The 105,422-nt window shown below is 42.4% G+C and overlaps 9 protein-coding genes, 1 long non-coding RNA gene and 1 other non-coding gene across 17 annotated transcripts; 6 read left to right on the forward strand and 5 right to left on the reverse strand.

Moving 5' to 3' along the window:
• Positions 1–10,024: 10,024 nt before the first annotated feature.
• Positions 10,025–25,712, reverse strand: cygb2 (cytoglobin 2). The gene is made up of 3 exons (XM_052083584.1): positions 25,288–25,712; positions 16,193–16,424; positions 10,025–13,669 (listed from the first exon to the last, which is right to left on the reverse strand). The coding sequence occupies exons 1-3, from the start codon at positions 25,476–25,478 to the stop codon at positions 13,505–13,507; spliced, it is 588 nt and encodes a 195-aa protein (XP_051939544.1). The 5' UTR covers positions 25,479–25,712; the 3' UTR covers positions 10,025–13,504.
• Positions 21,803–23,534, forward strand: LOC127612804 (uncharacterized). Its single transcript, XR_007965954.1, has 3 exons — positions 21,803–22,463; positions 22,623–22,741; positions 23,349–23,534. It is a non-coding gene; the product is annotated as an uncharacterized LOC127612804 (long non-coding RNA).
• A 4,807-nt stretch (positions 25,713–30,519) lies between the features above and the next one.
• ndnl2 (necdin-like 2) lies at positions 30,520–34,898 on the forward strand. 3 transcript variants are annotated; one of them, XM_052083569.1, is made up of 11 exons: positions 30,520–30,680; positions 31,550–31,613; positions 31,901–32,023; positions 32,094–32,157; positions 32,403–32,482; positions 33,133–33,227; positions 33,309–33,385; positions 33,464–33,506; positions 33,580–33,642; positions 34,388–34,502; positions 34,638–34,898. In XM_052083569.1, the coding sequence occupies exons 1-11, from the start codon at positions 30,607–30,609 to the stop codon at positions 34,728–34,730; spliced, it is 891 nt and encodes a 296-aa protein (XP_051939529.1). In that variant the 5' UTR covers positions 30,520–30,606; the 3' UTR covers positions 34,731–34,898. The 3 variants fall into 3 exon arrangements, with proteins under 3 accessions (XP_051939529.1, XP_051939528.1, XP_051939527.1); XM_052083568.1 differs by lacking the exon at positions 30,520–30,680 and having other exon boundaries at positions 31,084–31,613; positions 31,904–32,023; XM_052083567.1 differs by lacking the exon at positions 30,520–30,680 and having other exon boundaries at positions 31,093–31,613.
• Positions 34,134–34,265, forward strand: LOC127613940 (small nucleolar RNA SNORA11). Its single transcript, XR_007966376.1, has one exon. It is a non-coding gene; the product is annotated as a small nucleolar RNA SNORA11 (small nucleolar RNA).
• A 7,841-nt stretch (positions 34,899–42,739) lies between the features above and the next one.
• LOC127612718 (solute carrier family 22 member 7-like) lies at positions 42,740–50,259 on the forward strand. 2 transcript variants are annotated; one of them, XM_052083478.1, is made up of 9 exons: positions 42,740–43,338; positions 43,420–43,523; positions 45,976–46,130; positions 46,251–46,419; positions 47,708–47,831; positions 47,913–48,022; positions 48,108–48,322; positions 48,408–48,516; positions 48,713–50,259. In XM_052083478.1, exons 1-9 carry the CDS (start codon positions 42,958–42,960, stop codon positions 48,921–48,923), a joined length of 1,578 nt encoding a protein of 525 aa, XP_051939438.1. In that variant the 5' UTR covers positions 42,740–42,957; the 3' UTR covers positions 48,924–50,259. The 2 variants fall into 2 exon arrangements, with proteins under 2 accessions (XP_051939438.1, XP_051939437.1); XM_052083477.1 differs by having other exon boundaries at positions 45,976–46,419.
• A 1,757-nt stretch (positions 50,260–52,016) lies between these two features.
• LOC127613914 (ATP-dependent RNA helicase DHX15) lies at positions 52,017–61,212 on the reverse strand. Of its 2 annotated transcripts, none has more exons than XM_052085204.1 (14): positions 61,058–61,212; positions 59,562–59,910; positions 59,281–59,474; positions 59,044–59,203; positions 57,802–58,020; positions 57,083–57,250; positions 56,183–56,269; positions 55,911–56,060; positions 55,725–55,833; positions 54,753–54,944; positions 53,495–53,617; positions 52,920–53,110; positions 52,507–52,676; positions 52,017–52,432 (listed from the first exon to the last, which is right to left on the reverse strand). In XM_052085204.1, exons 1-14 carry the CDS (start codon positions 61,063–61,065, stop codon positions 52,315–52,317), a joined length of 2,238 nt encoding a protein of 745 aa, XP_051941164.1. In that variant the 5' UTR covers positions 61,066–61,212; the 3' UTR covers positions 52,017–52,314. The 2 variants fall into 2 exon arrangements, with proteins under 2 accessions (XP_051941164.1, XP_051941163.1); XM_052085203.1 differs by lacking the exon at positions 61,058–61,212 and adding an exon at positions 60,660–60,833.
• Positions 61,213–61,231: 19 nt separating this feature from the next.
• LOC127613918 (extracellular superoxide dismutase [Cu-Zn]-like) lies at positions 61,232–63,838 on the forward strand. The gene is made up of 2 exons (XM_052085208.1): positions 61,232–61,398; positions 62,283–63,838. Exons 1-2 carry the CDS (start codon positions 61,373–61,375, stop codon positions 62,914–62,916), a joined length of 660 nt encoding a protein of 219 aa, XP_051941168.1. The 5' UTR covers positions 61,232–61,372; the 3' UTR covers positions 62,917–63,838.
• On the reverse strand, positions 63,064–70,291 carry LOC127613917 (coiled-coil domain-containing protein 149-like). 2 transcript variants are annotated; one of them, XM_052085206.1, is made up of 13 exons: positions 69,939–70,289; positions 68,747–68,908; positions 68,616–68,654; positions 67,622–67,729; positions 66,308–66,424; positions 66,047–66,219; positions 65,902–65,974; positions 65,504–65,588; positions 65,239–65,383; positions 65,076–65,152; positions 64,818–64,853; positions 64,645–64,686; positions 63,064–64,562 (listed from the first exon to the last, which is right to left on the reverse strand). In XM_052085206.1, the coding sequence occupies exons 1-13, from the start codon at positions 70,020–70,022 to the stop codon at positions 64,108–64,110; spliced, it is 1,596 nt and encodes a 531-aa protein (XP_051941166.1). In that variant the 5' UTR covers positions 70,023–70,289; the 3' UTR covers positions 63,064–64,107. The 2 variants fall into 2 exon arrangements, with proteins under 2 accessions (XP_051941166.1, XP_051941167.1); XM_052085207.1 differs by lacking the exon at positions 65,239–65,383 and having other exon boundaries at positions 65,076–65,207; positions 69,939–70,291.
• Positions 70,292–71,309: 1,018 nt separating this feature from the next.
• Positions 71,310–77,005, reverse strand: LOC127613916 (leucine-rich repeat LGI family member 2-like). The gene is made up of 8 exons (XM_052085205.1): positions 76,391–77,005; positions 76,098–76,169; positions 75,613–75,684; positions 75,435–75,506; positions 75,228–75,299; positions 74,867–75,036; positions 73,748–73,912; positions 71,310–72,867 (listed from the first exon to the last, which is right to left on the reverse strand). The coding sequence occupies exons 1-8, from the start codon at positions 76,555–76,557 to the stop codon at positions 72,032–72,034; spliced, it is 1,626 nt and encodes a 541-aa protein (XP_051941165.1). The 5' UTR covers positions 76,558–77,005; the 3' UTR covers positions 71,310–72,031.
• A 3,918-nt stretch (positions 77,006–80,923) lies between these two features.
• Positions 80,924–90,264, forward strand: LOC127612680 (uncharacterized protein C4orf54 homolog). Of its 2 annotated transcripts, none has more exons than XM_052083428.1 (2): positions 80,924–84,889; positions 89,234–90,264. In XM_052083428.1, exon 1 carries the CDS (start codon positions 81,002–81,004, stop codon positions 84,863–84,865), a length of 3,864 nt encoding a protein of 1,287 aa, XP_051939388.1. In that variant the 5' UTR covers positions 80,924–81,001; the 3' UTR covers positions 84,866–84,889; positions 89,234–90,264. The 2 variants fall into 2 exon arrangements, with proteins under 2 accessions (XP_051939388.1, XP_051939389.1); XM_052083429.1 differs by lacking the exon at positions 89,234–90,264 and adding an exon at positions 85,780–86,311.
• Positions 90,265–92,444: 2,180 nt separating this feature from the next.
• On the reverse strand, positions 92,445–103,947 carry mttp (microsomal triglyceride transfer protein). The gene is made up of 18 exons (XM_052083430.1): positions 103,717–103,947; positions 102,652–102,839; positions 102,371–102,514; positions 101,215–101,322; positions 101,022–101,138; positions 100,799–100,938; positions 100,571–100,721; positions 100,312–100,469; positions 100,003–100,171; positions 99,805–99,912; positions 99,470–99,682; positions 99,186–99,397; positions 98,995–99,092; positions 97,926–98,047; positions 97,610–97,837; positions 96,877–97,001; positions 93,357–93,527; positions 92,445–93,273 (listed from the first exon to the last, which is right to left on the reverse strand). The coding sequence occupies exons 1-18, from the start codon at positions 103,775–103,777 to the stop codon at positions 93,126–93,128; spliced, it is 2,661 nt and encodes an 886-aa protein (XP_051939390.1). The 5' UTR covers positions 103,778–103,947; the 3' UTR covers positions 92,445–93,125.
• Between the last annotated feature and the right edge of the window lie 1,475 nt (positions 103,948–105,422).

Raw genomic sequence — 105,422 nt, forward strand, 5'->3', positions numbered from 1 at the left:
ATTGTATAATTTACTGGTTGTAGCATTGTAACTTTATGAACAAAACATTCGTCACAAGGTGTAGTAATGCTAATGTTAACTGTTGGTAGAACTCATGATGACGTGTGTTAAATTCTTTCGTCAAACTGATCATAGATTACACATGATGATGACACAGACTGTCCATGTAAATGATCCCGAATCTCTCAGATATTTTCCATATGCATCCATTTAGTGCTTCTGCTGTTCAGGGTCACAGGGAACTGGAGTCTACTCCATCTGACTCCGTGTCACGAGCTGTGTCTTTGCTGATTTGGTTTTGATTGGATTTAGTTTTGTCATGTTTTCCCTGTGCTCCTTTTTTCATGTCTTATCTGTCTTGTTAGATTTTTGTGTCCACCTGTTCTCATCAGCCCAGTCCCAAATCAGCTACTCGTGTCTTGTCCAGGTGTCTCTCATTTTTTCATTTGTTTCCATGGTTTCTTTTGTTTCTCTTCTGTCTGTTGCTGTGACTGTTCTGAAGTACCCTAGTCATGCTTTGTTGACGCTGCTTCCAGTGTTTTGTGACTTTCAATATTGTACACGGTATATTTTTAAATTTTTTATATAAGACTTTTATTAATTTTGCAGGTTGGATAAATTCACATACCTTGTTTTGGCTTTTTAGAAAATACTATATAGTTTTTTTGGGCGTTTTTTTCTCCTGCTCCCCAATCTTGCTTCCCTGCACTTGGGTCCACAGTGCACCACAAAAATCCCATCCCACAACAGAAAAATCCGACAAGACAGAAAGAATTCTGCTGATTGATCGGAGCTGATTATTGGGCACGAGGGACTGGGCTGATGAGAACAGATGGGCACAAAAACTTAATGAGACCGTGAAAGATATGAGAAAAAAAAACGGACACGGGGAAAACATGACAAAACTAGATCCAGTCGAAACCAAATCAACAAAAATACAGACCATGACACTTTGGGTGAAACATAGACTAAACATTTTAATGATCTCAAATCATTTGTAGGGGCCCATGTAGAGACAGGCAATCTTTCACACTGTCACTGAATCCACGCTAAAGTTAGACTATACTATTATATATTTTCTCACAATATATATGCTTAATAATAGGTAATTCTGGTGAGCAAATTGTAATTAGAGGTGGCTTTATGTATCTCTAAATGTATTTTTAACGATAATTATACTTTATTTTTTCCATACTTGACAGTAAAAATTTGCTCACCAGTGTAATAAAATGATTGGAACATATTTTTGCTTGAACTACATTTAGTATTGCCTGTTAATTATATTCCCAATGAAACTCTGCTCTGTGGGAGATTTATGTTGATGAGCTCAAAAATAGCTATTGCATAAAGGTTCCTTGACTTTGTGAAATGTAATGATAACACATAGTCATTACCTTGTTCATCAATTGTGGTCGTTTTTTTTTTTTAATGGCTTTTGGGAGGGACTACCAATTGATTGTCGTTCCGATGACAGTATATTGTGGGCTATTGCTGTGCTGTCAAGTGTGTGAAATTAAACTGGAATAACACGAATGCGAAGAGAAAGAACTCACGTTTTGACTCGGTTGATGAAACGCTGGCGCAGTACGAGAGCCAAAGTGGAGACAACCATGATGGTGGTGCACATGGTCCCAACAGCCCGTCGAAGTCCAGCCACAGAGAGACAGAATATGAATCATCTGCAGCAAAGATAACTTTGCATAACAGAAATGCCGTCCAGGTGTTGGTATAGGTGTCTGTCTCTATCCGACCCTGCCCGTCTGTCTGGGTCAGCAGTGACATGGGATTATCAATCCCAGATTAGACGAGGTGACATAAATCTTAATTCAATGACAATGCACGGTTAATGTTCCCTGAGTGTACAGAAAGGACTAGCTCCAAAACTTAAACTGCAAGCCATTCTACTCGCCACGTGAGTTCACCTCCTTTTTACTAGTCGGTGTTTACATTGCGCCACAAGCTAACGCTAACACGGCGATACAAACGCTAGCCGAACAAGTAAACAAACTCGAACTAAAATACCCAGAGTCACCCCTGATCATTTTGGGCGATTTTAATAGAGCACATCTTAACCGTGAACTTCCCAGATATAAGCAGCACATAGACTGTTTCACCAGAGAAGGCAACATTCTAGATCACAGCTATACAACAATCAAAAATGCATACCGATCGGTCGCCCGCGCAGCTTTGGGTCTTTCTGACCACAATTTAATCCACTTAATACCTACATACAGACAGAAACTCAAATGTGTTAAACCGGTTGTTAAGACTGTGAAAAAATGGACAGATGAAGCAAAGCTAGCTCTACAAGAATGCTTAGACTGCACTGATTGGGGCGTCTTTGAAACTTCAACGGGCACACTGGATGAATACACAGACACTGTAACATCATACATCAGTTTCTGTGAGGACATGTGTGTACCAACGAAGTCATTCCGCTCCTTCAACAATAACAAGCCATGGTTTACTCCCAAACTCAGGCAACTCAGGAAAGAGAAAGAGGCCGCATTTAGAAGTGGAGATCGGGCACTGTACAAACATGCCCGAAACCAATTGACAAAGGAAATTAACATCGCAAAGAGAAGCTATGCAGAGAGGCTGAAAAACCAGTTCTCTGCTAACGACTCTGCATCTGTATGGAATGGCCTGAAAGCAATCACTAACTATAGAATGCCATCCCCCCAAACAGTGAACAATAAGGGTCTTGCTAATGAACTAAACATGTTTTTCTGCCGATTTGAAAAGGACACCCCCATTTCCCACACACACCCACCTCTACCAGAAACCACTCTACCTAGCCCCCCACCCTCTTTTTCTCCACTACAGATCCACGAACAGGACGTGAGACGGCTCTTCAAGCAGCAAAAGATCAAGAAAGCTCCGGGGCCCGACAAAGTGTCCCCCTCCTGCCTGAAAGTCTGCGCTGACCAGCTGGCTCCGGTCTTCACACAAATCTTCAACAGATCCCTGGAGCTGTGTGAGGTCCCATCCTGCTTCAAACAGTCTACCATCATCCCAGTTCCCAAGAAATCGGCAACATCGGAACTGAACGACTACAGGCCTGTCGCCCTGACGTCTGTGGTCATGAAGTCCTTTGAACGCCTTGTGCTGAATCACCTAAAGAACGTCACTGGACCCCTGCTGGACCCTCTCCAGTTTGCCTACTGGGCAAACAGGTCTGTGGAAGACGCAGTCAACATAGGCCTGCACTACATCCTCGAGCACCTCGACAGCACAGGGACCTACGCAAGGATTCTGTTTGTGGATTTCAGCTCTGCGTTCAATACCATCATCCCGGAACTCCTCACCCCCAAACTACTCCACCTCGGAGTGTCCCCTACGATCTGCCAGTGGATCCTCAGCTTCCTGACGGGACGGACACAACAGGTGAGACTGGGAGCAACAACATCATCAATACGCACTACCAGCACTGGTGCCCCACAGGGATGTGTCCTCTCGCCACTGCTCTTCTCTCTCTACACAAACGATTGCACCTCAACAGATCCAGCTGTCAAACTCATAAAGTTCGCAGACGACACCACGGTCATCGGTCTCATCAAAGACGGCGACGAGTCTGCGTACCGCCAACAAGTGGAGCAGCTGGAGCTTTGGTGCGGCCGACACAACCTCGGGCTGAACACGCTCAAAACTGTAGAGATGATCGTGGACTTCAGGAAACATTCTTCTCCTCAGTTGCCCCTCACACTATCCAACTGCCCTGTGTCAACCGTCGAGACCTTCAAGTTCCTGGGAATCACAGTCTCCCAGGACATGAAGTGGGAAGTCAACACCATCTCCATCCTGAAAAGGGCCCGGCAGCGGATGTACTTCCTGAGGCTGCTGAGGAAGCATGGCCTGCCACAGGAGGTGCTACGACAGTTCTACACTGCAGTCATCGAACCAATCCTGTGTTCTTCCATCACGGTTTGGTTTGGGGCCGCCACAAAAAAGGACAAAATCCGACTTCAACGGACAGTTAGGACGGCAGAAAAAATCGTTGGCACCGCCCTACCCACTCTTGAGGACTTGCACACTGCAAGAATCAAGACAAGGGCACGGAAAATCCTCCTGGATCCCCCGCACCCTGCCCACCACCTTTTTCAGCCACTCCCCTCAGGCAGACGCTACAGATCCATGCGCACCAAATCCAGTAGACACTTAAACAGCTTCTTCCCTCTAGCCATTAACTCCTTAAACAGTCACTGACAGTCACTCTTCTTGCACCACAAAATGGTACTTCAAAACTAGTGGTTACTCTAAAATGGTTCAATGATTTTGTTGTTTACGATGATACTAGTGCAGCGTGTTATACCGGAGACAAATTCCTTGTGTGCTCTACATACTTGGCCAATAAAGATGATTCTGATTCTGAACAAGGAAGAAAAAAAAACCTTCAATGTAATTTACTCATACATGTGAATCAATTAATATTTAACGGCCAACTGCATCACATTTAAAATCTAACTGATCATTTAGATACGTTTAGGATTGTGACCTTTATTATGTGGCACAAAGCAGCCGTATAATCTAATGATGATCGTTTTTATTAAATACAGCACGGACCCATACTCAGCCCCAAATGAAATTCAAAACCTGGCACATTTTGTGTCTCATTATGCCCAATTTATATGGGTTCAGTGAGCAAGACATGGATATTGAAAATACTGTGATGCTATTCGTCAAAAGGCCATGTGTGACTCTGCTGACGCCACTCTGTCATGAAACCTCCGGTGCGTGGACAGCACACAGATGGAAGTTGGGACACGTGGCTGTCACGAATGTCAAGTTGCAGCAATGTGGCTGCGCATCTAATCTTGTGTTCTGATATATCCGCTCACACACACCTAATTGGTCATTTCTGCAGGCTGGCTCTGCAGTGCTGATGGAGAGTGTGGCGTGGAATATTGCCATTGCTTAAAAATCCGAAGTGTTGTGCTCTCCTGCACTTTTAAAATGCTCAGGCAAGATAGGTTTTCCAATGTGGGTTAACCCATTATACGGTGTGATTTTAAAATGCAATCCACACAAATCCATTTTCAGTTACGAAACACGATTGGTCACGAAACATTGCTTAATGACTCTGTCCCTATGTGTTATGTGCTAAAGGCGTTTTATTTTTATATAATTATTTTAAAGGATCGTTTGCTGTGATGCAAGAGTGATTCAAACTACGGAGAAAAATTCCTGATGTGATACTTGAATTCAGATTCTGAAAGTCAACCCTATGTGACTCTAGACAATATGCGCTTGAGCATATTTGCATGAGACAAAAACATGTAAATGCTCTAATTATGCACCAGAAATATCAAACACTTTCTATGGCGGGGTCCCGAAATATCTGGAAAGTCGTATAATTTTTTTTAGATTTTATTTTTACACCAGCACAAAGAATTTGAAATAAAATAGTCAACCTGTGATTGAAGCGTAGTCTTTCAACTTTAATTCAAGTGGTTTAATATGACAATGACATTTAACATTTTGGATTTACTACTATTGGTGGAACTGGGGGTGGCTGTACGTTGAGCCACTTTCTAAGAAATAAAAATAATCATTGAAAAAAAGGGAGTGGAGACTGCCAAGTGCACAAAGACAGCATGGATTCTATTACCCCTCAGTGAATCAGCACTTTCTTCACCAAACCACCAAGTTACACTCGGCAAATTAGTGTACGGATCCGTCTATATGGCACACGCAATGCTCACAAAGCAAGCAAAGATACCCTCCACCTCCACCAAGTCAAATTTCCTTAATATGTGCTGCTTACCGGGAACTCACTCAGTTAGCTAATGCTAATGTCCTGTACATTCACATGCACATTTTTGGAAATAGGCAGCTAACAAAAGGTTTTTAATTTCAAACTTGGCGGTTGGACAGGCACAGAGACTGTTTGTTTATCAGCAATTAATAAGGTAATTTCCCCTAATGTGCTCCCTTTTACGAGTTCATTGAGGTCAGAGGTCATTGATAATGTAGTGGTTCATGGCGGCTTTGGCTTCCCCGTGACCCATAATGGGATCGGTATTATAAAAATTAATTGATGGAGATGTTGACAAAGCCAATGTTTACAAGGTGTCCTGCAGCTGAATCATTGTCTCACACGGCAAAAAAGTAAGCAGTTCAATTGTCACGTTCCGTGCCTGCCAGCAGGTGGCGTGTTTTTCCCTCTGCCTACTGCACACCTGTTCTTAATTCCAGGGTGATTATCAGGCCTTTATCAAGTGGCTCTGGCAGCTCATGCTCTGCCGGAGAATTCCACGCCGTGCCATATTTCTCTCGTGCTCCATTTTCGCTATTACAATTGACTCTTTGCCTTCTTGCCTTACGGCCGTTACTTTCGATATACGCGTTAAAGCTCTAAATTGTGAATTGTTGTATTTTTCTTCGCCAATTCAGGCCCTCCTCGCGTTTTGTTTTCCGCGAGCGTTTTCAGTTGATTTCCTTCTTTGTTTATTCCTGATCCTTGATCAGCGTTTTCTGTTACCGTTTTTCCCTGTCGGGCTCTTTCTGTTTTTTTTTTTTGTCATTAAAGACACCTTTTTGTTTGACAACATTTTTTCGTTGTCTGCTTTTCTGGGATCCAACCCTTTATATCCTTGTTCTGCACGAGGCGATCTGGTATCGCCTCGAGCAGAACGTGACATCAATAAGCAGCATGACACCAAAACGTTGCTCTTATGTGAACAGCGCATTTGTTTTTCCCTCTCATTGTAAAGACGGACTTTGCTGTGTCACTTGTGCATCAGTCTCATGTGGTGTGCGCATACCCTGTTAGCACCGCGCCCCTGGAATTACAATATCAGGCGATGGGAAGTATGTTGCCATGGTAACAGTTTAGCGTACGGTCGAGCAGCACCCCTGGTTTAAGCCTTCATTGGTAAATTGCTCTATTTTCTGACTGCTGTATTGCCGTTTACCAGCCTCACCTCTTCGTATGACTCTATCAAGCCATCCATTTTCTATAGCGCTTATACTCATTAGGGTCCAGATTGTGCTGATGCCTGTCCCGGCTGACTTTGGCTGAGAGGCAGAACGGTAGATGTGCAAACAGTTATGGAGCCGCGTCAGCGTCTTCTACAAGAATAAAAAACGAAACTTAAAATGAATGTTTCTAAAAGACATTCATTCCAAGAAATAACATGCACATAATCAATACAAAATGCTCACATTGCTATGTGGTATTGCTCAAAATTGTGCCACCACAACTTTTGTCAGGCACTTGAGCAAATGCATACTAAAAACTCCACTTCTTGAGCGTTTTCTTGTGAGCAATTCATTATTTTCAAAGTTAAATGGAATCACAAGTTAAGACCCAAATTCCGTATTTTCCACACTATAAGGCGCACCGAAAAGCAATCAATTTTCCGAAAAGCCGACAGTACGCCTTGCGATGGAGGAAAAAAGCAAAAGAATTATTTGAGTCTCATGAATACTCTTCAACTGACTCCAGAGTAGAAGTTTACTCCAGACATTTGACCATATTGTCTCATAAAGCTCAGAGAAATATGATTCGGTTTTAATTCATGGTGGAAACACTTCATCACCACCCATCGCCATCGAATTACACTTGGTTTGTGCTGCGGGCATAGTCAGCATTTCCATGAGACACAAAATTTTAACTGCATTGTGATAAAACAGATGCTATATGCTTTTCCTCTTCATCTTTAGTGCGCTCCTACCGTGACTTGGAAATGGCCAACCTAGCTGAAAGTCATGGGCAGAAAAACTCGGTGTGGGGGCAGTTTCCCTTGCGTCCGCCAATCAGCTCCTTTCACATCATTTTGTCTTCTCCAACTCTCTGTGTGTGTCAGCCCTGTGACTTTGTCACCAGTATCCCAGAACCTTTCATTATATTTTGGCCAGATTATGTGCTCAATGTTCCCCGCCTGTACTGGGAGGTAAGGACTGAACCCTGTCTTGAGCAGCGAAAATCTGTGAGTTAATTATTACCCCCTGCACAGAGAAAAAAAACAAGTTTATTGACTACATAGGTCATTTGTCAACATCTTGGTGACAAAATACTTATTTCCTATTAGGCAGCACAAAGGATTGACTAAATGAAGCTCCTGCGCTCTCTTTAACGTATTTCCAAGATGGCGCCAAGGCCATACTTTGGTATTAGACGGGGCTTTGGCCAAAACAAAAACAGCCAAGTGGGGAGTATTTCACTAAATATGTTTGTGTGTGCGCGTGTGTGTTTTATGATTCGACCACAGTAGGGTACCAGTAATTGCGAAGAGGTAGAAATACGGTAAGGACTGAACAACTGGAAATGAAGCTTTGTGAAACATCGAGAAGTGGTACATGTGCATATATAATGGTGAGCAGTTACGTCAACATCGCTTATTCACTTCTGCATGGAGGGTTAACAGCTTACGCCTTACGGCAAAGAGACTCACCTCAAGTACACGCTAATCTTCCCTCTGCACTTATGTCACCGTGTCGTGCTCCGTGCCGGGCGATCAATGTGAACGGTGAAGCGCTTGACTCGTTTCTGCATTTAAATGACGGTGAGGGATGTGAAGCAATGTCATAGATGAGAGCAGCTGCCTTGAGTAAGTCTCTCTCGCTTCACTTCAATGTGATGTGTCATGTATGCAGAAAATGTAGACTTCAACAACTTCAAATGCACAGCGGTAATCTGTACAGAATTTCACATTAAGCCTATGTTTTCGCCTATCACAAGAAGAACTGGATAAGGACTGTGACAAAAGGAGCCTGAAACAGGAAAAGAACAAATGTTCAAGTGCATTTTATTGACCATTTTCATGTTCACCACGTCTACAGAGGTACGAGTTTGTGGCAAGATGTTCAAACATGCTTGAAACACGACAAAGCCACTGCACTTGCTCCCACCAACAACGGTATACAGTAACATAATTTAATATTCAAAAATGTCAAATCATTTTCATAGTTAGAAAAATATAATGAGGTCCGCACTTTTAAGTTGATTGGCAAAAGAACGTCAAAAACAACAGGTACTTCCACATAAATGTTGTGATGCCTTGATAAGCAATGCGAGAGCAAGCGTGTTAGATGTGTCATTATCTTTTAGAAGCATATATTGGATTAAGCGCTCTGGCATACTTGGCATGCGTGGACATTTCAGTCAGCTAATTTAACGCACAATCACAAAAAGGGTCGTAGCTATCTTGTATCTACGTGTCTGTGCGTGTTAATACGATGATGAGCATATGAAGCAACTTGAAAGTCAAAAAGCCTCAAAGTTGGAAAGAGCAGCAACCTTAATTTTCTTGGCGCACAGATGACAACTATTACAATTGAACCCAGTGAATCCAGTCATATGCTGGCGGATCATTTATGATGGGCAATTTTGGGGATTTGTAAACGGTGGAACTCAAAAATGACTTGCGTCTTTCATAACAACACAATGTTTTATACGTTTGCTGATCTTTTGAGGATGAAGTTTCAATCGGAGTGGTCAAAGGAATAACAAATATTATATACCGCCAGCTACATTAATTCGGATGATCCTGGGCAGAGTTCATTGACATGGCAGCACAGAAAGGCTGAAAATTGATTGGACAAAAAGGTAACAAGGAAAAGATGTAAAAAATCAACTGTTGCGAATAAATTAACACAATTTTATTGAATCTAGGTTGTAAATGTAGGCCAGCAGAGAAGGTGTTGGACGGATGGATGGATCAGGAGAAGTCTTTCTTGATTCCGTCACCGTAGATCAAAATTTCCTTTGATTTCATTTCATATAGGTGGAAATAGTGGCGGCCCAGTCGTTCAGTGGTTAGTGCGTCAAACTCACGGTGCAGAGGTCGTGGGTTTGATGCCGGCTCCGGCCTTCGTGTGTGGAGTTTGCATGTTCTGCGAGGGTTTCCGGTTTCCTCCCATTTTCCAAAAACATGCATGGCAGGCTGACTGAACACTCCAAATTGTCCCTTGGTGTGAGCGTGAGACGGCTGCGATAGGCCCCAGCACATCCCGCTACCATCCATCCATCCATTTTCTGAACCGCTTGATCCTCACTAGGGTCGCGGGGGACACCCTGAACTGGTTGCCAGCCAATCGCAGGGCACACAGAGACTAACAACCATCCACAATCACATTCACACCGAGGGACAATTTGGAGTGTTCCATTAACCTGCCATGCATGTTTTTGGAACGTGGGAGGAAACCGGAGCACCCGGAGAAAACCCACGCAAGCCCGGGGAGAACATGCAAACTCCACACAGGGAGGCCGGAGCTGGAATCGAACCCGGTACCTCTGCACTGTGAAGCCGACGTGCTAACCACTGGACTACCGGGCAAACCACTGGACTACCGGGCATCCCGCTACCATGTGAGGATAAAGTGGATCGGAAAATGGATGGATGGATGAAAATAGTCTGATCAAAAATGAATCCGTGTTCAAGACAATTCTTTCTTTTAATTTTCCAATTCATTATTGGTTGCAAACGAAAGGGAATGCCTTCTAAATGATTGGAAGAGATGCTTATGAAGAAGGCATGTCAGTGAATGAGATTATACGATGGATGACCGCATACGGCCGTTTGTAAAAGTGTTTCAGCTCTCAGTGAAGATGATCATTACCGAAGCAATGGGATGTTTCGTTAAAGTAGATGAATGAGCAGATGAGGAGGAGTGGAGACTCATTGCCTCCTCGTAAATGCCAGATGCTGATGGCAACGAGGGTCGACTAGGAGAAACAGGACATCAGTGGCGCAGATGCAAGCTCAAGATTGGATCAGATGTCCATCCTAAACAGATTTGCAGTGTGTGCTTGGGAATTCAATAGACTGATGGGGACTATAAATGGAAGTGCATGCAAAAATGCTACACATTGTCATTATTTCAAGGAGTTAGATGGGTGGGGCATGTGGCTTTTCTCTGCTGTGCCCTAACTACAAAAACTTTACAAAATTCTTGTTAGAATGTGCTCTCTGTTTCCAAGACCTCCAGAAGAGTATTTAAAGCTCTTAATGGAGCCTTTAATGTGGCATGTCTCTCTGATGAGGTAAACTAAGTGACAGGCTTGTAAATATTAGCAAAGCGGAGGACTGTCGGTGAAAGGTGTACAATTGTGGTTGCTGATCGTGCCCACCTGCGGATATTTTCCATCTTACTTTCTCAGCGTCATTGTGTTTGTCTAAAAGAGAGTGGGCCAAAAATCTAGAGCACTTCACCAAAACGAGTGAACAGCCCTCTTTGGTGCGGAAAGTGATTCATGTGGAAGTAAATTATGAAGGCAGAAGAGTACATGTACACTTACACATGGTTCACTTGTACATATGACCAGATATTTAGAGCGCATAATGCATCAATATAGAGCCAAAGAGTAGCACAGCCCCATTAAATCTGGGGATTACAGGACACAAAGAGTAAAAAACAAATAACAGTCAGCAGTTCCATGGTCCCAAAGTTAGGGCTTCAACAATTGACTGCCCCATACTCTTCGATCTTAAAATCATTCCCTGTCAAAACATCTTTTAATATGACATCCAAAATATCACGAGGTGTATTCGTACGATATGTGTGACTTGAGGATACATGTCTTTTAGCAGAATTCCAGATGAATGACATTTTACGTCGCAAGATTTTTTTTATGCTGCATTTATGGACATTTGGATTTAAAAAAAAAAGAAAATTATTGGGATTAATCAGTATACAGATAGTCTAGGAGAGGATATGGCAGGTTAAAATATAAATATTGTATGTGTTTGATAAGCGGCAAATGTTACCATGTCAGGCTATTGGTTCCAAGACAAAGCATCAATTAATAATTCAATTTTTATTATTAGAAAAAAGCTTTTAAAAAAAGGATCCGAAGTGTGTTCAGTAAATTATTTCTTAAACAATGCTTTTTCCAATACATTTTACACAATTGAAAAGCCTGTTTATTTCCATTCATAAAGAACATCCATTGTTGGAATGAAGGACACAAAATAGTATTTGTGTCATGTAATATGCCAAATGTATGCCACATCGCCGATTCTAATTATGTAATTGATATGGTTGTCATCATTTAAATTGCTCATTTGGTGTCTGCTGTTGGAATCTACACAGTGGTCTTCAGCCAAAGGAAATGACTGCATTATTTGCAGTGAGCCCATACCACCTGTGAACTGAACTGACAGCCTAGTCCCAAAAGGCAGCGAATACATCAATGGAAAACGGCCAAATGGGATTTCCAAGAAGACAGATTTTTTTTTCCTTTGAAATGGATCGTGATGTGGCAAACGGCTCTCTGTCCAGACAATTTGGGGGGGGAATATTGCATGCAGCCAATCTCCGGGCAAAGTGCTGCACGAAAGGAGTAACACCTTGTGATGTTGTGGTTTAGCATCTCCATCACTGGAAAAATGAGGCTTGTCATCATTGAGTTCAATGTCAATGCCGAGAGATACAGATAGCAACAGCGGCAATCGCTCTGGGAGTACGAGATCTGGAGGAACCTGCCAATAGTCCTGACCTCATCTCATCTGAACCCTTTTGTGATCATCCTGAGGTTGCTATTCGTGCTAAAGTGACCAAACACATCCAACCATTTGACTGATGACTCCCGGTTGAACAATGAAATGCCAAACTGCAGCGGTGAGTGACCAGGATGTGTCTGGTTCATACGCACGCTAGGAAGCCTCCTTCTGTTAAAATAATACATTGTAAAAAGAACAACGTGTCTTGTTTATTCCCTGTTACCGATAAAACTTCAATAAACCAAAGAAAGTGCCTCAACAGGGAGCTGTTGTTCGTGCTCTTAAATGAACAAGAGGCAACATTTTGCCGGCTCTACCTTTGCAGCATTTTTGTACGATTGACCTTTTATGCTGAATCGATAGTTTGTCTGGTGGAAAACAAATCTGTGAGCTCACTAGACAGATGAATTAATATAGGGAGCAAAATGAGCACCGTTTAATCCGTGTCTCATGCTTTTTGACAGGGAAAAATCACGGGGGAAATAAATAATCGATTGATTTATTTTTAAATTGCCTAAAGAAAAAAATGGCTCGGAGAAAAGTGCTTGACATGCGCGAGATGTGCAGGGAAGGGGAAAGTACGTGGGCAGGAAATTGGGAAGGAACCACCCCCGCTGGACTTCACTCACTTGAAGTCATGCTTTTACTACCCTTGTGGAGTTGGCAATAGTAGACAGTTGACTAGGTAATTACCATTACCAATGGTGTATTTAAAGCACGTAAATAACCATTATTACTTGAGCTAAAATGTCATTAGTGTTTACAGATGTCGCCAGCCTACATTGTTCGAGGTGATCCGGGAAAAGTCGTGAACAAAACACCCAAAAATAAAGCCCCAGCACCAAAATGTCACTAAAATAAGCAGAGCAGTTGTGTGGATGAACATTTCACTCATCATTATCATCATCATCATCATCAACAACATCACTATTATCAAGATCCATGCCGATGAAACCGAGCCGGCAAGATTTGAGCTTCAGCAATGAGGAAAAACGGGTCAATCAATCTCCTTTTTAAATTTTTTTTTCCCAAGTCCACATTTTCTTCACACTGACCCTTCACACGGCCGAGCTGGAGACCCGCAGCCAGCCCACATCTGTGTAGGCCCCCGTCACATGCCAGTAGACAGCACCCATGAGTTTGGTCCACACCATCTGCACTTCTGCTGTGAAGAATTCCGGGAAGTCTTCAGACAGCACCTCCAGCATCACCCCACTCAGTATCTGCAATTTGGCATACAAAAGGTGTCACAAAATTTTGAGGACTGGTGTCACAAAATGTATGTTCGAAATACAAACGGCAAGGTGTCTCCTTCAAAGTAATCTCGCTGCCTTCACTCCCTTCATGCATTCTTGGAAGGGTTTTTATTTTCTTCGAATATCCTCCACAACTCGATCATCAGGGTAATCAAAACAGGAGGCCTATTTGACCTGCTATAATTTGGGATAGCGGAATTTTTTTTTTTACACGATCCCAAGTTGGGTGAGTCAGGAAGTTGCACCTGCATGGCAAATCTATTCTCAGCCAAGAACTGTTGGATGCTCGGGGCACTGTGACCAGGCGAGTAGTCATGGAGAAGCGGCCACGAGTTGTTCACGCCTCTTTTCAAGTACAAAATTAAGCAAATGCTGCAGGAATCATTTGTATAGTTTGAAATTTACCAACTTTTCTGACACGCCTCTTACAAATATAGATAAGGTAAAAAAAAAAAAGACGTGGTCAAAATATTAGCAACAGGGAGATGGAAAGTGAATCAAACGAGGCTGTCAGAATAATATGGTATGGTAGGAGTAGAGCTGAGGTGGGAAAATCAGCCCAATTCACTGTTGCGGAAAGGTGGGCGAGACAGGTGAGAATTGAAAGTGTCCATGATGGTGAAACATGAAAGTACAGGGTGGACAGGGAACACAAAGGGAATGAGAGTTACACACTAGAGAGGACAAAACACTGAATCAAAGACGTGGGCCACATATGCACCAAGGGACATGGAATTGATTATGTAATATACGAATGTAAATCAGCAGCAAAAATGATTCGGGTATCGTAAACAACCTTTGAGAACAGAGTCTATCTCCTGACTGGCAATAAAAAAAAATAAAAAAATAAAAAAGACAGAGAGAATAAAGGCACATTTCACATGCAGGTGCATGCTCTTGCTGTCTGATCAGAAAGGCGCTGAAAGTGTTTTTTTATTGCCATTTTCTGCTTTTTATATTCTCCAATGTCCCAATTTACCATCTTCTCATTGACTTAAGATAATTGCAAGTCTTATCAAATCACTATCTCACAGTTTCTCTTTTGGAGATTGAGTGTCATTTAAAACTCTTTCAAAACGCTGAATGAAACCGATCATTCAGCTGGCCAACTATATTGTGTGTGTGTGTGCGTGTATGTATATATATATAATATATATATATATATATATATATATATATCGCATCTAATGTCTCTAATTTCACCAATATGAAACTACTGTACTGTATGCCTACTACTACATATATTACATAAATGCATACACACACGGGCGTGTATATGAAGATACAGTATATGCGTCTGCGCAAATGTATATGTTGATATCGGACGGGAAGAGTTATGGTGGTAAATATGAAGATTCCGTTTACATTTGAATATGATTAGATGTCAGACATGCAGAATGTAGATGGAAGAAATCAACATCATGATTCATTGCTGAAGTTTGTTTAATGAATTAAAGCACCGTAGCCAATCGGATGCCGGTGCCGTCAATGATGCTCTTGTGCGCTCTGTGCAGCTGCATTTAGGATGATGATATTGAAAAGACATGAAGAGAAGAAGTGTCTTACATCGTATGAAGAGGGATGCACGGTTGATTTTCTGATTGGTAATTATGCAAGTGGATAGGGAAAATGAAACACTCCATGTTGAGCATTTTGCTGAGTATTTTGTCTGATTTCTCTTCATGGCGATCAACAAGTCATGGACACAAGCGGATTCTACTGTTTAACTTCCTTCATGATGTATTCTTAATCAAGTATTTAAAAGGCAGAGTTATTTTAATAGCTGGATTGAATTGTTCATCGCCCTTTGGCACAAAGTAAATGAGGTGAGGGAGGGAAGCCCACATTAGTGTATTCTGGAGACGTAGGAGTTCTTTGTACTTGAGAATTTTTTAAAAGTTTTTTTTGCATTCTGCATGTCTGAATGTTTAGCTATTGTTGTGGTCAAGATGCAGTTTTCTATCCTGCCAGTAGCTAAGACAAGTCATCTTTTCTTTACATTTCAGGGTGATAAATTAGCACCCCCAGCAATTTACAGCATTTTTAAAAATACATGTAGTTATTTATGTTTAAGAACATTATTTTTAATTTACAAATATGTTGCCATTTTATTCCGATACAATTCAAGTGTCTGTGTTTGGGCTGCAGCTGTACCCCGTGTATGGTTTTGTGAGGGCGGGGTGGTGCTGTTGGAGTTTTTCAGTTACTTGCGCGTTAGTGGCAGCACTAATCGCCAAGCGCCTGCGCACCGCTTCACTGCGACTCTTCGTAAACTAGAGCGTTGCTCAAATTTGTCGATGGGCTGTGAATTGGCACGAGGCACAAGGTGCTCCATCTGGGAGTGGGGACAGGGTGCACCGGTGCTGGCTACTTTCGGATATTAATAAGTGCAGTCTGACTCTTCGAACACACCCACTCTCAGAGTCGTCTCACGGGCGTCAGAGTGAAAGACATGTTGTAGAGAAGTGTAACAGATGAGCTCATTCATACCTTAAAATACATTGGTTCCACCTTGTGTTTGATCGCATGAGCCTTCCCCACCAGAGTCAGCACTGACGACACCTTCTCCGGGTCATTGAGGTTCTCCACCACAGTATTGATGGCATTCATTACCCTGCGGGCATGGTGGCGAAGCTGGCAACTTCGCTCCATCTCCTCAGGGTCCTCCATGTCCTGGAACTGGCTGAAATACTGTTTGGCAGATGGGAAGTTCACAAAGAACCTGGGGAAAATTTTTCAACACAAAACAAGCGTCATGTGTTTCATTCAGGTGAAAATGAAGATGATCTGTTCATCTCTTTGGTTACTATTTATCCTATTTCGGAAAACTACTTCCACTCCCAATGAGATCCATCCAAGGCACACCATGTGAAGAGGCCAAACCTGATCGGAAAAGACCATCGCAAAAAAAAAAAAAAAAAAAGAAACGCGGCCACTCATACCCACATATTGCGCAATACCTGCCGTGACATAAACTACAGTATTTATGTAGTTTATGTAGGCACACATAAATGTATGTACTGGGTTTTCAGGCTGCAGTATATTGTACTGTATCTGTTACCATGAAAGCGTGATTGTCAAGGAGGAAGGTTGCCACAAAGAGAGGAAGGCTTCTACGACCCCTTTTACTGACTGTACCCAGTGCACCACGTGCATTTCTTGCATGCATTTTGGCAACAGAGAGTTTCACTATTTTATCCACTGGTACATATAAAAATAAAAATTAACAGTTAAGTATTGTTGTAAAACACAAAACAGTCCAGTATCTGTATCCAGTTTACGCTGCAATTTTATGATTTGGCCACTTGGCAGTGGCTGGCTGGATTTTGCTCGATTAAAACTAGGAAAAAATTTTGGGGTAGTTGTGGCAGTTCGTACTCATTTTTGATTCCCTGTTACATTGTGATGCAGTCTATCATTAATTTTAAATGCTTCATTAACACGTAATTACAGTAATTGTACTTAAAATCACCTAAAATGAAACTAACAAATAGAGCTGATTTTATATGTGTCCCAACTTTCTGACCTTTCTGCCAATTCAATGATTTGTTCTGTTTTGATGTATAGGTGGTTTGAATTTTCGTGTTACTTATTGACATCATGGAAACTGTTTTTGATCTCAGGTTTTGGACAGGTGTGACACTGCTTTGGCCACTGTGTGCATGTCTGATGCTGCTCACTGTGGTCCAAGGGATATTCACGGGGAATTTATGTGAATGCTCACACGCATGGAAAATTAGAAGGAACATTGCTGCCTACTATTAGAGACTATGGGATGCAATTTTGCAGTGAAAGTGAAACTGATGGGACGTTTAGGGTGCAATGTACACTAACACAAACATAGAATATTAATAACACTCACACGGAAGCAAATCACCCCCCCCCCCCCTTTCCCTCTATACCCCTCACAATCGACTTGGGACCAGTTCGCGGGATACCGGTCGATCACATTGGACTGGTTGGACACCCCTGCTATAAACAGTGCACTGTAGCTGGCTAGCAACCTGTTTTAGGGTGTACCCCACCTCTTGCCTAAAGTCAGCTGGGTTAGGCCCCAAGATCCTAATAAAATGTAACAATTCTCAAAAATGAATGGATATCGAATCAATGGAATGTTGTGAGGTTTTTTTTTTTAATCAGTTAATGAGGGCACCCTGGGAGTCATCAATGATATGCTAGCCTGCATTCATTTCTCATCCTTAACTTTCCATACTTGTTACAGTTGATTCACTGCGATCCTTATTGTCCCTTTTCCCCAGAATTGGCTATGGGCCTGCCTTGGGTTACAACACTACTTGTGTGTGTGTGTGTGTGTGTGTGTGTTCTTGTACTCATGACATTGGGAGGACCGGCATGAGTTTTTAACCAACAGAGCGAGGACATTTTGACGAAGTGAGGGCATTCCCAGGAGATGTTTAAGGAAGGCAAAAAAGCAAAACCAATTTTATATATATATATATATATATATATAGAGAGAGAGAGAGAGAGAGAGAGAGAGAGAGAGAGAGAGAGAGAGAGAGAGAGAGAGAGAGAGAGAGAGAGAGAGAGAGAGAGAGAGAGAGAGAGAGAGAGAGAGAGAGAGAGAGAGAGAGAGAGAGAGAGAGAGAGAGAGAGAGAGAGAGAGAGAGAGAGAGAGAGAGAGAGAGAGAGAGAGAGAGAGAGAGAGAGAGAGAGAGAGAGAGAGAGAGAGAGAGAGAGAGAGAGAGAGAGAGAGAGAGAGAGAGAGAGAGAGAGAGAGGTTTTTTGGGGGTGAAAATATGACTTCGGCCACTATTTTAAGAGGGTTATGATATGGCTGTGTAAGATAAACATTGCTTTACAGTTTATTCAGGCTGCTGATAACTAATTAACCCACTTCAGTATACAAGCCAACCTAATTAAAATGAAAATGTCAATCGAGCAAAAGTAATATTGTTATGTACTTCATGGAAGGGTTACAACCCATATAATATGGCATTTAAATGCATAGCATGGCATAATCCTTAAGTGGATTGTGGAAACTGTGGAATTTGTAGCGCGTCATTGGTGTGATTGCTTTGCGTATTGCAGAGTTTATGAGTCTTTATAAGTTTAGATGTATCCCACAAATGGAATCTTATGGCCAAATGCTAATGATTCAGGCATTTAATGTTCATCAGCAAAGTTGCAAAATTGCCACATCATTATTTAAAATGTTTACAGGAGCCTTGAAATCACTAGCTTTCACACTATTAACTTTTTACTTTGACCTCATTTAAATCTTGTCATTACTCACGCTGGCCAAAATTGTGGATACAATTACTTCCCAGTTAGAGTTTGGCCCTGGGCAGCCCTGATAAACTGCATCTACAGCCACCAGATTCTGTCATGCCAGGCCAAAACAGGCTTTCGCTTGCCTATAGCATTTCTGGCTCTACCAGCTGTCACGGTACAAACGCACTTTTTTTCCTGGGTGACAGGAAATACATATTTGTAGTCTTGTAGTTTTTGCACTGCTTGACACAGACATGAAGTTGTAGCGCCATTTATTGGAGTACACATGAGACAAATGTACAGCTTTGAAATGATTGGAAATGGTAAAAAATAAAGTGTAATAGCAATAAAATACAGGAGAACACCTACTTTAGTAGTTTGTAATCGCCTGACCGAATGTCCTCTTTCCACTGCAAATGTTCTCTTTTTCCAACGGTAAAAAGATGTCTTTGGCAGGTTATGTTTTTGATTGGTCAGGGTTTTATTTGGCATGTATTACTTGGGGCATATTGACTTGCATTTCTTAACATGTCCTTCCTCTGAGTCTGACTGATTCAATACAACATGATACAAACTCAAGAAGGCCCGAAAATAATGTCTGTAGTACTAAATCAGTGTTGTCAAACTCAAGGCCCGGGGGCCAAAACTGGCCCGCCACATGATTTTATGTGGCCCGCCAAAGCAAATCAAGCATGTCAACTTCCATGATGCCAACCAAACCCCTTATTACAGTTACAAACAATAGTTCAACAAACCATTATTTTTGACTTCTTTAAATTTGGTTTCAGTCATAACGGCCCTACAAGTGAAAGGGTAACTAAAATGCGGCCCACGACAAAAATGAGTTTGACACCCCTGTACTAAATACTGAATTTGCGTGATCAAAGGGTTACAACAGTTGATCTTCAACTAACAATCCTATTTTCAATTGAATGAAAACATACAAAGGCTCAAAGTTAAGTCAACCTTTTGAATCCACGAGCCTTTTGTAATTGGATGGATGTTATAAGACACCAATGTAAGCTACGCTCTCCCCGGATAGGTCAACAAATGATATCTCATTGAATGGATGTGTTTAAAATGCATTCAAACACTTGGCCGGTCACAGCCACTTCATATTTTATTCAGGATGTTTCATTCCTGTAATACCTTGAGTTACCGAAGCAAACTGGGGAACATTTTGTCCTCGTGTGAGAGCTCGTAACTCCTTCTTGCACCTGTTTCTGCATTCAAATGAATCCATTAATGTCAAATGGGCACCATTAACGTGAGTTGTTAATCATACTTGAATCAAATGGGGAGGGTTTTTCTAATTATTTAGAGCAGGGTGAACAATGTTGGATCTTACTGTTGAATCTCCAAGGATGTGTTTATCTGCATCATAACTATTTCAATATTGCAGATTGTTAGACTCCTACTTCCTAACTAGAATGGGCCCCGTTAAATGGCGACTTCATAATCATAAAGGAAAAGAGTTACTTGAAGCATCAGCATTGATACTTTATTTCGGAGTGCATCAGTTATACATGAACTAGAGCACAACAATAAGTCCATATTTACCAAAATAAATGAGTCTGGAGTACAAAGCGGTTCATCGCAAACCGAGACTGAGAATGGGGTGCCTCTGAAAGTATTGATTTGTATTGTTTTCCCACAAAACACATTTCACAGATGATGAAAGACGAATACATGATGTGCTGCAAGTTTCCATGTCACAATAAAGAGCTGTAATCCTTTTACTATTCACACTGAGGACACATTGACTGGCTAAGTAACCACCTCATAACAATTTTAAACATTAAGATCGCAGTAAAATTGTCGATTCATGAAAAATAAATAGCCCCCAGATGATGACTGATCTATTAAACTTCATGTAGTATGACGATGAGGATCATATTTCAGTTGTAAATTCAAACTATACTGTCGAGCAGAATTCCACTTCAATAACACAACTTGAGTCGTTTGCACTACTATTGCCTGAGGAGATCTTATTCAGTGGTGCAATTGCATTGGTATGCATTGTTGAGATTAACCGAAGCTGCTGCCACTGTCTCTCTGCTCCACGCATCTAAGCAGATGGAGCGGCATGAAAGTGAAAGAGAAATCTTTGAGCCCGCGATGGCTGCTGTGCACTGATCTCTCAGCTTCTCGACAAGAACATGTCAACTGTGCAAGGCTGTGACCCCCGGGTCAGCCTCGGGTTGTTAAGAAACCGAGGAACCGAGTCAACTGTGGATAATTCCACTCTTTGTCCATCACATGGTGAACAAGAGTGGAGCAGTGCTAAACATAGAGGCAGGTGGTGAGTTTCAGACCTGGGCCATCAGTGGATATTTAGTGACCTAATCTGCCTCTTAATAATGTTATCACATCACAAAATACAAAAATAAATAATTTTAAAAGGGATTTAACTATGGCTACGTCCACACTGCGGACCGTTTTACTAAACAACTTTGAAGATCCACGGATGATTGTCAGTAGCCCTCCCAAGCACTCTTCCCTGCTCGCATCGCATATGTATCTGATTTATATCCACATCCGAAAGACGCCAACGTGTGACATTAAAGAACAGCATTTCACATTGTTGAGGATAAATACCATGAATACTATCTTATAAGAGCTCCCCCCAAAATTTCCACATGAAAACAAATTATTCAGTTGGTTGACCTGGTCTCAGAAAGTCCATTTTTTTTTCTTAAAAGGTGCATCTTGAAAGTGAATTTTTAATCATGTTCTGACATCTCCATCGTAAATCAATCTACAACCTAATTGGCTCGCAATTTCAATGGCGTGTAGGTGTGTGTGTGTGCGTGTGTTCGTGTGTGTGTTCGTGTGTGTGTGTGTGTGTGTGTATGTGTGGTCGACACCTACATTCCAGGTTTTGAAGGCGTTGGACAAAATAATATGTGCATGGCAACACATCAAATCTGAAATGGAAATAGAACACTTTGAAGGCCCAGACAGTTTCAGGAACATTTTTTGGAGATGCTCAAGCGCCTCTTATGGGCTTTTCAAACTACACAACTGTTTTTCCTGTTCAGGAAGTTGCACTGTCAGGCGACCAGATAAATGTCATTGGACACGGCGAGATGTCTCACGATAAGTCATCAATCACTGATCAGACCCCGCCCAATTGTCACATTCTTTGAAAAGGAATATTTTAACAACAAAACTACAGCACCCGCTCATTCCTTCCCACCATTATGGAACGTAACACACTGCACAGAGCAGCATACTGCCTAATACAGTACTGATACCGAGTCATGGTGGAACTACTGCCCCATGTTGTCGACTGAAACCGATGTCAAAGTGCCCTGTGATTCGCATTGCAAGTATCACTTGACCAAACCCAGAAAACAGAAGAGCCATGACGTTAGCACATACATTATCTATATACAGGAAATCCCTCGCCAGTTCAACGTCATAGCGCTACCCATCACATGTTTTTTCTCCAATTTAAAAACCCCAGCGAAACTGTCAGCGCCTCCAGCAGAAGAGTCTCCAAGTGAACCAAAAGCCTACGAGTTAAGTGAGAGCCACCTTCTAGGCCACCAACACAAGCCTCTTTGCCTCTCTCTGAAGGCAATGTTGATGAATGGTAATTACTGTATAAGGTTTTGTAATGACATAGATAAAGATTTCAGTAAATATGTTTTCATCTTTGTCTCGATCCACTTATCCTCGCAAGGCTCACGAGCGTGCTGTAGCCTACCCGTGGTGTCTTCAGACAGTACCCGGAGAAAACCCACGCAGGCACGGGGGAGAACATGCAAACTCCACGCAGGAAGGTCCAATTGCTATAAGGCGGTATGTAATTGACTTGCTTTTTAAGGTCGACTTAATATAAACTGTTAAAGTAATAATGTAGAATTAGATACAGCCTTCATGCAACAATTCCTACATACAGAATGTAGTCTGCTTTATAGCTTTGAGTTAATTGATTTTAACCTTCCTCACAACCAATTAAGATTTTGAACAGAAAAGAGGAATAACTGTCTTTTAATTAGAGTTTCTTCAAAGAGGACAAAATGTTTTGAATAGACCGAAAAGACTTAAAGAGAAAACGAGATAGGGAAGGGAGAAGTGCCAAAACATATTTCTGTCACCCCCAGATAAGACGACACACTTAAACGCAGTCACGCAGTCACACGCATGCGCACGCACACTCACAAAGACACACACACACACACACTGAAACACTTAGACACAAAATATACTCCCTGCCGTATTGTCCCTCCCCCTCAGGGATTCTGTCACCCAAACTGGAAATCAGTTTGTCTTCTTCCGATCACTCTCCATGGTTGCGGTTTGTTATCCATTTTAACAGTCCTTCAAGAATTTTGTTAGAGTCACTTTGACCATTTGGATTTGCAAAAACAAAAATCCAACATTTCTTCTTAACCTTGTCTTTCAGCCTATCCGTCGCTATTATAAAGAAGACGGGGCTTGGAGCCGATCCCAGATACAGTCCCACCTTCGCCTTAAATTCCTCTGTCACACCTTCAGCACACCTCATCACTGTTCTGCTACCCTCTGGCATCATGTCCTGCACTATTCAAACATGCTTCTCTGCCACTCCAGACTTCCTTCCACAATTCATATACAGCATGTGTGTGACACACGCACACACACACACACACACACACACACACACAGTGGGGAGAAAAAGTATTTGATACACTGCTGATTTTTGAAGGATGGCACGGTGAGCGACTGTTTAGCACATCTGCCTCACAGTGCAGAAGTACAGGGTTTGATACTGGCTCTGGCCTTCCTGTGGTTGAGTTTGCGTGCTCTCCCCGGGCCTGTGTGGGTTTTCTCCGGGTACTCTGGTTTCCTCCCACATTCCAAAAACATGCATGAAAGAATAATGGAACACTCTAAATTGTCCCTAGGTGTGAGAGTGAGTGCGTAAGTTTATTCGTCTCTATGTGCCCTGCGATTGGTTGGCAACCAGTTCAGGGTGTTCCCGGCTACTGCCCGAAGACGGCTGGGATAGGCTCCAGCACCCGCCGTGACCCTTGTGAGGATAAAGCGGATCGAAAAATGGATGAATAGAGAGATGATTTTTTAAGTTTTCCCACTTTTCAAAGCAGGTAGAGGTCTGTAATTTGGATCAAAAGGTTCTCTTCAACAATGAGCGACAGAATTGAAAACAAAACTCCATAGCATTTGATGATTTTAAAATAATTAATTTGTATTTTATTGCATGACAGTATGAAGCATTTGATACATTAGACATAGAGAAGAATTTTTTTTTAATTGGACCTTAATCAAAGGCATGGGGATAGACCAATGTTTTAGCCTGGTATTTAAAAGCATTTAGTCTCCAAGCTGACTTCATTTCTTTTGAAAACAAATACCTCCGGTTTTGGTTCATACAGTTGTTAATTTACTCAAAGAAGTGAAACGATACGTTAATTGAACTGTCAATCGGGGTCATTGATAAATATAGCTGTGTGACATCTGCATAACTGTGATAGCACACGGACCATAAACTAAAGTCAAACATAATTTAATGTAATTTTTTCTTTTTTTAATCTCTTCGCCTGCAGGAGAAGGCACAGTCGTGGGCGGCAATTGTCTCACTAGGACATCCTGACCACGCGCCCGTGTGAGTTTTATGCAGTCATGCTTTGCTGGTTCCTCAAAAGCAGAGGTGAGAGCAATCGGGTGGATCAAACCATTTTTTCAGCAAAAGGCGGTGTCATGTATTTTTATTGTTTCGACCAAGTACTTTATGGGGTTTTTGTTTTTGTTCGTTTTTTTTACACATTTCTAGCATGTTAAAAAGATCAAGATCTCTAAAATATTGGGGGTGCTTGGATTCCCTTTAATGCTTAAGCCCCGACCAAACATGAGCTTGACACGCCGCTGAATCTTTACCGACCAGAGCCTCTTTTACATGTGTCATCATTTGTGGAGGTTGAAAAAAAGTAACGAGCCTATTTTCACAAAGGAGTCAAAAGTACACGTAGCCTATTCGCGTTCAAATTTGAATAAGTACAACGACTGAGTGTTTGTACTTCGTTCCTTCCAACCTTAACATTTACTTGTGCGTTAGGCGTAGGTTACTGGTAGACTACAAGGCGCTGCAATTTATGTACAGAAAGCTTGCTGACATAGGAACGGAAATCCGTTGCAAATTAAGGACCTCTTGGAATTACTAAAGCATGTCAGGTAAAATTTACTTTACTAGCCTGAAGAATCTTACTCCAACCGTTTGTTACGACCCTTGCACATGCAGTTTTTGAATTGGAGCATCCTAAAGTTAACAAAGTGCTTCCATAAGGTGAAAGGATAAGTTGCCTCGAGCGCATGTTTGGAGGCTTTCACCTGTTGACAGAACTCACCTTATGAGCACCGACACCCCCACATCATCACAATTCTTGTACACGTGCCCCCAAGTGTCCTGGATGATCTCCCTTTCGGCATCGGACAGCGGCTCGGTGCGCTCCGGGCGCTCGTCGCTCTCCACCTCCCGCCTCCTCACTCCAAGCAGTTGCTCTGGCGAGGGTGGCGGGGGAGACTCCCTGCGAGACATCCTCCTGCGGCGCAGCAGCCTGGAGTTTCCAAGCAAGGCCCGGGGGAGGTAGGGAGCAAGGGAAGGGGGGAGGGTGACGGAGATCTGAGACCCCACGGCGGGAGCTGGGAGAAGGACCGGGAGAAGAAGAGGAGTGAAAAAGGGGGACAAGGAGGGAACGGGGAAAGGGACGAAAGACAGCAATGATGGCCAAAAATGGGGGGGGGGGGGGGGGAGATAGGATGAAAAACAATTCCCCCAGCTGTCCTTTGTTATTCCTCCCTCTCCTTTAAAAAATAACAAACTTATTTCTCTCGCTCGCCTCACTTCCTCACTTTTGTCCCCTCTCAGTGTGGGAGATCCTTCTCAGTGGTGCTGATGCTGTTCCCTGTCATGCTTGTCCTCTTTCTGTCTCATCCTCTCACACAGGCTGCATGTGTGAGGGAACCTGATGGAATGAGTGAAGGGTGGGGGGAATAAAAGAGAGAGGGGCACAGCGAGGGAGAGAGAGCGAACCAGCGAGAGAGAAAGGCAGATGCAGGGACCTTCATCATCTCTCCATCTCCCTGTCATCGAAAAGCCTGTCATTTCTAACCCCAAATAATTCCTGAAGTACAGGACGCCACACAGCACTTTGACGGTAAAACATTTCAAACTTTTTCATGATTCTAATTCGTGGTGATCTGATTGATTGGCCACCAATCTTAATCGGACGATTTGTGTGGGAAAGTATGTGATCTTTCATTGCTGATCACAAAAACCAATCACCCGCAGCTTGTGTGCAATATTTTTTCCCGTCGTACTTTACCTAATTTTGTTTCAGATATTTTAGAAAAACATCGGCGTGACACTGCGGATTTCCTCACACCCTGTCCTCAGCAACATGGTGATAGCCAGATTTTTTTTTCTGTGGGGTGGCCAGGCGAACACAAAGGTTCAGTGAATAATTCACTTCCTTATTTATGGGGGTGGCCACAGAGGGACATGATGTGGCCTTGGCCACCGCAGGGCACCCTCTAGCTCAGCTCCTGTTCAGCGAGTGCGGGACTCAGGAGCTCTGAAGCACAGCAGTCCCCGGGGTTCCCCCACATCACCGATCGTCGAAGACGGCTCCAATCGTATGTGAGGGAGAAAAAAGAATGGAGGGCCACTCTGAGTGTGAGCTCAGGCTGCCAGTTGCCCATCCCTACCTTAGAGTGTTTAGAGACTGCAAAATTGCATTGCTGAAAAGATGACACACTGCAAGAATTTTCTGGTCATGTCAAATATGTTTAACATGAGTGAAAAAGTTCCCCCCAACCCCCCTGTGTCTCTTGCCTTGCCTCTGCTGCTGGCACCAATTTGCATGCTGGTCTCCACCTGCCTTTCAGATAGACTAGTTAAAGGCACAAAATCAGTAACCGCAACTCAGCGCAGGTTTGATACATCACATTTTGCATGCTTCAATTTTTCTATTTGCTTGTTTTGCTCCGACAACATGCAAAATGGACTGCGCTGACATTTAGCATGGTAAGCAGATGCATTCCTGGTTTATTAGTAGATCAGCTACCACATCAAGTTTACACCTGTTTTTTGCACACACACACCTTGATTTAATTTGATTATCTCACTTTTGCTGGGCGCTCTTTAAATGAGTTTTTTTTTTGGGGGGGGGGGGTTCAGATCTGAGGATATGGTGGGCCCTGCCATGGATGAAGAAAAGGGATGAGAACCCCGTGGAATTAAACCTTTGTAATAAATTTTGCAGTGAAAGAGCAAGACACTTGAAACCACGTCATATCACCACCAAGGGTTGTGTGTGTGTTTGTATTCCGGATATTGTCACAGTGTTATGACATCCGTGCTCATTGGCAGTGTTACCTGCGCCCGCCAGCTTTTTCCCAGCACCTCGTGTCTCCTCCATTCCGCTCTCTCCTGTGATTTGTTGTCCTGTAAGTATTTAGTTTGCTGATTGACCTTTTTGCTGATTGACCTTTTTTTTGCTTTCATACCTGAGGGGTGGCCAGTCATTCCATACACCCAACAATTTATAAACAAGCAATTAAAAAGTCAATTTTCATAATGTGTGTCTTAATGTGTCTCCTTTATTGTATGATAATGAATTAAGTTGAGTGAGGAAGTGGCGTGATTTCAATTTGATTGAGTGGCCTTTTCTATTTCATTGATTTGTAGATCATACTCCATACAGGATTCTGTTGCAGTATTCCAGATGAGAAGCGATTAAGGGCATGCATGGCAATCTTGGCGCGAGTTTCAGTGAGTGATGGGCAGTTTTTTTTTTAGATATGAGAATGGTAAATGCTAAAAACGTTCTCATTATGCTATTGAGTATTGATATGCACGCGCAAGTTTAAAAAAAAAACGATACATTTTTTCTTGCATTTGGCCTACAATGTACATTAGACCAAGTGAGTCAACATTTTTTTCGTAATTTTTATGATTTATTATGATGTCTGCAGTGCATGATTTCCGTTTGGCATTTTTTCCCATCATGCCACAGGCTATGCGCATGCGCAACTCAAATACCCTGAACACAATGGGAACAGAAGATGCTTTTTTTTAGCATTTAGCCTACAAGTAGATTCAAACGTATTTCTAGGACCTGGGATTTCGGTCTTGGCAGTAAATGGCGTTGCCGCTCATGGGTGATTGAAAGTGTTTCTGCGTTACACACTGTGACATTGATTGGAAGTGAAATGGAATCCGATGGCTACTCAGGGCTAGACCAGGAAGATGACATGAACTGTGGTAATTGGACGGTATGGATTCATGGGACACCATGGGGAAGGGAGAAAAGTGGGAGAGAAGATTTGGGAAGGAAGGTCCAAGAAAGTCATCGAGTTTTCGGGGGGAACCGATTCGAATGAAGGCAATGGTTACATTGTGTGGAAAAAGGCTTTGAAAGAAAACCGTAAAGACATGATTGGGTTTCAAAAGATTGAGGAACCGATTGAGTTAAGTCCAGTAACATTGTCAGGGGAACTGAAAAAGAAGATTGGGGATGTGCAAGTGGTGAAAATTTTGAGGGATGGACGGCGGCTTTTAATATGTTTAATGGAGAAACAGGAAAAATAGACTTTGACAAATTGAAAGTCTGCCAGTACTGATGTAGTGGCCCTGGGTGGGGGGAAAGTTTCTCGTAGAGTGATAAAGAGAATACCTTAAGGTGAGGATTTAGAGTCTTACACGATGTATTACCCGGGGTAACGTGTCCAGGGTTAGCAGATTGCAGAGCAATTGGAATTAAAGGGTGGATGGCGTCTCGGAACTCTTCTAGTTTCGGGATACTGTTCTGCCAGCTAGAGTAACAGTGGGGTATATGTGTTTCCCCGTGAGGCTGTATCGCCCACCCCCACTAAGATGTTCCAAATATTCGCGTTATGGGCATGTTGCAGCGTTGTTAAGAGGAAAACAGAGATGTTCCAAATATGGAAGTGATCACAGAATTAAGGAGTGCAGAGATGTAGGAGGACGGGCAACCGTGCAGGATAACACAGAGTAACATAATTATCAAGGGGGTGAAGTCAGGGAAAAAAAGATCAAAACGGTGGATAACATTAGCTATTCCGAAGCAGTTAAGAAAGTTCAACAAAATGAAAGGATTGAAGATAGTTTGATAAGTCACAGTCAACGAATGGAAGGAATTCCATCAGGGCATACAGATGAGGTTACTGCTGAGACATTATGACTGCATAGCGTTTGTAATAAATTGCTCTGACTAAGTGAAACCTAAAGCAAGAGAAAATTAAGATGATTGTGGATGGAGCTGAGAAATTTTGGGGCGTCACGGGTGTAACATGGGAACAGAGTAGAAGACTGGAAGGTAAAGGGAAACCAGGGGAGTTAGGGGTGGAGATGCGATTATACTAGAATGCAAGATCTTGTTACAGTATTTGTGGGATATAGGTATAGTTAGCAGTGCTGGCAAGCAAGGAGTAAGGCAAAAAACATCCGAGGAATGCAAGTAACATGGCAGGGCCAGAATCAGAAAACACTTAACAATAACACAAAAATGTCCGGATTCACAATCTCAAGATAGAAATTGTTGATCTAGCGATGAGGTGGAGTTCAGGATCAGCTAAAGTAGTCCACTGTGGACACAGATGAATATTGTTTGCATCTGGTGTCTCAGCACCGTTCGCCTCTCCAATCTTGCCCTATGACACGCATACATTGACTAATGCACACATGCGCGCGCGTCACCGATGACAACGGCAGACGCAACAGGCAAAACTAAGCCAATAATTCAGCGATGGAGCTTTCACAGCATATTACAAAATCCCATGCTTTCAAATGCTGTTTTTCTGTATGACACTCATCAGGACAAAATGAAAAAAGTTGGCGCAGGTGTCATTCAAGCGAAAACAGAGTGTGGAGATGAATATTATCGCTAATGCCATCTAGTATATATTGTACGTATTTCTGCTGCCCTCTACTGTATGCTTTCTTTTAATAATGTTCTCACCCCCCACCCACCCACCACCACCAGCCAAGCGGAATGTAGTCTGCGTCACATCTGGGATCTGATGGTTCAAGGGAATGTGTATTTTTGTGAAAAGAAAGAATATGTGAAAACTGCGAAAGCGTGGAACTACCAATGTGGAGTAAACATTTTTCAAACGCTTATCCGGAACACACTGTCATCTGAGTTTGCCTTTCAAACCGTACACAGTACCGGAGAGAAACAACTTCAACGTGTATCATTGAGTATTTCCCTGTATTGTGCACCACCAGAGGAAGAATTGTGATCTGCCATTAAAGAAAGCAAGCTGCAACAACTGTGCATGAATAAGATTAGATAAGATTATTGGGGAAATCAGCAATACAACATCATGTTCCTGGGCGAAACCGAGAGATTTCTTTCCTCAACCCCAACTGCCACACTGCTGTCCAGAAGGAGTAAGAGGAGGAGGAGGAGGAGGAGGAGGAGAAGAAGAAGTAGACAAAGAAGAAGAAGAAGATGAAAAAGACGACGAAGAAGAAGAAGACGACGAAGAAGAAGATGAATAAGACAACGAAGAAGAAGATGAACAAGACGACGAAGAAGAAGCAGCAGCGGGAGAAAAGAAAGAAAGGAGGAAACGGCTGCGTGCCCAAGCAATGCTAAGCTAGGAGTGGCAAATGCGACAACCGCATTCCGTGTATATGGATGTCAAAATATTCTAAAACAAAGGATGTTACCATTGCGCTGCATGACGTTGCGCACAACGTCGTATACTTACGGCAAGAGAACGCGGAATAACGGTTAACAAGTAAATCAAAAACGATGGCCATACCCCCATGTGGTAAGTATTCAAATGACATGTTTTTTACATTGACAAACTAGTGAATCTCACGTTGGTCGGTTAAGACAAGACGAGCAAGTTACGACTGAGTTTCAATGTCTATCAATGCAATGCCTTTGAAGAGAACGTTGCCTCCCGCCCCTACAACATGGCCGGCATGCAGGCATGTCGGTTAGCCGAGCTGCGGCAGCGTCCTGGGGTAGCTGGTCATAACGACTGATTTACATATGAATGGCTCAGCTACGCTGCTTCCTCGCCGTAGCAAGAAGTGAAGGCGCCGGTGGACATCTTACGTTGCCAAGACTACACTGATTACGTTGATTTCTTTCTGGCATCTACATATTATTTGCTATCTCTACGGCGAACGTCACACAGTGCGTCAAGTCCGCTTTTAGTAATAAGTGGGAGAAAAGAATTGCGATTTCAAAATTTCCTCTCTATCTCCGGGGGCTATTGAAAGTTTTGTTTGATATATGTCGCCAGGTCGATTAACAATGAAATCAAGGCTAAAACCACCAAGAAAAAGGATTGCGGCGAAAAAAATAAGTAGGCTTGGCACTAACAGTGGCAACGCAAAATGACTGCCCTTTGGCTTCTGCCGCGCGATACAGACCAGTTGTTACTCCGTCATATATAAATCAAGTCCCTCATCACAACAGCGGGAATTTTTATCTTCGCAGGACAGTTACCGCACGTTGTGTAACGTTTGCTGGACCGGTTAGCATCGAGGCTCCTCGCATGAAAATTACGATTTAACGTTTCTCGACGTCCCCCGGTTTCAAGCGCCCTGTTTTTTCCCCTTTCAAGCCAATGTGGTGCCATGTCGCAGAAGAAAAGATTGTGCAAGACTGAGACCTCCACACAGAGAGAAGTAAGTCGTATACCCTATATTTGCCATTTCTTAGCATTACTATTTTTTTAAATATACACGTGGAATGATCCTCGTCATTTTATGTTGGATTAAAATTTATAGGTATGTATGTACAATGTCAGAGATTGATTCATTAAATGAGACCATTATTGTTATCATCATGTAGAGATAAGCAGATAGATTTTTTTTGTGACGGCACATCCGAACCCAACCGTAACTTTTGGAACAGTTAATGGGCACACTGTTCTTTTTTTTAATGCCAATTGTGCCAACTTTGTTCTTGCTAGCAGAGACAGAGCAGCGCTTCAGGCGCTGTATGTGAGGATGAAGATGCAATGTTCACTCAGCCGAGCACGTCACAGGTCCAGAGAAGCCTTGAGAAGCTCTCGCCTTCCCAGGTTGACCAAAAGGTGGGCTCACAACTAGGCAACATTTAAAGGGAGTTTTTGGTTTCACACAAATTGATTGGTGTTTTCCCAGACAGCTGAGGTGGTGAAGTACATCCTGGTGAAAGATCAGAAGAAGATACCCATACGGCGTGCAGGTACATTTCTGCTGAGCACGTAACGGACAACAATTTATCTTAAGATGTCACACTACTGCAACTCGTACCCAAATTTACCGTTCGAACCTGCCGCAACGTGAGACGTTACAATTGGAGTCACAAAGGAGAGGTTAAGGAATGCAATTATCGTAGGCATTTAACTAAATTCCTGTGATGGCCATGAAGTAACCATTAATCGAAAGTTTTTAGTTTGAATTGATTAGGCTGATTTGTTTTGGTTTCAGACTTGGTGAAACACGTGATCAAAGAATACCGAAATGTGTACCCTGAAATCATGAAGAGAGTGGCGCATACCTTTGATCAGGTTTGTCTCTTCTGTGAGCTCCACTGGCAACTAAAGCTGGCACAAAATGTTCATTTAATTCATTTTAAGCACACTGTGGCTGCGATGACTGTCCACCTAACTCGGGGGATCAAACCCTCGCCGCCATCATGTCTCGGCACCATATTTGAAGGGGTAGGAAGTGATGTTTGTATACAAAGGTGCCCTTAAAAATGTGGGCGTGAGACTAATAAGGTGCGCAGGTTGTGGCGCACACTGACACAAAATAAAAAATCACACAGACACACCAAAACCCCCCCAACATTTTCCACTCTATCCCTGATGGCTAACATGGTCGCAGTCTACCAGAATGCAATGGACCGGTTGGGCACTCCCGATGTACCGGGAGAGATTAACTTTAATCCACGCAGAATACAATTCTGCCAGCATCTTAAGTGTATGAGGAAAGACGGCCGTACAGTATCTGCACCGATCCAGCCTCTCAGCCACAGTCACCTAAGATCATCTCCAGCTCACCTTCGACCCCAATCAGGATAAGCAGCAGAGAAAATGGGTGGATGGACAAGATATGACGTGATTGGAAAAATGTTACTGTGTATAGCATCAGGAGTTGCTTAGTCACAAAGTTATGCTTACTAACACAATTTTTATTGTTTCATTCATCGGTTCAGGTTTTTGGTCTTAAATTGGTCAGTCTAGACACAAAGAACCAATTGTACATCCTTATCAATAAACTGGAGGTGACAGCTGGAGCCCCGCCCTTCAAGTAAGTCCTCCACAGATGCCTTTCCTCTTTGAAAGCCTTCAAAATGTCTCACCGGTCTGACATTGTAACTTGTCACTGCAGCTCAGAAGACCCGAAGATGGCACTGCTCTTTGTCGTCCTGAGTGTCATCTTTATGAAAAAGGGTGTGGCCAGAGAAAGTAAGCCGCCAGTCTGTCTCCGCTGCGTCTCTGGCGTGTCCCTCACAAATGAATCGGCCGTCTTGTTTTTGCCCACAGGCCTGATGTGGAACATGCTCGGGAAACTCGGCATTAACCCCATGTAAGACTTTCATCGTTTATTTTTCCACCGACGCTTGACTTCTGCTCGGTGATGACACAAACCATACTTGTAGAAAGAAACATGAAGAATTTGGCGACGTCAAGAAGGTCATCACGGATGACTTTGTGCGTCAAAGGTAAGATGAGATAAAACCTTCATCTGTCTCACAATGGAGAAATTTGTAATCTACAGCAGCAAAATTTGGAGGGAAGAAAGTAGCCCCCCCCCCCCCTCCCAGCCCCAACTGTTATTGCAATGGCACCACTGCTTTAAATATGAATCCACTTTTCATTACACAGCATTTTCCATGTTGGTTCCTTTTATGCATAGTGACAGAAAAAAATGGTGGGCACATTTCCAATTTTGCATGCTGTAGAAAAGGGCTTTTTTGAAATGAGTTCCCGGAATGGACAACAGGTGGCAATGTGCGTGTCATTTTAAAGGATTGTTTTAAGTGTCAAACTGATGCACTTGTCATTTTCTGATGAAATGATTGCTTTTTAGACAGCTTGTTTAAATACTAATTTTAAAACAAAATACGATTCAGAGACGTGACGATGTCCATATGAAATGACTCACTGTAGCAGTACAGTACAGTCATTTTATTTTCTCATCAGAGGTTGAGCAATGGTGTGTTCAGAGCCGGCTTCTTTAAGACCACAGATTCTGGTTTATACCACACCACACAGCAACTTGGAGGAACGTGCACATGCGGGCATGAAGTCATCATGTGTCTGTATGCGCACACACTCCACACACTTATTTTATTTTTTTTAACCATAGGGTCACCATCGCAAAGCAGGATTTGGCACCACAAAAACGAAATGTTGTTTAGAGCAACAATAGTGCTTTAGCTAGTTCGTGTGTATGTGTACACTCAGGTACCTGGAGTATGTTCCTATTCCTCACACTGAGCCACCTCAACACAACTTCCTCTGGGGTCCGCGTGCTGAGGTGGAAGGCTCCAAGGCCAAAATCCTTCAATTTGTGGCTGAAGTAAGTGCCAAACTATTGGGAGGTATACAGTGATATTAGTCTCCTCCAAAAGTATTGGAACGAGTGTGTCTGTGTGTGTGTGTGGAACTGAGCGAATATTTGACATGCCACTGATGCATTTGCGTTTCTTGTCAGCTTCATGACCGGGATCCTCAGAGTTGGAAACATCAGTACACAGAAGCTCACAGCAGTCAAGGCAGTGAGGCAAGCTCGAGCAGCCAAAGATGAATTTTGGTTTTATAACTTTTAATGTATTCAATTTTGTAAGATTGAATGTTTGTTCTCATAGTGTCGGCATGGCTTCGTTGATCTGTTTTAAATTTAACATACTGAACATTTGGAATGTTTTAATTTTAACACCTGTCATTGGTCAAATAAAATATTTTTGCATTGGTATTTTGATGCGAAGAATCGCACCCATTTCTGTAAAGTGAAAACAACATGCACGGTGACATTGAATTAAATTGAATTTGAGACGGTACTTTTATTGTTCAGATGAAAGTGGACTATTCACCAAATGAAAGATTAACTCACAAAATGATGTGTATGTATCATTTGGCACTTCATGGTATGTGTTATACATTGGATATAAAATCTACACACCTGTCTTGAAATGGTAGTTTTTGTTGGGCTGTGCAGTAAGAAAATGTTAAATACGTTCGAACGTACTTGAGAGTACGTTTGAGTGTATCTGCCAGTCAAAATGTTTGGTGTTCCACATTGACAGCTCCACGCTTCTCTAGTGTATATAAACCATTTAGAATCGAGATTTAAATAAGGACATGATACAGCAATACTTTAAACCAGTAAGCCAGATGTGTCCAAATTTTCTTTCACGGGCCAGATAGAACCTGTCATCTGAAAACATTCATCAGAAACAAAGTTCCTTTTGAGATTTGTTCTCAACAGTCCTGAAAACCCCTAAAATTATACTTTCCCTCTGTTAGTCCACAAAAAGAGAAACAGAGATATCAAACTGAAAAGAAAAGACAAAGGATGGTCCCCTGTTCTTTGCATGATATTGTATTTCCAACATCTATCCAACCATTTTCTAATCCGCCTATCTTGAAGAGCTGACGTGCTGGAGCCTATACCAGCTGTCTTCAGGCAGTAGGCGGGGGACACCCTGAACTGGTTGCCAGCCAATTATGTACCGTGCATGTTTTTCTGAATGTGGGAGGAAAACCCACGCAAGCATGTGTCGAACATGCAAACTCCACACAGGAAGGCCTGAATGCGGAATCGCACCCTGGACCTCTGGAATGCTTCCATCATGTCAGCTAATAAATGCAAAATACATAGATTTTTTTTCCACAGCCTTTAAAATGGTCTCAGTCTTGTTTAATAGGCTTCAGAATCAAGGGGAAGATTGATGACTTTATGGTTGCACGGAAACTGCATTGACACCCTCCATGAGGAGAAAACGTCTAAATAAATACTGTACCGTAAATTGCAAATAAAAACAAAAAACTATGAACATAGTCTTACAAAGAAAGGGAATGTGTGGCTGGAAAAGGTGCACAAGTGACAGAGATGACTGCGGCCACGAGAGTATTGGCAAGAAAATACGGCGGTTCGGAAATCAAGAACCACCACATTCCCAAAGTAGGTCCCATTCCTTACCCGCACGAATTGTTGAAATTCCTGCAAGGACACAGTCGAAGAAAAAAGAAAACAGCAAGCACAAGACCACGACATCACAGCACCGACTGAAAGCTTCTGAAGTAATTACGGCCTTTCAGGGTGTCCACCGCCTACTGCCCGGAGACAGCTAGGATAGGCTCCAGCACCCTCTGCGACCCTAGTGAGGATGAAGCAGTTCGGAAAATGAATGAATGTTTGTCATTGTATAACCAAATCTGGTGTTTTATGTTTGTTTATGTTCTGGACTACAGGGGGTACTGAATGGAAGCTTTCCTAAATCTGGTTCCTAAATTGAGGTCTTTGATACCGACTCTTGTATAATGTGCAGATTGTTGTTTTAAAATAGCCATCAAAATGACTCAAATTCACTTTGCCAGTAAATATTTAATTCAATAAATTGTTGCCAGGACATTGCACAAATTTGTCAAAAGGCTACCTACATTCGAAAATAAAGCGATTTATATATGTTATTGATGTTATATTTTGTCTACCTTTCTAGACTAGTCTACCTCACTCTCCTTAGTTTGTAAGGTGCAGGAAGGGATTACATTTAGATTTTATATGCACGTGTAAATGGTTTAAAACTTCCTTTCTTTATAAATCTTGTGTAATCATAAGTTGCTTTACTATATTTTTCAATACTAATTACTTGTTAAAGTTTGTACAATCATTGGGATCAGTTGCAATGCATATATGCGAATGATACAAGTAAATTGCACATTTGTTTAAAGGAAATGTACGGTGCTTCATAAAATGTTTTGTAAAAGATACGTTCATTAAATTTCAACATTTTCCAAATGTCCTTGTGCTTCTTTGTGTGTATGTGGCCCACCATGTGAAATGAGTTTGACACCAGTGATGTACAGTAAGGCGTTTTTAGCCCCCCCAAAAAAACAACCATAAGATATCCTTTATTTGTCCCACACTGGGGAAATTTACAATATTTAATATAAATATATATAATAATTTTAACGGCCATGTATAGGAAGGCATTTTTAGCTGAGAAAAGGCGTTTTTAGCCACAAAAAAAAACGACCATGTGTAGGAAGGTGTTTTTAGCCGAAAAAACCCCGACCATATAGATAGTAAGGCGTTTTTAGCCGAAACCCCCCACCCCGACCAATGTTTAGTAAGGTGTTTTTAGCCGGAAAAAAAGCGACCAGGTATAGTAAGGCGTTTTTAGATGAAAAAAAAACGACAATGTATAGTAAGGCGTTTTTAGCCGAAAAAAACGACCATGTTTAGTAAGGCGTTTTTAGCCGAATAAAACGACCACGTATAAAACAGCGTTTTTCGACGAAAAAAACGACCATGCATAGTAAGGTGTTTTGAGCCGAAAAAAACTAACATGAAGAGTAAGGTGTTTTTAGCCGAAAAAAACCCGACCATGTATCGTTAGGCGTTTTTAGATGAAAAAAAACGACAATGTATAGTAAGGCGTTTTTAGCCGAAAAAAAACGACCATGTTTAAAGGCGTTTTTTGCCGAAAAAAACGACCACGTATAGAACGGCGTTTTTCGACGAAAAAAACGACCATGTATATTAAGGTGTTTTGAGCCGAAAAAACCCGACAATGTATAGTAAGGTGTTTTTAGCCGAAAAAAAAACGACCACGTATAGAACAGCGTTTTTCGACGAAAAAAACGACCATGTATAGTAAGGTGTTTTGAGCCGAAAAAAACTAACCTGAAGAGTAAGGCGTTTTTAGCCGAAAAAAACGACCATGTATAGGAAGGCGTTTTTCGACGAAAAAAATGACCATGTATCGAAAGGTGTTTTGAGCCGAAAAAAAACGACCATGAATAGTAAGGCGTTTTAACTAAAAAAAAGAAAACGACCATTTATAGGAAGGCGTTTTTCAACGAAAAAAACGACCATGTATAGGAAGGCATTTTTAGACGGAAAAAAACGACCATTTGCACTATATAGTAAGGCGTTTTTAGCCGGAAAAAAAACCGACCATGTCTCGTAAGGCGTTTTTCGCTGAAAAAAAACGGCCATGTATATAGGAAGGCGTTTTAAGATGAAAAGAAACGACCATGTGTAGTAGGGCGTTTTTAGCCGAAAAAAACGACCATGTATAGTTGGGCGTTTTTAGCCGAAAAAAGGACCATAAATAGTAAGGCGTTTTTCGCTGGAAAAAAAAAGCGACCATGTACAGTAAGGCGTTTTTAGCCGGAAAAAAACCCCACCATGTATAGGGCGACGTTTTTAGCCGAAAAAAAACGGACCCTGTAAAGGAAGGCGTTTTTAGCTGAAAAAAACAACTATGGAGAGTTAGGTGTTTTTAGACGAAAAAAAAAGACCATATATAGTCAGGCGTTTTTAGACGAAAAAAAAACAACCGTGTGCTGTAAGGAGTTTTTAGCCGAAAAAAACCAACCATGTATAGTAAGGTGTTTTTAGCCGAAAAAAACGTTCATGTATAGTAAGGCGTTTTTAGCCGAAAAAAAAACGACAATGTATAGTAAGGCGTTTTTAGCCGAATAAAACGACCACGTATAAAACAGCGTTTTTCGACGAAAAAAACGACCATGCATAGTAAGGTGTTTTGAGCCGAAAAAAACTAACATGAAGAGTAAGGTGTTTTTAGCCGAAAAAAACCCGACCATGTATCGTTAGGCGTTTTTAGATGAAAAAAAACGACAATGTATAGTAAGGCGTTTTTAGCCGAAAAAAACGACCATGTTTAAAGGCGTTTTTTGCCGAAAAAAACGACCACGTATAGAACGGCGTTTTTCGACGAAAAAAACGACCATGTATATTAAGGTGTTTTGAGCCGAAAAAACCCGACAATGTATAGTAAGGTGTTTTTAGCCGAAAAAAACGACCACGTATAGAACAGCGTTTTTCGACGAAAAAAACGACCATGTATAGTAAGGTGTTTTGAGCCGAAAAAAACTAACCTGAAGAGTAAGGCGTTTTTAGCCGAAAAAAACGACCATGTATAGGAAGGCGTTTTTCGACGAAAAAAATGACCATGTATCGAAAGGTGTTTTGAGCCGAAAAAAACGACCATGAATAGTAAGGCGTTTTAACTAAAAAAAAGAAAACGACCATTTATAGGAAGGCGTTTTTCAACGAAAAAAACGACCATGTATAGGAAGGCATTTTTAGACGGAAAAAAACGACCATTTGCACTATATAGTAAGGCGTTTTTAGCCGGAAAAAAAACGACCATGTCTCGTAAGGCGTTTTTCGCCGAAAAAAAACGGCCATGTATATAGGAAGGCGTTTTAAGATGAAAAGAAACGACCATGTGTAGTAGGGCGTTTTTAGCCGAAAAAAACGACCATGTATAGTTGGGCGTTTTTAGCCGAAAAAAGGACCATAAATAGTAAGGCGTTTTTAGCTGAAAAAAAAGCGACCATGTACAGTAAGGCGTTTTGAGCCGGAAAAAAACCCCACCATGTATAGGGCGACGTTTTTAGCCGAAAAAAACGGACCCTGTATAGGAAGGCGTTTTTAGCTGAAAAAAACAACTATGGAGAGTTAGGTGTTTTTAGACGAAAAAAAAAGACCATATATAGTCAGGCGTTTTTAGACGAAAAAAAAACAACCGTGTGCTGTAAGGAGTTTTTAGCCGAAAAAAACCAACCATGTATAGTAAGGTGTTTTTAGCCGAAAAAAACGTTCATGTATAGTAAGGCGTTTTTAGCCGAAAAAAACCAACCATGTATAGTAAGGTGTTTTTAGCCGAAAAAAACCAACCATGTATAGTAAGGTGTTTTTAGCCGAAAAAAACGTTCATGTATAGTAAGGCGTTTTTAGCCGAAAAAAAAACAACCATGTGTAATCTGGCGTTTTTAGCCGTAAAAAAACCTGGCTGAGAACGCCTTACTATACATGGTCCTTTTTTTCCGATAAAAACGACTTACCACACATGGTCGTGGTTTTTAGCTAAAAACGGCGAACTAGACATGATCGTTTTTTTGGGTTAAAACTTCTACTCAACATGGTCGTTTTTTTTTCGGCAAAAAACGCCTTACTCTACATGGTTGTTTTTTTTCGGCTAAAAACGCCTTACTATACATGGTTGTTTTTTTTTCGTTAAAAAAACGCCTTAGTATACATGGTCGTTTTTTTGGGTTAAAACGCTTTACTATACATGGTCATTTTCTTTTTCGGTTTAAAACGCCTTACTAAACATGGTCGTTTTTTTGGGGGCGAAAAACGCCTTATATACATGGTAGTTTTTTGTGTTAAAACTCCTTACTATCCATGGTCGGGTTTTTTTCGGCTAAAAACGCCTTACTAAACATTGTAGTTTTTTTCGGCTGAACACGGCTTGCTTTACATGGTAATTTTTTTCGGCTAAAAGCGCCTTACTATACATGGTCGGGGGGGGGTGGTGGCTAAAAACGTCTGACTATACATGGTCATTTTTTTCGGCTAAAGACACATTACTAAACATGGTCGTTTTTTCTCGGCTAAAAACACCTTACTATATATGGTCGTTTTTTTCTCGGCTAAAAGCACCTTACTATATATGGTCGTTTTTTGGGGGGTTAAAACGCCTTACTATTCATTGTCGGGTTTTTTTCGGCTCAATCCACCTTACTCCACATGGTCATGTTTTTTGGCTAAAAATGCCTTACTATATACTTTACATGGTCATCTTTTTCGTCTAAAAATGCCTTACTGTACATGGTTGTTTTTTTCGGCTAAAAACGCCTTACTATACATGGTTGTTTTTTTTTCGTTAAAAAACGCCTTAGTATACATGGTCGTTTTTTTGGGTTAAAACGCTTTACTATACATGGTCATTTTCTTTTTCGGTTTAAAACGCCTTACTAAACATGGTCGGGTTTTTTTGGGGCGAAAAACGCCTTACTATATGTGGTCGTTTTTTTCGGCTAAAAACACCTTCCTATACGTGGTCCTTTTATTACGGCTCAAAATGCCTTACTATATATGGTTGGGGGTTTTTCAGCTAAAAACGCCTTACTATATACATGGTGGGGTTTTTTTGGCTAAAAACGCCTTACTATATACTGTACATGGTCGGGGGGCCCGACAGCGTCACACCTAGTATAGTTTTGGTTGTAAAGTGTCCTAGGGTGTCTTGAAAGACGCTTATAAATGAAAGGTATTATTATTATTATTATTATTATTATTATTATTATTATTTTAAGAAATGTCAGGAGTTATTTTAAGTGACTATGAATTGTTCATGACATGTAAAAATGTATGTTTTCCTAACACACTGTCCATTCTACAGTAACAGCCTAACATCTTGGGCCTCAGACCAGGAAATTGATGTCACAATCAAAAGATGGCTACATCTGGCTCCTGATGGGGATGGTGACAGGAAGGAGAGCATGGGAAGAAAAGAGGACATGGAGAGCGCAACAATTTGATGGACAGAAAAATACAGTTCAAGAGTAAGCTGCATTCCAATTTGGACTTTGTGTTCACTGTTAAATAAAGAAAAGTGCATTTTCCACTGTATGTGGAGTTATTTGTGAGGTTCACAAATTATGACAATAAACATATTTTTATAAGAGTCGTTTTTGAGACTTTTTTTAAAAATGTGGGACAAATATGGCTCATGAAAGATGTGGCTTAGTTGAGGTTGAATTCAGGCTGATATCAGGAACCTGTTCTGGCCCAGCGTCGGGCCGGAATAGGGCCAGATATGATTTTACAATGCGGCTCAGATCTGGGCCGAATGCGGCCCACATCATGGATGAAAAAATGTGGGCCACTGCAGGACCGTCATTCATTGAGGTATGTGGGCCGAGTGAACGTGCCGTGTCTGCCCCAGAGCTCGGCCAGACCAATTTTGCTGACTGGGCAGTTTATTAAAAAGGAGAAAGAAAAAAGAACATCTGCACCTCCGAACGGATGAACCAAAACACTTCCTGCTTCTCTTTAGTCAATCAGACGCAAGCAACATAAGAATGTTTCAACAATTACTAAACAGAATATAATTTAGATAACTATAACATAAAAGAGGTAGTCCAGTGGTTAGCACGTCGGCTTCACAGTGCAGAGGTACCGGGTTCGATTCCAGCTACGGCCTCCCTGTGGGGAGTTTGCATGTTCTTCCCGGGCCTGCGTGGGTTTTCTCCGGGTGCTCCGGTTTCCTCCCACATTCCAAAAACATGCGTGGCAGGCTGATTGAACACTCTAAATTGTCCCTTAGGTGTGAGTGTGAGTGTGAGTGCGAATGGTTGTTCGTTTCTGTGTGCCCTGGCAACCGATTTGGGGTGTCCCCCGCCTACTGCCCGACGACAGCTGGGATAGGCTCCAGCACCCCCCGCGACCCTTGTGAGGATCAAGCGGCTCGGAAGATGAATGAATGAATAACATAAAAGAATATAATGCTCAAATATAAAATGAAAATAATTAAGAATTTAACATAAGCTTACATAAGTACTTCCCTCCAATTTACGCAAACTCTCCAACAATTCCGTGCACTGTACATAATCATTCGAATTACTTCAATGTGGAGAGAGTATCGACAATTTGATTTGACAGGCGTTTCAATAAAGAGTTGATATCAATACGCTGTCTCAGTATCGACCCACGCATAACTTGTCGGTACGTTGTACATACATCGGCGCGCACGTGCGATACCGCCTGGGGTCTCGCGCGATCCTCGTGCAAAGGCTCGGAAGACGTCGTTATGTCACATACACTAACGCCCACAGTTGCGAACGCGTGGACGCGGGACGTATTAAATAACCCGTTGTGAAAGCTTTGCCAAACTGGATTGGAGGCTCGGGTTCAGTCCCTCTCGGGGTCTCGATTACATTTTCTTGTGTGGGAACGCCGTGGAGGAGTCGTGTTTGTATACCTGCTCATCATGAAGTTTGAGGACATCATCTCTGACATCGGAGGATTCGGGAGGTTCCAGAAGATGATCGTGATCATCAGCTTCATTAGCCGCTTCACGCTGCCCTGCCACTTCTTGCTCAACAGCTTCATCGCGTCCGTTCCTGCGCACCGCTGCCACGTCGCCGCCCGAGACGACGGGGGGATCTTTGGCAATTTGTCCCTGGCAGACCAGCTTACCGTCAGCATCCCGCTGGAGGAAGACGGCACCCGCAGCTCGTGTCGGATGTATGCCGAGCCTCAATATCATCTGCTGCTCAACTCGTCCGAAGAAATTCAGGTGCCCACTTTGCGCTGTCAGGATGGATGGGTGTATGATAACACCACCTTCAAGTCCACTCTGGCCACCGAGGTGATCTTGAATTCCCCCAGTCGTTGACATTTCCTCCCTGGTTTTCCACGCTACAAATCTGAGTGTGTTTGGTCATCTTAGTGGGACCTGGTGTGTGATCAAAGAAGCAGAAGTCAAGCCACTGCCACCATCTTCTTTGTTGGCGTGATGTTTGGAGCCGTCACCTTTGGAAGTCTGAGCGACAGGTAACGCAAGACAATTAGATTTTCGTTGTTGACTTAAATGGGGAGCGATTTGTGGCGTTTCGGGGGTATATCATATCATGATTTTACTGCTGCATTAAGCTTATCAAGGTTCCCAGCACTAAGTCCACCGAGTTAAAAAAATTTGTTTTATCCTAGTTTGTTAGGTCAAAATATTAAATATAAGAAAAGAGATTGAGGAACTCGTCAAGTTTCAATTGTATCAAATGAGTTAAAAAAGGAACTAATGGAGGCTTAAGCTCATCTCTTTCTCTCTCTCTCTCTCTCTCTCTCTCGCTGGGTGATGAGATGGATAAAAACAACTGGATTTATTTGCTTAATTCATATTTCATAAATACAATTTTAATCAGAATACTGTGTTAACACTAGGGGCGCGTAAAATATATTGTAAATATTTTTTGTTGTCGTTTTGTTTTACTTGACTTCCCGTTTTAACCCTGGAGAACCCAAGAACCCTTTTCTTCTTTGGAAAATGATGAATTATACATTAAATGACTGCGATATGATTTAATCCTAATTCTGTCACGAAGCAAGGTGGTGGTGGACCCCACAAAGCAGGCAGGAGAGAGGAGCAGACCCGACACCGAATGTTCGGGCAGGAGTCCTTTTATACAATTAATTACCAAATGAACCAACAGGTGTGCAGCTGCCGCGTGAGCCCTACAGTGCCACCTGTTGGTCCCTAAACAGAATCACGACAAATTCAGGATTAGGGCCAAATATGATCATTTGGGATTTAATGGTAGCAATTGAGTAGCAAAATTTATAGGGGCCAAATTGGACCCCGTGGGTTCTCCGGGGTTTTAAATACAGATCAAGTAGTTTGTGTCACATGGATTTTTGTCCATTGATGTCATTTATATGGTCCATATAAATTGAAATGTACCTTACTACCTGCATTTGTGTGTGATTTTTGTTATGGGTAAAGCTTGGGATGAAGAAAATGTATTGAACACGTCAATCCAATGCAATTGTGTAATTTTGGACAATATGTTGAAAGCATTGTTAGAAAGTGTGAGTTTGTATTTTTAAGATATCCTTTATTCGTCCCACAATGGGGAAATTTACAGCCTCCAGCAGCAAGAATGTACGTAGAAAGAAGAAAGGACAAAGAGAAAAAACAACAACAAACATCTTTCAATTAAATACAATATGAACACAAATGGATAAAAAATTATTATTATTATTATGATTGTTATTTTTTATTCATCAGCCTGACAGCAGTCGGTAGGAACGAGTGTCGGTATCTCTCCTTCTTGCAGCGCGGGTGTAACAGTCTCTGGCTGAAGGAGCTACCAAGTGCTGTCAGGGCGGGCTGGAGGGGATGGGAGGGACTGGCCATCATAGCTTTTAGCTTAGTTAGCATCCTTCTGTTGCCCACCTCCTCCAGAGTGGACGCAAAACCCAAAACAAGCGTGTTTTAATTTTCATTCTAAAACAGTTGAAAATATGGAATTTGACGTGACCAAAAAGGATTTGTTGCACATTGATTTTTGATCTTGTAAATGTCACACATCACGTTCGTGTAATGTGATTACATGGAGCTCTCACATAGACACGGCGAGTTTGATTCCTGGCTAGTACCACAAGACTCCGCCAAACCAGGATGGAAAAATAAAAAAAAGTTGTGCAGAGTGTCCGAAAGCAAGACCTGCATAAAAATAAAATGTTTCTCAGTAAAACATGCGAGTCACTCTCTTGTCTGACGGGACAAGTTGAAAGTCGCAAGAAAAAGGAGACGTAATGTATTATTTTATTCACACTTGCAAACAGTTCCGACGTGTCTTTGTAAAAGGTCTCTCGCACTGGTCTTTCAAAATACACAAAGGTTGGAGTGAGCGGTACTGTTCCCTGCAAATGTAGAGTGTGGCATTTGTCACCGTGACGACCATCGGAAGTGCTAAGGCACGACAAAGCAAGGGTTATTCAGTGTTGCCAACTGAGCACCACATGGAGCAACTTTTTTTTTTTATAGACCCCTGTAAATTCTGAAACTCGCAGCAGAGCAGATGTTCACCCGCTGTGTCAAGATCGTCATTGAACGGTGCTTGCGCCAAAGATCATCCATCCAACCATCCGCCACCGGCAAATTTCACAATTTCCCATAAGGATTTGATTGTGTAGTTTCACTTTTGGGCGTGGCACTTCACCACCAAACCACCAAATTACATTTGCCAGCTCGCAAAACATTTGCACATGTGCCTGCTATCAGGAGCGAATGTTTATCCGTGCTCACGCTGTGCTCCAAAGAGCCAGCTATTTGCTCCTTTTAAAAATGAAATGGACTAACTTTGAAGATGACTACATAAGAATGGCGGGGGGGAAAAAAAGCCAATCTTTTTGTGTGTGACAACGTTGACCGTGACCAAAGATCCAAGCGTAAGGGTCAGATCATGACTTGACCGCCATGTGTTGACTTCCCGGTTCTGCTCAGGTTTGGTCGGAGGATCATGCTGCTGACATCCTATCTCTCCGGAATGCTGTTTGCTCTCAGCAGTGCTTTCGCCACGTCCTTCCTGATGTTCGCAGTGCTGAGATTCCTTACCGGCTTTTGCATGACTGGCATAGCCATCGTCTCTGTGGTTCTCTGTACAGTAATTCTAGATACTCTAATGGCATTTAGTTTTCACCTCAACCTCTATTTGAAGTCTTGTTACATTCATTCATCCCGCATCTGTGTGCCTGTGTGCCCTTGTCATCTTCATCCAGGTGTGGAGTGGGTGGACGTACAGCACAGAAAGATGGTTGGAATCATTGAAAGCTTTTCCTGGACATTTGGGAGCATTTTCTTCGTACCCATTGCTTACCTTGTGACAGACTGGAGGTGGCTGATCGTTAGCGTTACCTTGCCTGTCCTCTTGGGCATCTTTACATGGAGGTAATACAAAAAGCAGCTGGTCTCTATCTATCTATCTATCTATCTATCTATCTATCTATCTATCTATCTATCTATCTATCTATCTATCTATCTATCTATCTATCTATCTATCTATCTATCTATCTATCTATCTATCTATCTATCTATCTATCTATCTATCTATCTATCTATCTATCTATCTATCTATCTATCTATCCATCCATCCATCCATCCATCCATCCACCCACCCACCCACCCACCCACCCACCCATCCATCCATCCATCCATCCATCCATCCATCCATCCATCCATCCATCCATCCATCCATCTATCTATCTATCTATCTATCTATCTATCTATCTATCTATCTATCTATCTATCTATCTATCTATCTGTCTGTCTGAGATGTGTTCCTCGAGCCGGTCCTTGGCCTTGAGGACCGGACCGAGGTCCTTGGTCCTTGGCCTTGCCCCGGAAAATTGGCCTTGGCTTCGGGTTGCCGGTCCTTGGACATAACACTGCTATCTATATATACATGCTATACGAACACGAGAAACTGCAGAAATACCAAAAGGGCTCAGAGAGGAGCTGGAGAGAGCCTGGAAGGTAAAGGTGACAGTCGTGCCTGTGGTGGTCGGAGCACTCTGGGCAGTGACCCCCAAACTAGATGAGTGGTTGCAACAGATTCCGGGAACAACATCGGACATCTCAGTCCAGAAATGTGCAGTGCTGGGAACAGCAAGGATACTGCGCAGAACCCTCAAGCTTCCTGGCCTCTGGTAGAGGACCCGAGCTGAATGGGGGACGCACACCACCCGAGGGGTGAGACAATGATGTATGATTGATTTTTTTAAATTTTATACGGTAGATAGATAGATACACACACACGCAGTGGTACCTCTACTTACGAAATTAATTAGTTCTAGAATTAATTTCTTAACTAGAAAATTTTGTAAGTAGAAACGCATTTTCCATGTAAATGCCCTAATCAGTTCCAAGCCCCCCCCCGCCACCCCCAAATAATTATATAAATCCATCCATCCATTTTCTTATCCGCCTATCCTTACAAGGGCCAAAGATAAAAAGATAAACCAACTCCCAACCACTTTTGGGGTTGTTTCAGGTTCCCTCGATTAAACTTTTGCAGACTGTAGGACACTGTGTCAAGTAACAAAACAAAAAAATTCACAGTGCAGTGAGCAGCTGCTTCATAATTAACTATAGTAGTTGCATACAAACAATCCGAAAGTCCATTTTCAATATTTTGGCCATTCAATCTGAACGCAGCAATTTTGTCGTTGACCTGCAGGTGGATGCCAGAGTCAGCTCGATGGCTCATTGCCAACGGAAAGATGGAGGAAGCTCACATGTATCTCGTCAAATGTGCCAAAATGAACGGAACTGAGGCCTTCTGTCAAAGACTTCAACCCGAGGTTCGCATCGTCCTCATAATGTTCGTAAGTGTCGTGTTCTAATTGTCAAAGTCATCAAGAATGTTCCTTTCTCATTTCTAGACTTTGTCCTCCATCGTGGTGTCAGAGAAGAAAGACAGAGTGTATTCCTACTTGGACCTGATGAGAACACCTAAAATGAGAAGACTGTGCTTATGCACCGGTTCGCTTTGGTCTGTGCGCAAGATAAATGATGTTCCCCGCATCCATTTGTGGGTGCGGGTCACCTCATGTTACAGTCCGCTCTCTATTCTCCAGGCTCAGCGTGGCAATCGCATTCTACGGCATCACCTTCAACATCAGCGGCTTTGGCCTCAACATCTACCTCACTCAATTGCTCTACTCTTCAGCTGAAGTGCCGGGCAAATTGTCCATTTTCTTCTTACTAGACAGGATTGGCAGGAAGCCCACGCAGGTGGGAATGCTGACGATGCTCGCAGTCTTTCTGGGAATCAACCTGGTGGTGCCAAAAGGTTTTGCCGTTACTATATTTTCACAGATCGAGCCGTCATTTTAAGATGCGGTCATATTTCATGATGTCTGTGACCCTCCCCCCAGATATGTCGACCTTGAGAACAGTGGTTGCAATCGTAGGAAAAGGCTTTGCTGCAGCATCGTTTGGAACCATTGTGCTCTACTCGTCTGAGCTGTTTCCCACTGTTATCAGGTGCGCTCGCACAACTTACTTTTCATCAGGAAATGGTCTGCGTGTCTGCACTGACTGGAAAAAAAAAGTCATGTCTTACTTCACTTCTGGAGGCGGCGACTTGTTTGCAACCGTGCAGTGAAACAATGCGAGATACTGGCGCGCGTTGATCTATTCGCAACACCATGAGGTCTTTACTGTACTTTCTATGTTGTAGACAAAACGGGATGGGCTACAACTCCTTCATGGCCCGAATCGGTGTGGCCCTCGCTCCTCTGATCCTTTTACTGGACGGTGTGTGGAAGACGCTCCCCCAGCTCGTCTTGTTCTCCTCGGCTGTCGTGGCCGCAAGTGTGGCAACGCAGCTGTCAGAAACACGTGACCGTTGCCTGCCGGAGACCATTGAGGATGTCGAGGGGAGGCAATAGGCTCCAAGATCATTACCGCTGGGAGTTTTATCTGTAACGTTACCTCTGATTAGAATTTCATCAAAGCTGTGAAGCTGGACCAACAGGACTAAGTACAGTACCGCTCGTTTTACTTTCAGGGATAAATATGTGTGCAACGGCAAATAACGGCGAACAAATGTGAGATTTTGGTTGTTGTTTTGTTTTTCTACTGCTGGGGGCTATTTTCAGCCCAATATCCTTACCTGTGCCTTTGGTAGTTACGAGTAGTGGACACCAACCTTCTTGCAACTGAGATGTACTTCTTGGGTAATGATTTATTTGGGGGTAAATCATCCCCTCGTCGTTTTTTTTTCGCCTTCTGTTAGCTTTTCTCCACATGCTTGAATTTGGTCATTCATTTTGCTGATCATTGACCCATACTATCCCCACCCTCACCCCTCAAATATTCTTTCCAAATTTACATCAGTGGAAGTTTGATTTAAATTGAAAGCTGAGATACATTTTACGAGTGAGAGGAGCACCTTCAGATAATTGACACGTCATGACAAACGCGCGGTGCAAATCTTCGAAGCTTGTGAAGTTAGGCCTCTCTGGCGCATGTTTATTAGCACCCTCTACTGGTAAAAAAAGGTCATACAACAGTTTATAGAATATTACTTTCATAGCCAACTAGCTGAAAAAAATCTACTTAAAGGGATGTTTTATATATGTACGCCATTTGCAGCAGTAAAAAAAGTTAGGATTTGTTTCTATAATTAACTTGATAACCATTTTTTTTCATGTACATTTAATGTGGTTTAAAATGGTTGGGTGGGCTGTGTGGACATGAGTGATTTCTTGATAAACAGACTCAATTAGTGGTTCATGTATTTCACTCCTTTACATCACAGCATTCAAAACTACTTTGTAACTATAAACTGTTTTTTTCTGTATTTTTGTAACTGGTGTTGCCAATGTTTTGAAGATGAAAAACACTCAGGTTTCTTGGGATGTAAATGGATTATTTAATTTACAAATTAATCATCAAAAGTAAAGCAAAATACATTTAAGACTTAAAAAATAGCAATACTACGAAATAGCAGGAAGGCAGGGGCAAGCTGCTGGAAAGCAGGCCTCATAAAGCCACACCTGTACACAGTTAGCAATCGGCTGCTTTCCAAACTCTCTTCCGTGCCACACAATTTTTGCATTAATGGTTGCTCCACATGTGTTTCTGCTCCTAACTTGTTCTCCAGCCTTCCTGCTTCCAATTTAGTCCCTGCTTTGTACTGATCTTTTCATTTTGCCTCGTTTATAAGAAGGGATTTTCCAAAAATGTTTTTTTTCCTCAAATAAACTTAACTAAACAATTCTGCCCTAGGCCTCTTGCTCCTTGATTGTACAACAGCAGGAATTGAATAACTGCACATATTTCAAACAGATGTTAAAACTGAAGTTGTATTTCACCGAAAAGTCATTTTACATTTCCGTACTTGTTCTATTAAAACGTAGGCTTGGTCAAAGATTTTGACCCAAAAACATCTCTCAGATTTGATTCCACACGAAAACATAAAATTCATTAATCGATGAATGAATCTGGGTATGAGAATAAAATGTCTGACTGAACAGGAAAAAGAGAACAAAAAACGTTTTGCATCATTTGTGACATAAAATGTATTTTTCCCCTTTAGTGTAACTGAATACAGTAACTATGTGCATTTAACTCATTCACTCCCAAAGACGTTTTTAAACGTCTTTTCAGACTTGGTCCAGAATTGGCTGGTACTGAATGAGTTAAGTACATACATGTGCAGTGTGCACAAATTCTATTCAACGTAAAAATGGATGTTGATAGTTGCTATTGCGTTTCCACGTTTGTTTTGCGGACTCACTGAAATGGCCCTGGCCACCCCAAGTATAAAAGTCTCGGTCTGCCACTGACTCGACAACTGGGATTGAACGAATGATACAGAATAGTTAATTTGTAATACATTAATCCCTCATTTATCGAGTTTAATGGGGACCATAACCACCAGTGATAAACGAAAATCCGCGAAGTAGCGACCAATTAATTTTTGTTGTTTTTGTGTTTGATTTGTCACTTTGTGTTTGTTGTTACGTCGTGTGGACCTGATGTGGACTTTTTTCAGCATTTTTTGGCCATGATATTCATCAATGAGGAGACTGTGCTCTGCGGTTGCGCCTTCTCGGCAGCATGGGGATACCAGTACTGTTTTTAACTGGGAGGAATGTCGGCGCCATTTGACGGTCGTTGCTGGACAGTCCCGGGGCGCTTGTGTCTTGCGCCTGTAATGGACAGCATTTTTCACAGCCCCGCTTCTTTCAGCGGAGAGATCGGTGCTGTTGAACGGTCTGCGACTGGATGGATGCGAGTCTTGAGGAGCCGACGAGAAGAAAGGAGCGTTAGCGCGGAGCGCCGATGCGGATTTGGAACTGGGAGTCGCGGCTTGGAGTTTGAAGCGGATTACTTGGGACAGGAGAAGTGAACTAATCTCATTTCATCAATGGACGCTACAGCTTCATGTTTGCTTTCAAAACATAGCTTGTAGCTGATGTGTGCACATTTTCAGCATGACGTCTCTGATCCACTGGTGAAAGGACACTTTGATCCTCTCCTCTTTCATCTAGAACTGCTTCGGACAACAAAGTGTATGCAGTAAATTGGTGAAGATTGCACGACTGTCTGTGTCCTATGTTTTGTGGTGTGTTATTTTGACTTCAAAATGGCACCGCGAGAGTGGCTGCCTTTCCAGCAGCTCCTATATTTTGTTGTTCTTCTTTCTTTCATAACTTTGCCACTGTGAATTGGGAATGTCTCCATTGTGAGACTAATAAAGGTTTTCTTATCTTAACAAGCTGGTAAAAAAACAAACTCATTTTGCATTTTTTTTAAAGTCCGCAAACGGTCCGCGACAAGCTGCAAAACAACAGCGAGTCACATTGAGCAACATGTACAATACTGTACTCCATGTATTAAAAAAACTTTAAAAAATGTTTGAAAAAATCCGCGATGCACTGAACCAGCGATAAACGAACCGCGAAGTAGCGAGGGATCTCTGTACATCAAGTGCATTTTTGTCATTCAAATCACTATATGTAGTAGCCGAAATGTAGCAAGTCAAAGCTCCTTTATTAAAGAAACAAAGCCAGCAGTCAACAATTCCCTACAGGAAAACATCAAGACAATGTTCCTTTTGAAAATATTTATAGTGATCCAATGCTTGCTGATATTTCCATCTGGCATTACAGTTGAAGAATGGACATCAATGTGAGGAAACAACGGAAAGCTAACAAAATATATAAAAAACAAAATCAAAATGCTAAATAGTCAACAATTTTAAGATACGATGATACGGAAAGGTCTAAAACTATATTGTATGCGGTCATCTTCGGACACGTTGGTTAATGTTTAGTACTGGGAATACTCTTTGCTCTCTAGTTTGGCAACGATTCGCTCCAGTTGTCGTTTAGCTTCACATTGTGGGAAGTTACTCATTTCATAGTACTGCGGGGCGATCTTAACCAGCCTGCAACACGAGAGAGAGACAATAAGAAACTTCATTTGTACTGACAGACCATCTTCCGAGTTACCGTTACTCACCACTCTGGTTTAATGTCTGTGCAAGTGCGGATGTAGTTTTTGGTGGTGAGGACAAATTCGTTGTAGAGCACCCATTCAGGCTTGTGGTCCAAGACTGTGGATGGGTGAAGCTGGACCACTTGGTTGTCTTTGACTGTGAGGTAATGACCGGTACGCTCCAGATGAGCTACCTGCAGGAGAGATAAAGAAAATTGTACTGTAAAATGTGATTTGAGGTACATAAGCCGCATCCACTACATTTAGGAAAATAAAACGAAACTTTCCCTGTGCTTATGCAAGTCACTTGTTTGTTTATAAACAGCATATATTATACACACGTTAGTCTGACAGTGTGATTTACAGTCCAAAATTTAGTGTACATCGATCACAAACCGTGTTTTTTTTTTAATGTGATGTACGCCAGCAGTACTAACCTGCATGAAGAAGCCGGTGCAGAGCGCCCTGCGGATGTTAATGTAGTAGTCTCGACTGGTGAACTCTGTGCTCCGGCGGGGCAGGTTGAAGCGGTCCATGATCCTGGACAGCTGCTGCCGCACGTTATCAGCAGACATCAGCGAGCGGTAGTTGACAAAGTTGTCATAGCACCACTGGTTTGCCTCGTGGTCTGGAGAGGACCAAAAAGAGGAGGTGTTCGCTGATTTGAAAGCTAAGGAAGCAAATACCCCCTCGATTGACCAATCGTTTGCAAATTCACCTGAGGACGAAATTTTCTGTCCAACCAAAAGAACTATTTGCTGAAAATCTCACACTTGGGCTTGTAAAGGAGTTTAAAATGTCCAGTGGACTTCTACAATGTTTCAGTGAAACACTTTCCAAGTTCATTTGGGGAAGTTTGGAAATACGGTATTTGTGGCAAGCAACAGGCATGCCTAAAGCCTTATGTTCCAAGACCGGCGCTTATTTCCCTTGCCCAAAAACTAGGCAACCTTGTGAATTGTCACGAGGGTTCACGGAACTATATACATGTGTGTGTGAGTGTGTCACTCACTTTGCTTGAAAGCGTGGTAGACGTTGAGGAGAGTCAAGTGGTCGCCGTCGATGTGGGCGAACCTCATCTTGGACTCGTCGGCGGCCTTCTTAGCCTCCGTGGGACGAACAAAACACTGTGGGACTAAACAAGGTTGGTATGGGCCCCAACAAAGCCGCCCACAGGGATGAGTCAAAAATTCACAAAACAATCGAGAAAAGCCTAAGACGTGACAGCCGGAAGTGGCACGACCACAAGCCCTATCAAAGGGGTAGGGGGGTCTGCAGCCTTAGCTCGGAGAGAGTTGGGGGAAGCTCATTAAAGCGCATCTGGAAAACAAAGGTTTTTACACAACTACAGTACAAAGTACAGTATTAGGAAAGTCGATCCTACTTAACCGATACATTCATATACTTGTGAGAAACAGAACTCTACTAATTCTAGTCCCGGCCAATTAGGTTACATATTATTAGTCCCCCCCCGCCCCCCGTTTTTATACAAAATAAAAAGACGTGTTTTGGTTGTTTTGTGGCAAATATAAATTGACATTTGGGAGATGTGATAATTTGCAAATTAGAGACACCGGAGGGTTTTCGCGGCTCATACATAACAGGATGTGCAGGCATATGCTACACATACCAAATGTATTTGATTGATAGTTGAAACTGACGGCCACAGCATCTGAGAGCTGAGTGAACGTCTCAGTTTGCCACCATATTACACTTGGATTTAATATATGGGTACTTTACTTATAAATTTCGCAACTTTATTAACAATTCTCTGCAGTGTGTAAAATTCATTAGACACTTTGATTTAGTCTTCAGAGCGACCTAAAATAGTTACGTTGGTATTAAAATGTATGAACCGTCATATCCCTGGCTTTTGACGCTCAGCAAAGACATTTAGCCTGTTTTGGGGTTGAATAGTTTTAAACGTGAAAGGATCCACAGTCTGACAACACAGCGTGTCGTAGTACACAAAAGTGATAAGGCGGAACCGCGGATCTTACAATCCGCAAGTCGCTGGCCTGCGAAGTCTGAATATTCAACATGCAATAGTTAATGTGTTTCACTCTTCTGAGATTCATTTATCCAGAGTTGGCCTTGGAAAATCAAATATAATCAAACTAAAAACCGCACAATCCAACTTTGTTTTTTTGTTTGTTTGTTTTTTTTGCATGAATGGTGTTCCACGGCTCAAGTTTTGGGGCCCTTTGGTCTCCTTGTGAATTGATGTGGATTCACAACAGACTTGGAGCTGGCCCAGTCGTGGGCATTACCTGACAGCATAGCAGTGATGGAAAGGATCTCATTGGAACAGTTGAACTCGCAGCTCGCGATGACCATCTTGGCCAGTTGGGGGTCGAGGGGAAACTCTGCCATCATGGAGCCCAATTCGGTCAGGTCGCCATCGTCGTTGAGGGCGGCCAAGTAGTTGAGCAGCTCTAGGGCTCTCATCAGAGTCTCGGGAGCTGCAAGGAGGTTGAGGAAGAGAAATATGTAGGACAACATTCAATTAGGGATCGAAAACTTTCGAACCTCACTTACAAACCGTGATCACATAAGCAATTTTTTTGAAATTGTACTTATTGGGTATATACATATGTATTAGCATAATGAGGTTTCCTTCATCTGCTGGCCCTTTAACGGCAAGAGAGACTAGGTGAGTGAATGACTGGTGCCACACTTTGACGCAAAGTGGATTAAAGGAGAAAAACACTTTCAGTGTGTGTCCACTCATTCCTGTACCTCAAGGAAAACAGGGACTCATCACTAAAGTATAGGTAGCCCCTTGACTTCACCATAAGAGAGAGCTTGGCTTGGAGGCACTTCTGAGTAAATCATGTCAATCGGATCATGACAACAATACTTATGTCTCTTCATTGGACCAAATTCGAATAGCATTGTAAAACTGTCAAATATTTTTATTTGATTAAAATAAAAACAGCAAAGTCTTCATATTTAAGACAGTTCGACAACAGTAAATATCATCTTCGTTCTAATCATGTTAATGAAATTTTGTGGCTTCTTGCATGTGTGAAACTTAAATTTGAATAATTGTTCATCATTTTGAATGTCAACTACAAAGGGTTGCTGATTTTATATTTTTTGTAGTGAAAATTAAATTGCAATGTTCTGCATATTTCAACAATGCTGAAACCAATTATGAACATGAAGTGGAATTTCCATCCAATCTTGTCCCTGCTCTCAATAAAGATGTATGCTCTTTGTAAAGTGGACGACGGGCACACCTGGTGGATCCATGAAATCGAAGTGCACGAGGTCGTCGATACCCAACTTTTTCAGCTGCAGCACCACAGAGCCCAAATTAGAACGCAAGATTTCTGGATATGTGTTATCCTGAAAAGGAGAGCGTGATTAGTATAATACTAAAACAATTTCACAAAGACGAAGAACACTTTATTTTAGCCTGTCACCTGCATCTCTGTTTTGTAGGCTTTTTCTGTATAAAGGCGGAAACATTTCCCTGGACGAGTTCTGCCAGCTCGTCCTGCCCTCTGCTGGGCAGAAGCTTTACTGATGGCGGTGACCAGCAGCGACTCCACTCTAATACGAGGGTTGTACACCTGCACACAAATTTGTAATCACCACATTATAGACGATATTGACTGGTATGTGATTCAAGTGAGGTTTCCCCATGACAAACAATGTTGGGCTGTTCGACAGTAAGTGCGATGGCATCGCCCACCTTCTGTTTGGCGAAGCCTGGATCGATGACAAAGACCACACCATCAATTGTTAGAGAGGTCTCAGCAATATTTGTCGACACCACAACCTAAAAAAACAAAAACAGTTCAACCCATAATGAAGGGTATGATTAGGTCTGGGCGATATGGCATTAATATAAAATCCCCCACCCCACAAAAAAATAAATCTCACTGCATTTTGGTGTACTTATTTAAAGTGGACAGGCATATATTCTCAGCTGGCGCAGTTGATAGTGAGTTGCTTTTTCAGTTACAATGTCACAGGCTCAATCCCTTAAGAGATTGTGACCGTTCTACACTCAATTGGTTAACCTCTTTTCACAGCCCACAACACAATATCAATGAGAGAAACATTTCAGAAATTCTAAATATATTTGTTCAACAATATGGTGAGCTTGCTAACCGAATCATGTTGCTAAGAGACAGTCCAACACATGTTCCAAAGATCCACCCTCCCGGTCAGCAAGCATAGATATTTTGCTGTTTGCATCTACACTGTGTGCTTGCAGTTCATTTTTACAGATGCAAAAGTGTGGCACCTTGACTATTGTGCATTTCGAACAACATCACATCTACACAATACAATCATTGGTGGACTGGGAGGACTCAAAGACATCTTATAATGATGATTCAAATTATTCTGTGAATAACAAACGGAGAACAGGTTCCACAAAGAAATCCGGGAATATAGTCATGAATATGTGGCGGCAACACTACATGGTACCAAATTGCTGTTGCCAACAACTGATTTACTTTGCAAAACGAAGTTATCTTTTTTCATAGCCATGTTGTTTGTGTTGGCAATGCACCTCAGTGAGGATATACTTTGAACTAATAGCCCGGCCCTCTGTAAAGTTTTACACAGCTCAAAATAAAGATACCTTTCTTCCTATAGCACCATTGGCTTTCCGTGGGGGTGGCGGCTCAAAGATCCTCTGCTGCTGCTGTGGTGGCAACGTGGAATACAGTGGAATGATTTTGATATCTCCAACTTCAGGCCCAAGGTCATCGACCTCACGCTTGATCCGTTTGCACGCTTCATCAATTTCCTGCAGAGGAAAACATTTATTCTTAAGGCAAATGAAACAAATTCTCTCATGCGACTTTGATGATACTTTCTGACGACTGCAAACAAAGTCAGGAGATGTCTGATTATCGGATGTTTTGTACCTTTGATCATGTGTGAGGTCTTGTGGTTTCAAACATCAAAAATCAGATTGCGTTTATGCACCACGTCAAATTATCATTCCCAAAACGGGTCTGCTTAGTCTGTGAGCTCAATACTAACTGATGGAAATTTGATAATTATAGAAGCAAATAAATAAAAAAAAGGAAGTTAATTGCAACACAGGAAAAAGGTGACATAAGAACTTTCTTGTTCCTTCTTCTTAGGTCTCATCTTCAACAACTTACTCATTTTAATTGCACTGAATTTCTCTCTGTGCTTAGAATGTTTTAACATTCCCTAAGACATTGACTGTACGGTTGGAAAAAGCTTCTTTTTTTTTTAAACAATATTTCTGATGAGAAATGCTGGCAGTCAACTTCCAGCATCCAGGTTCCACTGATTCCATGAATTAAATGTCAAGAATGCTCTCACCTCCTGTCCGGTGAGGAAGAGAAGACAATCCCCTTCGTCTTCCTCACACATGTGAATCTGGATGACTGTGCGAATGGCGGCTTCGAGGTAGTCTCGCTCCGGCTCAGGCGTGTAGAAGATCTCTACAGGGTGCGTGCGGCCGGGAATCGTCAGCAAGGGGCAACTGTCAAAGTACACTTGGAACTTCCCTGCATCCAATGTGGCACTCATAACTATCACCTGAGCAAAAAGAGAACCTTGTTCTGTGTTTGTTTTTACAAAATGTCTCCCTTAAAATTTCTTGAATGTGAGGCAGAAGGGGGGGTGAACCCCTCCTTCCAAAAAAAAAAAAAAAAAAACAAACAGGGCAACACAGAAACCACTTATCAATAACCAGTTATAAATGCGTGCCAATCTGGATACTGGTGGTAATCCTGATGCGTCATGTTTTTAATGTTTGTTAGAACGAAAGAAAACCTTAAAGATAAAATTCAGGCATGTGCAAAAGGACAAGAAAAATGAGTTGGGATATTTGGAATTTATTTGAATCTCTTCAATCGGCTTATAATACCGGACGATTTTGACGAGACCCGCTTTTGCACCCGTCTAAACAAGCCTGGTACAGCACTAGTATTGTAGTAGTACTTGCTGCAGCCGTTTATGCAGAAGGGAAAGGTTTGGTTTCCTGACCAGAATCCTAAAACACAGCCACTGCTGGCCCTAAGCCCGGATAGCGAAGAATAAAAAAACGGAAGTGTATCCAATAATCATGCAAGTGAATCACTGTGGCCACCTGATGGGACAATCTGCAAGTTACATCACCAACAATCCTTGCATCTCTCAGCAAAATCTAGAGCAGCGGAAGTTATCTAAATATAAATGTGACAGCGCGGCTTTCTCTCATGTTCTTGTGTCTAACTTTTGGTATTTCACAGGTGAAATGCCTGTTGTGTACATGGGAACTTGTATACAACAATAACACCTCATTTATGCTGAGGCATTACAGAGTTCTGTATGAGAGAAAAAAAGACTGCAAAAAATGCATTGCGTCACTGTTTTTTTTTTAAAACTTAAAATGAAAATTTGTGCCAATGCTTTTTGTGCCCGTCTTATTTGTTGTTTAGTTGACTTTTAGCCAATGTTCGTTCAATGTTGTCAACTAATATCCAGATTAATTTTAGGCAATTTTTCCTCAATTTTCTAGAGCAACTTTCATGAAAATCCGGAGGACTTTCATCACTGAAAATGTGAGGACATACAAACCTTGAGATCTGCTCGCTGACGCACCACCTCCTTCAGCACTCCCATCAGAATATCGGTAGCTAATGTTCGTTCGTGGGCCTCATCCAGTATAATCACCCCATATCGCTCCAGAAGAGGGTCATTCATTGCCTCCCTTAGCAACATACCATCTGTCATGTACCTAAAGGAAGAGGAGTAGGAAACAAACTGGTGAAAATGCCGGTTGTCTATAATGAAAGAGTAGAACCAGATCCTTACTTCAGTATTGTTTTGGCAGAACTACAGTCTTCAAATCGGATGGAGTAGCCAACTTCCTGTCCAAGCATCACATCCATTTCATCTGCCACTCTTTGGGCCACGCTCATGGCTGCCACTCTCCTTGGCTGAGTACAGGCAACTGCCCTCTTTGGACCAGGAATGCTCCTTACCATGTCCACACACCACTGAGGGATCTACAGGTAAAAGCAAAAACCTCATGAGTTTAAAAAAAAATATTTAAATCCCGGTTGAATTGCATTTTTGTGTACGAGTTTTCTCACTTGTGTCGTCTTGCCAGAGCCAGTCTCTCCTACAAGGACAAAGCTCTGATGGCGTGTGATGATATCAATGAAGTTTTCTTTATATTCCCACACTGGAAGCTGTAACCTTTTCTTCAGGATCTCATAATAGCGAGGCGTGTGCGGCAGGTTGGTGAAGGGATTGATCTGCTGCTGCATGGCCATCTGCTTCAGCTGAGGCATGGCGATGATGGCTGGTGTGCTTTTTGGTGGCGCGCTTGAAGACTTCATGTCTCTCTCGCGGTCTCGGTCTCTGTCACGGTCCCGATCCCGGTCTCTGTCCCTGTCCCTGGAATGATCCCCCCGGTCTCGATCCAAGTCTCTGTCACGCCTGTCAGTGTCAATAAAAATGTTGAAGAATTAATATTCTCTGCTGAAGTTCCAATATACTGAGCCATTCATCTATTTGATCTATTACAGTCTGTCAAGCTCTAGTTCAATGCACGTCCCAGTAACATGCACTGCTTGAAATAAAAACCAAAATCATATTAAATTTTGAGCCCTATATTGAAGCATCATTCAAAACATCCCTGCGTTCATCATCTGCTTTTAAAAAGAATTTAACAGGCAAGCTGGCCTCTTTCCAATGGCAGTTGATTTAACATTAATTGGGATTATGTTTTGAATACAATGCCGGACAAAATACAATATTCAATGCATGTTAGAGAGCGCGATTGATACAATTTAAACATAGGTAAACCGTGCGATTGACTAATTAGAAAATGAAAGACAATATTTAAAAAGATGCCCTCGTTTGTCGCTTGGGCTAGCGTGCTAGCTTGTTAGCTTAGCTAGCAGGTATGGCTGCTAGCATCCCGCTAAATTCATACACGTGCCGCAAACTAATAATGACGCTAGCGAATGCAGAATGCCTCAAAGACGTTCATTAAATTGCATCGGGAGAATTCAATATCACCTCATCGGCACGTGGCCGTGGCCCCAACAAGAACAAAAACTGCTACGGTTAGCTATATTGTCTCCATTCCCATTAAACCACAACGTAGGCTTTTATACAACTAGCAACAGTCCACCAGCGCCTCAAATGTTTCACCGGACACATTCAGCTGGCGCCACACCTACCCATCAGACCTCTTCTTACTAGAGTAGTCATCACCCAAATCCAAGCGATGTCTTTTGGACATATTTAGTAGATAACCGAACGTATCTTTGAATAATCAATAACGGCAGCCACTACTTAACCCGGTTTAATGCAACGGCGTTTCCTGATTAGGTTCTTCCTCGTTGGTGTCCTGTTCTCAAACGTCGGAGTCTCTAAACGCATTACCGACATCTGCTCTCCGGGAGGAATAATGTCTCTATTTCGCCACATCACACACCCCAAATGCAAAATTCCCTGACATAATACGAACATTAAATTTCCCCTGTTTGATAAAAGCCTAGAGAACTCTCGTTCTGTAATGATTTGTTAGTTCTGAGCTGCTCTTAGTGCCTTTTTTAAACCAAAAGAACGTACTTACCAAAACATTTCGTCTCCTCCATTTTGTACGTATGAGAATTACTTTCAATGCATACATTTACATATGGGTAAAATCAACATTAACATCCTTTCCCAGAAGCACAGAGGCTCAAAACCCATACGACATTATAAAATTAACCAGTTAAATAGAAAGAATCCAATGCGTACTTATTTGCGCTCCACCCTCACCAAAGAGACGCCCACTGACTCGGTTATTATACAACTTAGACAAATAAATGAAAATCATATTTTTCTTCATCACACGGTCTCTGCAGCAAAAACTCCCGAGTGAAAGTGCATAATTTGGATCAGATCGATGTTAGTAACAATGCATCAGTACTGGTGAGTGTATCCCGTTATCATAACAGGCGAACTCAAACAATTGAGCGACTTAAAGGTTTTGTGTATGATGCCGAGACGCTGCACTATCCAACTTCGTTAGTACTGTATGATATATTGTATTTTGTCGTGTTGATTTGTGTAATTTATTTAGTTTGTTGGCTCACTGAACTCTCCATAGCACACATTCCTGTTTTCAGATCATCCGATTATCCAGCTGGTACGTGAGTTCCAGCACAATTTTAGCAAATCAACGAAAACATCACTTGGTAACAGTATATCTCTGTAAACACTACATATCTGTTACACTGAGTGTAGGTTAACTTTATTTTACGCTTTTTACCAGTCGGTAGCATATTCTCGTTTATAACAATACAATACATGCTGATTTATATAGCGCTTTCACAACAGCGGCATAAGTTATTATTGTAAAAAAATGACAAACATTGCCCAAAACAGTTTTATGATAACTATCATTTACATTTTACAGGTCAAGTGGTCAAGAAAATGGACAGAAAGGACTTGGAATTAAACCAGCACAACAGAACAGATTATGTTCAGCTGTGCAATAGTTCAACTTCAACAATTTTAGTCCTCGGTTCCCTAACAGTTACTGAGTCGTTCAAAGGAAATGTGATGCAAGACATTAGTCAACATGCCTCCATCCCAGTTTTTTTGGGAAAGGGTGAAAGCACCAAATGTGAAATTAGTGAATATTTGGGGTGGGGATTTTTTTTATTTTTGCAACATGAATACATTGTATTCGATTGAATACACGTTAAAAATTATTTTCCAATCGGTTTCTTTTTTCATTCACGCTGTATATGATGTACTAATTAAAGTGATATTTGTGTTTGTACTGTCATGCATGTTTTCATATCTTCCAGGCCAAAGTGTGTAGTGGGGGCATCGCTTCTGTTTTTGCTGTCCATCTGTCAGTGCGCCTCAGCCAACACCGACACCTTGGCTCCAGCAGAGGTCTGGCAAAACAATGGCACTCTGTATGCAGCCTGTAAAGTGAGACCGAGTTCCTCGCTTCTTGACGGTTTGCCCAAAGTCTACGGCCAAGTGCTCTTTAAACAGGATTATCCTCATGGAAAGCTCAAAATTCTTCTCCGGTTCCATGGATTGCCCGTGGGGAGTGAGCCAGAGCCAAGAGCGGTGCACATTCATCAGTATGGAGATCTGCAACAGGGATGCGATTCCACCGGAGGTCACTATAACCCTCAAGGTGTCAATCACCCCAACCACCCCGGAGATTTGGGACACTTTGTGCCCCAACAAGGCAAAATCAATGCCGCATTAGAGTCTGAGGCCACATTATTTGGCAGTCTGTCTGTGCTTGGAAGAGCAGTGGTGATTCATGAGCGGCGGGATGACTTTGGCCTTGGGGGAGACGCTGGCAGTCTGCTCCATGGAAATGCAGGACGCAGGCTCGCCTGCTGCATTGTTGGGATTACCTCTGCCAATCTCTGGAATACATACTCCAGGTCAATCAATAGGCGCCTGCGTAGAATTTAACTGCACTTTTTGCCCTTCATGTATTATATTTTCAGCTATGTGTGCTTAATCTGATAAATGAAGAAGTAGCTGGCCATGTAAAGCATACATTGTTGAATAGGTCAACATGCCCGTTAGACACAAATCTAATTTTCTTGCCGCTGTGCTGAGAAAACGTGAAAAGTGGTTTATTTTGAAGAAACACAAGCACAAATTACAATATATTTTACATTTCAGTTCTTTCACCACAAACGAGGACCAGTGCTTGAAATTGAAATAGAGTAGTGGCCTCTCCATCCAAAAAGATTTGGACCCCCTGTCTCAGAACGCTGAGGCAAATGTGCTAATCACTCATCCACCATGCTAGCCGGGTCGACCTAACACAGACATATTCTTTAAAAGTGTATTCACATTTTGTCCAGTGTTCACCAATGAATGCTTGTAACTGACAAAATCTACAATACAAAGTGCAGACATACCCTCCAAGTGGCGTCAAATGACAATATTGTGAATAAAATACACAGCTGCTGCAACTATTCTGGTCCTTTTAATCGTGATTTGTGTCCGTCAAGGATACTTTTCCAATTATTACTGATTAATTTGTTAAATTCATCGAGAATAAATTTCCTCATATCCATCTTTCATAATGACGAAAAAAAATCTGATTTTCATTTCATGTGATCCAGATTGATTTTATGGCAAACTAAGTTGCGATCTTATTTGCCTTGTTCAGATGTTATCTAATTGTTCACTTGGCGGAGCGTTTTCTGAGTACGGCACTAATGTTTTCTTTTTGTTTTTTTAATTAACTTTTACAAGGAGTTCATGTATTCAAAATGTTTCTTCATATGTCTATTGTTATTTGCCACATTTTGGTACTGAATCCCACAGATACATTCAAAACAATTCACTTCAACGATTAAATTGGGTGTTTTTATGAAAATCCTCTATTAGCTTGCTTTGTCGTGTGTTGCTTTCAGTATTCATGGAGAAATAACTTTGTCTGACTCAAACGATCAAAGACGAGAGCAACAATCTATGTGACTCTTTGCTTTTTAAGCACAATCATTGGATAGCATTATGTGCTTCCTAAAACAAAATATAGGTTCACTAAATAGCAGCCTTTGGAAAGTATTCTGGAATGTACAGTGCGAGTGTGGAAGCACAACTGTCTTGTTTGGCTGTCACCATCCGCTTTGCAACTTGAGAGTATCAAACAGAACATGCCATATCATCCGTCCCGATGAAAAAATCCTGATCTTGCCGAATTTCCTGCTCCTTTTCGAAGGGAACCGTTGCGACGGCATGGGATGGAATATGAACATGTTCCTCGATTACGATACATTCCGTTTCGACGTTCTCCACTCCCTCTTCATCTTTAGTTTCTATTGTTGTGTGGCCGGATGTCACAGATGGTCGCTCGGAGGTGTTTGACAGAAGGGGTGTGTTCACATCTATCGAGGAGGGAAAGACATCACCTGCACTCTCGACATCCTTAGATTGGTCACCTTCACAGAGATCATCACTCTTTGGCAAGGCTCCGGACCGAGGACTAGATGGATCCTCCTCGAGTGAAGGGAAAGACGACTGGGACGATTTGGAAAGTTCTGCTGGGCTTTCAGAACTCTCTTGTACTGGATGTCTTGACGAACACTGTTGCGACTCTCCTGTGAGAACATAGATACACACAATGGATCATAGAGTAACACATGAACGGGAATAGACATCTTTATGCTTACAACTGCTAACCTGGGATGGCTGGTGGAGGAGAGTGGCAGTCATCTTTTCCCTCTGTTGTGAGGAAAGAAACCACCCACAAAAAAAACTGTTATTTCACCTTTTATAATTGCCCCATGGGGATAAATAACGTTTTCTGAATCTGAATAGTCTCACAGTAAAAAAACAACAACAAAAAAACATACTTGCACACATTCCCAAAGAGATATGGTAAGTGAGACCTGTGGGAACAAAATGCAAAGGAACAAATTAGTAGCATGTTGATTCAAGTTGAGTTGCACCCATTATTATTTTTCAACCACATTAAGTGTGAGGAAAAGACCGCTTTCGACTTTGCAATCAAGACTTACATAGAGATAAAAGGGCCTTAAAAATCAATGCTCTTATGATGCAATGGAGAAAATTTTCCTCAGTGATAAACACTGATTTTGCATCGACTGTACCTGGCAGGCTCCACAATCCAGACGTCTCCAATGTTTTGAGCTTCTTCTCCAGTTCTGCAACTCGAGTTCCAAGAACCCTGGCGACAAGGGGTCCATTAATAGAAATGTTCCTGAAGCTGAGAAACACTGGCACTATAGGCGAGAGAAAGATAACAGTCAGTACTTGTTAATTTGTCGCTGGTGCTGAATCAACATGTTCTTCTCATGGATGGTTTCCAGGAGCGCGGTGGCCAGTGACTTGAGGTCCGAGATCGACTGGGCGGTGACGGGCAGCGTGCACCCGCTCTCGTCAGACAATAGCTCCTTCACTGCATGGATGCATGCATATATACACACGCACACATAAACACAAAACGTTTTACCTCACACGACCACGTTAAAGACAGGTTTCCCCCAGAAAATCCAAGCCATGGTGAATGACATCATACCTTGTTTGGCCGAGAGCACACCAGTGAGTGCCCTGCTGTTTGGCTTCCCGCAAACTCTGGAATTCTTCCTGGATTCCAGTGCACTCTGAAATTATTTTTAATATACTATTAAAAACAGTTTCCATTATTATATTGAACAAGTTTTCTTATATTTAAACTCTTGGTCTCCCCCACAGTCTTGAAGTGTAATTTATATTTTAGTCAGTGAGTTTATTTAAAAAAAAAAAAAAAAAAAAGATCCAGGTATAATGATGAATATTTTGTCGTTAAAGATTTAGCGGCATCAAATTTGTTTTCTATACTATTTGCACCGAATGTGTAATAAGTGCATCTTCAGTTTTTTTTAATCATTATTTTATTATTATTACTGCTAACAGCATGAAAATAAATACATGTACCTTGTACTTGCCCAGATTTGTCTTAAGCAAGGTGACCTCTCCCTGAAGTTGACACAGCCGATCATGCAAATACCTGAAATAATCTAAATTGAAGTCATCTATAATGTGAAGAAACTTTCAACATAGACAACTAACATTAACAAACCTGTTCTCCATGCAGAGTGCATCAATATCCAAAATCCGAACGTCATCATTCCCCACGATGTGGTTCATCTCCACGTTGAGGCGATGAGCCTTCTGCTGAAACACGTCGCGCTCCGCTCGTACGTCCTGAAGCTCGTCGGTGAGGGATTTTGTGCTGTGCTCCAATTCTTCATTCTACAGCCACCCCAACACACACACACAAAACTCCATGTAGTCAGAGGTCATCTAGGTTGATAGAATATAAGTGGTCAGTCGTGTTCACCTGCTCTCTGGCTCTTTCCAACTGCTTGACCAGGTCCTCACGCTCATGCGCTGGGAAATGGCGAGCGCCTACCTCGTCATCTCCTAATCTTTGTTTGGTGATAGTCATACGTAGGAGCTGTGAGACAAAGCCATCTGAGTATGATCACTTCTTGGAGACTTCGGAGTTTGGAGAGTCAAACTAAAATCACTCATGGGGCCGAAATGTACAAGTCTAAGTTGTGAATCCAACAGGATTGATATGTAATGAATATAATGGTGCTGTAGTGACAACTGAAAATTTTGAACAAAACGGAACAAGCCTTTCTTCAGTAAACTACAATTCAGTACATCTTTATTTACATAGCGCTTTCACTACAGCTGAAGCTGTAACACAGCACTGTACGGAACAGTTCAAATAACATAAAAGACGGCTTGGATTTTCATTTGTGACCATAACTTAATCCGCTGCAGTTTTACATGGCTATTTTGCAGATTTATTTTTGTTTTGCTGTTTTTCTTCTTTACAATTAGACCAGTCAGGATTTTTTTTTTTTTAAGTAAATTTGATTTGCTCTAAAACCACCTGGAGAGTGTGTGTGTTTTTGGAGAGGCAGAGCACACTCACCCTTTCATTAATTTCCAAACGCAGACTTTGTTTTAAACCAATTAGCAGTTCATTTTTGAACTGTTTCCATCTGAACTGCCTGACACACTGTTGAACCACGTCCCCAGTTGGAGTGCCTAGCGTGCTGGCAATCGGTTTCTGGTGCACTCTGAATAACCCAACGACACATTTCAACAACCCTCTGAGTTTCCAAATGGTTGGAGTGAAGCAGTGCAATCTCTGGGAATATTCACAAATGCACACTAGAGCTCGTCACCCCCAGAAACCGCATTCCCTCATTGTGGGTGGGTTCAGAAATACGCTCCAAGTGCGCTGCTTCCCACAGACCGTTCGAAAACTCCATTCGGTTATCCAGGGTGCCCTAAAAAAGCTGGATAGTAAACTGCTGCGTTATGAAACTGTCGGATGATGACGACGAAATGGTAGCAGATAAAATTAGTTTGTCTTGAAATAGCATACCTTTATGGAAAAATTAATTACCCTCTATCCAAATGTCACACCCATGGAATTTGACCATTGCATTTAACTCTATGCTGTGGAGTCAATATTAATAAAAGTCTGTACTACAGATGTTTATGTTACGACAGAATACAAAAAATGCAAGTTAAGCTCTGCTGGGCCACCTAAAATGACAAGGTGAGACGGATTCACTCGCAGGACTTGACTTTGACATCCACTCCAGTACGTGCATCGAGTGATGTCACACACCTTGTTGTCTCCCTGAGCTTCGGCCAATCGCTGCTTCAGCTCTTTCATCTCCTCAGAGAGACGGTTGCTTTTTTCTCTTGAGTCCCTCAGTAGCTGAGCTAAATTTACCTGTGAAAGATGCCGTTAGGTAAAGTCATGATTGTGACCTTTTGATACAATTAATAACACCGGAGCAGTCAGTTGAGGTCAAGCAAAAGTACCGGTAGGTTTTCTGTCCTCATTTTCTATAGTGCTCATTCGGTTTAGGACTAATACATCATCTATATGACTACTAAGGAATAGGGCAGCCTTTAAATCACAATTTGATTTTGAATGGGGCATAAATGTGATAATGATCCCATGCAAGCTGCCGTTTTGGTAACTGATGACCACAATATTACCTAAACTTAACTACACACAGCAAAATGTTTGTTCCTAACCCCATCTTCCTTTCTTAGCCCATACAAAACCCCTCCACATAGTTTTGTGGTAACGGGACGAGTGAGATCGAGTTACACCAGTTGAAGAAAAAAAAATCTGTTGTTGTGAGGAAAAAAGGAACAGAGATTAGTTTGTCAATTGGTGTTGCTCCAAGTCAAATATGCTGAGAGGAACACTTCTCATGCTACAAAGGGCAAGTGACATTCAAAAATATTTACCAAACATTTTTGCTGCGGTTGAGACAAATACAGTGGTAATATTTATTGGTCAAATCAATTTCAGACGGCACGAGATTTTGTCAAATGTGTAATTGTTTCTCACTGAAATTCAATTCAAACATTTAGCTCAAAAAGTTGACCTTATGGTGGTGCTAGGTGAAATATGCCTGTCAGTCGACCCCATCCACAGGAGAACATAATTATGCTGAAAGTCAGTCCGACTTGATGAGGACCACCTTTTCTTGAAAGGAAAACCAAAACTTGAAATGGACTCGAAGTCATTATTGGAGAGCAAATGAAATCCTAAGCAATCAAACTTAGAGTTGGCTTGTGTAAAGATGTTATAATTGGCTTACTTGGTTCCGTTTTTCGGGAGGCAGAGACGGATCACCATCCTGTTTTTAGGAAATTTAAAAAATGCAAAAGATCAGAGCATACTCAATTTTTTGTGCATGTGTGATGTTGACGATGTTTGCAATCATCTTACAATGAGCTCCCTGTATTTCTTTTTTAGTCCTTGGTGCCGCTCGCGAAGCTGGTTGGCCATCAGCTTGTACTGATCCCTCTCCTGTTGGCATGTATCCAGCTCCTTAGACAGAATAAGCAGAGCCTCCTTCTTGCTCTCCAACTTCCTCTTGCAAATTAGGAACTGTGAACATGTGGATCCTCGTGTCATTACAAAGGATATTTTCAGATGCAAAGAAAATTGTTGTTGACAGAGGAGGAAAATGTACTACATTATAATGATCGGATCACATCTTGAAATTCAAATTCAAGATGTTTCATGCTTGTTTTTAACTTAATCAGTCGTATCCATCCACACGTTTTTGTGTAGTGCTTTTCTTCACTGAGGCTGTTGGTGACCTGGAGCCTCCCAGCTAACTTTGAGCCAGTGGCAGGGTCAAATACTGAATTTGTCGCATTATCTGGTCTCCACATTGTCAGGCGGTACCCAAGACTCGAAACCCAAACCTCCTAACTGTATGGAGAGACATAATAACTACAGGTCCACCACACACTGATGAATGAAATCACTGCAACAAACATTTGTCTGTATTTATGGTTTTGCTGCCTAAAACATAGATCTTGGGTGACCCAGAGCCTTTAGGGGTGGCTATGAATATGAACACGTTTGTTTATATGTGACCAGGTCCAGGGTATATCCCCAAGGTCAGCTGGGATAGGCTCCAGCTCACCAGTGACTCCAGTGTTATTCTTATCAGCTGAAGGAAAAGGATGGATGGCTAATGTTCAAATTAATGTTTTATTGAAAAACAAGCTACTGCCTTTGTTTCAATATGGGAACCATGTGTACGGATTTCTACAGTCTTGAGTTTCCTCCGTGCACCATTTGCTGCAAGATAGAAAAAACATTTCTGTTCCCAAATTTCTTGAAAATCAAGCTCTTAATATAAAAAGAATCACTTTGGAAAACAGAATTATAGTTTTGCGCTGTGCAAGTGAAGTTAAAATCACTTCCTTGAGCGCGTCCCCTGCAGGGCAAACAAGGAGAGCTCTGCTTCCAGCTGAGCTATTCAACCGGCATTCATTGTCAAATAGCACTTTAAACGAGTGTCAGAACGCGTGATTCTAGTTGGTTTCTAGTCAGGTGATTCTAGTCAGGTCAATACTCGGTTTTAATCACACCCACTCCAACGACAGTGGAGTTTTGTCTTTACCTCGTTGACCATTCCCTGCCAGTCGCCGTCGTTCCTCCTGGACGAATCCATCGCGCCGTGACGTGCACGAAAAAACTCACTCATGTAAAATGCGAGTCAAATAAATATGTCCTTTATGTTTAAAATACTTCCAGCTGCGTTTTTATGTCAGCAATGGTCAAGGCAGATGAACTGTATATAACGGGAAGGAGTCATCGTCCAAGACGTTCTGTCGGCAATGGCACTGCATCGCATTTTTGACGCCGTTCCGTATAACCGCAGCTAAACCCTAAACAATTGCCACTTAAAAAGCTTTTTCGCTGGCTAGCACTTGCACATGTCACGTGTGTTACTTTCAGCCAATCGTACGGGTTCTTTAGAATGACGTCCTTTTAACGTCACGTGGTTTCAAAACATGGCCGATGTTGATAATCAATGGTAAACTAATGAATCAAGTACATTTGTTTCGCATGAACTTGTATGTACTTCAAGATGACCACCATTTTAAAAATTACGTACATTTTTTGTATGTCAATCTTGCAACAGAAATGCGTCAAGCAACATTGCAATTACGGTAGTATCGTTGCAATGAAAGTGTGGTAAATGTGAGTTTTTGCCATTGTCGAGTGAAGATAAGCAGTTCAAAAATCGGATGCTGTATAATCCGTGTAAAATGAAAAACGAAAGAACGAATGATACACGGATTCTCTGTTATGTCCGTCCCTAAATACGCCATCTCTGGCGTTCTCGAAGATCTTTGCCCCTCCCAACCATCCGCCTTTCACAAACGTCAGAAGTACGTCATGACTCATTTGCCGTCCCTCGGAAAATCCCCTACCTCTTCAATGCAAGTGAAGTGCACAAAATTGACGAAAACTGATATAACAAGTTATTACTGTTTCATGACTTATACTTTAAACATCTTTAATTACTGGTCAAATTTGTTCTTTTATGCTGGCATAGTGTGCCAATTTGAAATGCAATTTGAAATGTATGGACAAAAAATAGTTTTCAGTTTGCAATATATATATAATGGCGGCCCGGTAGCCAAGTGGTTGGCACTTCGATTTAAGAGTGCAGAGGTACCAGGTTCGATTCCAGCTCCGGCCTTCCTGTGTGAAGTTTGCATGTTCTCCATGTGCTTGCGTGGGTTTTCTCCAGGTCCTCTGGTTTCCTCCCACACTCCCAAAACATGCATGGCAGGCTGATTGAACACTCCGAATTGTCCCGAGGTGTGAGTGTGAGCGCAAATGGTTGTTCGTCGACATGTGCCCTGCGATTGGCTGGCAACCGGTTCAGGGTGTCCCCCACCTATTCCCCGAAGACAGCTGGTATAGGCTCCAGCACCCCCTGCGACCCTAGTGAGGATAACGTGGTTCGGAAAATGAATGAATGGTCATAGGTTCTTTAATACACAACAAAAGTATTTAATTTTCATGAAATAAATGTACACGATTAGCATTGCTAGTACGTTCATTAGATACAGGTAATCATTTAGGATACACACCTTTATTAGTGAAGTGAAGAGGTTATGTATATTAAACCAAATAAAATACTGTACTGCAGTCTGTAATAAAAGGGAAAAAAAATGAAAAAGGGACCACGAGAAGCATTTCAATAGCAGCATAGTGTTTTGCATAGGTCAATAATACTGTGCATTGAACTTTCCATTGTTAATATGAAACTCATACATTCAGTTTTTCCAAGGAAGAGTAAGAAAACTTGCATCAAGTAACCAGAGTTACCGGACGAGTACATACCAGTAAAGTACACAGATGCAATATAGCTGAATAATCTGTCAAAGTGCAAATATGTTTTGTTTTTGTTTTTTTCGGTTTCTTCATTCTTGGCTAAGTTTTGCATCATAGAATTACAATAAAAGCTGACATCTATAGATATTACTGTACAATGAGCATAGTCATACAAGGCATGTATCCAAAGCATTTTATTGTTATTGCATTGACATTCGTATACTGATGCAAGGTGCCAACAAGCTCATCAGAAGCAATTAGGGTTAACATTTTGTTGCTTTGGAATTCCTCTGGAAATCTGCCATAGCCCAGGAATTCTTTCATATGATAGAAGAGTATTCTCACATACTATTGTATTTTGCCTCATAAACTTAAATCTACCACAATATGCTCAAAGACCACCGATTTGCCCTTAAAGCTGGAAGAGAAGATGAAATTCCTGCGGTCAGCGGTGACTGCAGTGAAGCATCGTGGTGACTGCATGTAGATGTCCTTGAACTTCTGGAAGGTTTTGGTCTTTGCATCCCACAGGTAGATTTGAGTGAAGGAGTAATCACTGCCTAGAGCAAGGTAATGTCTGTCCGTGAAGGAGAAAGGCTGAAGGACCATCGCCCCTCGAGACGGAAGAGCCTGCATCTCTGTGAACTGCTTACTGGTCCACTTGAGAATTTTGGAGTCACCAATGTAGCAAGTCATAGCCAGATACAAGTCATTTTCCACTCGGAAAGCTTTGACTGCCACCACGTCCTCCGCATTTGGGAAATCACTGTGAAGCATGAACTTTGAGGTGCTCTTGTTCCACAAGTAGATGACGGTCGGTTGAGAGCGGCTGGCTAAAATGAGGTAGGACTTCCCGTCCATTTCAACATACTCAGCGTCTGTATCGCGGAACCATTCATGTAGGGATTGATAGGTATAGAACCCAGTTTGGTTCCGGTCTGGTTGGTCGGTCCACTTGTAAAGAGTTGACAGACCTGCTTTGGAGCTATCGACTATGACCAAGTACCACTCGCCATCCATGCGGAAGACTTCAATGTCATTCGGTTTGGAGATGTTGAGGACCTCGATGGATTGAAATTTGGTGAACTTGTTCTGCTCAGCATCAAACTTGTAAACATGGGAGCCCCCAAAGAGCTGCGTGACAATGATCAAGACATGCTCGTCGACCAGAACTGACTTGCACCCAACGACAGACTTCCCTGTGGAGAGAAATGGTCTGTCAGGAGCAGTACAACTTAATGTACTGATTTCTGCCATGAGAGATCACGAGGTGAACCACGATAAATTATTCCATTTTACGTAATTATTCTGAAAATGTAGTTTTACATAAAAAATTATTAGAGCTCAGACTTGCACAGAAAAGCTGCTTCGACGATTCATTTGCTGTTTAACTACCAAACCCTAAATCAACTTGAAAGGGTTAATAATTGTGTTTGCCGAAAAAAAACGTCATAGTCCAATGAATGGAAACTCAAATTTATCATAAGGGTAAAAGGCAAATGGTGTACCTTTGGCGTTGTCCAGTGCAGCTGCGTCAACCTACGGAAAGGTTCTTTTTTTTTTGTTTAAAATACTCTAACTTAATCTCCAGGATCTCTCATCATAGACTGGCCAAGGCTTAATTGAACCCAGGATGTTTTTTTTGTACCAACTTTAAATTCATCAGCTTGCGTCTTACCAGCTGCCAGCTAGCACTAAGCTAACCTGGGTATTTTGGGATTTCATATCCATTGCTAGGACACCGTGAGAGGCCAAGAGCGAGTAAAAAAAGATACACTGCCTTGCTGGGGTTTATGCACTGACTGCTTAACAGATGGATTCAATACAGTACTCATTTGAATGTAGCAAAGTTTCACACTTGAAGTGCACCCCCTTCATAAATACTGTAGCGACCTTTAAATGTAGTTCCTAAGTTCTATGGTTTCCTGTAGTCTGGGGCGGCCATGAATGTAACAAGAGAGGTCGATGAAGGGCAGGGGGAGAGGGAATGGAGAAATGACACTGGAAGCGACATACCGGTTAGCATTACATCACAAAGGTTTTGTATTAGATTATTGCTCGAAATGGATGCGGTCCAACCTGTTATGTTGTCAAATTTTCTGAAATTCATTTCGATGTGATCCCACTCCATGACCACACAGCTGTTGGAGTTGGGTGCAGCCATGGCAACATAGATGTCCTCCTTAAATGAGAAGATGTCCGCGGACATGGACTGAATCGGGATTGACTGGTGACGCGCAAAGTCTGGAGAGGGATGGACACACAAAAAAGTGCAGAGAATTGTTCATTTGCTTGTAACATGAAAGTGTATCAATCAATCGAGCGATCATTCCTTCATGAATTTTTATACTGCAAAACGCAACGGTGTTTGAGAAAACAGGTCATAAAACATAAAAAGATAACAAAAATCAAAGTAAGACTGAAGATATACAAGAAGGATTATATACATACCAGTACAGTATATACATATAAATACTCTACTGCAATGAATAATCATCTCAGCCGTGGTGTACACGGGATCGAATGATTAAATCCATCACTCTCAACAATCTGTAAGCCGACACAGCTCAATGACGCGATCGATTCGCGGGCAATACTCCAAATACTTTTTGTTCTTCTACTTTCGTCCTATCATAACTTTGCTGCTGTAAATTGGGCTTTTCTCCATTGGGAGACGAATAAAGGTTTTCTTATTCTCTTTGTCCCAATACCTAACATGGTGTCCGCCCTACCTTACATTGGTTAATTATTTTGTTTGACTCTTATTCCACAAACGTAATATAAGTTATTATTGTCTATTATAGTGTTGTTATTGTCTAGTGCTACTGTTTTCTTGCTTTGAATTTGGGGGGGGATTTGGTTTCCCTTGAAAGTGTTATGGGATCATAATTTGTAGAATATATATAGTTAAACTATGTCTAGAGGTAGTTGGAAACATTTTTAAGAGTGACATCACTGACTTAGTGTTTTTCACAATTTGCGGCAAGGCTCATTCCCTATTCCCCACAAATAGCCGGGGTTAAATGAACAAAGATACTAGTATTGCGAGCATGGACTCTTTGAGGTAGTGAACTGCGCAGGGTAAGGTCATCCCGAATTATTAATTAGTTTTATTGATTTTTTAAAAATTATTATACACAAGCCGTTATTCACGCAGTTAGACACTCCAATGATTACTTTGACTTCATTTTAGCTTACCTGTAGACATGCACTGGCCTGGTGGAATGGGAATGTCATTGAGACGCTTGCCCTTCATGTCACCGGGGCCAGCACAGAAGACGTCTGACACTGTGGCGTTTGTGTTTTTCAGCCATGTCATCAGCCACTTGTTCTCACAGCCGCACTGGAAATCGTTACCTCGTAGATCCCTGACGTAGGACATAGGGAACAAACAAACAAATGCTGCAACACAACCGGGTTTTGATGTTTGTTTAACATTCATTGTGGATTCTGTAAGGCTGTCGAAAACAGAGCGCAGACTGACTCAGCTGAAGTTGAAGTGCAGTAAGACACACACACACACACACACACCCACTGAATATACAAAATGCTTACTCACAGTTCCAGCAGTGAATCCAAATCAAAAAACAGCTCTCTTGGCAGGAACCTCATCTTGTTATTGGCAAGGGATCTAAACATGAGCCCCAAAGACAGAATAATATCAGCAAAAACTGTTGTGCAACTCATAGTTGGTTGTGATTTAGACGGTTGGGGTGGTTTGTGATTTAGAAGTGTCTATCCGCAAATGTGGAGTAAATTGTCTTACAGATGAGTTAGATCTCGCAGACCCCGAAATGCCTTTTTACTGATGGTTTCAATCTTATTCCCTTCGATGAACCTGTTAAGCAAACAGCACAGTAGGGATGCATAAATGGGTGGACTATATACAAAACAGACTTTTTCTGAACAATTATACTTGTGCTCCTTTACATTACAGTACTTACAAATATTCCAAATGTGGAAGGCCAGAGAAAGCATCATCTTTAATTGTGGTCAAAGAATTTGCATTTAGAAGCCTGCAAAATAGGAAAGTAAGCGTTTTACATTGTGTACCGACTAGAAACAAAATTTGGGACACTTGCACGAATGACTAAAACTCCAATCTTCATAATTGATTTGTATTTTGTCAGAGAGTTAGAGAAAACAATTCTCAGGAGTGTATTTGTAGTTTTTAGTATCGTGAAACTAAAATTCATTTCAGAGACCTCAAATTGTAATATTTTGGTTTCTTTTTTTTTTAGCTCTAAGTATACTGCATGCTATACAACTACAATGGCAACCTCAAAACAGAACATTTATTACCTTGAAAAGAGCACATCTCTCGTATAGGCTCATTAGATTGCACAGGTAGAATCAGAAATTTGTAGTGAATGTGCTTATGTAACTTAATAATAATTTGTAATTAGTGTCGGTTAACAAATACACTTACAGTAGCCGCAGAGAAGGCACGAATGAAAACATCCCCTCTGGGATTTCCACAATGGAGCCGTTTACGATGCTCCTGGTGGGAAATAAAAACAAAACTCATATTGGGACATTTAGTGCTCCAGGTGCCAAAGCCATGAGACTAGAACTCTTGAGGAATGAAGGTTACGTACTTTATGTGTCACTTGTATTCATTCTTATTTGTATGTGTGTCGAACCATGACATTCCGTTTTTATATGTATCGTATATGTATTCACATAACACAGTATAATGTTTGTGAGAGCGATGTTACTTACAGCGAGGTGATGTCACTCGGCACCGTGCGGGGGACGTGCGCAGGACCAACACACATGATGGTTTCCTTCGTGCACGAACATCCTGAAGGACATTTAAAATTCTTTTTCCATTTATTAGCGCTGCAAATACACAGCAGCGCAAACGAGAAGACCAGGAGCCAGTGCATGGTGGGCTTCACTTCGTCTCCCCTGTCGGTTTGTTTTTGTTGTAATATAAAGGGACAAAACGAGCGCGATTCGATCTACCAGCCGTAGTTTATCTGTCGGGGCGACATCGAGAATGCAGCCGTCTCGGACACTCCTGTCCTGACACCGACTGGCACGCGCCTGCGCCCTCCCAAGATCAACGTGGTGGATGCACCCAGCATCTCACGGATCGTTCAAAAAATGGAAATTGGCTTCAACAGAACAACTTGGTATCCTTTTCTTTTCTTTTTAAAATACAATTCATGCTACCATTGTATACTAAATAAAGGTTACTGTGAAAACATATTTTGAGCACGCACAGATAGCGGTGGGCCAACGTTTCGTACCTGAAGATGTTAAAAACAAGAAAAAAAGTAAAAAGTAATATGCAATTCATGCGCATCCTAAATCGTATTTTTCTTTATTACAATTAACCAAACAAATCTATCTACAAATGAAGAAATACAATATTAACCCCTATGTAAAACAACTCCTTCCAACATTCATTCATTCATTCATTCATTCATCTTCCTAACCACTTGATCCTCACTAGGGTCGCGGGGGGTGCTGGAGCCTATCCCAGCTGTCTTCGGGCAGTAGGCGGGGGACACCCTGAATCGGTTGCCAGACAATCGCAGGGCACACACATAGACGAACAACCATTCGCACTCACACCTGGGGACAATTTAGAGTGTTCAATCAGCCTGCCACGCATGTTTTTTTTTGGAATGTGGGAGGAAACCGGAGCACCCAGAGAAAACCCACACAGGCCCGGGGAGAACATGCAAACTCCACACAGGGAGGCCGGGGCTGGAATCGAACCCAGTACCTCTGCACTGTGAAGCCGACGTGCTAACCACTGGACTACCGGGCCGCCTCCTTCCAACACTGATATTGATTGTTCATGATCAAAAACGAAATGACATCAAACGTGCTTACAAGATCACAATTAGTGTTCATTTGATGTTATTTGCTGATCCGTGAACTGTAGGGAAATAATGGGTGGGCCAGCGTCGCAGCCTGGCCCACCCAGAAATTGCCCAGTTGTACAGATTACCCACTCTGGGTTTGGTAATATATGCTAATGCGTTCATTTAAATTGGATTAATTCAAAACACATGCTCATCATAAAAAAAAGAAAATCTTATTTTAGAGGTGGGGGGTGATACTGTAGATCCCAGCAGGTCCTAACAAGGTGCCAAATTTTCTGAAGGATAAAAAGTTGATGAGGATGATGAAACTGAATCTTCATCTCCCAGCGCGAGCAACGGTATGTCTGCCATGACTGGAATAATTCATGACAGCTCTGCATCAATCATTGCTGTTTTTAGCTTCTACGTGCTGGCCTTTTTACAAGTTGGGCATGTGTAAGCCAAAGCTAAGACTCTTGCTATATTGCTATTTTGTTGTCAAATGGCTTTCAATGATCCGTGGAAACCGACGGAGATTTCCAATGTGTTTTGCGTCAGAGGCAAACAACACCTGCTTTGTCGAATTATTTGTCTTTCACAGACACGAAGAGATGACTGTTACTTGCGACTCCTCACACCACAAATGTTGCATTTTGCTCGTGTCTCAAATGCCTGCGCACTTTATGAAAGTGACCCCTTTACCTCGTAACCACGGAAGAGCAACACTGAATGCATTTACATGGACAGTAGTGACTGCTGACCTTATTCTGAATAAAAGATTATATTTTGATTACGGTGTGTCTACATCAGTTGCTAATAGAATAATCCATTCAGGCTGTAATCCGGTTTGGATGTTACACCACTCCATTTGTGTTCCTTTTTGTGTGTTTTGAATGCTGACTGTAAAAAATAGGGTAGCCATTTTTTTCTCTCATGGCATTTCAGAAAATGCAAGTAGGTGAGTTTTTCCATCCATCTATCCATCCATTTTCTGATCCGCTTATCCTCATGAGGGTCTCGGGTGTGCTGGAGCCAATCTCAGCCCACATTCATTATAATATAACACAATAGATCCAAGACGTAGAGGATTATGAACCAGTGAGGTAAGACTATATTTCAACATTCAACACTCACAACTTGACTTTTAGTCTTAAAAAACACACACAATATATGAAAATATAATCAAACTCTTAAACTGGTGGTCATAACAACACAAATAATTGATCTAATTACATGATAAAGTGTCCTGGCATTTCGTATGACTCATCCCTAAGGGTTTGTCACCTTCTGGAAGACATGTGTCAACTCTTTGAGTAGACAGACAGCTCTGTGACAAACACTTACCAACTCTGCACATCTGCCATGCTCGTTCACACCGGGAGATTTGCTGCTTTGCTCTTCAGACCACTAGATTTGCTCCAGGTAGTCGTTGCCAATCGATTCTGGGTGGGCCGTGACTCTGATTCGAATCAGCATCTAATGTTTGGAAAAACCTCTGCGACAATGACGGATGGGGCTCATGATTGAACACCTGCTGTTTTGATGTACAGTATCCTTTCGAAGAAACTGATCTGCACGCGTCTTCATTTTAAATAGCCACCACTGTGGATGTTATCTGCGGACGTTGTTTCAACCTGTACTTGCTCACTTATGGGCATGCACAGAGGAACCTTGAATAGCTCACATACTGCTTGCGTTCTGCTTCCATCTCGTTTACAGCCCGACTAGTAGACAGTGGGGATTGCTACAATTTCTTACTTTTGAATTCAGCTTTCTGTGATAGACTCGTGTTTTTCAGTTTCACCGTCTACGGAAATGGAGCCTTCAGTCTTTCAATGTCTCCATCGCCTCATGCTTGCTCATACGTAGTGCAGTTGGCCTTATAATGAGCGAGAAGGATGGTTCTTGACCTTTGAAATACCTTATTTTGTGAATTGGTGCACTATACAGTAAATGGAATTGAATGGAAATAAATGATATCCAGGTATAAGCAATTCATTACAGCTATTTACCCTTAAATGCATGCAAACAGTCCTTCAGTCAAGCTTTTAGGTATTTTCATGCAATTCAGAAAGGCCTTTTTACATTTAAAGTGAATGTTTTAGACATGATTTAACATGTGAAACATTACATAACAATAAAGGCAACGTCCAAATGATTCCATGCACTTTTAAGTCATTTAAAAGCAAATATGTTCATACATTGCGAGAAATGTGAATGTCGTTACACCACATTAGTGACGCCGGATAAGAGTGGGATTTGCAACTGGCAAAGGCTTCATAATAGTGACCTCTGGCCTCGATAATGTGCCCATGACACAGAGCAACTGGTGGCTCTGCCTCGCCTTGCCGCATACCAGCGGTCAGGGGTTTTGCATGACTCCAGAGGCCACTTGTGTCTTCAATCAATTTTGTCTAACTACAGAATAGTGATGTAAGTTAGAGTGAGCAGTATTGAAGAACATGCATCCCATCCTCTTGGTTAAGGGCATGAAGTCTACATACTGTACCTCCAGCAAGTCCATACAAATCTTGTAACCATATAGGCAAGGCAGCTGTATTTATATAGTGCATTTCATATACAAGGTAACTCAGTGCGCTTCACAAAATTAAAGTACAACATTTAAAAGCATTTTCGAACCAAATAATTAAAGACATTTAAAAGCAAAGTACTGTCAAGAAATAAAAAGTATCTTACTAAAATTACTGAACAAATATGCAGTGGAAGAACAACATTTAAAAACAAGCGATTATAAAAATGCTTCAAACAACCTTAGGCATAGTTCTGCTGGAATAGAAACATTGCTTTTTACTCTAATTGCCCCACGGGAATAAATCAAGTTTTCTGAATCTGAATTCAATCTGGTTTCAAAAGCTTTTACACTGGCTGACTTCACTTCTGTTGTCAGCTTCTTCCATTTCTGTGCACCGTGACAACTAAATGCTGCTTCACCATGTTTGTTTTGAACTTTGGGCTCCACTAATCGACCAAAATCTGCAGGTTCACCAGGTGAGCAGGTTTGTCATCATGGTGAAGCAGCCTCCAGTCATACTGCCACAACAACAGCAAAAGCCGCAGGATCTCTGTAGTTGATTTGTCTGGCCCACACACCAGGCTGTAGTTTTTCATAAGCATCACATAACATTGACAATAAAAATGAATGTGTAGTGATTTTCCTTTCACAGCCATTTGTAGATCTACTTCACCTCCTTGTCACCTATGCATATCGTTGCTTTAAAAGTGTCTAAATTATTTAAAGGTATTATTAAGGAGCTATTCCTCTGCCAAGGGTACTGAATGCAACGGGCATCATAAAAAAAAGACAGCGACGACAAAAACAAATACTTTTGGCGGAAAAGGCAAGAGAAGCTGTGATATGACGGTGGTCCTCCCCCGCAAGGGTCCCACCCTCTCTCCGCCAGCATCCCCTCCCCCTCACCAGTAGCTCTCAGTGCCCACGTCCTGGTAGCCGGCAGAGTTTTCCGTCCCGTGTCGGGTCAACATCGCAGACCTCATGGAAGCAGCGGAGGAAACTCTCACTTACAGAGATGACCCCGGGCCTCACAGGACGCTGCTCCCAGGAGGCAAGGCTAAGGACACCGGGGGACATTTTGAGACAAAAAGTGAGTCCAACTACGTGGATTTAGACATGAGACCGGAAGGGGCCAAGACGGTGAAAGTAACGTTCACCGGCGAGGGGAGCCAGCTGTCTGTCAAAAGTGACGCTTCGAAGCACGGGGCGCGTGGACCGGCCTCTGTGGACTCCGCGGACACGTGTGGCGGGGATGACCCGAGTGGATCCACTTTGAAAACACGGGCCGAACTTTCCGACGAGGAGGATTCAGGGGATGAGACGCGGCCGCGGGAGGAAGCGGACCCGAGCGACTGCAGCGAGGGGGACGAGCTCCAGTACACAGACATGTACCTGAACAGCCGAAGCGAGTCGGACGACGGCGCCAGCGCGGTTCTGTCCGACCACAGCGGCGCGGACACGCTAAAGGACGAGTCTCACTATATCACCACGCATGAAATTCAGCTGACCGAACTCGACCACGACGTCGATTACGACCTCGGCCGCGGTGCAAGTTGGGACTTTGAGGACGACAATTTGGTGTACTCCTTCGTGGATTACGCCTCGTTTGAAAGCGACGACACCCGAACCGGGACTCTGGTATTGGAGGGCAGGGGTCAGGTTGCCAAACTCGGCGTGAGCACAGAGCAGGACGACAGCGATCTTGGCGACTCGGAGAAATGCGCCAGCTCTGATGAAAGTGTGTGCAAAAACCGCATCGTGGGGGACAAAATACATGTTTCCGTTCAAAGCTCCAGAGAGGAGCCGGTCGGCATTCCGGACGAGGGTGCCAAGCGCTTTGGAGACGGGAGCCACTTCTCTTTCGTGAGAGCTGGACCTTTGGGAGATAGCAGAGCCAAGTATTTCATCCCCGCTCCCGGCCGTCAGCACCTTGCAACCAAACTAAGACGGAAGGACATTCATGAATACTCCAGTGGCGCCTCCAGCTCCATCAGCGAGCTGGACGACGCTGACAAAGAGGTGCGTAATTTAACCGCCAGGTCATTTCGAAGCTTGGCGTGCCCTTACTTTGATACGATTCATTTAAGCACGTCAAGCGAGTCGTCCATGTCGGAATACGGTCTGAACAAGTGGTCCGCTTACATGGACTGGAATTATGGACGCATCCCGCGGGGGGCAGAGCGCGGCGTAATTGCGCGCAAGACCTCCAGCGCCACATTGGAAATGAATGAGACGGCGGGGAGTAAAAGAGCCCCGCAGCCCAATAAGAGACTAACTTTTCATCAGGAAGCGTCTTTTTGCAAAGGTGCGGGGATAGAAGAACAGCGGGGGGTCACGTTGAATGTCCAGTGCAACTCAGACGCACAAATAGTTACCAGGCGACCCAAAAATACAAAGAGCTGGTCTGGGGAGGTTCGAGGAGCAGTGTTAGCCAGGTCAGGCTACGAAATGCAGTATCACCACGCAGACGGCACAGACAAGACACATAAGAGGGCCGTCTTTGCCTCAAGCTTGCTTCAAAATGTCATCTCCAAAAAGATGCAATTCGAGCAGGAGCGGAAGATGGAGAGAGGTGAGATCTCGGACGTATACACCGTGCACTCCCCTTGTTCTCTGGATGGGGGGAAGGACAGGAGGGGCTTTCATCGGCAAAGCTCTGAATCGGGCTCCGGTTACACTAATTCCGGAGATGACCAGCCTTTGGAGGGCAGCAGACCGAGCTCTCGTGAGCCTGCAGAACAGCAGGGAAGCACCGATATCGCGACGCATTCAGGGAAAAAGGAGCCTAAAGTGGGACTCACTCACAGTCAAGGCAGCGCGTTTGATTCCTGGAAGGACGACGAAGCCGCGAAGGAGGAATCGGACAGGAGCAACATGCTCACAAAGCTTCTTTTCATGCCGAGCTGCCAGCGTTTCTCCAAAGAGAAGGAACGCTCAGAATGTGAGGCGGTGCTCGAAACAGCAAACGCGGCCACCGAAGAAGAAAAGGACAAAGGCGGAAAAACACCTGAGATCAAAATATGTCTGAGAAGTGTGAGGGAAGATAAGGGAGGGGCTCTGAATATTGCCAGTCTGTTAACCCCGAAAATTAGTTCCGTCAAGACATTTCGGGGAGGAGGTGATGCCAAATGTCATATTTTGTCTGCTTCGGATAAGATTCCAAATTTTACGGTTCGAGACGTCAGAGACACTAAGGGCAAGTTCCAAACGCCGATTTACCGCGTCCGAGATGTGCGTAAACTGGTGAAAAGTTCATATCGTTTTTTTTCTCTGGATAATAGCGACAGCAAAGGTGCGGTTGAACCTGCCGAAAAACTTGAAGAGAAGGCCCGAGAGGAGCCAGTAAAACAAGCGTCGCCTTCTCCTATTGTCATTAAATGCCACTCGGTCAAAACAAACAAGTCCCCAAAAGAAACAGAAGCAGATGCGCTGCCGCAGAGCGCCCCCGGCAAAGTGCCATTTGCTGGAACAAAGCAAGCAAACAATGACCAGTCGGAAGCTGAAAAACTCTTGAAACAAAGGCAGGAGAAGTTTGCGGGAGAGGCGGCTGACAAACGTTTCCAGCCTCGAATTCCCAAACAAGCCGCATTGGAGAAACTCAAAGCTGCTGTCAAAACAATGGAGCAGCTTTACGTTTTTGACCGAAACGAATGGAAACGCAAAGCTCAGCCTCAGCAGCCAATCGCGGGAAGCCACGTGCTGTCGCTCATCACCCGCGAGGAGCGAGGAGCGGAAGAAGAAACAATGGCGGCGCCCGAAGAAGGCGCGGTCGACGTCGTACGTGCTCCTCGCTGCGACGAATCCGCCCGACGCAAAACCTTCAGCAACAAAAGCGTCCTTCACCTCGGCAAGAGCAATAAGGCGCACGTCAGCACGAGTTCGGTTGCCAGCCCTGCGCTACAAAGCACGCCCCCACGGTCGATGAAAAGCTCCGATGCGCCGGCCGCACCTTTCTCCGTGAAAATAGAACCCGCCAGACAAGGGCGGGTGGAACAGAGTAAGGTCCAAATCAGTCCCGCTAATCCCAGCGTCACACAAAGCGACTCGGAGAACTATTTGACCATGCCGGGTCTGGCGTACACCAATGAGATCAAAGTGGCCAACAAGGAAACAGCTTACGCAGAGATGAAGCCGAGCGTCAGCCAACAAGTTGACGTCAAGACGCCCGAGCGGAAAAGATTATTCGTGGCGGAGCCGCCAGCTTCGTCTGTCTACCACCAGCCTGTCGCGGGCCCGCAGACGCAGCAAGTGTTCTGTTTCTCGTCCCCTTTTGCCACTCTGTCACCTCCACCTTCGAGTGGAGAGGCGGGCCTTCAAACGCAGCGCAAAATGCTCCTTGACCCCACCACGGGACATTATTACCTAGTGGACACGCCCATCCAGACCAGCACCAAGCGACTGTTTGACCCAGAGACAGGCCAGTACGTGGACGTGCCACATTCACCCGTGCCGCCCATTGCTCCCGTCACCCCCGTGCCCCTTTCGTTGCCGCCCGTGGCCCTGAACCCGGGAGCGTTCGCGCCCACCTACCTGATTTACCCGGGATTCATCCCCTCGCCCACTCTGCAAGCTCAGGCCTTGCTGCCGCCTTTGCCGGGTCACTCTGAAGACAGAGAAAAGTTGAAACACACCGCAAGCACCAAGCAGGAAGAGGAAGCGAACGCTCCGTCGGCAGAGAGCCCCTACTACAGTGCCACGGCCGAGGCCCCGCCGGGACAGGTGAAGCCCTCGGTCACTTCGGACAGGAAGCCCATTATCAGCATCACAACGCAACAAGGTCCAAGAATCATCGCCCCGCCTTCCTTCGACGGAACAACGATGAGCTTTGTGGTGGAGCACAGATGACCAAGAAGACACTTCATTACACATGTAAGTTGGCACATCCCCCAAACATTCAATGAATGGCCATCCTTTTTTTTTCAGCAAAATGGCTGGGCTTTAAAAAAAAAAATCCTCCAAGTTATTTTCAAAAAACTCAACAACGTTAATTTGACGATATTCTACAAAAGAAAAATACAATCTGCACTTGCTTCGAAGAACAATGATTCATAGACTGCATTTGTGAACAACAGCTCTTGTTTAGACGTAAAATATAATATATATAAAATATCATTGTACGATGATATTCTAAGGCAGGGGTCATCAACGTGGTGCCCGGGGGCACCAGGTAGCTCCCAAGCACCACAAGAGCGGCCCGATGGCATGTTCTAAGAATAGCGCCCACGCGATGGGGCGTTGTGATTTTCTAGCAATGTTGTATAAGTGACCTTTTGAAAACGTAAAGAACAGAATCCATGTATTACATTTCACCGTATTGTGAGAAATCATCAACAAGAGCAGTGTCTTTACATCAATGGGTATGATTAATTACAAACAGTAAGCGTAGAGTAATCGCTACTGAATGTTTTTAGAATGAATTAGCAGTTTTTCCATTGATTACTCATGCAATCGTTCCCATCCCCCGCTTAGTTTAGAGGCAGAAATCTTGTCTTTGTGGTTGAGTTGACCAACATTAAAATACAATGGCGTCGTAGTGTCGATCTACATGTTCATGAAAATAATACGATTGCAAGTCACTCTAACATTATGTGTGGTGAGCCCGAGTCCCACTCGTGGTACTAGAAACGCACTTTGAGAATCGCTGGCTTGTAACATGGGCAACATGGTGGGTGGTTTGGTACTTAACATGTCTGCCTCACAGCTCCTGCATGGAATCTGTTTGTTTTACCTGTGCTTGCGTGTTTTTTTTCTTCTTCTAGGTACTCAGCCTTCTTCCCACATTCCAAACTAACGGGTTCATTGAAGACTCTAAACTGTCCATGGGTGGGAATGTGAGTCACATCTCAACATCTCAACCAAAGTCATCTGGGATGGACTCCAGCTCACTCAATGACAATAATGAGGACAAGGCCTGTAGAAAAAAGATGGAAGGATGGTGTTGTCCGCAAGGCTTTCGGATTTATTCCCACTTTCTGTGTTTCGAACCGTTTTCTTACGATTTATTAAAGGATCATTTGCTCCCTTCAAGGAATTGACGGTAATGATTATTATTACAATTGTAGGGGAAGAGTGATTGACGAGAATACACAACTACAGCACAGACCGTCAACAACCGATGTCATCTTATCAATTGCTTGTTGTCCAGACAGAAGGACTTGATTTGGATGTGCTGACAGCAGCATCCTGGCTTGGATGTTGTTGGTACATATACAGTATCATAAATAACCGAGAGGCGCAGTGAGTTTCAAAATGGTCGTCTCCTATCATACATATCTACTTTTGTCAGGTATAGTCGAAGAGGTTGAAATTTTCTGAAAATGTCTAACGTCTGTGCTGTGAATCCATGACCCTTTTTTTACTGCATATGAAGTTGCGCTTACATTTGTTCCTTTTCATCATAGATGGGGTGGAATGGAGCAAAATTAAGAATTAATGACTGACATCAGTGACTTGACATTTTTTTTCAACACGAGGTTAAGCAGTTTGAGGATGCGCTGGTGTTTGGACGTCTTCCTGTACCACATCCATACTGAGCTGCGGCATGTCAGCATTAATATACGCGCAGTTGCTTCTTGACAGGTAATGTGAGTAATGTGAGCCCTCGGAACTGTTGCTGGGCTGGATGGGATCTTCCCGATTTTCAATAGTGAGAGGTGGCTTTGTTGACATGCTTCATGTTGAGGATTAGGGGGGGAAAAAAACGCACGAAAGTGGAGTTGTTAATCAATTACTTGAATTTTTGGACTGAATCAGAAATGACTGATCCAAGGTCTCTGTTAACACAGATTTATCAGTCATATGGCTTGATGCCGCTAGTTACACAAAGCAACAAACTATATTTATCGGAGCCTTTTTGTTTGTTGTGTTTGCTATTTATCCTGCCTCCAAGTTCATCAATTGTTCAAGCATGTGTATTGTAGTGAAAATAGAGATAAAGGTCTGAATCACCCCCCCCCCCAAAAAAAACATTAGGAAACAAAAATCGACACCCATTTCAGTGATTTCACGATATACATGAACTGGGTGGATATGTCTATCTTAACCGGATCCATGAACAGGTCTCAAATGAATCCAAATCATGCTCGGTATTCAACTGCAAGTCAGGTTTGGAACAGTCACTGTGAATGAATTCCAGGGCTTGTACTTTGACGAACTCCTGCAAGGGAATTCACCCAAATGAGCTCCAAACAGAAGCAGATTCACCGTGCAGGTATAATGGACAGACGGATGAGGTTAAATATGTGAGTCATCAAATAGAGGCAACGCATGTCATCAAAGTTCAACGCTCGTTTCGAAGATTCACGATGAAAATGGAGAAATCATTTCTGTCAGCTTTAATATTCTTATTACAATTGTTGGGTGTCCGAATTTATTCGTTGTTCTTCTTGTTTTGTACTGTAAAAAGTTTTGTGAAAATAGTTTTTTGTAATTTTGAAGTAATCACACTAAATGCATCCGACTATTTACTGGTTGAGAAAGGCAATGTGAATACTGTCAAAAAGTTTCAACATAAAAACCACAGCCGATACTGTATAATAAGTATCGGCTGTGGCTTTAATGATCCATAAGTAGGATCATTAAAAAAAAAAAAAAGGTTGACTCACTCATACTTGCCATCCGTTCCAGTCTATTGTCAACCAAGGTGTCAGAATAAGAATACTACTGCGTGAGCTTGTGAGATTCTTGTCAGTTGTGTGGCAGCCAGGGGCTCAGTGTGGGCTTTAGCAGTGGTGTGAAGTGGAATGGTGTGTGTTTAGCTGATGTCGTGTGTGTCAGTGAGTGAGTGTGTGTGTAGGGGGAGTGGGGGTGGGGGGCATGGCTGGGATAGTGAAGCAGGACGAAAAGGTCAGGTCAACGTGAAATATTTGTTGTGCTGAAGCAGGGAGAGGACAGCTGCTGGGAGAGATCAGATGCTGCTGCTTGCTACTTGCGCCGCTCTGGAAGCGAGTCCGCCGGGCTGGGACGGGGTCAACTTTTTATAGCCCCCCCCCCCCCTCTGCCCAGTCCAAAATGGGTGGATGGAGGTGGAGAGCAGTGTACTCCCTTTACTCTTACATAAACCACCTCAGCTGTGTTTTGAATCCCTGGAGCGGATTGATGTGTACTGTACACTCGAATATGATACTCGGGACACATCGGAATCAAATGCATGGAGGTACTTCCACTGTCAAGATACTTCCAGGAAATTTGGCGTCATTTGCAAACATAACAATCATTGATAATATTAGAGGTGATTTCTGAAGTGTGGATCCCGGTGGATGTGAAATTCAGAATTTCAGGGCTTCACTGCAGCAATTGTCACTAGCTGCTTGTTTGTAGGTCTTACTGCCTTCACTTTTGTCTGCAGTACGTGAAAAGCATACTCTACCGGCTTCGGAAAACTAAAATGGATGTCATTTGTGAATTTAAAAAATTGATACGACATTTGACAAAAAGCAAGAATATCTTGGAGATGGGAGGCATGTCAAAGTTAAAAGTGACAGTTGAGACATGCCATGAATGTTAACTGGTAGCATTCGAGAACAAGAAAGCCAAATAAAACTAATGGAAAAAACATTGGAAAAAGGTTCTCCAGTGAGAAAAAACATGTGAATGTAAAATTTGTCAATTATTTTTATTCTCAAGATTTTATATGTATTGCTAATATTTAAACGTTAATTATAATTTATTTTTCAATTTTGTCTCAATAAATCAGTGGACCAATTATTTAACATAAATTAATTTAAAATATTTAAATGTATGAATTTCAGCGGGGGGGGGGGGGAGCACCACTAAATTAATGTAAAAAATCCTGGAAAACTTTTGATAATGGAAACGATTTGTGGGCCAGATTCAAGAATGGAAATGACCATGAGTATATGACCATACTTTGCCCACCCAACATTAGACCTAACACAAAGCAATTTTAAGACAAACTGATGCCAAAGAAATGTAATTTTGCTCAGGCCATTCACCTGATCTTAACTCAATAGAGTATGCTCTTCACTTCCCAAAAAACAACCAAGAATGACAACCAAGTGAAAATTGAAGAAGGCTATGCTGGAGGCCTGGCAGAGCATCTCCACGGAGTAAAAGTAAAGGATGAATCAAGTTTTAAAAATGACAACTGGAAAAGGGCGAACAGTCTCCCCTTCAACTCAACGAAATATATGACCGTTATATACTTCTGACGATCTTTCTTAATAAACACAATTTCTTACTTTTCATTTGCAGACATCTCCATGAAGAAATCTGCCTTCATCCAACCCCAGCCAGCATTCTGTTCTTCAAGACATCCTCTACCCAAAGTCAATACGAGTTTAGCCTCTTTGCATGGCAGCACTTTGCAAGGTAAAAACACTGAATCACAATGTACGTTGCTTTATCAGCCTAGGAAAAAAAAAAGTCACTTGGGCAACAGAAATAAAGAATGAGTAAGTCATACACGGTATCAAGGACAGGGACCATTTGTTTGGAGTGAAGTCGGCTAAATGTGGATTTAGGTGATTATTATTATTTTTATTTTTTTTTGCATTGTGTCACAAGATTGTTGTTGAACACCAGCAGATCACATTGGCAATAGATAATTGTTTACAAGTTTTAAGCCCATGTTCTACTTGAAGTACATGCATCCTCTGCATCACAACTGCCGAGGTATTGTTTACACCCGCACGGCGGTAGCACTGAATGAATTGTATGGAACGGGTTGAGATGTGTTTTAAAAGAAAAGGAAGCTTGCACCTTAAATGACGCAATGAGAACAAAGCACACTAAATGTGTCAAAGTGCCCAAGCGGAGCCGGGACTCCTGTTTGAGTTTTTGGGCAGAACTGACACAACTTGTGTTTATTTTTTTTTACACTTTTAAGTGTAATGAGGTTGGAGTTTGTGTGTCTGCTGCATGCATGTGTGTGTGTGTGTGTGTGTGTGTGTGTGTGTGCGCACGGAGATGTGCTACACGTGCAGGGTGTATCATCATTCGGCATGTACTGTATACATTGAGGAGTCATGTTACTTCACTGTTGAACAGGAGCGTGCTGATGTCACGTGCTAGCGTTCTCACAAGAATTTGGTCGTAAATTGTAGAAAGTAAAATATGACATCATTTCTTTGATTAACCATCAATTGTGTGTCAGTGAGCTGGGACCTATCTCAGCTGGTTTTATGGAAAAAGCCAGATATTCCCCCAAATCGTTGCCAGCCAATCATAAGGCACATATACAAGTGGGCAAAATTGTTGATACCACACAAAAACAAAACCAAAAATACCCCAAACATATTTATCAGAATATATTTCATGGAAGAATCCATTCAGAGACATTTTTCTCTCATTAAACATTTTGATGATGCAATGAGCTATTACGGATTATAACCGGATTATAACCCCCCCCCCCCCCATCGCTTGTAGGAATCATCCAGACTGTTGTTTTAGCATGTTTCCAACCCATTGTATTAAAGGTAATTGGATCTGCTGGTCAGTCTATTTGCCATCATTGTGTAAGATCCATGACTAGATTTAAATGACCCTACATAAGAGTTTGTATGAGTGTGTTTAATAATTTGGAAGGATGTTCTGACAAGAGTAGAGAATGGCAAGTTTGCGCTTTCACCGCAACATGACCGGATGCATTTGGAAGTGCAACGTCGCACAAAAAGTGTATATGTGAATCGCAATCCGTCTGTCTTCTTAACCGTGGACTCTGTAATTTGGGACTAGTGCAAATAAATCGTCTTGATCATTATATCGCATTTCGATAAACCTTTTTAAAGGTATATGTGGGTGAAAATGTTTGCAAACGTTTTGCTCTGTATGCTTTCAGGCCGAGTTGTGCAAATGATTGATGAATTCTTATTTGATTATTTATTGTTAAACATTGAGACCCTGAAAAGAATGATTCTCCATTGAACCTGTTGTATTTATGCTATGAACATAAAGGCCGTCATACTTACATGTAAATGTGCATTTTTGCCCGTTGTATTAATGAATGTTCATGTACTTCATGCACTTGGATTGTCTCTGTTCAACAGTGACCGTGATCAATGACTGTGTACATAGATATTGCAGGCACATTTTTTTTGTGGGGGGGGTGGGGGGGGTTCTTTTCCCCTAAAATGTCAAAGTGACATGAATAAAATATTCTTAAAGGTTAAACAAAGCACTTGGCTATAAGGATGAATATGAAGTGCATTATTTAAGTCTACTTGTTTGCGAACAAAGGATGTTGGAAGTCTTGATGGTTAGAAATGAAGTGCAAATGGAATCCGCTGTATTGTAATGACATCATCATACGATGGTGTTATTTCATTGCATCGTGTGAGTTGTGTGGCATGTGAGGGAAAAAAAAAGGACAAAGTTCGGAATGACAGCAGAAAGACATTTTGAAAGGAGAAGTAAGTGCTGTGCACCCATGCTTGACTTTGAACATAAATGAGCGTCATGTAGACTGACAAGCCTACATACCTCCAGAATAAATTCAAAATGTAAGTTTCTTGAAGGTGTTTGCGTTATTTGAATGGGTTTTGGCGCTAACGTACTGCATAAATTCACTTTTAACCTTTGCTCACAGAAAAGATGAGCAATTAAATTATTTTTGTAGCACTAAAACACAGAAAATGTATCACAATATATTGTGTGATTTAAATGTTGCCGGTTTCAACGTGTGCAAACAAGTACGTAGTGGTTTCAAGAAATAGCTGAATAAAACAAATACAAGAGCATCATGAATTAATAAATACATACGCATACATATTTGAACACATAGTTGAATATTAAATACATTTTGCCAGTATTCCAGATTCAAATCACAAGGGAAAACAAATAATGAGGGAATGTCTTATTTATTTTTTTGCTATTATGATTTTTTTTTTTAATAATACCAATATCAGAATAAAAACAAAGTCTATATGAATGTCCCTTTTTCATTATCTGCATTTATATAACTGAATATTTGAAAGGATTAAAAATAATAATAATAATGAATTCATCGTGAATGTTGAAAGCAATCATCCAGATTTAAGAGAGCGGCACAAGAGCACATGTGCTGGCTTGCCAGCATGCAAATTTAGCTTTGCGGTGACACTGAAACATCACCCGGCTGAAGCTTAAGTTTAACCTGAGCGTTTGCGGCTGTGTTTACTTGGTCCCCATGGACGCAACCAGACTGGCAGACACTGCTTTGCCCCCAGCTGCTCTCTGTGCTTTTCAAAGAATCTGCAACAAGGCCCAGTTGTTGGTTTCGGATGCCAACTGGAGCTCTGATGTCAGGCCCTGTCAGAATACCCCCCAAAAAGAAATATATAATACATTTGTGGGGGGGGTGGGGGGGTTGTGGGCCTATCACGTCTTGATGTGCAAACATCATGCCGGTATACTCCGTAATAAGTTACTGAGTGTGCTGGTGAATATATATTTTTTCCCGATCTAAATATACAGTATGTCAACAGACTTGGAGTTTCCAGTGTATATTTATTTCCATCCAAATATATTTAAAACAAAGTGATCTCCCAAAAAGCCAGTACGGTCATAAAAATTCATTAAAGCTTTCCATTAAAATTATACAAAAAAACCTATTTCAAAATGTAGATTTAAAACACGTTATTATTATTATTTTTTTTTAAATCCCAGATCCTGTAAGTACAGTGTAAAAAAACCATTATGGTGAATGTCATTACTACTATGGTACATTCTGGATCATTATTTAAATGTGAAGGGTGACACGAGTTGCTTCAAGTAAACACATTTAATAAAATAAGGTTTTCGGGTGGGATTGATATAAAAATTACATTTCCAATCCCTTTTTTTACTGTACTGTTATGTGCCCAACATAAATATATTTTCAAATAAAGCCATAACAAGACAACAACAAGAGGTCCCAGTTTCAAACAAAACATCAAATTACTCCAATATTCACAGGAATGTAAACATTGCATATGTTGTTTAAAAAAAACAGACAAACAACAACAACAAACAACAGCACATTCACCACAGTGGTTTCTTTGGGCTTTTCACGGCATGATGCTAAGTTGTGATGTGACATATACTAGAAATGCACCAAAACCTCACAGAGGAGAAATATAAAATGCCCCAAACATGGAAGTTTCCTCCTGGGGAGTTAGTGGTGTCACCTCTACCAGCTGGAGTCAAAAACCTTCTTGCACATGTTTGAGTTTTCCTGGTGGAGCGGGAACTCAGAGCCAGGGACGAGCAGCTTCTTGCTCTTTTGTGTCACCACGCTTTTTCCTGATGACAGGCTCTCGTGTTTCTTTAGGTAATTGCTGACAAGTAGGGAAAAGGAACAGGCATGTTAGATTTCAGTTCAGAGGCAAGGGAGTTCATTCGATGAGGGATTCTCTCATACCTAATGGGAAAGGTGGCTTTGTCCATTTGCATGCAAACCAGGAAAGGATACTCCGAGAACTGCACAGTGGTGATGAAGTCGAGGGAGGCTTCCGTTTCAAAGCTCACCTCCAAACCGGCACTCATGAAGTCCATGTCGACTGTAAGATTCCCGGAAATCACTAGCGCTCCCCTGCAAAGCGCCACAGAGGAAGGCTTGGTGAAAATGATGCTCTTCTTCTCCCTTCACTTGCTGCATCATCTGCATTACTAACATTGACGCTTATGACTGCGTGGGGCCCAAAGAAAACATGACTCAAAATGATTCCAGCAAATATTGATGGAAAAAAAGTTTTCAGATTAATATCGCATTTGTGGAATATGAATCAAGCAGAAAAGGCGACCTGTTTTTAATTGCCATTTTGCTGGCGACTGAAAATCGCAAATCACAGTGCCAAAGGGCTCACCTTGCAGACATCACACGACCAAACCCAGAAAACGGGTGAGCTGTAACAATCATTACCTGAGCCCTTTGATGCCGAGATGTCATTTTCAGTTTATAGCGAGGACAAGTACAAGGCAAGACGGATGAAAACAGATTTCTTTTTCTGCTTAGTTCATAATTCACAAATGCAATAGGAATTACAATACCGTGTTTAAACGAGAGGGTGGCGCATGTGTGGTTTGCCCATCCGTTATTTTGTCTTCAGTTCATCTAAGGTGCAAGTTATTTGGAAGGCTGGGACTGTTCAAGACGATGCATAGCACGGAGTCAGCCCTGTTACGCGTTTCTAATGACATCCTCCTGGCAAATGACTCTGGAGACCACGTGTGTCTGGTTTTATTGGACTTAACTGCAGCATTTGATACAGTGGATCACATTATTCTGCTGACTCGTTTGCAGCACTTGGTGGGCATTGGCGGGAGTGTTCTTGATTGGTTTAGGTCCTATCTAGCTGACAGGACCTTTTGTGTCAGCCTTGGCTGCTCTGAATCACGCACTGCTCCCCTGTCATGTGGTGTTCCACAGGGCTCAATTCTGGGGCCTCTGCTGTTCTCGCTGTATCTGCTCCCATTGGGTTCCATCTTAAGGAAACATGGTATTCCTTTCCACTGCTATGCAGATGACTGCCAGATCTATGTCCCACTGAGCAAGAAAGACACCTTCTCATTAAGGCCACTCCTATCCTGTCTGGAAGAAATCAAAACCTGGATGGCACAAAATTTCTTGAAGTTCAACGAAAAGAAGACAGAGGTGATATTGTTTGGCCCCAGTGGACCTTGTACATTCCATCCTGTAGACTTGGGCCCCCTATCTCCTTATCTGAAATCAACGGTCTCAAACTTGGGACTTAAACTGGACAGTGATTTCAAACTCGATCGGCAAATTGGTGCCGTTGTTAAATCCAGCTTCTTTCACCTTAGACAGCTGGCCAAAATAAAACCTTTCCTCTCACATGAACACTTTGAGACAGTAATTCATGCCTTTGTCACATCCCGGCTCGATTACTGCAACGCCCTGTACTTTGGAGTCAGCCAGTCCTCCATCAAGCGCCTTCAGCTGGTACAGAATGCCGCTGCTCGCCTCTTGACTGGTACTCGTAAGAGGGAGCATATAACTCCTACTTTGGCATCCCTTCACTGGCTCCCCATTCATTTTAGAATTATTTTTAAGATCCTCCTCTTTGTTTTCAAATCTCTGAATAATCTCGCGCCACCTTACCTCTCTGAGCTCATACGCCCCTACACCCCTGCCCGGCGCCTCAGGTCTGTGGACCAGTCTTTGCTAGACGTACCAAGAACTAAACTGAGGCTCAGAGGGGATCGAGCCTTTTCTGTTGCTGGTCCATCTCTCTGGAATGACCTCCCACTGAACATTCGGCAAGCCTCCTCGCTGCCCATCTTTAAATCCCTCCTCAAAACTCACTTGTATTCTTTGGCGTTTGACTCAGCATGACTTAGATTTGCTATTGGTTTTACTGCTTGGTGCTTTCTACCGCCTTATTACTTATTACTTATTACTGATTCGTCTTACTGTTTATTGTATATGTTAAATCGCTCCATGTACAGCACTTTGTATGCAGCGATGGCTGTTTGAAAGTGCTCTATAAATACTGTTGACTTGACTTGACTTGTTCAAATTCATTAATTCATTTCTCGAACCGCTTAATCCTCACAAGGCTCGCGGGGGTTGCTGGAGCCTATCCGAATGTCAGGTAGAAATGCTGAGCATTAGGCCACTGTGCTTCCTAAATCTATTTTTTTGGGGGGATGAAATTTGAATAGATGCCATTTTAATTGTGATCCAGAGATGAGAAGAAAAAACAAACAAACAAACATGTTTCACACCAAAAATCTGGATCATCAAAGTCACCAAATTAAAGGCGTGAGCCGCAGCCCCTCTCTTGGCTGCTCACTCATTCAGGATTGTCTCTCAAGTGAATCCTCCTTTTGCTCGGCAGTGTTTGATTTCATTGCAACGCTGAGCGGCGTGTAGCTAAGTAACACAACAGACCACCGCAACTGATAATGTCGATGTAGGAACAAAATGGCCGCCTGCGATATGCATGCATTCCCCTTTTTTTGTAAGCCTCGGTCCCCTTCCATGCAACTTCACACATACATGCGACAGCACGCATAAGATTCCACCGAATAATCCACCTGTCTGTAACTTTGGCCACGGGGGCATGCCCTGGCAGAGATACGTGCGTGCGGTTTGTTCTGTGTCTATAGATAGGCCGTCAGTCTATTATCAGGGTGAAAGCGGCACAGTTATGTTGATCCATTCACCTGCCTCTGCCATTTGCTTGCACGCACAGGTCAAGTCTCCCCCCCCTTTTTTTTTTTTTGCTTTAACAGTCAAAAGCTCTCATCTTGAACAGACACTTCACTTCCACTTTGCTATTGGTAAGCATCCACGCCGACATCGTGCACAAAACTACTTGTTTGATATTTTCCATAGATAATCACAGCCACGTACAGTATATGCATCATGAGTCGCCCTGGACTTCGGCAACAAATACTTCTGCGAAAATAAATAGTGATTTGTCCCGGCGCATTTCAACTCAGTGGCACTACAAGACACCGCCAAATCCCGACAAAGACATCCGATAGCTGCGCCCGCTGTGGTGTAGTATGGTCTTAAATAGCGAGCCAGACGGGACTGACGTCACGCTTCATGAGAACCCTCGAAGCGCGATAGGTGTGAAGCACAATACTGGTTGACTTCCAACATGTGAAGTGGAACAAGTGAATCAGACAACACTTATAGAGCGTGTAAAGTTCACATGACTAACATCAACGCGCGTCTATTTGAGGCGCCCTGACATGGCTGGAACTTCTGAAACAACCATAAAGGTTATTTTTCTAAGAATTGCCACGGAGCTCTCCAGAGGTGTTTCATCACACTTGTACACGCAGTTGTTAAGAAACATACCACAGATTGTGTACACGGGGTTGTGAACTATTTACAGTATGTTATCGTCATGTTATGGCATCGCTTTGGCTGTTGATTCTTTCATTGCACGCTTTGTGGACTTAACCTGTTATTTACGCTGGTTTTGGACTCCCTGTACCACAAACTGATCTCCATGCCACCAGAGATGTCGATGGCTAACCCTCCTTGGAACTCTGCACTTGCCTTCAGACCAGACTGCAGCTGAATGACCTGCGAGTGAAAAGGAAGAAACTCAGCAAAGGCAATATAGCCTTTTATTACCTTTACACCAAATATGATAGACACATTGTCACTATATATATATAAAATCTTGATATTGTAATTCAGGTTAATGTTTTGCCTGTGTTTGTTAAAAAAAAAAATATATATATATATATATATATATATATATTAAATCAAAATTGCACCATTAAGGCAATTTTTTAAAAATAATTGGAATTAGATTTTTCACAATTGTTCATCCCAAATTGAAAAAGAAATTGAAATGTTTTGTGTTTTTTTGTTATTGTAAAATGTCCTTGGGTGTCTTGAAAGGCGCTTATAAATAAAATGTATTATTATTATTATTATAAATCCATTGGGATAAAGACGGCAATAACCTGGCTGCAGAAATATGCCTACCGTCAAACTCATGCTTTGTTGCAACATCTTTAGTTTATTTCCATCACTCAGACTTTCAGCTTGAATGCCATCGAGTCTGATGCGGATGTGTTAGTGGTTTCGTAACGAAGCAATTGAGCCACCATTTGAACAAACACTTCCATATAGCAATTTCGCCGTTGAGTTTACTGAGCATGTAACATGTGTTTGTGGCATACCTCAGAATGATCAGTCAGCAGAATGAGACCCTTCACCACATTCATGGGTTCCCCAGTCATGGAGAACATTTTGGACATGAGGTCGCTATAACCCTTGAAGAAGGTGACAGGTCTTAGCTGCACATCAAACAGCAGAGCCGACATCCCGGCGAACGAATCCAAGTCTCCCTCGCCCTCATCCGGTGTGGCGGCAATGAGCGACTCCAAACCCTGCGCCTCAATCGCAACCTGGAGCGCAAGAGAAGTAAACCAGTCACTGCACTTGGATTCCCAAACATGACTTTTCTGTTGATCTAAATCGGATGGCGACTCAAACCTGAAGTCCGTGTAGCACTGCTCCTTTACTAGCACCGTAAATGTTCATGTTGCTTCTTCTCAAGATTCCAGAGCCGGAATACAAAATGTCCAAACTGTATGTGGAGGTGACATCAACAGATTCTGTGGGAAGTGAATGATGCCAGCCATTTCAGTACTAAATTTGCAGGAATGTTCATTCATTCATCTTCCGAGCCGCTTGATCCTCACTAGGGTCGCGGGGGGTGCTGGAGCCTATCCCAGCTGTCTTCGGGCAGTAGGCGGGGGATACCCTGAATCAGTTGCCAGCCAATTGCAGGGCACACAGAAACGAACAACCATTCGTACTCACACTCACACCTAGGGACAATTTAGAGTGTTCAATCAGCCTGCCACGCATGTTTTTGGAATGTGGGAGGAAACCGGAGCACCCGGAGAAAACCCACGCAGGCCCGGGGAGAACATGCAAACTCCACACAGGGAGGCCGGAGCTGGAATCGAACCCGGTACCTCCGCACTGTGAAGCCGACGTGCTAACCACTGGACTACCGGGCCGCCCCCTTGCAGGAATGTCTAAATTATATATACATTGTATGTATATAAATATATATATGTATATATATATGTGTGTGTGTGTTCTTATTATCAAGGATATTTCATGTCAATTGCGGCTTTTGAACATCATCATTATGTACTATATAGCCAAAGTTAAAGAAAAGCGGCTCTAATAATCTAATAAAATCAATAAACTCAGCCCAGCCCTGAAGTTGAACAATTCTGCGCTTCTTTCTATGCTTCCATTCCAACCCCTTCTTCTCTGTGAAGAAAGTAAAGTCTACAAAGGTATGCTCGGATGGGTTACGTGTGGGAAAACTCCATCATACAATTTTGGGATGGACTATAACGGAGATCGTGAGCCAGGTTTCCTCTCTCGTCTAACATGAGTGAACTCTGACTTGACAAGGTTCTTTCGAATGAATGGACAATAATTTCCCCAGTCCCGACATCTTGTGAAAGACCTTGTCCACATTTACCACAATAGAAAATGATCATAAAAGAAATGATTCCTCCTGATAAAATCGGCTACTTACGTGCCATGAATCCTGAGTAGGCAGATGATGACCCGAATTTTGAAAATCGGTCATAGTTGTGTGAAATCATGTCCCGCATAACTTGTCTTAGAACTTTGCTGAAAGAAAGTATGACACGTTATATATTTGTTCCGCATTCCTTATCCGCTCTGAGCAACGTTCGATCTTAATTGCGTCGCTCCGCAGCACACCTGGCGGGCATGTGGAAGCGGAGGATGTCCCGGATCTTCGACAACATGTACTTGTTCATCTCATGCGGCAGGTGTCCGATGGACAACAGGAGATTCTTGATCTCCATGTACGAGGGCTTGCTACTCAGGATGACATCTGCAGCGGCAGCTCGCACGTTTTTCTCGTAAATGCGTCGATTCTGGTGGTAAATTCGGTTCACTGTCTTTTTTACCTGAAATGGCAAAGAAACAATGTTTTTGTTTTTCATGAATAGCCGGGGACCAAATACTTTTGGGGGATTTACCTCATCTGTCATGAGGGAGACGTCGTATCTCTGCAGGCTGGTGAGTGCGATGGTGCTGTACGCGCCCACTTCTGACTCTGTGTATTTGGTAAAGATGGGAATAGCCTCAGGGAGCAGAGAGTTTTTCAGAGCCAGGAGGAACATCTGAACCTCGGACTCTTCCTGAGTGCTGTCTGGTCCCTCTAGAATCATCTTTTTGACCTCAACGACTGTCTGTGAATTTGAAGATCATCAGTTGGACAGAAGCACAAAAGCACATCGTAAACATAAACAAGCTCCGTATAGCCTAAAATTATGCAACCGCTTTGGTCTTTAAACTTTTGGCTGCAGCTCACCGGTAAGTTACATCCTCCTTTCTGACACAATTTATGGACCAGGGCTCCCATAATAATCACTACTGACTCCTTGATGTCAGGGCTGCCAATCCTTGATTTAGAAATATCCTGCACGAGAAGAGCGGCGTCAGCACGACAAAGTTTAGTTGGCAGTGCTTTGCTTGCATCGTTTCATTTATACCCGAAAGACACCCTCACCAGCATCGTTTGCAGCATCCTCTCGTTAGGATGAGAAGCGAATCCGCAGGCATAAACGAACCTCTCCTGCAGAACCGTACCTTTGGCATCTGTAAAGTTGAGGAATTCAAGCATGGCATCCAGTGAGGCTGTCGTTTGGGCGGAAGTAACGGCATCCACCACCTGAGGACTTCAATTAGAAGTCAGCAAGAACAACAGAGGGTCAAACCGAATGAATACTCAACCTCAAATAATCTGCTAAACCACTGAATGAGGGTGGGTGAACCGAACGAGCTCAAGGGAAGGTGGAGGGAAGTTACGGCGACTTACATCGATGTCTTGCTGGCGCTCTTCAGCATTTGGAGGATATCGTTTTTGGTTGCCTTCCTGATGCTGTGGATAAGCGCAAGGAAGCTGCGAGGGGCCGCGGCCTTGGACAAACTTTCCGGCTCCAGTTTCTTCTGTAGAGCCTGCCAGTGTTCAAAGAGCTGAGAGGGACGAGACAAAGTGAGTGAAATATGAGCCAGCAAAATATCTCTCAGTTGAACAACGGCAGCTATCGCGTGTGTTGAAGAATAGAAGCACTCACTGATGGACACGTTTTGCACTGCGCCGTGATCTTCTCCGCTTTGATGCCGACAGCTGCTATCTTGGCATCAATGGACTTGACAACCACGGCCGCATCTTTTCCAGCGATCTCCAGGGGTCCAGCTTCCGTCCCCACCAGTGTGAAGCTTTGCCTGCCATGCCGGAAAATACTTCAGCGTCTTCAACGGCGGTGCGGTGTTGATGATGAATTTTCTCTTCGAGGCTTTACCTGGACACAACTTTTGCAGCCGCAGACCGGTGGGCATTGACAGCCAGTGAGTGTCTTTCTTCAGACACAGCTGAGCGGATGAAACCATCTTCCAGTGTGAACACCGTAATGGAGCTAGATTTCCGGGTCACGCCCAAAACCTGGAGGGAATGGGGGGGGGGGGGGGGCAGCCCATGAAGTGGGTCTTAACACATCAGGAGAATGCAATCTGGGAGAGACTGACCTGGCTGTGTGTGGTGAATCCGGTCTCTGCAGATGTACATGACTCCAAGAACTTTGTCCTGGTCACTTGGTTGTTTTCCGCCTTGTATGCAACTGTGCACCTTCCGGACACATCGTTCTGTTTCCACACAATTACTTACATTCATTGAGAAAAAGCAGATCTAATCAAATGCTGTGTTTGTTATAACTTTTACCTCAATAACTTTTCCCGTTTTGAGCTGCAGTTGCAGTAAACTGGACACCCCTCGTTTAAGGTTTTTGATGATGGCCGGCTCCGCCCAATAGGAATAAAAAGCTTTAACCTGTAGCAGAAACAGAAAGCAGAATTATTTGCTTTTGAACACTGAATCCTACAACTTGACCTGCAGATGTAGCAACCGGCGCTCGGGCTCAGCGCATGCAGACATCAGCGCATTCCTTTTACATCGGTAACTATTAAGGCCTACATGACATTGAAGTGTGGATGTAGGGCAAAAAAAAAAACATACTGTACTTGGGTAGCCACGGATGACATGACATGACATTTACCTTTAGAGTAAAGTACAAATGGACAGACGCATTGATTAGTTTGTTCTTAGCATCCTGTGCAGGAGTTGGGGCTGCCACTTTAGCATACAGCGCAAGGCATAAATAAGCAGCCTCAACAGGTTTTAACAATTTCAAGTTTCCTTTCAGAATCTGTTGATAACAATGATACACAGCAATATTAACGTTTAGAAAATTGCTCGTATATTTGCCGAGAATCAAATAATGACCTCATTTTCATGAATCGCACTTATTTATATTGAGCACTGTATATCACATGACATATTCAAATGATAGTATGTGGTTAGGCTCCATGTCCCAAACAAGCCAAACAAATGACATCATGCAAGTATCCCCTATAAGTGTGTCATTTATTTGGCATTCAACCACAACATCAGATAGGACCACCAGAAATAGATCAACTGCATGTATGTGTGTGTGTGTGTGTGTGTGTGTGTGTGTGTGTGTGTGTGTGTGTGTGTGTGTGTGTGTGTGTGTGTGTGTGTGTTTTCTTGGACCCTTAAATTTCCATTATAACTTCCACGGGTGAAAACGGTGCTAAGTCCATTGGGTCTCATTTTTCCAAACTTTATTGCTCAAACCCAACACATTAAAGCTGGAGTCGGGTAAAGCTTATGTGGGGCAGTTGTCAGCTATTTTGTTGAATGTCATGATATTTTAAAGGCCCCATGCCACATTTTAATCAGAGTCCAAAAATCGAAACAGTAACATGTTTGATTATTTGTTAGTCATCATTTTCGCCATCTGGGAGAATGCGGAACGCTGCCAAAATGCTAAAGGGATGGTTTTGCTTTTTAAGAGTACCTTTCCATTTCTCAGATGCACAAAGAAAGGCTTTGTCAAAGCTGCCAGTCTGGTTTTTCCCAGAAGAGTTTCAGTGGTGGTTCCATGGAGGACATTCTTCTTTTCAGATCGATGGGACACTGGGTCAGCTCTCACATTGGAGATCTAGCGTACATAGATGGAATCGAGTTACAATTGTGTTCATATTCAAAGATATGCGCCATAAAACCCGGGATGAAATCATGCGTTCCAATTTTCGTTTTTCTTTTTTTAATTGGAAACACAAAAGGCAAAGAGACCACCTTCAGCTGGATCAACTGCTCATCCTTATTGCTCGGATCTCTCCACACCAGATTGACATCCACATCACTGGAGATCTTGTAACCGGCACTGCCCTCTTTTGACCCCTGGGCCCTGTCCACCAGCACCTCTGTGCTGTAGCTGAATTTGTACAGCTGGTTGTTATTCAGCTGGGGTCCTACAGCAGCACCTGAAGAAACACAACCACCACATCTTATGAACATACAATGTAGCAGCAGTCCGTTCAGTGAATATATACTTACAAATGCATCATAGAACTCCAATGAGCAAATTGACAAATGTTTACAGCTTTAACTTTTTTTCCCTGTGCATTTGCCCTCCAAAATAAGTTTTTAAGCTTTTAAGGCGTATGTTTATGGTTTAACTCGAGTCGATTTGAGATCATGCTCAAATTTCTGGATGCCTTGATCAAATTAACGCAACATAGTCAGCATACCATTGGGACAACTGTGAGTAAGACGTCAACTTTGGTAGGTTTCTTTAAGAGAATGAATGATTTAGGATTAGGCAAAAAAAACAAAGACGTTTTTCAAACAAACATCCTCGTAAGGCCATCGCTTATCTATACCATGTTAAACAGCTCAGCAAGGCTGAAGCTGTGCAAATTTCCTTTGACGAATGTTTTCACTTATCATTTCCCACAGCTAATGTTTTCTGCCATCACCGAGCTGATTCAATCAGCCATTTAACTGGGTGTGTTTACCCCGAGAGAAGATAACATTTTCTCCTCTGTCTTATGAATGACAAGCTATTTGCCAGATGAGTGTGGTAATGAATGAGGTTGGACTGACGTGGCCGTATATGATTTCATCACCACACGCTTGATTTCAACAAATCAAAAGCTCCGGGTGATTGGCAGTCGAGCAAGATGAACAAGGAGCACCCAAATCAAGGATATTTTTCAGGTTATTACAAAACTCGAGATTTTTATCTCCACTCACAATGAGATGACATACATATAAGTGGCGTACGGTCATTTAAAGAAAGATGGCATTTTATAAACCAAGCGGGTCAAACAGAGCAGCCATACTAAGCAGAGTACTCACCAGCGGCAGACGTTGCGACACAGGAGGCTGCACAAACCAAGAACACGGCAATAGTGAACATCGTGTGCTCGCTCTGCAGCCAAATGAATGGAAGTGACACACAAAAGTACCTGTGTGTGTCAAGTGACACTACCGGGCCAAAAAGAGGCAAAGGAAGTCAAAGCTTCTTCTATTCTGTTTTATCGGCGGGGAGGGCAGAATCCAAACTCCACGCTCAAGTACTAAGTATACGAGATAACAAGCAAATCATTAACCTGATGAGCACAGATTTGACAGGAACTTGTGCTATTGATTGGTGCAGCCAAGAACCTGTATCTGCCTCTCTCTGGCCATGTGATCATTTGCTCGCTCAATGAGGTGGCAAGATCCGATTGATTAATGTCATGAACCTTAAATTTGGAAAATGAATATAAAAAAAGCAAATTCGTTCATTTTCCTTTTTTTTTTTTTTAAATGCCCAAAGTGTGAATGAGTCCATTTACCTAGTAGAGACACGTCCTCATGTGAGATGCCTTGTTTTCTTCTCAGGAGAACAGTTGTGACTTTGTTGTTGCAAACTGGTAGGAGGTCTGTGCTGAGTGAAACCAGCCGCTGACTCAAATTACAACTCTTTCAAAAGTTTGAGCTGAACGCCAATTTTTCTGGCAAAGTTTCTAATACATTTCTTGAAAATGAGGTCTTATGTGTGTGTGCTTAATCAAGTGTTGAAACAAGATACATGCCCAAAAATCAGGTGTTAATGACACCCAAGAGTCAGGAAGGGCCCCATTAGCGGTATTCTTAATTACTTTCTACAAGTACAATACATGCAAACTCACTCTTTATTCTGAATTCCAACCATCCATTTTCGATTCCGCTCAGCTAATTCGAGACCATGCTTAACTGGAGTCTGTCCGAGCAAACTCCGGGGCAGAAAAACAAACTAAAACATAGTTGATTCTGAAAATGGAGTGACTGAGTTTAACATATTAAAATTGTTGACCCAAAATACACTCCAAAACTTTGGTGCAACCAGCGGCACTGTGGATTGAGTCTTGACGAGTTTATGGCGTAAAGAACAAATATTATGGCAACTATGTGTAGCTCAACTACAGTCACACTATGACACGACGGGCATCATCATTCTGCCCGGAAAACAACGTTCAGAGGGAGATGTTTGACACTTCCGTCCAATTAAAAAGATGTTTGATAAACAGATAACATATCACACTGCATAAACTCAAACTGGTCATGAACCGCAGCAGTATTCACAGTTTAAACACATATTTTTGTTTTAGTTCTAATTTCACCATGGAAATACTGAATTTACTAAAGTACACAATCCTTGAGTAAATGTGTTGTATTATATTACTAAGGTCATATTGTACACAAAAGCTGACTACAACAGTAATACATAAAGATTTCTGTCTTGGCAGGAGGAGATCATGAGAAGATGAGATCCTACGCACGTTATCTGGTGCACGTAATCTTCAGGAAATATGTTATGACCTGTGACACACTGACTTTTGAACAATGAAATGAGAGAATGTACATTCCTAAAAAAGACAGGATGGTCTGTTGGAAGTACTGCAACAAAAAGGGAAATGAATTCCAATATTTTTCTGATACACAACTCATTCCCCCGACAGAGTGCAAAATGTGAATTCTTGCAAGGGTGGCACAAATGTTTGAATGACATGAACAACAATTTCGTAGTTGAGTTAATC

The sequence above is a fragment of the Hippocampus zosterae genome, chromosome 13 (assembly GCF_025434085.1).
Source record: "Hippocampus zosterae strain Florida chromosome 13, ASM2543408v3, whole genome shotgun sequence".
Lineage (NCBI taxonomy): Eukaryota > Metazoa > Chordata > Actinopteri > Syngnathiformes > Syngnathidae > Hippocampus > Hippocampus zosterae.

Coding starts and splice junctions, on each gene's coding strand:
- cygb2 (XM_052083584.1), bottom strand. CDS start 25,478: ATGTCTCGCAGGGAGTCTCCCCCGCCACCCTCGCCAGAGCAACTGCTT. Junction 16,425..25,287: donor GGGGTGTCGGTGCTCATAAG/GTGAGTTCTGTC, acceptor AATTTTCCCCAG/GTTCTTTGTGAACTTCCCAT. Junction 13,670..16,192: donor TGGAACCAATGTATTTTAAG/GTATGAATGAGC, acceptor GCCAAATTGCAG/ATACTGAGTGGGGTGATGCT.
- LOC127613914 (XM_052085203.1), bottom strand. CDS start 60,721: ATGTCCAAAAGACATCGCTTGGATTTGGGTGATGACTACTCTAGTAAG. Junction 59,475..59,561: donor GCTCTGGCAAGACGACACAA/GTGAGAAAACTC, acceptor TTTTACCTGTAG/ATCCCTCAGTGGTGTGTGGA. Junction 55,834..55,910: donor CCTACAAAACAGAGATGCAG/GTGACAGGCTAA, acceptor TCTCCTTTTCAG/GATAACACATATCCAGAAAT.
- LOC127612680 (XM_052083428.1), top strand. CDS start 81,002: ATGGAAGCAGCGGAGGAAACTCTCACTTACAGAGATGACCCCGGGCCT.
- LOC127613918 (XM_052085208.1), top strand. CDS start 61,373: ATGTTAGTAACAATGCATCAGTACTG. Junction 61,399..62,282: donor GTAACAATGCATCAGTACTG/GTGAGTGTATCC, acceptor CATATCTTCCAG/GCCAAAGTGTGTAGTGGGGG.
- LOC127613917 (XM_052085206.1), bottom strand. CDS start 70,022: ATGAGTGAGTTTTTTCGTGCACGTCACGGCGCGATGGATTCGTCCAGG. Junction 65,589..65,901: donor CAAATCTGGGCAAGTACAAG/GTACATGTATTT, acceptor AAATAATTTCAG/AGTGCACTGGAATCCAGGAA. Junction 64,687..64,817: donor CTCTTTGGGAATGTGTGCAA/GTATGTTTTTTT, acceptor TCCTCACAACAG/AGGGAAAAGATGACTGCCAC.
- mttp (XM_052083430.1), bottom strand. CDS start 103,777: ATGTTCACTATTGCCGTGTTCTTGGTTTGTGCAGCCTCCTGTGTCGCA. Junction 98,048..98,994: donor CTACTCAGGATTCATGGCAC/GTAAGTAGCCGA, acceptor CACTTCCCACAG/AATCTGTTGATGTCACCTCC. Junction 93,274..93,356: donor AAAGCCACCTTTCCCATTAG/GTATGAGAGAAT, acceptor CCTACTTGTCAG/CAATTACCTAAAGAAACACG.
- LOC127613916 (XM_052085205.1), bottom strand. CDS start 76,557: ATGCACTGGCTCCTGGTCTTCTCGTTTGCGCTGCTGTGTATTTGCAGC. Junction 76,170..76,390: donor CCGAGTGACATCACCTCGCT/GTAAGTAACATC, acceptor ATTTCCCACCAG/GAGCATCGTAAACGGCTCCA. Junction 75,300..75,434: donor CTGCGAGATCTAACTCATCT/GTAAGACAATTT, acceptor GCTCATGTTTAG/ATCCCTTGCCAATAACAAGA.
- LOC127612718 (XM_052083477.1), top strand. CDS start 42,958: ATGAAGTTTGAGGACATCATCTCTGACATCGGAGGATTCGGGAGGTTC. Junction 43,339..43,419: donor AGTCCACTCTGGCCACCGAG/GTGATCTTGAAT, acceptor TGGTCATCTTAG/TGGGACCTGGTGTGTGATCA. Junction 48,323..48,407: donor CAACCTGGTGGTGCCAAAAG/GTTTTGCCGTTA, acceptor CCCTCCCCCCAG/ATATGTCGACCTTGAGAACA.
- ndnl2 (XM_052083569.1), top strand. CDS start 30,607: ATGTCAAAATATTCTAAAACAAAGGATGTTACCATTGCGCTGCATGAC. Junction 32,024..32,093: donor CTTCCCAGGTTGACCAAAAG/GTGGGCTCACAA, acceptor GTGTTTTCCCAG/ACAGCTGAGGTGGTGAAGTA. Junction 33,228..33,308: donor GCTGGAGCCCCGCCCTTCAA/GTAAGTCCTCCA, acceptor TTGTCACTGCAG/CTCAGAAGACCCGAAGATGG.